Source organism: Pinus tabuliformis, chromosome J, assembly GCF_031772625.1.
Source record: "Pinus tabuliformis cultivar Carrire ecotype Pingquan chromosome J, CPIR1, whole genome shotgun sequence".
NCBI classification, from domain to species: Eukaryota; Viridiplantae; Streptophyta; class Pinopsida; order Pinales; family Pinaceae; genus Pinus; species Pinus tabuliformis.
This window is the reverse complement of record NC_142295.1, coordinates 882,221,776-882,365,954: the sequence shown is the minus strand read 5'-3', so window position 1 is coordinate 882,365,954 and position 144,179 is coordinate 882,221,776. Positions and strand designations below refer to the sequence as shown.

At 38.7% G+C, this 144,179-nt stretch overlaps 1 protein-coding gene across 3 annotated transcripts; it reads left to right on the top strand.

Annotated features, from left to right (window-relative positions):
* Positions 1-41,331: 41,331 nt before the first annotated feature.
* On the top strand, positions 41,332-122,480 carry LOC149229489 (uncharacterized). Of its 3 annotated transcripts, none has more exons than XM_089378668.1 (13): positions 41,332-41,614; positions 41,896-42,101; positions 42,630-42,895; positions 43,308-43,544; positions 43,962-44,050; positions 47,175-47,268; positions 47,351-47,709; positions 47,886-48,802; positions 48,947-49,058; positions 49,324-49,412; positions 90,090-90,228; positions 90,433-90,540; positions 121,991-122,480. In XM_089378668.1, the coding sequence occupies exons 2-13, from the start codon at positions 41,940-41,942 to the stop codon at positions 122,128-122,130; spliced, it is 2,712 nt and encodes a 903-aa protein (XP_089234794.1). In that variant the 5' UTR covers positions 41,332-41,614; positions 41,896-41,939; the 3' UTR covers positions 122,131-122,480. The 3 variants fall into 3 exon arrangements, with proteins under 3 accessions (XP_089234794.1, XP_089234795.1, XP_089234793.1); XM_089378667.1 differs by having other exon boundaries at positions 41,333-41,614; positions 41,735-42,101; XM_089378669.1 differs by having other exon boundaries at positions 41,332-42,101; positions 47,886-48,806; positions 48,951-49,058.
* Positions 122,481-144,179: the final 21,699 nt, after the last annotated feature.

The window sequence follows — 144,179 nt, the reverse complement described above, 5'->3', positions numbered from 1 at the left end:
AGTCTTAGCAAAGTTTATAGCTTCAACTACTAGTATCCCCAATCAAGGACAGAGTTGGTTTAAAGGGATGGATTTGGACATTGAAAACTACAAAGTGTTCCTGAAACCATAGTATAAGGAAACCCTATTTCATATCTTTCCTAGAAGGCAATTATTGGATAAATATACTCCTTTGATGAAGATGATTCTGAAATATTTCACTTGTGAAGGCAGGTTCAGTAGGTTATATCAGTATCACATCAGGTTGTTGATGCATTTCACATCCATCAAACAAATAAACCTACCCAATTACTTGTTCAAAAATCTTACAAAGATGTCTGAGAAAGTGCAGACTAAAGGGAGAGACCATTCAGCTAGCTTATTCCATCATGTCTTGGTCAAAGTCATAGTTCTTCATCAACTCACACAGGTTAATATGTCTTGGGAGGAATTTTTGGAGGCAACAACTCTTTTGCCTATGTATCCTCAGTCCAAAAGCATCAACACTCCTACATCATCTGGGCCACAAAGAGTTGAGCCATCTAGCATACCTTCAGTGACCAAAAGACAACCTAGGGCAAAGGTTTCTCAAACCTACAAGAAGGGAAAAATATTGGTTTTTTCCCCTGAGATAGCTAAAGACATGCCTACACCTAAACCTCTGACTAGGTCATAAGCTAGAAGACTGCCTAAGGAAGCTACAATTGAAGAAGTTTAGGGAGAAGCTATGGAGCAATCACCTAGGCATGGAAATGAGTCACCCCTGCAACATAATGATGAAGAGATGCCTCATGAAGAAGAAATACTTGACCATGGAGATAAGTCAATTGCAGACATTATCAAGGAGCAGTAGACACAGATCAAAGAGTTACAAGATGACCTTTCTAAAGCCAATTTCATGGTGGCTTTCTTGAAACAAGAGAATAGGCAACTGAAGCTAAGCATAATGCAGCAAGGTAAATCACATGAAGAGCCTCCATCATCCAGCAAGGCAGCTAAGGACAAAGGTAAGGCAATCATTGATCTAGAACAGCAGGATGAAGACATACAGGTACAGCCAAGGAGACCTACAGCCAGAGCCATGGCTAAGAAGGGACAGCAAGCAAAAAATCCCTCTCCTCCTCAAAACCTAAAAACCTTTGATGACCCCATAGTTGCAGAAATTGAAGAGAACAAGCAGTATTGGTTTGAGAATGTAAACATGCACTTGGAGAAGCTGTCGAAAAAGGAAAACAGAGACACCACCATGAAGAGGCATATGGCAAGGCATTATTATGCAAGAAACATGATTTCTAGGGTTAAGGTCAAAAATATGAAGAAGAAACTCAAGAAGACACTAAGCAAGATCAAAAAGAGGTACAATCTAGATCTACTAGCTGAGGAATACCTAGTTGCTTGATCCATGACAAAAAAAAGGCAAAAGGAGAGAAGTTTGGGCAAATTTTGACAACTTTTGAGTTTTTTTGGTCATATAGGCAATATTGGTGCACAGAAACGTAGCGTGCTCACGCTAAGCTTTTTCCCAGGACCTCCAAATGACAAATGGGAAACATGTACAGGTGTCTTATGGTTAGTACATCTCAGAAATCTACTTTTGGTATCTTGTCAGCTCATGTATTTTCAGGAAAAGGTCGAAAACCACTAAAATTTCACCTTTCTGCCACTATTTTTGGTCACACGGTGCGCTTCTAGAGTAGTTGTGGAAAATTGAGTTTTAGGTGGTCTCAAAGAAGTGTTTTTTCTGATTTCATGTTTCGGTGATATAGAGGACATCCCCAACTACTAGTACTAGTCTTCAGTTCAGCATAAAGATGCACCAAAGTCGTTCAATTAGCCTTCAAACTTTCGTTGCGCTTCTGTGTCTGTATGCTACACTTCTGTGGAAGAAGCCTGTTTCTGAGTTTTCATGGTCAAGAGTTAGTTTTGGTCGATGTAATTAGTCTTTTAATGATTTTACATGATGTAATTAAATATTCTAGTGATGGTTGGAGAGAGTATCTTGTAATTAAATGCCTTCAATGTCATGTCCAAATCAATTAGTGTAAAGGAGGAAAGTGGTTTCTAACTACTCATGATGTGGCAGTGGTTAGGTAGGATTAGGAAATTAGTTCCTGGGAAGCAGGATTTGGCCCCTGAGAGGGGGAACGTTGTTTTGCATCTATATGTAGTCAGAATGAACTCATAGAGGGGGTTGGATTCTTGAAACTCAGCACTTGGACTAGTGTACTAGACATTTTTGCATAAATATATGCAGTCGCAACTATTCTTATGGGATTCTTGTGATGTGGTTTGTGGCACTGTAATTCTCCAGGTTTTTTATGCATTTGATGATTAAGTATTTCCAACATCCACTACATTATTCTGGTGATTATCTCGTAAGTTTTAAAGTAGATTTCATGATCAATATGCTCTGTTTTGTCTGATATTTTCATATAAGTGTTTTTTCTTCTAAGCAAATGAATTCATACCTATATGCTCATTTTGCTTATTTTTCCCCTTACCATACTACAATGAAAAATTCACTTTGTGCCATTGATTACACGTACCTTGCCTCATTCTATATCTACAACTGACCATTTAGAATACTTGACCTAGTTCTCATACCTAGTGTTTCTATCCAGCAAACCCTAAATCAAACCCTATTGTGATAAATACCTAGCCTAAAATCCATATATTCTCCAGTCACTTCCATTGACTGTGAGGTTATTTTAGAGAGAGCCCTCTCTTATTTGTCAGGGCTAGCTGCCAAGTCCAAAGTTGGTCTAAGGTTACCTCTTTGGTTTCCTTTCTCAGCCTTGGGAAACTGAGGAGTGCTAACACTTGGAGACAGAGTGGACACCCATGGGAAACCGCTGGGTAAGATTGCGTAGTTGTGACACTTATAGGTGAGGGATTTTCAGTTGGATTTACGCATTCCACAGCCCCAACTACTAGTGAGAGGTATTGATGACTGGAATTGCGATGAGCGCAGACCAGTGTGGATTGTTGTGGAATGGAATTGCGCAATGTACAGTGCAGTCTGGCTTGATGCTGGCTGGGACTACGCATTGCACAATCCCAGTGGGCAAGACTCCGGTATTGACTCCTAGAACTGTGCAGAGTGCAGCTGGAACCAATGATTGAATTCCTCTACGCAATCCCTGGAGCCAAGGTAGAGCCTTGAGTTCCAAACATGCACAGTGCTTGCCAGGAAGAGCTAGATTTGAGCCAAGGCAACCCAGATCTGCCCAAGGGAAACTTGAAAACACCATCCAATCTCACAATCTCCCTAATGAATATCTGAGCTACCTCATTGGCTGAATTATTAGACTTCATTGCAATGAAGTGAGCTACCTTACTTAACATGGCAACTACAACTATGATGGAATCATGTTGCTTTGATGTCCTCAACAAACTTGTAATGAAGTCCATGGAAATGAACTCTCATTTCCATTCTTCAATCAAAATAGGCTGCAATAAACCAGTTGGATTCTTACACTCTGCTTTCACTTGGTAACAGTCCAAACATATAGCAACAAACTCAGCCACTTCTTTCTTTAGATTCAACCAATGATAGAACTTTCTTGTTGTTTTCAAATTCTTCTGGTATCCTGGGTGACCTGAAAACAACTTGACATGAAGCTTCCTCAAGATAAGCTTCTTGAGTTCAATGTTATCTAGCACATAAATCATATTTATGAATTTGACCAAGCCATCTGTCGTGAGGTGATACTCCTCATTCCTATCACCTTCACCTTATTGTTGCAACCTTTGCTTCAACTTCTGGTACCTGTCATCATGCTACCTTGCATGCAAGATCCACTCCTGTAAATCTATCCCATATGAACTCACAACTAAAATATGATTCACCTGAACTCTTTAATCAGGTGCTCAAAATTAGGCTCAAAATTCAAAGTGTCAGAATCTTCATAAACTTAGCTTTAGATCAAAGAGCTCATCATTCTGATTCCAATGGTGTGAACGACACTCGAATCCGAGCTCGTATGAAGAAGTTAGAGCAAGTCAAAGTTCAGGTTTGACTTAGACAGATGGCAAGAAAAGATGATGTGGCAAGGCCCTTCAGCGAATGGGGAGGCACCAAGTGGCAGGCTGCCATTGGCCCCCGCATATCGTAAATTGCATGTCGTAGGCAGATCGTGTTAAAAATCGGCCCCAGAACAGCCAGGATTGCGATGCGATAAATCGCAATCGCACTTTGTAAAAGACAGGCGGAAATGTGTTAAGGGGTCGACTCTGGAGTTGCGATGCAATGGATTGGCCTGGAGTTGTGATGCGATGGATCACAGATCACAATCGCACTTCGCAAAGAGCAAAGTCCTGCATTATATTACCCGTCAGTTCTCCACCAATTGCGAAATGTGATAGGTTTTTGGATGCGATGTGACTATATGTTCCTGTTAATTGTTCCGTCGGGTCCACCAGATCACAATCGCACATCGTCCCGTTACGATCACGGACTATAAGACCATTGGTTTCTTCACCGATTGCGATTTGCGATAAAACAGTCAATTGACAAATTATGGCCTGCCATGCGGTGAAATTTTCGCCCAGTTAGCTCGTTTTGGGGGCTAATTTGTAGGATCATGCCAAAAATGGGGCAATTTGTGGAGTGAATATTGGGAGAACTAGGAGAAGTCATAACTTCTTCAGTTTTCCACCAAAATGGATGAAAAAAGAGGCTAGATGACCATTTTTTAGTATTATGGACTGATTGGAGCAGGTTTCAGAAGCATTTGAGCATTGTAAACACTTATTTTTACACTTTTGAGCATAATAGAGAGGCCCAAGCCATTGGAAATTGGAACAAGGAGATGTAGCCTAGGAGGGGTGAACTCCTTTATCATGTGCTTGTTGTAATATGTTTTTTGATGATGTTCTATAGATGTTTATGTTGTTGTTCAGTCTCTTATTTATGTTAAATTGCTCATAAAATTAACATAAAAACTCTTCATTTTACTTGCAAAAATACATGAATCCTTAAGCATAATGAAAGAATTTTGTTTATAATCTGAGGAGGATCTTAGCAAAGTAATCTAATATTCTAAATAAGATGAATTTGGTATCAGAGCCAGGTTTTCCTTGTGAAAGAAGGATTTAAATGTTTGCAAGTTTATGTCATGTTTACAAGGTTAAAACTCAAAAGAGGTGAAGGAAAGCTGGTTGGAAGCCCTGAAGTTGGGTCAAGGGGAAGGAGAGCAAGGTTGCCACAATATCCAACATTAGTTCAACCTCGATTTTCAATTGAAACTCCAGAGATCATGTCTCATGAAGGAGAACCTACAAACATGTCAGAAGATTAGAAGACCTTCAAAAAGGCTTTCTTTGACATAAAAAAAAGATGGTGAAGGTCCTCTATGAAGAGAGGAATACCAAGGTGCAAGGGGAAAGTTCCAAACCTCCCAAAGGAGAAGGCTCTTCAAGAGGAGGTAATGGAAATGGAGGAAAACCTCTACCATATTCATCATCTTATTCTTCACAAGCATCTTCACCATTTTCCACTAACACAACCCTTACTCATACTCATCATCATACTTCAAAAGGAACTGGTAAATCACCTTTTTTCAAACTTGATGTTAAATTCGAGTTGCTTATGTATAATGGTGAAGTGAATGCAGAGAAGCTTGATAATTGGATTCGTTAGTTGGAGGTCTATTGCAAGATTCAAAACCTTTAAGAGGATGACATAAAGATTCAGTTAGCTTCCTTGAGAATGGAGGGTGCAACACTAGTATGGTGGGAATCAAAGACCCAAGAGGAGATTAAAAAACATGGTAAGATCTCAATTTCTTGGATTGATTTCATTGCTGCAATCAAAAGACAATTCTACCCTCTAGCTTATATGCAGAAAGCCATCATGAATTGGTAGAACTTTAGACAGCTTAAAGGTCAAAATGTGCAAGATTACACCCAAGAATTTAGAAAAAGGTCTTTGATGTTAGGTGTAGATTTGCAATCACAAGACACATTGCTGAAGTACATAGGGGGTTTACATAGTTACCTTAGGCATACTATCTTAATGTTTAATCCCAATAATCTAGATGATGTGTGTGTGAAAGCCACTCATCTTGAGGCAAGAGGGAAAAACACTCCAGAAGAAGGTAGTAAAAATCCATTTAATAGTAAAGGAAAGGAAAAGACTTTCAAAGGGAAGGCAAAGAAAAATGCGTTTATCAAAAAAGAAGGAGAGAAAGTTACATGCAAAAATTGTTCTAGAGAGGGTCATGATGAAGCTCATTGTTGGAAGCTTCATCCTGAAATGAGACCAAAGAAAAACAACAACAAGGGAAAACAAAAAACAATTGCAACCACTCAACATGATTTGGGATCCGATTCGAGTGATGAAACTAAAATCATAACCATGGGGTTAAAAGGAAAAGAATCCATTGCCAACACTAGTTCTTCAGACTCACAAAATGAAACTCCAAACGAAAAGAGGAGAATAGAACTTTTTCACATAAGGATGACATCAAAACACGACAATATTGATACGCTTTTCGATAATGGCTCTCAAGACAATCTTATCTCTGAAAACATTGTCAAAATTTTAAACTTAGAAATCGTTCCACATCATAAACCGTATCCACTTGGATGGGTGTGTGACAATGTGCAATTGCAGGTTACTAGAAAGTGTAAACTGAAATTCGCTATTACTGCAAATTTCATAGATGAAGTGGAGCTTGATGTTGTGTCGTTAGATATCTATGGCATAGTTTTGGGTAGCCCGTACCTTTATGACAAAAAAGTTATCTTCCATATATTGAAAACAAATATCATTTATTCAAAGGTGGAGTAGAATATATTGTGAGAGCTCATAGCAAGAAAATAAATCTTTCGCTTGTAAATGCAGGGCAAATGAAAAGACTAGTAAATTCGAGCAAGAATTTTGTGCTTCTCGTGATCAAACATAGGAATGATGTTGATAATGAAGCTTTTAAAGGTTGTGATTCGAATTTATATTTGAATTGGTTAACGTAGTTAACTAATATGATGAGATGTTTCAAGAACCAAAGGGATTACCTCCCAAGAGAGGAATCCAACACGAGATACAGTTGCAGCAAGATTGTCTTCTTCCTAACATTGGCATGTATAGGATGTCAGTGATGGAAAGCGCAAAAATTAAGAAGAAAATTCAAGAGTTGTTGAACAAAGGGATCATCAAACCATCTTCCTCACCGTGTGGTTCACCTATTATCTTGGTGCCAAAGAAGGATGGAACATGGTGCATGTGTGTGGACTTTCGCACTTTAAAAAAAATTACGGTAAAGAACCGTTACCCACTGCCCAAAATAGATGATTTACTTGATCAATTGAAAGATGCAAAGTATTTTACTAAGTTGGACTTAAGAAGTGGCTACCATCAAATTAGAATAGCTAAAGGAGACATTTGGAAGACAACATTCAAAACAAAACAAGGTTTGTTTGAATGGCTAGTTATGTCATTTGGTTTATGTAATGCTCCCGCTACATTCATGCGTGTGATGAATGATGTATTGAGGCCATTTCTTGATGCGTTTGTCATAGTCTACTTAGATGACATCTTAATTTTAAGTAAATCTCAAGATGAACATGTCATGCATGTAAGAAAAGTACTTGATGTCTTGAAAAAAGAACAGTTGTATCTTAAGATGTCAAAGTGCGAGTTTGGGAAAACTTCTTTAGTTTACTTGGGTCATATTGTTGGAGGAGGCGAGTTGAAAATAAATCCCTCCAAGGTTGACATCCTTGTGAATTGGCCAAGGCCCAAGACAGTTACAAAGGTAAGCATTTTTTTGGTGTTATCACTCAGGTTGTTCCCAAAAGTTGTAAGAAAGGGAATACGGCCGAGGTAACCACAGACCAATCTTTTAGATACAGAATCTAGCCAATCTGTATCCAGAGAGGGCTCTCTCTTTATGTTTTAGCTTTGTTTTGAAAGATATTAGGCTAGTTATAAAGTTCAAGGGTTTTGTTTTGGGTTTGGGTTTGGGTTTGGGTGGTGAGATTCAATAGAACAGTGAGGTAAAACTGAGTAGTTCAGTCCATTGGGCATGATGGAGTCAAAGGAAGATGGCTTTCTGGATTTGGTTTCTAACAGAAGATGGCATCACAAAGCAAGGTAGTCAAACGAGGAACAAATGAAAAACTTGAAGCAGATGGAATGGTCTCAAACGGTTGAAGGGCAGTGAAGAATCCTTCAACATATTCAAAGATGGGAAATGGATGATTACTGATAAGGAGCAGTTAAGAATTCCTCAGTAAATAAACAAAATGATAGAACCAGGAAACAGGAGCAATTAAGAATTCACTGTTTATGCTAATTCTGAAGAAAACAGAGAGAATAATAAAGACTGAAAATAGAGTGCAGTTAAGCAAATTCTGGATTAATCTTTTTCTTTACCATTCAGATTATGAAACACAGATGATATAATAAACAAGAAAACGGTAAAACACAAGATATAGGGGACTTATTGATCCGGAGTTTGATTCAAGAATTATGTTACAAGTCCTCTACCTCAATTCTTCATCTAGTAGGCCAAACAACAGTTGGTTTCAATAGCTTTGTATTCCAAAATATTCAGTGTTACAGCAGAGTCTAGAAAATCTACACATACCCAACCCCTTCAAAACCCTGATGAAGGGGGTACTTATACAACAAAATATGTACAACAGGTATCTCATTAAGTTGTGAGATAATATCTGGATTTTAACCTAAAGTAATTTACAAGCAAAGTAGAAACAACTAACTTACGTTGTGCTGGAGGCAGGCCTTTAGGGTTCGACTTGCAGCTGTCCTATAGTAGCTCTGCGCCGACTATTTGCCTTAACTGTGCTTTTAATTTCTGATCTGCTTCTCTTTGTCGGCTCCTGATACTCTTTAATTCTGACTTGATTTGCCTTTAATTCTGCACTGATACACTTTAATGCTGAGCTAATACTCTTTGACTTGTTGTGTACCCTGTTTCTTTGTTCATATCTGTCTGGCTTTAGCCCAAAATATCCCTGTATATGTCTGTTTTTCTCTTCTGCGAACTTGGAAATCCCTCGGTTTGCTTTAAACTGTATTAAAGAGGAAGAAAATTGTGAAATGGCGGGTGGGTAGAAGCTGCGAGCTCATTGTTGGAGCTTTTCTGGTCGGAGGCCGTTGAAACTTGAACTGCGAACTCAGTCGCTTATACGCCCAGAGCACGCGGGTGGCGCTGAATGAAAAAACATAACAAAATAACCTTTTCACCCCTTTAATTGACAAAAATGATTTCTGGCGGGAAAGTTTAACTTGAAGGACAGATGACGTAAGCATGACGTCAGCGGGAGCACGGGACAGATGACGTGGCAGGTGACGTGGTGGGGGATGCGGCGAGTGATGTCAGCAAGGGTCAGTGGGAGGGTGGTAATCTGTTTTGCCCGCACCGCTTTTGGGCTTGGGCGGTTTCGGGTGGAGGGCTAGTGAACACCTCGGGAGCGTGCCACGTGGCAAAGGTACCAAAACCACCGTTTCCCTGGGCGTTAATTTTCAGCGATGGAGGGGGGTGCGATACAGTTGTGGACCGTTGGATGGTGGAGTGGAGATCTGACGGTGGGCGCTCACAGTATATGGCGGAGGTTAAATGTGCGGACCCGATTTTATAAACCAATATTTTTAATGGTTTCGGGGCATATTTGATTAGCCTGCGGGGTTAGGTTATTAATTAACCCAGGCGGTTAATTAACTCCTTTGAGCGCGACAAGGGTTCTTAATAGGTTTCTGATAAACTTATTAATTCCTGATTTGTACAGTGCTATGGTTTAGTTAACTGGGGTGGGGTATATAAAATAGCGAGGCTTTTTATTATATTTATACAATACGGGATAGGGTAGAAATTATAGGGATTTACATAATAAAGTTAATCGTTAATATGGCTTATGGAAAAAATAAAATGCGCTAAGTAATAATGTTTGAAATTAAAACTTAGGCTAGAAGGGAAAAAGGGGTTTTATGGAGAATTTTGTCATTTTCCTAAGTAAGAAATGGGGTTTCCACTTAGGCACTTTATGAAATGAGATGGAGTGGCTTTAGTGATATTAAGCAGATCTCAATACCATTGGGGAAAATTAGTAAATGATTTGGGGGAAAAATGTGAAGGGGAGTTAGTCATGCCTCGCTTGAGCTGCTCCAAAAAATATCTGCCATGGCACTTGTGATAGAAGTGTAAGTTAACACACATTTTAGAGACAAAACCTATCACAAGTCTCATTTTGCAACAACAATCTACCTACCCTGCCTACTTGGCCTAACATTTTTTCCTTCTCTTTCTTGGGTGCACTTAGACTGGCAAACCCTTTTCAATTTTTCTTTTCTTTTGTATGGTAAGCCTACCTAAGTCTGCACTTATTACTTCCAAGGGCTCAGATTAAGCTGTTGAGCTCCTTTGCTTCTCTACATATCTACTTCTCTGCCAAGATTAAACAGTTTGGACAGATTTTTATTCTCTATCTCTAAAACAGGAAATTCAAACATGAACTGGCCAAGATTAAGTTGTTTGGCCATTCATCAATTGTCGCAAAAAGTTTCAACAAGTTGTACATGATGCTTTATTTACAGAAAATGGAATAGTAGTGGAACTTGGACTTGCACACTTTCCTGGTCTATTTTTATTTGGGGTTCATTTCTTTTCATTTTTTCTTTGACCATTTTATCCTTTTTACCCTTTGATTTTTCTTTTAGGGCATACCCTCTTTACATTTTTTAATTTTTGATTTTTTGATAATATGGAAACCTTTACAGCAAGGAAAGGATGAACATATTACAGAGCTCAACCAGTCAATCATGAAATATGACACCTATTACTATAGGAGTATAACATTTGGGAGCAACCCAATATTGGAGGAAAAACATTGCTAATTTTTCTCTTATAGCAACTCCTTTGCTTACATTGACAAGCTTGAAAAAAAAAATTCAGTGGGGAGGCAAACAACAAAATGCCTTTGATGCGTTGAAGGAAAAGATCAATACAACTCCAGTACTCGCACTACTAGACTTGAGACAGTTGTTTGAGATTCAGATTGATGCTAGTGATTATGCTATGGGTGCATCCCTCTTGCAACATGGTAAGCCTATCTGTTTTCATTAAGAAACTTTTAATGGTGCAGTGATTAACTATCCTACATATGACAAGGAATTGTATGCATTAGTGCAAAGTGTGAAAAAATGGAAACACTACTTGATGAGTAAGGAAACAGTCATTCACACTAGTCATCAACCATTGCAATACCTGTAATCACAATCAAAGTTGCAGCAATCAAGGCACTTCTGATGGATGGGTTTTCTTAAACAATTCCACTTAGTAATCAGGTATAAGAAAGGTATCTACAATAAAGTTGTTGATATGCTTTCTAGGCCTATTGTTAGTGCAACTACTTTACTTAAGCATAATTATGTTTTACATGAAAGTTATATTGAGAAATGTGCATAAGATAATGACTTTCAAGATGTTTATGGAAGCTTGAGTCAAGGTAACCAAGTAGAGGAATTGGATTATCATTTGCATGATAACTTGTTCTACCATCTTGGCAAGCTTTGTATTCCACGGGGAGAAAGAGTTAACATCATAAGAGAGGCACATACTTCTCTTATTGCTGGTCATTTCGGTGTAAGTAAGATAGTGGCACATCTACAGAGGTATTGTTATTGGCCTCGTATGCTTGAAAGTGTGTCTCATTTTATTAAAGGATGTTCATTATGTGCAATCAATAAGCCTAGCAATAGGAAGTTAGGATTGTACACACCACTTTTGGTTCCTTCACGACCATGGGAGAGTGTTTCTATGGATTTTGTAGGAGGTCTTCCATTGTCAAAAAGAGGTCATGATTATTTGTATGTAGTTGTGGATAGGTTCAGCAAAATGTGTATTTTGATGCCATGTAAAAAGCAAGTTACAGTTGAACAAACTGCTCAGTTATTCTTTCAGAATGTTTGGGTGCATTTTGGATTGCCCACATCCATTGTTAGTGATCGAGATTCTTGCTTTGTTGGGAATTTTTGGTCAAGCTTGTGGGGATTCATGGACACCAAATTGAAAAAGAGTATAACCTTTCATCCACAAATAGAAGTGCTGAACATAACAGTGATACATCTTCTTCGTGGGTATTGTAGCAAGCATCCTAAGTTGTGGGATGAACATTTGCACTATATTCAGCATGCTTACAACTGAGCCAAGCACTCTTCCACTCAAACTTCGCCATTTGAGGCATGCATGGGATACTTGCCTAAATCTCCTTTGGATTTTATTTTTGGCAAATATGTTGCTATTGAAGGTCATAACGACATAGACAGAGTAAGAAAGTTTATTGAACAAATCCAATTAGTGCACCAAAAGGTTCAAGAACAACTTCAAAAAAGCCAAGGCAAGTACAAAGCAAGGCACGACAAGCATCGTCAAGATCACAAGTTCCACGTTGGTGATGAAGTTTGGCTTCACATTAACAAAGAGAGGCTCCAAGGAGAAGGTAAAAAGCTAAAACCAATTAGATATGGTCCATTCAAAATTTTGGAAAAAAATGGTAACAATGCCTTCACGTTGGATTTGCCTTCATATATGAAAATTTATGTTGTTGTTAATGTTGATAATTTAAGGTTGTATGAGCCTCCTTTGATTGAAGATCAAGGAGGGAATATTAAAATTCCTTCTATTGAAGACTTTTCTCCAGAATTCCTTGATGAACTTCAGCAAGACACTATACTTGACAGAATAACAAGGACATCAAAAAAGGGAAGTATCGATTATCTTCGAGTGGGGCTCAAGGGTACAAATCCTTTAAAATCCAAATGCATATAGGTTGGAAAGGTGAGGGAACTGTACCCTCACCTGCTGGACAATTGAAAGTGATCCTTTTGGGGTTCAAAAGGCTTCCACAAGGAGGAGTGATGAGGTGCTCAAAATTAGGCTCAAAAATTAAAGTGTCAAAATCTTGATAAACTTTGCTTCAGATTGAAGAGCTTGTCATTCTAATTCCAATGGTGTGAACGACACTCGAATCCGATCTCATATGAAGAAGTTAAATCAAGTCAAAGTTTAGGTTTGACTTGGACATATGGCAGGAAAGATGATGTGGCAAGACCCTTCAGCGAATGCGGAGGTGCCAAGCGGCAGGCTTCCATTGGCCCCCGCATATTGCAAATCACATGTCACAGGCGGATCGTATTAAAAATCAGCCCCAGAACAACCAGGGTTGTGATGCAATAAATCATAATCGCACTTCGCAAAAGATAGGCGGAAAGGTGTTAAAGGATTGACCCTGGAGTTGTGGTGCAATGGATCAACGCATAGTTGCGATGCGATGGATCACAGATTGCAATCGCACTTCGAAGAAAGCAGAGTCTCGCATTATATTACCCATCGGTTCTCCGTTGATTTCAAAATGCGATAGGTTTCCATATGCGATGCAACTATAGGTTCTGGTTAATTGTTCTGCGAGGTCCGCCAGATCGCAATCGCACATCGCCCCACTACGATCACAGACCATAAGACCATTGGTTTCCTCAATGATTGTGATTTGTGATAAGACAGTCGACCGACAGATTATGCCATGTCGCCCAGTTAGCGTGTTTTTGGAGCTAATTTGTAGGATCATGCCGTAAATGGGGCAATTTGTGGAGTGAATATTGGGAGAACTAGGAGAAGTCATAACTTCTTCAGTTTTCCACCAAATTGGATGCAAAAAGAGGCTAGATGACCATTTTTTAATACTCTGGATTGATTGGAGCAGGTTTTAGAAGCATTTGAGCATTGTAAACACAATTTTTTTACACTTTTGAGCATAATAGAGAGGCCCAAGCCATTGGAAGCTGGAACAAGGAGACGTAGCCCAAGAGGGGTGAACTCCTTTATCATGTGCTTGTTTTAATGTGTTTTTTGATGATGTTTTATACATGTTTATGCTATTGTTCAGTTTCTTATTTGTGTTAAATTTCTCATAAAATTAACATAAAAAATCTTCATTTTACTTGGAAAAATACGTGAATCCTTAAGCATAATGAAAGCGTTTTGTTTATAATCTGAGGAGGATCTTAGCACAACAATATAATATTCTAAATCAGATCACTCTTCTACTAAGAGAATACACAAACATGTTCTTCTTGCCCTTGATATGCCTAATCTCAAAGTCAAACTCACTAAGGGTAGCCAACCATCTACCTTTCCTGGCATTTAGAATGGGTTGGTCAATAGATACCTCAGTCCATTATGATCACCCATCAAGACAAACCTCCTAACAAGAAGATAATGTCTCCACATCTTTAATGCATGAATAATAGTTTCCAACTCAAGATCATGAGTCACATAGTTCTGCTCATGCTCATTGAACTTCCTTAGCTCATAACATACTACCTGCCCTTCCTGCATTACGACTCCACCAAGTCCTTCCTTGTAAGCATCTATACATACCAAAAATCATTTGTCAGGATTTGCGATCTTCAGAATTGGAGCATTTGTAAGCAAATGCTTCAACTGCTTAAAACTAGTTGCACACTCCTTAGTCCATTCAAACTTCTTCCCTCTTCGCTGCAAAGATGTGATAGGATATCAAATCCTTGAGAAGTTCCTGATGAACCTCCTGTAATAACATGTTAATCCCATGAATGATTTGACCTCATCCACATTCCTAGGATTTGGCCACTCCATGATAGCTTTAATCTTTTTCACATCCACTGTTATACCTTCCTTGGAAATAACATGTCCCAAGTAATGAACTTCAGTTTGAAAGAAACTGCACTTGCTGAGCTTTCCATACAACTGATGCTCTCTCAACAATCTCAACACTGGTGCTAGGTGCTTTGCATGCTCTTCCTTATTCTTAGAATATATCAATATATCATCAAAGAATATTATCACAAACTTGTCCAAATAAGGATGCAACACATTATTCATTAAACACATGAAAGTGGTTGGAGCATTAGTAGGACCAAAAGGAGCCACTAAGAACTCATAATGCCCATACGTGGTATGAAATGAAGTCTTGTAAATGTCTTCTTCTTTGATACACACCTAATGATATCCTGATGTTAGATGAATCTTCAAGAACATTTTTTCTCCCTTCAGCTGATCAAATAAATCATCAATCTATGTCAATGGATACTTGTTCTTGATGGTCACCTTGTTCAACTGACTGTAATAAATGCACAACCTGAGAGTATCGTCCTTCTTATTTACAAACAATACTAGTACACCCTAAGGCAACACACTTAGCCTTATGTATCCAATGTCAAGCATCTCCTTAAGTTGCAACTTCAATTCCACCAAATTTGAAGTGCTTATCCTATATAGTGCCTAGACATTGGTGATGCTCCCGATACCAATTCAATAGATAAACCCACTTTTCTATGAGGCGGTAACTCTGAAATATCTATAGGAAACACATCCTAAAACTGTTGCCAAATAGGATACCTCTTCAGGACTTCATCATTTTCAACATCCTTTCTTTTGTCACTAAAAATATGCCCTATAAACAATACACACCCTTTCCTACAAGTACAATTAACTTGCATGGATGTAACCATTCTCACTAATGTAGGCTTCTTCCTTCCCTACAAGATTCTCTTTTCTCCATAATCATCTAGGCACCCAATATCCTTGTCATGGAAATCCACTTTAGTCCTATGAATGAACAACCAATCTATTCCCAAAAGAATATTATATGAACCCAAAGGAAGCACATTTAGATTTGTTGATGTAGACATACCATTCAACTCAAATGCACAAGATCTCACCCAATGATGAACTTTTTTCTTGGTCCCTGTAGCCAACTGCACCAACCAAGACTCTGCATGCACTTCTTTATTCAAGCCACACTTATCCACCAGGTTAGGACTAACATAACTATAATTAGATCCAGGATCAATCAAAATGGAAAACACTTACTCACAGTGCTTACCTTCCATCTCAATAATGGATGCCTGATGGTACGCCCACCTATTATCATGTTGCATAGATCCAAGGAATACTCTAATCAACATCCCCAACTATCTATGCCTCTTGAGCACTATAAATATGAGATGTGCAATCCTCATGTTGTGGACAATCTCTCCTACGATGTTCTCCACCATAAGTACCACACTGCAAAAGGTTTCCTTCCATCACCCTTATTCTGTTCCTTAGGCTGAAATCCATGTCCTATGTTAACTACATTGAACTTCTTGTACGACTCTACATTCTCATTATCACCTGCATCCTGAGGTCTTCCTCACTTCTTAGCCCGCATTCCTTTAGTCTTCTCATTACCTTTCCAATCTCGCCTAGGCTCAGACTTATGCTTCAACTGCTCATAACAATGCTTTAGCTTCCCAATGACTTACTCCAATGATCGAGGCTCATCATACTCAATCTAATACTTAAATGTTAAAGAAAATCCATTGATGAACCTTTGTACCTTTGTCTTCTCATCCTTAAGGTAGGGTGCATACCTCAACAACTCCATAAACTTAGTCGTGTACTCTTCATTTGTCATGGAACCCATCTTCAACTCATAGAATTCCTTGGCTTTGCCGTCATAATATCTCTTTGATAAAGTACTTCTTCTTAGAAAGTCTTTTAAACTCATGCCAACTCAACTCCTCTGTCTTGATGCTTCTGACATGCTTCACATCTTCCCACCAGATGGCCTATAGCAATTAAGGTATAATGAGTAGTGAACTGGGATTGTTGTTTGGTTAGATTAGCAGGTCCAGTTGGGTCAATGTCGAGATCAACAATTTTGTTTTTGGATCAGGAATTTCATGCTTGTATACCTTGAAAATATACATCAAATTCCATGCAATAAGCCTTATTTTCACTGAGAAAATTCCAGTGCATGAATGATTGGTGATCTACTAAGAAAAATCAACATTTTTTAAAAATTAGAATTTTGTGGTAAATCTGCAGGTTATTGCAGCCATGCCAAGAGTTTCTATTGTAGATCGTATAAGGAACAGGAGGAGGCGAGGGACTAGGGGGGCCTATTTGTGATCCAGTTCATCAGATGAGGATAGGGGAGTGATGTGAATGCTCCCAATGCTCCCAGCAATGTAATTGAAAATGGCACTATGGTGGCAGATCATGCTATCCCACCATCAACCACAGAGCCACCTTCAACCACAGTGCAAGGTGCAAGCTCAACAAACAAAATCAGTGCCATAAGAGGTTGGACAAAGCAAGACATGCTAGTTCCAATTGATGACATATAGTTTAGGGGATATTCAATTTGTGCCTTTGCAAAACAACATGGTATTGTTGCCTCTAACATACATTATTGGACAAATGCATTGACTAATACAAAGTGTAAAGGGCCTATTACAATTTTGACTAAAGAGGAGGAGGACGAGGTGGTTGAGTGGTGTAATGATATGGCCCAATTGGGACATGGGTTAGAGCTTATACAACTCAAATCCACAGTAGCTCAAATCTATCAAGGGAGGCCAAACCCCTTCAAAGATGGGTTTCCTGGTAAATCATGGTGGAGTGGGTTTAAAAAAAGGCATCTAGACCTTGTGCTATGTACAATCGAGGGCCTTGACAGAGACAGGGCTTTAAATCTACACCCTACAATTGTGTCTAAGTTTTATAAAACTCTTTCTATTGCATATGAGCAACACTCATATGCCCCAAACCATATATGGAACTGTGATGAAACATGCTTACAGGCAGGAAGGAATTGTGGTATGTGGGTAATTTCTAAGAGATGGAGCAAAAATGTGCCTAATATTTTGCCTAAGAGAAGGGAGTGGATCACTATTCTTTGTTGTGTCAATGCAATTGGTTCTTCAATCCCAGGATTTGATCTATTTAAAGCTAAAACTCAACTTAAAAACTATATACAGAATTGTGAACCAAATGCATGCATGACTACACATCCCCATGCATGGATGACAAAGGAAATATTCTTGAATTGGCTTTGTCACTTTGCTGCATCTGTACCAGGGGGTGTCTCGTTTGAAAACACACACCTATTGGTTTTAGATGGCCATGGAAGCCACATGGTTGTGCAGACAACTGAGGAGGCCAACAATTTGGGCATTGACCTATTAACATTGTTGGCTGACGCCACTCACATATTGCAACCTCTTGATGTCAGCATGTTTGGGCCTTTAAAGAACTATTTCAGGGTCGAGCGAGCTTCGTGGATGGCAAAAGAATCCAGGGGTGGAAGTAAAAAGGTTTGAGCTAGCTGAGCTTGCAAGTAAAGCATTTAAAAGGGCTCTCACACCTTCTAATATCAAGGTGTTGTGCTCTACAACAACCCCCCATTTCATATCATTATTTACTTAGGAAAACTATCATATGAAATGGGTCCCTTTAGTTTTGATTGGTATCAGCATTGTATTATTCAAAAAAGGTCCGAAAACAAAATGAAAAAAACATTATGAAAACCTTTTTCGAAAAACCCATTTTGATCTTAATAATACAAATAATCAATCTTTTATCATTGCGATAAAGCGATTGCAAGATCACATATCGCAATGACATAAGAGGCACACTTTAACAGTCCATTGGTTTTCCCCGATGCGATATCGCTATCGGCAATCGGCAATATACTATGCACATCCTTAAAGCACCCCAGGTTATTCATCCCGATGAGATAAGATATCGCTATCGGCGATCGGCGATATGCCATCCATGTTTTCGTAGAGTGCCTATACTCCCGATGCGATATCGCTATCGGCGATCGAGGATTTCAAAAGGTGCCAACATAAGAAGTTAAGCTTTCCTCGACGCCCGATTGCGATAAAGCCAAAAGTGCAGATTTCAAAAAAGTCGTTAAAACGGAGGGATATTACGATCAATTCATATTAAAAGCTGGATCTGTCGAACAATGATTTACCTGCGTTCAACCGCCAAAACATCCAAGGCACGCTTAAATAAATCATTCGGGCGATAATGATATGATGGGCATTTAAAGGATTCGCAAGTTTTAAACGGCCATTTAATGTAATAATAAGTCCTAAAATCTTCCCATAGATTGTATCCGCGGCCACTTTAAGAGTTAATCCCTCATCACACACTGATCAATATATCTTTCTCATATTGGATTTTCATTACCGATTCTCTGCGTTACGTTTATTTTCACTCCTGTGCAGAATTCATCCAAAGCAGAAAACTCAAGCAGAATGGGGAAGAAATCTAAGAAAACCACAGTCGCTTCCGCTGCGCCAGCTACAGGGCAAGCCGTCGCCGATCCAACAAATAAGAAGAAAGGCTTGATATCAGATACTACATGTTCTGGCCTCGGCAAAACTACTTGGCAAAGTACCTACAATTTGATTGAAGCCGAAGAACCTGAAGTGACAACAGTACAAGCCTCTGCAGATTCAACTCGGAAATTTGATGGTACTTTGAAGGACTTAGCTGACTCCTTCCTTCATCGAATAACAGCTCGGGAACAAATTCTTCCGTATATGGATGTAGTACGGTGGGCAATTGAGGAAATCCCAATCATGGACAGAACCTTCTGCACCAGAGACGGGAGAATTTTCGGGTCATTCAAGGCTGATGATTTAAGGCAAATGTATCATTTGCCTGAGCCAGAAAAGAAGTACAATAAGGCGTTCTTGGAGAAATTCCGAAAAGAGAATGAAGTTGAATCCGAACCCATCCGGGATTGGAGACAAAATCCGACAAAACACAAATATGAATCTTCTGGTAAGTACTCGGTTGATTCCCTATGTTCTCCTTATTGTTATGCTGGAATAATGATGTGTAGATTGTGGGGGTTACACGATTCTGCTAATTTCACTATAGAAATGGTTCCCTTGATGGAAGCGGCGTGTAACAGTGAAATAATGGATTGGGCTACTATACTCTCAGATAAACTAGCAACAACTGTTCTTGAGTTTAGAAATAAGACCCGTGTTACTGAAAGGTTAATTCCCCCATTCTACTACAGTGCATATATTTTAGATACCTTGTGTTTTAGTTCTGAATTTCCTGTGCTCGGCTGGAGGTGGACGTCACAAAACCCCATGCCGATTCACATATACCATCAGAAATTGTGGAAATCCTCGTATAAGCACCATTTATACCAAGTCTGCAATGGCTTTATGTTACCCATTCATTATTATATTTTTGATAAACCTGCTCCCAAGATTTCCTACCAAGCCGGGATTGACTTAACATCAGTAGGAAGATGGTTCGGGGAGGAGAAGTTCACTTATATAAGAGTTTTCGGTAGCCAAGCCGAGCCTCATGTCCTTCCCTTGTATATACCTGATAAACTGCTGGCAAGAGAAATAGCTTATCAGATCATTGCCGAGGGAGTCACACAGACCCTCAAGAAAAACAAGAAGCAGGGCTGGCCCTCTTTTCCTTTTAGATGCGGTGTCTACACGTTGCATGATTTCAAACATGCAGAGAAAGAAGCTACAAAGATAAAATCATTAACTCTAGCAACTCTCCCGAATAGGCAATTTGATCCCAACAAAGTTGCCTATAATGCACTTGAACAGGCCAAATTGGCAAAATTTGATCATAAAGAGGATATGTTCGATGACCTGTTCTCCTCAGCCGAGTCAATAATGCAGGTTAAGGCATTTGCCAGAATGAAATATCAAGATGAAGGGTTGGTTGAATTTAACAGACTTAGAGAACAGAGGTTGCAAACTCTGCCTCTAGATCTATTAGCGACAACCCCAACAACATCATCAAGCGAGCCTGAACAGGAACAGTCAAAGGAACCTCCGGTTACAACAAAAGAACAAGAGAAGCCACAGGAGGAAACTCAGACTAAAGGGCAGGAGAAAGTGCGGGAGGAGACCCAGACCAAAGAGAAAAAACAGACCAACATTGAAGTAAACGTGGATACTCATATCGATCCTAAATTGCTCCAGGAATGGCAGCAATTTGATTCTATTATCAGCAGTCTGGAATGTTCCAAGAACACTGAAACTTCTAAAGCAGCAGACACACAGGAAACCACTTCACAACAGGTTCAAAGTGGAACCAGCGGCCCACCCATTTCAAAAGAAGTAGAGATAATACCGAAGGACCCCTCCGATCAAATCATTTTGCAGGTAGAAGAGATTCCTCCCTTGGATGTCTTCTACAGCCCAAGACATAAAACTGTAGTAAAACGACAGAGGAAGAGAAGAAGGACTGATCAACCTTCTCTTTTCCCAGAATAGAGGGTCACGGGCAATGTGGTTTGGAAGGAGGAATTTGACCCCTCTGATGACCTGACAAAACTGTCACAATATGCTGGAGCCTATTCAGCAGCAACAATAGACAAGGCATCGGAGGTGAGTCTTTTATTGAAAACAAAAGACCAGGAAATCTTCTTATTACAGGCACAGGTGACTGAAGCAAAGCAGAAAGCGGAGCAGGCAGAACAGCAATTGTTGACACAACAACAAGTGAACAATCAACTAACTCAACAATTGCAGGCAGAGAAACAAAGGATTGACCATAGCGCAATCCAAAAGCAGAAAGAATTGTTCGAGGCCTTGGCACAACTGAAGGCAGCAAATGAGAAAATGCTGAAAACCAAAGATGAGCAGATTGCTCAACTATCAGCAAAGCTTGAGAAGACAAAGGGCGTTCCACAAATAACTGAATTTAGAGTAGAAGCACTACAGATAAATACTGCATTGATAGCTCAAATTAAGCTTCTATGTCAACAAATCGCCCAGGCAGAGCCATTATGTGAGTTAACGGCATCAATAAGTGAGAAAGTAGAAAAGGCTAGGACGGAATTGGATCAAGCTGAAGAAACAATAGCTGCATTTCTTGACTGGCAAGATACTGACCAAGGACAAGCGGCGAATTTACCAAGAATTTTAGAGTCACATAAAGATATACTATTTACAGAATGGCAGTCCCAGTTAATGAAAGCGGAGAGGGCAGTTTCAAGATGCAAATCAACTTCAAGCAATTTGGTTGAATTAGTTAATAACACTCTCTACTTGTCAAACATGATTTCCCAATGCACACCAGGAAAATTGACAGCGATGAAGACATTGGAGCAGTCATGTTATCCAGATCTAGAGGAAAAGGGGAGATTAATTGCTGGAATTAACAGTTTAACATGGGACACCTATTGGTTCTTCTTGGTAAAACCACACACTCAAAGAGCCGCCCTCAAGTGCCTTATAGATGCAATCGGGTATATTATCCCCGATATTCAAGATGCCACCTATGCTACCCAGCTTAGTTCTCGCCTCAACAGACCACCCGATGTGTAGCCGATGCTTGCGATAAGTCAGCTCAGATTCAAAGGCAAACAGCCTACCTGATGAGTCATGTCGCCGACTGCCAGATTGCTGAGGAAATTATGATCAAAATTAAATAATACCAATTAAGTAGGATTTTAGTTTCATAGATAGTTAGCTTAATTAGGTATTTATAGACCCTTTCATGTTTTTAGAAAGGGTCGTAAAGTTTTGTATTTGACTTAAAGACTGAAGTTGCACTACTGTGCTTCAACCATATTCTTTTATAAAACTGGACCAGTTATTCTAATTTTGACAAGGAAGCTTTTATGCAAATGTGCACTATTGTCTTCGTTTGAAAGTATTTCTGCGTTGGAAGAAGAATCTCAAATAGCGATTGATATTGGGAGTGTTTAGCAGCTCATATGGTACTATTATCTATGTCTAGCAGCTCATATGGTACTATTATCTATGTCTGAATCCATTCTTTTCATATGAATTGTTATTTGATTACCTTTGCTATTATCGAATATATGTATGTGTTTTAATAGCATTTATGTATTCCTTCCACGATTGGATGTTTATGGGATGCCTTTCCTTTGATCATATATGTATCGATGATATAAATAGTGTAGCAATATTGCGCTAATCCTTTGCTTAACGATTTAAGCAGAGTAATTCTGAATGAATAAAAGCCCATGTTTATTGAATAGAGTCATCTACATCCCTGTTTATAAACATAGATCATCAAGCGCTACACTTTAAAAATACAATAGTTCCCGGGATTAGTAGTAGTCCTTTTATTTCGCCGATAGATTAAATTATTCGCCTATCATTAGATTAGTTAACCAATCATTCATTCATCCCGTTTATCCATTTACTGGGAAACTGGTCCCATTATCCCCAGTCGGAGCCACCATTCCAAACGGAAAAGGAGCTGTACTAAGGTCCGGACCGGGTGGTTATCCCCAATGTTGATACAACGATTTTCGGGGCATCAACATTTTTGGCGCTAGAAGGAGGGCCTCGACTGTGAATGGCAAGCAAACCCAAATCTACAGGCCATTCTAAGAGTAATTCTCCCTCCGTATCACCTCCTACTTCCCAATTGCATGCTGGTTCTCCAGTGTCCAAACAAGAAGAAGAGGAATCAACTACCACTGCTCAAACCCATCATACTCCAGAACAATTAAGTCTCGAATCCCCTGAAGTCCAGTCTCTTATCCACAAACTTCAGAGCTTCTCGATTTCACCACAGAAATCTGAGGTATCACAAAGCAGTGTGACTTCGCAGCTTAATCTATCACACCCTCTCACCAGACTTCAGAGCGAAAAGCTCGGTATTGAACCCACTGAGTTCCCTTTACCCAAAAGGAAAAAGGCGAAGAAATATACTGAAGGATCTGACAGTGAAGAGCTTTCATCCTCAACCTCCATCTCACTTTCCCCTGTGCGAAGTCAACCATCCACTCCCCCATTACATATTGTTGTTCATTAGGGATTAGAAGCTTTAACATCCTAACCTGCACACTCCGCAATATCATTTCCTTCCCAAACATTTGGAATTTCAACAGTAGTATCATCTACTACTGCTGTTATAATGGCAGATCCATGGACCAGGCCTGGTGCAGTCAACATGCCTGCACCATTGCATGCATTACCTGATGCTCCTGAAAAATGGCTACCCAAGTTTAACCCAGATGATGGGACCCAAGCTGAGGAACATATTAATAACTTCATGTTGGCAGTCAACTTGAAAGGAGTAACGGAACAAGATGTTGTTGTTAGACTTTTCCCTTATACCTTGCAAGGATTAGCAGGATCCTGGTATTTTTCTTTACCCTCTGGTTCTATTACCAGTTGGAACACTTGCCAAGAGCAGTTTCTTACTAAGTATGGAGATGATAGGTCTCTGGCTACACTAATAAACGATCTCTCCAATCTTAGAATAGAGCATAGGGAGCCGATTAAGGAATTTAACGCCCGATTCAATAAACTCTTGAATAAAATCCCGACGGCCTCCAAACCAAGTGAGCAAATTCGAAGCGAATGGTATATAACCGCCCTACCTGCCAATATAGCTATTTTTGTAGACAGGGTTGGGAAACCTACTTTAGCTGAAAACATGAAAGAAGCACTTGCTGTGGAGAAACGCATTAATGCTCTGGAAAAAAAAAGCTGCTCTGGAAGACAGAAAAACCAAAAAAGTTTCTTTCAAAGATGATTCAAAGAAGAAAACCCCAAAAGATCCATATGACATGGAGGGTCTACAAAAGGTCCTCAAGACTTTGTCAAATGAAATGGTTGAAATTAAAAAAAAGGTAGCCGAAACCTCAACCAAAAGACCCTTTAGAAATTATAAGAAAACTGAATCAAAACCACCAAATGTTATATCAAATGCAGATTCAGATCTTGAAGAAGGAGAAGAAGAAACAGTTACACCTACCGATGAAGAAGAGGAGGTTGTTGAATGTCATGGAATGTGGGATTTCATACTGCCTAACTCCGATACAGATAATGAAGAAGAAGCATTTCCTGTCACTACTAGGAGTAAAAGTACCTCCGAACCTGTTCAGGCAACTTCAAAGAAAAGGAGTGCAGGTGCTGCTACAACAAAGGAAAAAGTATCTACAAAGAAGCCACCTGCAGCGGTTCCTCAAAACCAACCTTCAACCTCAAATACTCCTTCAACATCTAAAACTTTGGTAGTATCTGATTCGATGGATTACAATATTGTTGATGATATGAAGAAAACTAAGGCAAACATTACCATGTTTGAACTTAGCAAATTAAAACATCAGCAGAAATTGCTTCTCAAAGAATTAAATGCTGTTCCCACTTCACCTCTTCCCAGTGCTAAAGCTGCTAATGATACAGGTCAACCACCTTCTGGTATGGTTGAAGCTACTGATGCAGTCCTAATAGGAGATAGATCAAACTCTCATACTCCACCTTTCCTTCTAACCTATGAGATCTACAATAGAAACCTGCACAACTGTTTGATTGACTCAGGGGCATCTTCTAACATAATGCCAGCTTCAGTTTGTTCCAAACTGAACATTGAACCCCAGAAGTCTGCTATTCATATTGTACAGTTGGACAAGACTAAAGTACAGGTTTTGGGAGAGATTAATTCTGTAACTATCAGGTTATCTACTGATCCCAGAATAGTAAAAAGGATTGATATCCTAATAGCCGACATACCTGAATTTTATTGTTTAATCTTGAGTAGGGATTGATCTGAGAAACTTCATGGGTATATTTCTACTGATTGGTCACATATGTGGCTTCCCTATAAGGGTAAGCCAAATCAAATAAGGATCGATCGAGAAAAACATATGACCCATACAGTTACTGAGTTTGAGCAAGAAAACCAACCAATAGCATTTAATAACAACATTTTGGGGAATTATTCATCAGAGTCGTTCTTTGGCAACTTCGTTGCCCAGCCATCCCCTTTCTCAGTAAACCATTTTGCATCTCAGATTGAAAATTTTTCACAAACAGATAGGTCAAGATGTTTCAATGGTGTTGAGAAAACTGTAAATAAAATTGTTAATACTTCTTTATTTTGGTCGTTATATTTCGATGGGTCCAAATCTAGTGAGGGCTCAGGAGCAGGACGTATTTTGATTAGCCCACAAGGGAAAAAAACAATGCTGTCCTGTAGGTTAGAATTTGAATGCACAAATAACACAGCAGAGTATGAAGCCTTAGTCCAAGGACTATATAAAGCCATTGGCCTTAAGGTCCAATATTTGAAAGTGTTCGGAGATTCTGAAATTATTATCAAACAGGTAAGGAATACAATTCATTGTCTTTCCACCCATCTCAAGCATTATCAATCGCTGACACAGGAACTTACCGCCCACTTTTTGGCATTCAATATTTCTTCTATTCCCAGGTCTCAAAATTCGACTGCCGACGTGCTAGCCAATGTCGCTTCCAAGCTCCTACCTTCCGAAGACTACAGCCCAGATAGATTTTCAGTAGAATTGCTTTTTAGGCCATCAATTCCTGACAATGTCACTAATTGGAGAGTATTCAACCATGATGAGGACATTTTACAGTTCTTAACTTCCGAAAAGTCCTATGATGATCAAATCATCGAGGAAAACGAGCATGACCTTCAAATGAGAGGTAAACCTGAGGAAAATTCAATCCCTAAGCCTGTGGTAAAGCTTGAGGATCTTTATGATATAAAAGACAGGTTTAAACCTGTGACTAATGCAAAGCTCCAAAGTTCTACCCTAAGGTTTGAATTGATAAATCTTGGCACTGAGCAAACTCCTCAAAACATTAATTTAGGATTAGGACTTTCTTTGGAAGAAAAGGAGGCATTTATTAGACTGTTAAGGAAAAATAAACAGGTTTTTGCTTGGAAGTATGATGATTTAAAGACATATGATACATCCATCATCCAGCATACCATTCCAATGCTTCCCGATCAGAAACCAATTCAACAGAAGTTGAGAAAAATACATCCGAACTTAGAGAGTCAAATAAAATCTGAACTTAACAAACTCTTGAAAGCTAAGATTATTTTTCCCGTTCGGCACTCAAACTGGGTCTCCAATATGGTGCCAGTCAGAAAGAAAAATGGCGACATTAGGATTTGTATTGATTTCAGAAATTTGAACAAGGCAAGCTTAAAAGATAATTTCCCATTACCTACTATGGAGCAGATACTCCAATCAGTAGCAGGCTCTGAGTTAATGTCCTTTCTAGACGGTTTCTCAGGATATAACCAAGTTCTGGTCCATCCTGATGACCAGCTTAAAACCACATTCAGAACAAAATGGGGAACATATGCATATCAGAAAATGCCTTTCGGACTTATTAATGCAGGAGCGACGTTCCAAAGAGCGATGGATATAGCTTTTAAAGGGTTGATTAATAGAACAGTAGTCGTCTATCTAGACGATATTACTGTATTCTCTAAGGAGAGGTCCAATCATTTGCATGATCTAAATCAAATCTTTCAACGCTGCAAAAGATATGGTATTTCTCTTAACCCTAAAAAATCTTTCTTCGCTCTTGATCAAGGAAAGCTCTTAGGCTTTATTGTGTCTAAAGATGGCATTTATATTGATCCTGATCGGATCAAAGAAATCTCTGAAATCCCTTTCCCTCATAATAAAAAATCCATGCAGTCATTTTTAGGCCAAATCAATTTTGTCAAAAGATTTGTTCCAGATTTTTCTCAAATTATTTTGCCACTTCAAACTATGATTAAGAAAAATTCAGTCTTTAAGTGGGGATCAGCAGAAAAGGAAGCGTTTGATTTAATCAAGCAATCGATAATCAATGCCCCAGCCTTAAATACTCCAAATTTTTCTAATCATTTTACATTGTATACTATCGCATCCAACTTTTCTTATGCAGCAGTACTCACGCAACTCAATGATCACAATGTGGAAGCACCCATTTCATTCTATAGTTCAAATCTTCAGGGTGCTGAATTGAATTACTCCGAAGTAGAAAAACAAGCCTTTGCTGTATATAAAGCTGTCAAACATTACAGACCCTTCCTTTTAAAAGCTCACACAAAAGTTATAGTTCCTTTCCCCGCAGTAAGGCAACTATTGATCCAAAGGGAACTAGGTGAAAAAAGGGCAAATTGGGTTACAGCACTTCAAGAATATGACTTAGAAATTAAACCAGCAAAGATTGTTAGAGGTCAAGGTTTTTGCAGGTTATTGGCAGGAGCATCCAACATTCTAGAATCAGGTGATACAGATCAAACCGAAGAAATCAACCAGATAAGTATTACTGGTTCTGAGTCACAATATGTTGACTTAATCTTTTATTTGAAAAATGGATATGCACCTCCTAACCTGTCTTACAAAAACAAAAGGGCCATTAGATTGAAAGCGAAAAATTTCACAATTATTGATGATGTGCTTTTTAGGCGAAATTATGATTCAATCTTATTAAGATGCCTAGAAAAACCTGAAGCACAAAAGGTTTTGCAGGAATTACATGATGGACCAGCAGGAAGACATTTCAGAGCTGATACAACAGCCCATAAAATCATTCATGCTGGCTATTATTGGCCCACTCTGTTTAGAGATGCTCATGAATATGTAAGGAAATGCCAGAATTGTCAAACTTCTAGTGGAAGACAAAGAAAATCAGCTTTTCCTTTGCAGCTGGTCAACATTGAACAACCATTTGAGCAATGGGGATTGGATATCATTGGGGAAATTACTTCGCATTCTTCCAAATAGCATAAGTATATCCTTACTGCTACTGATTATTTTACTAAGTGGGTTGAAGCAATTCCTTTGAAGACAACAAATTTTGAGGTAATCATTGAGTTTATAGATCAATTCATCATTACCAGGTTTGGTGTCCCAAATGCTCTTGTTTTTTATAATGCATCTTACTTTTCAGGCAATGCTATGTTTGATTTCGCTATTAAAAGAGGATTTAAATTAAAATATTCCGCTAATTACTATCCTCAGGGTAATGGTTTAGCAGAGTCTACAAATAAAAATCTGATTAAAATTATTAAGCGAACTATCGAACAGAACCATAAAACATGGCATAAATCCTTAATATTCGCACTATGGGCTGATAGGATAACACAGAAGGCTTCCATAGGATCTTCTTCGTTTAACCTTGTGTATGGAAAAGAAGCAGTGTTACCAACAAATCTTGTTCTTCCTTCTCTAGCCTTAGTTCAGTTTATTGAGGAAAGCCCTTCTTCTTCTATTCAACTAAGACATGACCAAATTCTAAAATTAGAAGAGGAAAGGGAAAAAGCCAAGGTTATTCATGCAAAACATCAACAAATCATCAAGTCATCCTTTGATTCAGTCTCATCTGGTTCAAAACAATTTCAAGTCGGTGATTTAGTTCTGAAATGGGACAAAGCTCATGAAGACAAGGGAAAACACACCAAGTTCCAGAAAATGTGGCTTGGGCCATTTCAGATCTGTGAGAAGATAGGCCATTCGACCTTCATATTACAAGATTTATCAGGTTTGAGAGATTCTCTCCCTGTTAATGGCCTTATCTTAAAGAAATTCTTTAATTGAGGAGGTAACCCCTTCTCCTTTTAGTTTAATAGAGTTTTGTAGTTTGTAGGACCATTAGAAAATAAAGTTGTAAGGTATCTTCCATTGACCTTTGCTGTATTTGAAAGTTGCTCAACAGAAGTAGTGTGGATATTTACTTTTAAATAATAAGAGTCTTACATAAGAGGGATAATTTCTAGGAAACTAGGTATAATTGCATTCCAAAATCACAATTCAATTTTTGTGAACCCTTCTCAAAGTTTAAAAGTATTGTAAATCATTTTATGTTTTCAGATTGGCCACAAAAAGGGTTATCAATATCAGAACAGAAACTAATCCAACTTCAGCATCTTTAACTCTTACCTTGTCATCCATTTACTCTTAAGGAGAAAATTGTCCATCCCATTCACCAAAGTTTATGGTTACTCAGAGTGTAATTCTAAAATCTGATATAAAAGATAAGGGGTCTTATTACAAGCCTGCTTACCATGTTCATAGGGAAATAGTTTAACCGACATTACCAATACTGCATACCAAAACAGGGTAATGGCTTAGAATTATAAGACAAGGGGTCTCATCACGAGCCAGCTTGTTCGGTTCGATTACTACCAGTGAATGGCATTGTCGATAGCTGGCCACCAAACCAGGACAATGGCTTTTTATCTTAGCAATAACATAAAAAGAAAGGAAATGCAAAATGTGAAAACATGTTTTGAATTCATTCTGTTAATCACACTCTTAAATGGATGGGACAATGGACAATAATATGGTTTAAAGGTATCCCTGTCGAAACTATGAACGTTTGCTGGCAGCAGAGGCTCTACCTATGACAAAGGAGTCGATTCTAAAAGCTGATTTGGAAAGGTTTTCTGTTTTATCATTATAAACCAATGAACGCCAATTTAAAACTTAGAATGTATCTAATTTTAAACAAGAGAGGAAATTAACAAAGATAGATTCATTTTATTTAGAATGCATATACACCTAGTTATATTAGAATTTTCCCCTTTAATGAGAACTCTATTTTGAAAAAGTTAAAGTATTTCCATACTTTCCAGAGATAATTGTTTCTTCCAGCGAATCGCCAATTGTTGTGCTCTACAACAACCCCCCATTTCATATCATTATTTACTTAGGAAAACTATCATATGAAATGGGTCCCTTTAGTTTTGATTGGTATCAACATTGTATTATTCAAAAAAGGTCCGAAAACAAAATGAAAAAACATTATGAAAACCTTTTTCGAAAAACCCATTTTGATCTTAATAATACAAATAATCAATCTTTTATCATTGCGATAAAGCGATCGCAAGATCGCATATCGCAATGACATAAGAGGCACACTTTAACGGTCCATTGGTTTTCCCCGATGCGATATCGCTATCGGCAATCGGCAATATACTATGCACATCCTTAAAGCACCCCAGGTTATTCATCCCGATGCGATGCGATATCGCTATCGGCGATCGGCGATATGCTATCCATGTTTTCGTAGAGTGCCCATACTCCCGATGCGATGCGATATCGCTATCGGCGATCGGGGATTTCAAAAGGTGCCAACATAAGAAGTTAAGCTTTCCCCGACGCCCGATTGCGATAAAGCCAAAAGCGCAGATTTCAAAAAAGCCGTTAAAATGGAGGGATATTACGATCAATTCATATTAAAAGCTGGATCTGCCGAACAATGATTTACCTGCGTTCAACCGCCAAAACATCCAAGGCACGCTTAAATAAATCATTCGGCCGATAATGATATGATGGGCATTTAAAGGATTGGCAGGTTTTAAACGGCCATTTAATGTAATAATAAGTCCTAAAATCTTCCCATAGATTGTATCCGCGGCCACTTTAAGAGTTAATCCCTCATCACGCACTGATCAATATATCTTTCTCATATTGGATTTTCATTACCGATTCTCTGCGTTACGTTTATTTTCACTCTTGTGCAGAATTCATCCAAAGCAGAAAACTCAAGCAGAATGGGGAAGAAATCTAAGAAAACCACAGTCGCTTCCGCTGCGCCAGCCACAGGGCAAGCCATCGCCGATCCAACAAATAAGAAGAAAGGCTTGATATCAGATACTACATGTTCTGGCCTCGTCAAAACTACTTGGCAAAGTACCTACAATTTGATTGAAGCCGAAGAACCTGAAGTGACAACAGTACAAGCCTCTGCAGATTCAACTCAGAAATCTGATGGTACTTTGAAGGACTTAGCTGACTCCTTCCTTCATCGGATAGCAGCTCGGGAACAAATTCTTCCGTATACGGATGTAGTACGGTGGGCAATTGAGGAAATCCCAATCATGGACAGAACCTTCTGCACCAGAGACGGGAGAATTTTCGGGTCATTCAAGGCTGATGATTTAAGGCAAATGTATCATTTGCCTGAGCTAGAAAAGAAGTACAATAAGGCGTTCTTGGAGAAATTCCGAAAAGATAATGAAGTTGAATCCAAACCCATCCGGGATTGGAGACAAAATCCGGCAAAACACAAACATGAATCTTCCGGTAAGTACTTGGTTGATTCCCTATGTTCTCCTTATTGTTATGCTGGAATAATGATGTGTAGATTGTGGGGGTTACACGATTCCGCTAATTTCACTATAGAAATGGTTCCCTTGATGGAAGCGGCGTGTAATAGTGAAATAATGGATTGGGCTACTATACTCTCAGATAAACTAGCAACAGCTGCTCTTGAGTTTAGAAATAAGACCCGTGTTACTGAAAGGTTAATTCCCCCATTCTACTACAGTGCATATATTTTAGATACCTTGTGTTTTAATTCTGAATTTCCTGTGCTCGGCTGGAGGTGGACGTCACAAGACCCCATGCCGATTCACATATACCATCAGAAATTGTGGAAATCCTCGTATAAGCACCATTTATACCAAGTCTGCAATGGCTTTATGTTACCCATTCATTATTCTATTTTTGATAAACCTGCTCCCAAGATTTCCTACCAAGCCGGGATTGACTTAACATCAGTAGGAAGATGGTTCGGGGAGGAGAAGTTCACTTATATAAGAGTTTTCGGTAGCCAAGCCGAGCCTCATGTCCTTCCCTTGTATATACCTGATAAACTGCTGGCAAGAGAAATAGCTTATCAGATCATTGTCGAGGGAGTCACACAGACCCTCAAGAAAAACAAGAAGCAGGGCTAGCCCTCTTTTCCTTTTAGATGCGGTGTCTACACATTGCATGATTTCAAACATGCAGAGAAAGAAGCTACAAAGATAAAACATTAACTCTAGCAACTCTCCCGAATAGGCAATTTGATCCCAACAAAGTTGCCTATAATGCACTTGAACAGGCCAAATTGGCAAAATTTGATCATAAAGAGGATATGTTCGATGACCTGTTCTCCTCAGCCGAGTCAATAATGCAGGTTAAGGCATTTGCCAGAATGAAATATCAAGATGAAGGGTTGGTTGAATTTAACAGACTTAGAGAACAGAGGTTGCAAACTCTGCCTATAGATCTGTTAGCGACAACCCCAACAACATCATCAAGCGAGCCTGAACAGGAACAGTCAAAGGAACCTCCGGTTACAACAAAAGAACAAGAGAAGCCACAGGAGGAAACTCAGACTAAAGGGCAGGAGAAAGAGCAGGAGAAAGTGCGGGAGGAGACCCAGACTAAAGAGAAAAAACAGACCAACATTGAAGTAAATGTGGATACTCATATCGATCCTAAATTGCTCCAGGAATGGCAGCAATTTGATTCTATTATCAGCAGTCTGGAATGTTCCAAGAACACTGAAACTTCTAAAGCAGCAGACACACAGGAAACCACTTCACAACAGGTTTAAAGTGGAACTAGCGGCCCACCCATTTCAAAAGAAGTAGAGATAATACCGAAGGACCCCTCCGATCAAATCATTTTGCAGGTAGAAGAGATTCCTCCCTTGGATGTCTTCTACAGCCCAAGACATAAAGCTGTAGTAAAACGACAGAGGAAGAGAAGAAGGACTGATCAACCTTCTCTTTTCCCAGAACAGACGGTCACGGGCAATGTGGTTTGGAAGGAGGAATTTGACCCCTCTGATGACCTGACAAAACTGTCACAATATGCTGGAGCCTATTCAACAGCAACAATAGACAAGGCATCGGAGGTGAGTCTTTTATTGAAAACAAAAGACCAGTAAATCTTCTTATTACAGGCACAGGTGACTGAAGCAAAGCAGAAAGCGGAGCAGGCAGAACAACAATTGTTGACACAACAGCAAGTGAACAATCAACTAACTCAACAATTGCAGGCAGAGAAACAAAGGATTGACCATAGCACAATCCAAAAGCATAAAGAATTGTCCGAGGCCTTGGCACAACTTAAGGCAGCAAATGAGAAAATGCTGAAAACCAAAGATGAGCAGATTGCTCAATTATCAACAAAGCTTGAGAAGACAAAGGGCGTTCCACAAATAACTAAATTTAGAGTAGAAGCACTACAGATAAATACTGCATTGATAGCTCAAATTAAGCTTCTATGTCAACAAATCGCCCAGGTAGAGCCATTATGTGAGTTAACGGCATCAATAAGTGAGAAAGTAGAAAAGGCTAGGACGGAATTGGATCAAGCTGAAGAAACAATAGCTGCATTTCTTGACTGGCAAGATACTGACCAAGGACAAGCGGCGAATTTACCAAGAATTTTAGAGTCACATAAAGATATACTATTTACAGAATGGCAGTCCCAGTTAATGAAAGCAGAGAGGGCAGTTTCAAGATGCAAATCAACTTCAAGCAATTTGGTTGAATTAGTTAATAACACTCTCTACTTGTCAAACATGATTTCCCAATGCACACCAGGAAAATTGACAGCGATGAAGACATTGGAGCAGTCATGTTATCTAGATCTAGAGGAAAAGGGGAGATTAATTGCTGGAATTAACAGTTTAACATGGGACACCTATTGGTTCTTCTTGGTAAAACCACACACTCAAAGAGCCGCCCTCAAGTGCCTTACAGATGCAATCGGGTATATTATCCCCGATATTCAAGATGCCACCTATGCTGCCCAGCTTAGTTCTCGCCTCAACAGACCACCCGAAGTGGAGCCGATGCTTGCGATAAGTCAGCTCAGATTCAAAGGCAAACAGCCTACCTGATGAGTCATGCCGCCGACTACCAGATTGCTGAGGAAATTATGATCAAAATTAAATGATACCAATTAAGTAGGATTTCAGTTTCATAGATAGTTAGCTTAATTAGGTATTTATAGACCCTTTCATGTTTTTAGAAAGGGTCGTAAAGTTTTGTATTTGACTTAAAGACTGAAGTTGCACTACTGTGCTTCAGCCATATTCTTTTATAAAACTGGACCAGTTATTCTAATTTTGACAAGGAAGCTTTTATGCAAATGTGCACTATTGTCTTCGTTTGAAAGTATTTCTGCGTTGGAAGAAGAATCTCAAATAACGATTGATATTGGGAGTGTTTAGCAGCTCATATGGTACTATTATCTATGTCTGAATCCATTCTTTTCATATGAATTGTTATTTGATTACCTTTGCTATTATCGAATATATGTATGTGTTTTAATAGCATTTATGTATTCCTTCCACTATTGGATGTTTATGGGATGCCTTTCCTTTGATCATATATGTATCGATGATATAAATAGTGTAGCAATATTGCGCTAATCCTTTGTTTAACGATTTAAGCAGAGTAATTCTGAATGAATAAAAGTCCATGTTTATTGAATAGAGTCATCTACATGCCTGTTTATAAACATAGATCATCAAGCGCTACACTTTAAAAATACAATAGTTCCCGGGATTAGTAGTAGTCCTTTTATTTCGCCGATAGATTAAATTATTCGCCTATCATTAGATTAGTTAACCAATCATTCATTCATCCCGTTTATCCATTTACTGGGAAACTGGTCCCATTATCCCCAGTTGGAGCCACCATTCCAAACGGAAAAGGAGCTGTACTAAGGTCCGGACCGGGTGGTTATCCCCAATGTTGATACAATGATTTTCGGGGCATCAACACAAGGTTGGATTTAGGAGGATTGGTATATGGCCACTTAATGTTGATGCTCTTATGCATGATACTGGTTGTAGCCAAGCATTTGGCCTGGAAGGCCAAGAAGCAGAGAACTTACAAGACCATCTTGATGCCGAAGAAGATGTAGTTGTTGTTGAAGGTATAATGTCCCTTTCTGAAGGGCACTTCTATGGTGATGATGATGAACATGTGAATTAGAAAAAGTTCAGACATCAATCAATTATCAACAGCATTGAGGCTATCATGCCCACTGAACCAACTGTTAATTGTGCATGTGATATTCCATATGAGGCAGTTGATCATTTGAATGAAAATGCAAACTTGATTTCAAATGATAATGCACCATGATTAAACAATGAGCAATTGAGCATGCCAACCCAAGTAAGCCCACCATCATGGTTGGCAGAGACCATGATGAATATCAACACACATAATGTCTACCACCAATGAGGAAAGCATGGACATGCCTTCACAACCATCAGAGTTGAACACCGAACTTGTTCATTATTTTGTGGACAATGGATCACTGGAAGAGGAGCCTATTCAACATGAAGTACCAGAGGAAGACAACAATGGGGGTCAATCAGTTGTCCCGGAGGTTGAAAGGAAAGTGTTAGGTCCCGAGGAGCATGGGACAACAAAGCATAGAATACTTGGTGCATTCCTAAAGATACTAGTAGAGAGAGTGGATGACTCATCAAGGCACTCAACATCAGATTGTGTTCATTTGGGGAGGAGTTCACAGTTTGTCCCCTCTAAAAATTATATGAATTTATTGTTTGAGTTTGAACGTAAAAAAAAATGAAATTCAGGAATTTAAAAAGAGAAAGAAGGAGTTGGCTGAGGAAAAGAGAGTTGCAAGGATTGCAATAAGAGAATCTCGAGCAAAGGAAAGGTTGGAAAGACAAAAAGCAAGTGAAGATAAGGAACATAAAAAACAATTGGCAAGGCAAGAGAGGGAGGCAATAAAGGTTCAACAAGTGTTGGAAAAAGGAGGAGGGGCGAAAAGCAAGGAAGACTATGGTCCAAGTTGGTTTGAGGAAAATAGGATGATGTCCAACAGTCTGGACCACATTGCATACACCATCATACCAAGACCTGATTAACATCCAAGTCCCCCCCTATTAGCCAGGGTTTATGCCCACCTCTTATACCCCTACCAGTGCAGGTTTAAATCCTAACTGTTTTTATAGGACACCTACACTCAGTGATGGGGTTAATAACATAAGTGGACACTTGGGCTACTCAATCCCTCCATGGCTACAAGGAGAAAATTGGAGTCAAGCATATGGAAACATTCAGGCACATCCTAATCAACCAATCTTGGGTAGTCCACCATACTTGGGTCAGGAAGGCAACTCAACAATTTTGGGCAATGTAGGAAATGGAGGCCATCAAGCATAGGGGTGGCATGACTTAATTTTTGTAACCACATCACAATGTGGATTTTGTAAGGATGCAATATGTTGCATGGTTAATATAATAGTTCATGGTTCGTGGTCCATTTCATGGTTAATATAATATTTCATGGTTCATGGATCAGGTAAGCAATTCTGAAGACACTTTCTATATTAGGTTATCCTATAGATTATTGCTGCATTCAAGGAAGGAATTGGACCTTTTCTCTGTTATGTCCATGGAGCACACCTTTCATATTGGTTTCATAGTAGAAGCTACACTACTAAAGACCAATTTATATGACATATATGTTGTTCTTAAGCATAGAAGACACATGATGACATATCAGTTAAGTTAAAGGACTTATTTCGATGTGAAGATCCAACTACAACAAGTATGACCAGGATAATCATGCACTGGTCTAAACACTTGAGCAATGACAACAGTATACCCTTGGTAAAGAAACTATCTTACACAATGACCATTTCCTTTATGAGAAACATAAAAAATAATCAATCAAAGAATTCTAAGTTAACAAATTAAAAACATCAAACATGAATCGTGGCATTTCATTGTGTTATAATGAACTCTAAAGATTAGATGAGATCCAGATTGAGCTTCTGATAGTGCAAAATAGTAATAATGAATTGTTGCATTTTTGGAAGTAAGAGATAATCACAATATCATATTCTCATCACTATAAGATACTAACAGGCCAAATCCAAAACAGTAAATAAAGAACCAAATCCACTTAGTGTGGCAATGCTCTTAATATAGCCAAGTGTTGAAACAAACCTTAAAACAAATTCACAAATTATGGATTCAATCTGTTCTAACAAAGGCACTATATACCACACTAGGAGATATACCTTACCATATCCAACTTGCTGCTATATAATTATGCCTCTATAAATGCTCAGACTAGTGCAATTAGATAAAGTTAAATCCATAAGAGTGATATCAACTCCATGTTGCACTGGAAAGTAAGATGTAACTGGTATAATTACTGTGTATTTAACTAGTAACCCACATTTAGTAGACTAACCATAAGCAATGCGAGCTAATGAGTGTTCTAAATAGGTAAGCATTATGACATAGATAAGTAATACACTATTTAGCCTAGATAGCCTTTGCTAGGATTTTTAGTTTTTTTGTGCTAGTAATACATATCAAGGTATTAATCAAACATGGTTACACAATATTGCTAACTGTATAACTCACATTAGAAGAGAAAGATTACTCCTATGGTCTAACATTAAAAATCAAATCTTTACCAAGAAAACAATACCCAGATTTTCAGACCCACATGCTCTGACAAACATTGAAACAATATTGTTAATTTCATTTAGTGCAACTTTACATCCATCCTTTTGCCAAAAGGAATACATGTTGTCCCTCTAGCTGGGGACTTTTTAGAGATTTCTGTGACAAGCACAGTTCATAATAACTCCTTAAAAGAACATACACAATAAATAAAATTATGCTTTTACTTGCATGTCAAAAACAAAACCCTGAAAAAGAAAAATCTATTTATGCAAGTCCTTTCAATAAAAACATGCATAGATTTATTAGGCTAGAGTCAATTGTTAACCAATTCCAAATATTTCACTCAAGTAGAACAACAGGAAAATATGGAAGTAAGAGGGTATGAGAATGATGATTATGGTCGGGGCTCCAAGATAGGAGACTCTAAGACCCATAAGGACATTACTGAGGACAAAAGATTCAACACAAACAATGAAGTCTTCAACTCTGAGAGTGACAAGTTGACAACAAGGAGAACTGGATAACAACTAACATATGGCAAGGTTGTGCAATAGCCAAAAAAACCCACACAATAGACTGGAAAAAGCCACATTGCCATATATGTTTTTGCATAGAATTACATCACAAAAACTCCAACTTTTTCCATTTTTTTAATACACAGATCATCCAAAACTCCTCTTCTTGATTCTCAGAAAATGAGAATTGAACCTGAGATAAAGTCCTACCAGTCAACCCAACTGACAGTGACTGAAACAACACTGACTGAAACAAAGAAATAACAATAACACACAATGATACACAATGAGTAATAGGTATCGATCCTATCATGCAATATGGGTGTGAATTTCAAGCCATGGGGAGACCATGCTTAGCTTTGAATTAGTGTGCCCAATTACACAAAACCCAACACAAAACTCACACAACAAACATACTGAATTCGGTGCATAAAACTACATCACAATAACTCCACATTGCCATATTACATCACAGAAACTCCAACAACTCCAACTTTTTCCATTTTTTTAATACATAGATCATCCAAAAATCCTCTTCATGATTTTTAGAAAATGAGAATTGAACCTGAGATAAAGTCCTACCAGTCAACGCAACTGACACTAACTAAAACAAAGAAATAGTAATAGTACACAGTGATACACAATGGGTAATAGGTATCCATCCTAGCATGCAATATGGGTGTGAATTTCAAGCCATGGGGAGACCATGCTTAACTTTGAATTAGTGTGCCCCAATTACACAAAACCCAACACAAAACCCACACAACAAACTTATTGAATTTGGTGGATAAAATTACATCACAGTAACTCCACATTGCCATATTACATCACAAAAACTCCAACACCTCCAACTTTTTCCATTTTTTTAATACGCAGATCACCCAAAACTCCTCTTCCTGATTCTCAGAAAATGAGAATTAAACTTGAGATAAAGTCCTACCAGTCAACCCAACCGACACTAACTGAAACAAAGAAATAGCAATAATACACAGTGATACATAGTGGGTAATAGGTATCCATCCTAGCATGCAATATGGGTGTGAATTTCAAGCCTTGGGGAGACCATGCTTAGCTTTGAATTAGTGTGCCCCAATTACACAAAACCCACACAACAAATTTACTGAAGGTGTTTAAAAACACAGGCAGAGAAGCTGAACAAAGGCACAATAATCCATCCGAATGAATGTGTTTAAAAACACAGGCAGAGAAGCTGGTAGGACAGGTGTCCTACCTTCCAGTCATTTGCTCGGCTTCCTCCATGCCCGCACGCCACAGGAACCCCAAATGCTCCAAAACCCTTAGCTGCAACTCCAAATCGCACACAGTGACCTACAAGACAGGCAATAACACTATCGTGGGGTTAGACTTATGAAAAATTCATAAAACAAATGAAATGCTCCCAACATATCAGAAAATCGCTAATTTACCTGGAAAAAAAACCTTCTAGAGCACGAAACGACCATATCCAACACCGAGCCGAGTTAAGTCTGCTATAGGGTCAAACATAGACGAATACCCTAATTGCTGGTGTGTGATGGGGAAGAACAACCAACCCAATAAACCAGACAAAACGACATATCACAACTAAACAACATCTCAAACAAGCAACAATCACACCCCATAACCCACTATCCATAACACCAAGAACGGTGATGGATGCGACCAACATTGTAGCAGGGCCGCACAAGTACCCAAGAGCTGAAATGTTCAACAACCACCCCTAAGCAAAATAACATTGCGTGTTCGAGAAGCGTCCAAGATGAACACCAAAACAAACCCTGATCCGACCTAAACCACCTAAACTGGTCAACATGGCAAGTAAATAAGTGGCTGCATGCAACAGACAGGTGTCGTATGACAAATCCATTTGCTTACGTGGCATTTTAAGGTGTGAGGTGGGAGACGTTTGACTAATGACATCCCTCCCCTAGATGATACATGCCCAGGACCAACACGATCTGATGGCATGAGGGACCCCTTGCCCCACAAAAGTTTAACAAGGGGGATCCCTCATTTGGATCCGTGACAATACCACATGCACAAATTCAATGGTAGAGATTAATTGAGGGAACCCCCCTCCTAATTTTGAAAACCAAAAGAGGGTCACTCAAACCACTAATGGTTTTGTTGTTGGGCCCGCCTGTCCTTTTACTCCAAGCACTATGGTTTTCATTGTAGAACCCCATATATTCTTCTATCTCTATTTCAAAAGTTATTGTATATATTTCGAAAGGTAAAAAAAACCAAAACACCATTGACATGCCCTTACACCTTTTAGTGCAAATGCTAGTTTTAAAATCTATAACTTTAACAAATTAAAATAAACCTTTATTTATCACCCAAAAGTCAATTAATGATTTCATTATTGCAACACTTAAATAACACTCAATTTAAAATTCCTACAAAATCCAAACCCTTCTTACTAAATAAACAAATTAACCTATTTAATATTAATTATATATATAGATTTTGTGTTTAATTTAATAAATTATGAATAATATACTTTATATTTTTACAAATTTTGAATTTAAATTGAATCCGTATATAGAAAATGGTATGTAATTTTTTTTGGGGTGTGAATATACACGGAAAAGGTCAAACAGGGAAACAATTCCACAAACTTTGGTGGCATATAATTTGTGTTTTCCCTACCTTTGACTTAAAAGAATGACCTGATGTACATGAAGATATAATTTTTTTCCCTAAATTTGATGTGGTGGAAGTTAAAGGGGTGGATTTTTCAATCTCGTTTTGGTGACATGTGAGTCAGCTCTCGCTAAAATCATAGGATCTTAATATACCCGACTTGCAGGTAGTTGGATGTACTCCTGGTATTATATAGAAACAGCTACGAAAATTGATCCTAAGTCTTCCATAAATCAAAACAGACAATTACAGCTTCACCGTATGGTTAAAAAAATAAAAAAAAACAATTTTTTTTCAAACTCCGATGGGTCCGGCTAAGTTGAACGCCGATTTGAAATTTGAACATTTGAAACTGGCCTTAAAAATAGATTCGTTATTTTTCGGAACCCAGCCTCTTACAGTATCAATCGCTGCTAAAATATAACAGTGAAGAAATTGCATCGTCAGATAGTGATATACCGGCACAACTTTGGTGACATATTCGTGTTGCAAAAGTAGCTGCTACAAACACATGGCATGTGTTTTATAGTTTTTGAACAGACGACGAAGGCGTCTAGAGGAACCTCCCCCTTAAAGAGGCGTGGTAAATAAAACTTGAAGACACCGGCATTCTGCTATAAGAAGCCAGGGTTTAGTTCTGTATGGCCAGAGGTTTGTATTAAACCCCAATGTAGCATGTCATTGCAGCTCTCTGTATCCACTGGACCTGCTGTTGAGAAATCTGGATCACATTTCTTCGGTTCTTACTTAAATTCGCGCTCATTTTCACAGGGAATAAATTCATGGCAGTCCTTGCAAATCTCTGACAAATGCATCTGGACTCGATTAAACACCCCATCTCGATATAGCTGCGATAGATACCTGCATCTCCTTCTTTACGTTTTCTTTTTTTGTATTAATCGTATGATAGCGTAACAGAGGGGGAGGTGCAGGTGCAGATTTTGAATGTCGGACACTGGAGATTTGAGCAACCGCGATGCCATCTGCAGCAGCACAGCCGCTGCATTCTTCTCCAGAAGATCCATTCGAGCACGACAGTCTTTGTTCTTTGATGCCCAATTTGTTCAAGGGTATTGTCAAGCAAGACTCAGTTGATCCATTCAAAACTCAAACCCTTCATCTGGCACTGAGACAGGAGGTACTTGTTTTCAATCTCTCCTCATTTAGTCTTTCATTTTGTAAGCGATCAATGCCAGGCCAAGTTAGGGTTCACCGCTGAGGTCAAACCCTCCTTTTTTGCACTCAAAAACCTGACGCCCAACGGTGCCGCAATCTGTTTCTTACATGTTATTGTTGCAAAAAAAAATTGTGGATATAGAAGGCAGATCGGCTAAATCCAGATTTTCGGGGCAGATTTTCTGGGCTGGCCATGGAACCAGACATTTTGTGTGCATGGCTGCAGCCTGAAGCTGCCATAATCAAACGGGAAAAAGGGTGTTAAACTGTTTATTGAATATTTGTAAATCATGACTTGCATGTTCAACGCTAATTCATGGTTTCATGGTTTGTGTGTGTTCCAGAGTAAAGCATGAATTGCATTTTTTTAGCATTTGGATATTGGTGCCCTGACTTGTCGATTTTGAGGCCCGCCTTTTAAATTTTATTGACTTTTATTTATGTTTTTATGTTTTATGATCAAGACACATTTGGAATTTGTGTTTGGCAGGTGCTCAAGAAAACTAGCATTGTCACTGAACAGGCAAATGCAATTTTAAGTAGCACAGGAAGGTCAGATACTGCAGAAAACCATAGTGATATAACTCGATACAATAAGCCCAAAAATCAACAGTCCGAGGACATGGAAGACATTGCACAGCTACCTGCATTAGGTAAAGAAAATCTGCCACCGAATGAAATTTGTTCGAAGCAGCAGAGAAGTATGGAAGGCAGTGGTCATGTGTCTACACAGCCACCTTTCGATATAAGTTCAAAGTGAGTTTTGTAGTATATTTAGTTTCTTGGCAAATTATAATACGATTGCATATCTATATGACCATATTTCCATTTTCGTAATCATCATGGTTTGTTTGGACATCTTATTTATGATTCTGAATTCCCCTCGCTTATGCATCTGGATTCTGGACAGTGCGCATGTTTACAATTATGTCCACTGTGAATACTCTTTTGCTTTGTATATTTCTTTACCAGGCAAATATTGTTTGCAGTTACTTTGCTTCAAGAAAAATATCTCCAACAATTCATATTTCGGGAGAAGTGCTGACAACTGAATTCTTACACACCATTAGTCGCAATTCCCTCAAATACATATGCATAACTATAGCCCTTAATTTCTTTAGTTCAGGAAGAGGCAGCAGTGTTTAACTCTCTGATGTTCCGAGTGCAGTTCATTCAGATCAAGTACGAATTTACAGAGAGATCCCAAAACCTTGGAAGATTCGGATGAATTTTATGCTGCTTCTGAACTTCAGAGTAATAATTCTGAAAACATGGAAAAAATTGCACAGCTACCTGCATTATCGAAAGAAAATGTGCCGCCCAAAGAAAATTGTCCAAATCGGCGGATAAGAAGAGAAGGTAGCGGGCGTATATCTACTCGACGGCCTTTCAACATTATCTCAACGTGAGTATTGACGTAATATATTTAGTTCTCTGGTGAATTCTAAAATGCTTGTATATCTATTTGGTCACATTTCAATTGTGCTTGCGTCGTGCGTGGATTTTTTGTACATGTTATTTTAATTTATGATTCTACACTCCCCTGGATTATTCAACAGGACTTTGCATAAATTTGAAATCGTGTCAAGCATGAATGGCCTTTTGTTTTCTTTACATTGCCAAGCAATATTTGTCTGCAATAAGTGCATTGAGAGGAACATACCTCCAACGGTCCATATTATGGTAGAAGTGCTGACAACTGAATCTTACACTAGACTAACTTATTCTGTCAGTCACAGTTCCCTTGTATGAATAAGGTTACCGTCAATTTCTTGAGTCCAGGAACTGGCAGTTGTGTTTAACTCAGCCTTTTCATTTGCAGTTCATCTGGATCAAATTTGAATTCACAGAGGGATCCCAGTAACATGGAAAATGTGGAAGAATTTTTTGCAGCTTTTGAACGTCAGGAGGGTAAGATTCTATTTTTCTAATGATTTTCTAAAACTAGGATTCATTGATTTTATTGCTTTTTCCTTTTATGATCATAAAAAATTAAGATTCATTAAAGAAAATTTGGCACGGAAATGGTTTTTTTACAGCTTTTTGATGTCCGGGAGAGTTACTCTTCTATCTTGTTTATGCTTTTTTGGTAAAAATTCGTGTGCAATTTTTTCAAAATTAAGTAATAATTGGCCTTTTCAGCAGAAATCAAACAACTTAGATATCAGTCACGTCATTGACTTTTATGTAAAATTTGATATAGTGGTTGCATAATTTGAACCGGTGGTTAGAAATATGTTTTTTGGGGAAGTGAGATGTCAATTCTAATTTCTATTGCCTTCAAGTCATGAAAATATATAGATACAAAGAGCATGGATGCTAAAGGACCTGTTTGCCTGAAGAAAATCAGATCAACTGTAAGAGATCTTCAATGAGCCTCCTTGATTGTATAGTTCACAGAAAAACCAAGAAAACCAAAGGCGCTCGCCCATAGGGAAACCAGGCCAGAACATAGTTTAATATTGGAGTTAACCAGCATAGAGTGGGTCATACAACAGGGTGAGTTTGCAATGTAGGAAATAAAATTTGCCTTCAATTGGGATTTGATGATGCAGATGTAATAAAAAAGGAAATTTAAACTGACGCACCAGAGTCAAAACACATGGAAATGGCTAATATTTGGGAGTAAGTAATTGTTATCTCTAGTGGAGACCGAGGTGCACTTCATTCTTGGATGCCCTGTCTACTATGAGATCAGAGGAAGGTTTCATTGCTTGTTCAGAGATTCTCAGACCCTCGCTGACTTTTTCAAGTATCCCGATCAGAGATGTTTGGCCCTATATATGCAGGAGGCTCTTAGGTTCTGAGCGCATATTCTTCAGCCTCCCATCAGACCAGACCCCACACAGAGGATCACGACATTTTTCAGGGTACTACCTTTAGACAGGGGCACCAAGAGATCGATTGATACCAGTACGTATCCAGACTCCAGATCAGTGAGGATCTGTGGGACCTCACCTTGCCACACGAGATCTCAGTAGCAGTTCTGTCTCAGATCCGTTCTTGGGAGACGGACTAGGTCCTCCAGCATTCAGCTGCATGCGAACCCCCCTAGGAAACGATTTAGTGGACAGTCTGCACTTGCCATTGACTCTTCATCGGGCCAACAGACTTTGTTGAGTTTCTTCAGTGTTATTCATTCAGTCTCAGATGTTAGGAGAGATGGGTCTGATCCTCAGACCTATTAGCTCATGGATCTTCTCTGCTATGGCCAGATGTTGATTTACTTCATGCATTGTATTTTTATAGGAGACCGTTTGGTTCTCCCACTTTGTATATACATCAGTGTACTCAACAGTCACTTTGACCTACTTTGTGGTCATTAGTTGGACATTATATATAATTATCTTATCTTATCTTATCTATAATATATATACAAAGAGACCAACCAGCCTCTCTTTGTGTAGCCAGAATAGCCTGTCTGTGTAACGGGGAAAGGGATTGTGTCGCTCAAAGGAGCCATATGCTCAGAAGTGTGGGGAGGAGATCTATTTTTAACCCAGCTACGAAATTTTAAAATAGTTTTTCAACCACCTTATCAACCTTTGTTTTTGGTTGCAGAAGTTAGCCTACACAGCATCGGTTATAAACCTATAAATAGTTATTTTAATTTATAGTGATTTCCTATTCCGATAAAGCATCTTGAAGACATCAAGCTGTTTACCAAAGCATTTAATATATTTACTCTTTGGACAAACTATCTATAATTATTGACCCTGTTAAATAATGTACGCATGCCCATTCCTCGTCCTTGTTTTAGATGGGATTTCTTTCTGTTAGTCAAAATTCCGGAACACATCAAAATGTGCTTCCTGGGCCTGTGCAATCTAGTTAACGAAATAGCATAAGGGACTGCAAGAGATAGGCATAATGTGGTAGGCTACTTTCGAAATTTAGTATGTATTAAGCTTGCAACTTTGATATTAGTATGTATTAAGCGTGCAATTTTGATATATGGCAGTAGGAGATATAACTTGAAAGCTTTCATGAAGGAAGCAGAATGGTCACAAGCTGAATATGAGCCATCCTTCCGTGAATACTGACGGAGCTAGTATCTCAGTAGCATTGGCAACTTTCATTCTCATTAGTCTTGTATTCACTGGACAGCTTCTTACAGATCACATGCTCTCCCAAATTGATTATCAATCTAAATTTGCATACCTGATGGGCTTGACAGAATGTTTTGTGAACGATACCAAAACTTACCAAGCAGGGTACTCAATCTTTATAATCAAATATAATCCCTATCCTTAATTACTTGTAATTTATTTTCCTTTTCTTACACTATATTGAGGAGGCAAAATTACTGTGTTTGAAACTTTGAACTTTGAGCAACCCAGTATCATATACAAAATATTCTACGTTCTGCAAATGGTTGCAACTACCTGGTCCATTCTAGTGAATGATTAAAGGGTTGTTTGTTATCATACAGACATTTTTAGTTTTTCTGAGTTAAACTTATGTTGGAAGTTACTACCTAGTTTCTTTCACCTCAGTTGACAAGCTTAAGTGAGAATTATCTTCCAGATAGAGGAGTACCAGCTCTAATGGATCCCCACAAAGATTCCTCTTGTCATTTGCTTCTTTTCTCTTGTGAGAAAAAGGATATCAACGTGCATTAATGGATATAGGTTTGTCAGAGTGGGCTTCAGAAAACCATGGAGCAAGACTTGGCCTTTGTAAATTTTGATTATGGCTTTGGGCATTTTAGAGTGAATATAAAATTGTTCTACAGATTTGCCTATTTTAACCCATGGATTTGTTGATTTTTAAAACCATATCAATACATAAACAATGTTGAATGTCCACTACTTATCATATTTGTCAAAGGGTCTTTGCTGGGCCTGTCGTTGTTCAATAACTTTCAGTTTGAGTAAATGTAAAAATATTGTGTTGTTTGTCTAAATTGACTTTATGTTGAATAAGACTTTTGAAGTTTTGTATCTAGTACCTACTATCCTACTATAGTATAGCTTTATTTACCCTATTATTAACTAATTTGAAAAGTGGCTTAGCATGATTTTTTTGATTACAGCTGCAGAAAGAATAATGAGAAAATGGAGGGGAGAAAAATCACCCGTTTGCGGTCAATCTCTTAAGACACGTGTCAGACGACAAGGGACGGGCAGGTGTGTGGATTCTATCTTGGTACTTGAGTGATAGTATTGGTTGGTTGTGTAGCATGTTTAATATGCTTCCCTTGGTTGCCAGGAAAACAATGCCCAGGAAATATGATGTAAAGCTGCTTGGGAACACTGAAAAGATTATGGAATTAGATGAAGAAAAACTGGAGATAGAGGAGGAAGAATGCCCATTGTCTACTTTCACTGGCTCTGAAGGACAGACTTGTGAATTGAAAACTGAAGCTGGAAATAGAGAAATAAATAATGGCACATCGCTTAAAGAGTCAGGAAATAAAGAATCTCTTCCTGAGACTGCTATTAATGAATTGCAGTTCCAAAAGGATGCTCAGTTGGATAGCAACTTGCGGAGTGCTATGCACATTCAAGATCAGCATAGTATGGCACATTGTGCTGATGATCTCCAACTAGATCCATTTCAAGGAAAAGGTTTGATAGTGTATTGTTTCTTCAACAATTGAAATTGACAATGCCCCACATAGTTATCGAAGAGATTTTTTTCACTCCTACTTTTGTACTCTAGGTAATTCTCTGGTTCATTTTTTGTCTACTTAAAAGTTACACCTATGTTATTTAACTCATTTTTCCTTTGTTGAAAAATGCAGGAATCATCTCTACATTTGAAACTGAAGAAACAGTCAACATGCCCCCCAAGAATTTGTTGTCATCTTTTGACAATTCCATGGGAAGCGCTCTCGAGAGGTTATTAAATGAGTATATGAAAACAGATTCAGAGAACATACAGAAGGGGCCATTCACTAGATCTGGACTTGGGAACTATGAGATAGGAAACCCACATCCAAAAGATGCACAATTTGACACATTGAATACCTTGCCACAATCCCAGACTGAGTCAAGTAACACTATCAATTCACAATCCTTAAGTGTGGATGAAGTAAGAACTCTATTGCAGCTTGGGCAGTTGCCAAAAGGATTTGCAGGTTCTGATAGAACACCACCTCAGATGCTAACAAAAACTGGCAGTCCATTAACGTCTCCGACTCCACCTTCAAGAATTTCAGATGCTCTCGGGTCAAGGAGGAAGAGAAGCAATGGGGATAGAAGTACATCTGAAAATAGAGATGAAGTGGTACCCAAGGAAAAAACTAAATGGCAGCTTGGGCACTTGCCAAAGGAATTTGCAGGGTCTGATAGAATGCCACCTGAAGAAATTCATCCGAAGCAAACAAAATATGTCAGTCCATCAATGTCCCCAACTCTACCTTCAAGATCTTCGGCTGCTCTTGGGTCAAGTAAGAAGTGCAGAAGTGGGGTTAAGGGTACATCTGTAGATGCATGTAAACCATGCTCAGGAGATAAAGATGAAGAGGCACCCGAATATGCCACATCAAACCCTTCAAAGCAAGGGGGGAGCAGTGGGGTAAGAAGATTGAGTTTTGGTGGTGCTTCTCAATCACCAGATCTTGCTGTAGTTAACAGCAAGGAAGGTGTCAATGATGTCATGGCCATGGATTTAATGAATTTTAGATCTCCTTCCAAACAATTTGGGGAGGATGACGAGGCAAGTATTTCTGTGTTACTGTTGATTTTGCGGTATATGATTCTCAGTTTATTGTTAGTATGTGTCATGAAACAACATTGTGAATGGACCAGGAAGGAGTGACTAAAAATATCACTTGTTGCAATGTTTATTGCTTATTTCCAGGTAGAAATGGTGAGAGGTGATGTAGACTTCTCAAATGAAATTGTCTTGATCCCTGAAAGGAGCACTCCAGTGAGCAGTAGTGGACCAACTAATTGCAATGCAGTTGGATCAGGTAGGTTTTCTCCATATTTACCTCCAATCCTTATTATAGGCAAATATGCCCTTTCGCTTGAAAACAGCCAATTTTGAATCAGGCTGTCTTAATGAAGGTTGCAGTTTTCAAGTTTGGGAGAGAATGTGAATGAACAATGAATGTGTATAAGGTTGCTCTTTATTTAAGGGGACCACTGTTTTTCATTCATTTTTATCTTACAATAGTTTTTACTAAATCCAGAGTGACAGCTAATATGTTTAAAACTTTAATCATGTTGGTTTAGGACATCCTGTGAACGATGCTCATGGTTCTGCAATAGGGCAGCAAGTTGAAGAATCTCCAGTAGCATTTCACAAAAGAAATGCCAAAAAGGTTGGTGAGAATTTCACAAGAATCAATGTTACTTTTTAGGTTAAGCTCAATTGCCATTCTTCTCATTTATTGAATGCATATTTTATCATGGTTTAAACTCTGTTGCGTGTACATGTGTCAAAGTTAGTAGAAAAGAAGCCACAATATGGTTAGTCATCTCATGCCTAACCATTTTCTCTTTTCTCAGGGTATTCTTTCTAAGTTAATATCATTGTCACGGGGCATTAGTCATTACAGACTTTCTGTTAAAACCCAAATTGAATCCAAGGAACTGTGGAGACATAAGCCTTTTTTCCCTGTGTTGTCATATCCTTAAACCCCAAATATCTCCTATTTAGTATCCATTGGAATTGCAGTCTCGTGCTTCTTTTTCAGCTATATTCATATTGTTACTGGCTAGTCAAAGGGCTGCCTCAATGTGGTTGTTGGCATATTGATGTCGTAAAACTAGGGCCTATTGAATGATCACAAATATTATGAAAAACTAACTATAAGACAATAGTTTTAGAGGGATATTTTAATAGAACAAAAAATCAAATATTAAGCATATTTATTTGCTGCAGTGGCACTAATAATCTTTGTCCAGAAGAATCTTCTTGAAGTAGCTTTCCAGGTTGAGATCCAACATTGTCAGTCTAAAATTCAGTGCATATTTATAGCATAATGCTCCCTCTTTAATGGGTATGTACTATGTTGCACACGATACCTCAGACCGTACTCCACTGTACTTCTTAGGTACCTCAACACATGTAATGTCCCAAGGGAATTTTGCCCTTAGGGTTTTATTTTTGTCTAGGGTTTCAAAATATCATGAAAAGAGTTATATACCATAACAGTAGTGCACATTCATCTATTCATATAACAGTAGGTATCGTTAATAATATAAAGATATTCAACAGCAAACTACTATAGATTGGGACTATCTGTCCACCAAAACAATCCCAACTGTAATGTTAATATTCAACCGTAGTGGTCTCCAGACGTCTTGGTCCTAGGCTGAACTATGAGTTCCTGATATATGTGGCTTGCGTGCTGTTGCATATATCTGGGGAGGTTGCTAGTTCCCTATCAAAATTCTCTTTTAAAAAAAAAATATTCCTGTTACAGTAGTGAAATTAAATCAAGAATGCTGTTCCCACAAAACTTCAATCCACTTACAGAATAGTTGACTTAGAATCTGCTATACTATTTATACCCTACTAAATTGAATGCCTTGTTTCCTGGGGGAGGTTGCTAGTTCCCTATCAAAATTATCTTTTAAAAAAAGATATTCCTGTTACAGTAGTGAAATTAAATCAAGAATGCTGTTCCCACAAAACTTCAATCCACTTACAGAATAGTTGACTTAGAATCTGCTATACTATTTATACCCTACTAAATTGAATGCCTTGTTTCCTTTACAGTCCTGCTTCTCAGGTCTGTATGCTGGCTATCGCTGACCTGCTGAACCAACTTGTGTTGACAGAGTCTTCTTTAGTTGCTATACAGGAACCCTAGCCAGGTGCTGTAGGAAGATCCTCAACCAGCCACAGTGGTTGCCATCAATCAGTCACAATTCTACCATTTAGTCTGCTGCAGGGAGACCTTAGGGAAACCCTCACAGGCTGCCATAGGAAGCCCTTGACAAGGAGGTACTGCCTTCACGTGCTCCAACAAAGGTTCTGTCCAGGTAACCTTTATCCGCAGCCTCAGTTCCAGCTCGGCCACAGTGTTGTTCCTTAATCTGCCTCGTAACAAGCCTGGGAATGGGGGTCCCGAATGTTGATTTTTTTGTAGCATTGGGAGGTATTCTTGTATGGCAAAAGGGGTCTCCAAGTCGGCCCAACCAAATGAAAGGGCGTGTCGCCTGGATTATTTTGCCCCATTCAACAAGTATAAATAGATGATGTGACATCTCATTTTCTCCACCAAGCAAGAGCAATTCATCTTCTCTCTCATTATCATCTTATCTCTCTTGGATAGCCGCACATGTGACATCCCAACTGTAATGTTAATATTCAACAGTAGTGGTCTCCGGACATCCCAATCCTAGGCTGAATTATGAGTTCCTGATATATCTGGCTTGTGGGCTGTTCTGGGGAGGTTGCTAGTTCCCTATCAAAATTATCTTTTAAAAAAAATATTCAACAGTAGTGAAATTAAATCAAGAATGCTGTTCCCACAAAATTTCAATCCACTTACAGAATAGTTGACTAAGAATCTACTATACTATTTATACCCTACTGAATTGAATGCCTTGGTTCCTTTATAGTCCTGCTTCTCAGGTTTGTATGCTGACTATCGCTGACCTGCTGAACCAACATGTGCTGACAGAGTCTTCTTTAGTTGCTATACAGGAGCCCTAGCCAGGTGCTGTAGGAAGATCCTTAACCAGCCGCAGTAGTTGCCATCAATCAGCCACAATTCTACCATTTAGTCTTCCACAGGGAGACCTTAGGAAATCCTAACAGGCTGCCGTAGGAAGACCTTGACAAGGATGTACTGCCTTAACGTGCTCCAACAACGGTTCTGTCCAGGTAACCTTTATCTGCAGCCTCACGTCCAGCTCGGCCACAGTGTTGTTCCTTAATCTGCCTCCTAACAAACCTGGGAATGGGGCTCCCGAATGTTGGTTTTTTTTGTAGCATTGGGAGGTATTCTCGTATGGCAAAAGGGGTCTCCAACTCGGCCCAACCAAATGAAAGGGTGTGTCGCTTGGATTATTTTGCCCCATTCGACAAGTATAAATAGATGATGTGACATCTCATTTTCTCTACCAAGCAAGAACAATTCATCTTCTCTCTCATTATCATCTGCTGAAATTTCTAAGTATTACTCGTTAGAAATTTTATCTGTATTCTTTGGTTTATTTCGCCTACTTGTTTAATTACTAACAAGTTATTAACCATATAAACACTGAAATAAACACAATACAGTCTCAGCCATCTACAGATCAACAACTGAAAGAAATAGACACACAAGTGACACCGTTATTTTTGGACAATCGTCCCCTGAAAAAAAACCCAACTTGGGAAAACTGGTGCAGCAATTCTGAGGGTTATATTATTATGCAGTGTTTCTGAGTACAACTGGGTGCCAAACTGGCTCACCCTACAGAGAAAAATAACCTGACAATAATACCTCTCTTCGGAAGTAGATATTCAAAAAGTATGCCCCACGAAACCCTCTACAGCAAAATCTAAAGCACTGCGTCAGCCCTCCTGGCCTTTGCGTTAGCCTGAAACCCTTTGCGTCAGCCTTCTGAGGCTCTGCGTAGCCTCTCTGGTTCTCTGTGTCACTCCTGCAGCCTCTGCGTGGATGATGCAGACCCTTTTGGCCTCTGCGCAGTCCGTGCTAGCCTTTGCGTGGCTCCCTCTGGCTCTGCGTCTGCCTCTCTGCCTGTGCGTTGGTCTTTTGACACTATCTCTGCCTTTTTGCTCGTATTCACTGCCTCTTGCTACAACTCTGATCACTGATTCAATTTCTCTTAGCAAACCCTGCTCTAGAAAATCGAATCACTGATCACTCTGGTGTGTTTTCCAACTGACCCTCAAGCCTCTTATACTTTTCTCGTTGGTCTTTCAACGACCGAGATTAAATCTCTAATCAACGACTAAGATTAGATTTGGCTTGATGCATGACTTTTGGAACCTTCTAACCCAATTTTATATTAAAACCCATTAATATTTTATTTTTTCCTAAGTTTAGACTTAGGAATTCCATTAAAAATATTAATTATTTTAATATCTCCCAAACCGGATACAATCTGTCAAAACCATTTATGGGTCTTGGAGATTTCATGTGCTTTAGCCTCTCCACCAATTTTCATGTCTAGAGCACATTCGCTGCTACCCCAAATCAACACTCCCTCTTATAGCAAGGACTGTGCTCTAGTAATACTCCACACTGAGCATCACCTTGATTATCCAACATCGGTCCCTGTGTTGATGCTAGGCCTCCCTGCCCAACATCCTTTGCATTGCTGCATCCTGTACTACTGCCCATGGCCCTGCCACTGCCACTGCTGCATCCGTACGGCAGCTCGCTCTGCATTCGTGCTGCTGTTGGTCCATCCTCCCAACACTGCATCTGCACTGCATCCCCCTCTCATCATGCTGCATCGTGCTATTGCATACTGCTACTGCACTGCAACTTAGTTACTGAGAAGTAAGTCACTGTTCCAACCAACTTCTGACATTCCTGTCAGGCTAGAAACACTCCCGATGCTGAAGCTCCCTTTGTCGCTAACAAGTGCTCCCTTTATTGACCTCTGTGTTGCTGCAACAACTCCCTGCATCTCGCACCGTTGCACACCTCTTTGTGCCATCTTGCACCGTTGCAACACTCCTGTGCCTCTCACACTGTTGCAGCCTGCTAGCCTCGTGCTGCCTGGGGACTCCTGCATTGTAGCACTCTCTACCGCTTCATCCGCATTCGTCTCTACCTACATCCACCAGTCCTGCTACTCCTCATCGTGGCTCTCGTAGCAAGGTATAATCTAAGAGGTTGGGTACCTCAAGGATCCTGCACCTCATCGCTTGTAGTCCGTCTGACTACAGCTCGATGTCTCCCTACTTCTTCTTAAGTGGCACATGAGCACTCATGCAACAATCGTCATCCTCTTCGACTTCTTTCTCCGCCCTCGCTGGCGCTGCCTTCGAGTCAGAAGCCTCTCCCTTACTCTTCTTCCTCGGACACTGGTTCGCATAGTGACCCAGTTCCCCACAATGGAAGCACTTGACCTTGGAGAGGTCCTTCTTTCTCTTCTCCTGCTTTCCAGCAGATGCTAGAGCTGCATCCTCTTCTCTTCCTTCTTGATCCTAACCCCTTTACCACTACTTCTTGCCTTGGTCAGCCGTCTGATCTCTTCTTGACGAAGATCCGCCCACAGTTCTTCCCAATCCGGAAGACTCGTCTTGCCCAGTATGCTTTGGACAAATGTCTTCCAGTTCTCGGAGATTGTGTTAAGTGCGGTCCTTACCATCAACTCCTGATTCGGCGTGGCCCCTATGGAAGTTAGTTGGTCACGGATCTCCTTCAACCGACCGAGGAAGACATCTATCTGCTCTCTTCTGCATTTGGTATGACCTTAGCTGATTCTCCGGGAGCATCTTCCTCTGCACGGAAGTATGCTGGTACAATGTCTTCAAAGTGTCCCACATCTTCTTTGCCGTTTCCTTCTCGGCAATATGTGGAACCACATGATCCTTGACCCCATCAAGGATGATATACTTTGCCTTAGCCATTGCCTCCTCGTACCTTTCATTAGCTATCGGGTCAACTGGGATAGCCATCACTCTCAAGGCGAAGCCCTTGAGATGATGTCTGTCTAGAATGGACAAGATCTTGGCCTTCCAGACCACAAAGTTGGACGCTTCGTCTAGCCTGTCCTGATTTCTCATTCACGGCCATCTCGTAGCTCTTCTCTGTCGACTCCTCCGAGTCTCTCTACTTCCTGCCTGGAAGTTCTTGGTTCGACTCCTGTTGAGTCTCTCTACTTCCCACCTGGAAGTTTTCAGTTCGAATCTTGCTGAGTCTCTCTACTTTCCATTTGGAAGTTCTCTTCTGGACTCCCTCTGAGTCCCGATTTCCCTCCTAGAAATCCTTCTGCCAACTGTCTAGTCGCTCCTCTTCGATCCTCTGTGCAACTGCAACAATGATCCAGATTCCTTGGCTAGAAATTCGCCTCGGCAGCAATTCCCTCTACCTTGGTCTTGCCCTGCTAGGTATTGTTCTGACTATAGTACCCCACTAGCTTCGCTCCTGCAAACTGCCCACAACTTCCTTTGCCCCAACAACTGAAGGATTGAGCCTCTTGGCTCTGCGCAATCCTGGCACCGGTGAAACAACTCCCTCATCCAACTGCGTCAGCCCTCCTGGCCTTTGCGTGAGCCTCTCTATGCCCTCCTCAGCCTTTGCGCTGGCCTCTCTCTGGCCCAGACTGATGACGCAGTCCCTCTGCGTCAACCCTTCCTCTTTTGCTTTTGCAAGGACTAATGTCACTCGGGATAGTTGATTTTGCTGCAAATGCTCTGCTCAGCTGATGCCTTCAGCTCTCCTGTGATCTGCAACCACGCTCTGAAACCATGTTGAAATTTCTAAGTATTACCCGTTGGAAATTTTATCTGTATTCTCTGGTTTATTTCGCCTACTTGTTTAATTACTAACAAGTTATTTAACCATATAAACACTGAAATAAACACAATGCAGTCTCAACCATCTACAGATCAACAACAGAAAGAAATAGACAAACACACAAGTGACACCGTTATTTTTGGACAATCGTCCCCGAAAAAAACCCAACTTGGGAAAACCAGTGCAACAATTCTGAGGGTTCATTATTATGCAGTCTTTTTAAGTACAATGGGTGCCAAACTGGCTCTCCCGACAGAGAAAAATAACCCGGAAGTAATACCTCTCTTCGGAAGCAGATATTCAAAAAGTCTGCCCCACGAAACCCTCTCCCTCACACTTTGAAGCACTGCATTAGCCCTCTTGGCCTTTACATCAACCTGAAACCTTTGCGTCAGCCTTTTGAGGCTTTGCGCAGCGTCTCTGGCTCTTTGCGTCACTCCTGCAGCCTTTGCGTGGATGACACATGCCCTTTTGGCCTCTGCGCAGTCCCTGCTAGCCTCTGCGTGGCTCTCTCTGGCTCTGCGTCTGCCTCTTTGCTGGTCTTTCGGCACTATCTCTGCCTCTCTGCCTCGTACTCACTGCCTCTCGCTGCAACTTTGATCACTGATTCGATTTCTCTTAGCAACCCCTGCTCTAGAAGATCGAATGACTGATCACTCTGGTGTGTTCTCCAACTGACCCTCAAGCCTCTTCTTATACTTTTCTCGTTGGTCCTTTAACGATCGAGATTAAATCTCTAATCAATGGCTAAGATTAGATTTGGCTTGATCCATGACTTTTGGAACCTTCTAACCTAGTTTTATATTAATACCTATTAATATTCTATTTTTTCCTTAGACTTAGGAACTCCTTTAAAAATATTAATTATTTTAATATCTCCCAAACTGGGTACAATTTGTCCAAACCATTTCTGGGTCTTGGAGATCTCATGTGCTTTAGCCTCTCCACCAATTTTCATGGCTAGAGCACATCCGATGCTACCCCAAATCAACATCATCTTATCTCTCTTGAATAGCCGCAAGTGTGAGGAGGCCGAGTTTGACTGAAGTTGACTGAACTGTTTTTGACCAAGTCTTGGAGGCTGCATGTGTAAATCTATTTCACTGTTGACCAAGTTGAAGGCTTGACTGCAATACAAATTTGACTGCGGTATAGATTTGACCACATATTGACTAAGGCCGAAGTTTGACTATTTGATCAGTGTTGACTTCTGTATATTGTGGTTGGTTTAACTAGTGTTAACTTGCTGCTGTTTTACCATGTTTGACTGGTACTTAGACTTGTATATTGGCACAAATTTCCAGACAAATTGCTGATTTGTAAACCTTGTTGAAGAATAATTTCTTCTAATGAAATGTTGCTGGGTTTTCTCCAGAGGTTGGGTTTCCCAGGGAAAATTTATTGTCTCTATTGTGCATGGTTGTCTTTTTGTGATCTTTATTCTTTCCGCTGTATTTACTGTTGAGATTTTCTGAAGTGCAATTATTCAATGATAACAGTGGCATAAATACTGGTTGAAAATCATCAAGAAGTAATTACCTGGCAGAAAATTGTATCTACGACATTCTTGCATAGAAAATTCAACATGGTATCAGAGATTTGTTGAAAGATCAATTGATGAAGTCAGCCTAAGAGACAATATTCAATAGCTTGATTGGTTTTTGGATCTTTCATCAAAATGGCGCCAAGTCTTAGAGTTGAAGATAGGTTGGATGGTGCTACCAATTTCAGATCTTGGAAGACCGAGATGCTTCTTACATTGGAAGAAAATGAGCTTTAGGATCATGTGGAGAAAGTCATTACAGAGCCAAAAGGATTTGAAGAGAAAGCCAAATATAAGAGGGATGTAGCCAAGGCTAAGAGAATCTTGATAGATTCCATAAAGGATCACTTGATTCCTCATGTTGCTGGTTTGAAGAGTGGCAAAAAAGTATAAGATGCTTTGGTGGGATTGTACGAGAGTAGTAGCATTAGTAGGCAACTAATCTTGAGGCATCAACATCAGAGTGTTATGATGTCTAGACTCTAGATTAGATTTTGTTGTTTCTTATCTTATGAGAGCCTCTCAGTTGAGAGATGAGCTTAGAGCCATTGGAGATTCTATTGATGATACATAATTTGTTACAGTGACTCTCAATGGATTCCCTTCCTCATGGGATCCATTTGTTCAAGGAATTTGTGCATAAGAGAAGCTACCCAAGTTTGATAAACTATGGACTGATTGTGTCCAAGAGGAGGCCAAACTGTTGTCCAAAAGCAACTTGCAGAATCTACAAGAAGAAACTCAAGCTCTTGCAACCCATGCAAGGAAAGGAAAAGGAAGACGAAGAAACTTAGTAAAGTTTGATAAGAAGAATACAAGTGGAAGACCTGCTCCAACTTAGGATCAAAAGAAGGATATGTCAAAGATCAAGTGCTTCAATTGTCGTGATTTTGGACACTATGCTTCCCTATGTCCTTAGAAGAAAATGAAGAGAAACAAGCGTGCATTAGCAACCATGTTGTTGTTGATGATGAGCTTCCACCACATAAGAAGTTGAAGGAATATTTCCTTGTCTTCGCTCTTACGGGCACTATTACAGATGGCAACGATGTTAGGTTGGTGGACAATGGTGCTTTTAGGCACATGACTAGTTTTCGAGATGCTCTCACTGATTTGATAGAGAGAGACTCAACATTATAGGTGGAACTTGGGGATAAATCCATATATGTAGTGAAAGGAGTTGGATCAATAATGTTTCAGCTAGAGTATGAAGATTCACTTCACATGAGAGATGTTTTGTTTGTACCAGGATTGAAGAAAAACTTGCTCTCTATCCCAACATTAGAGGATAGAGGATACAAAGTTGCATTTGTGGATGGATATGTTCTTATATGGCCTAAGGGCTCGAACATGGACTCAACAGGTTTGATTAGTGTTTGAGAGGGAGGGAAATGCAAACTGATAAGATGGCCAACCCAAGCATTGGTACATGATAGTATTAGTCAATGTGAGTTATGGCATCGAAAATTTGCTCACTTGCATTACAGGGCTTTACAAGCATTGAGGAAGTTGGTTACAGGTCTTCCAAAGCTTCAGGTGGAGCATGATGGTGTTTATAGGGGATGTGCACTCGGCAAGAATGGTAAGAGATCTTTTTCGAGCAATGATAGTAGGTCCAAGGGGATATTGGATCTAGTGCATTCAGATATTGCAGTGACTAGGAAGAGGCCAATGTAGCTTCGTGACACTTTGCAGGATGCAAAGAAGCATGCAACTCTTAGAGTTACTTTCAGGGAGAGTAAACGACCATAAAGGTACTCGGGTTATATGGCATTGATGAGCAACATTATTGATTCCGAGTCTTCTATTTATGAGGAGGCAACATGCCAATAGCTTTGGAAGGATGCCATGATGGAGGAGTATCAGTCTATCATGAAGAATGATGTGTGGGAGATAGTTTCGAGACCAGAAGGGAAGTCAGTGGTGATTTCCAAGTGGATTTATAAGATCAAGCATGCAACAGATGGTAGCATCGAGAAGTACAAAAGGAGGTTCGTGGTAAGATGGTTCTCCTAGAAAGAGGGAGTGGACTATGGCGAGATGTTTGCTCCAATCACCAAGTACACTTCTATTAGAACTATTGTTTCTCTTGCTTTAGTTATGGGTTGGAAGATACATCAGATGGATGTAAAGACTACATTCCTCAATGGTCTGATTGAGGAGGAGGTGTACATAGATCAACCTTAGGGCTTCGAAGGTGCTTGGGAAGGAGTCCCATGTTTACAGATTGAAGAAGGCTTTGTACGGACTCAAGTAGGCACCTAGGGCATGGTATTCTAGGATTGATGGATACTTTATGAGCTTGGGCTTCACCAAGAGTGTTGTGGATCTTGACCTTTACTTCATGATTGTTGATGGTGATCCTTTGATCTTGGGGCTGTTTGTGGATGATCTGTTCCTAACTAGAGCAGAGAGGCTCATTGTCAGGTGCAAGAGGGAGTTGGCTTCAAAGTTTGAGATGAAGGAACTTGGCCTGATGCACTATTTCTTGGGATTAGAGGTGTTGCAGAGACTTGACGAGAACTTCTTGGGACAAGGGAAGTACATTGTTTAGATTTTGAGGAGATTCGACATGATGGATTGGAAGTCCATGACTACACCTATGGAGACCAATCTGAAGAAGCTGAGTGATTTCGCTTCAAATTTTGATTTGGTGGATGCCACGATGTATAGGCAATTGATTGGATCCTTGATGTACCTTATTAACACTAGGCCGGATATTTGCTTTGCAGTGAACACCCTAAGCCAGTATATGGTCGAGTCGAGGCAGGTACATTGGGTTGCACCAAAGTATGTGTTGAGGTACCTGCGTGGTACAGTTGGATATAGTTTGAGATATGTCTCAAGTGGTGAATTTGTTAGTTTTTGTAGCATCGAAGGTGTTCTAGTCTCGAAACTTTGTGGAGAGGCTAAGACACAGTTCTCCATAACCCATAAATATTTTCTGGAAATTCCAACTAGAAATATGATCTTTCACATCCTTAGCCTCCAGTGATCCACTTGAGTCAAGTTGAAGCATAATGGTATCAAAACCCCTTATTGCATAATTGGAATCAATGTGAAGCTTTGCATGGAGATCTGAGTCCTCCTTAAAACTATTGAATAACTCTTGTGCTTCTTTAATGTGGTACGGAAAAGTTCCCAAGGGCTATGGTTGAGAGCCTCAACAGAGTGGAATAAAAAGATCACAAAGAAAACTCATGCAATCAGATCAAGCACTTGAATTCACAAAAGTTTGGACTAGAGACGTATCGAAGGTCCTATGTTTGAAGTAAATCTGGTAGGGTCCAAACCCTCAATCTTCTTCTAACATGTGAGGACTTGAAAATATATCACAGAGACACAATCAGGTCATCGAATTCAAAGTACAAGTATGTATATCTATATATATCATCGTAAGCATCATCACAAATTAACATTCATAAGATAACAATGCAATTTGGAAACAAGACATGAGTTTCTTTATTAACTGCAAGCATCAATCATAGGTGAAGCTACAACCTTATCCTAACCAAAGTTATTGACAAAACGTTCCTTCAGATCCATCGAGCCCGATCCATTTAAGACTTCCTCTCCAATATATGTAAGAAGAGCTAGGTAAGAAGGCTAAGTATCTTTGCAAGGAAGCAAGGGTTTCCTAGAGACTGGGACTGCAGGAAGCACGAGCAAATTGCAGACCTGATTTGGGAAAATTTGGGCATAATATGGATACCTCTCATTAGGATTGAATTAGGCCTAGCCATGGGGTGTATATATACCATCACAAACCAATTAATTCAATTAGGCCACAAGCTCCTGTAAGTGGGATTTCGCTATAATTCGTAAACCTCGCTTGATTTTTTTTTTTTTGTTTAATTGTTATCTATATATATATTTTTTGAAATTTAGTGCCCCCTTGCACTGATGCCATTGACATCGATCCACACACATTTGAATGAACGAGATCCAAGATCCCGTTGGACCTACTACTTCACATTCTTTCTAAGTTCTCACCCTATGTACAAGCCCTGTTGCTTGATACTGAACTCTTGGAGACCAGTGACAATCTCCCTCAGGATTGACAACACCATGTAGTGCAAGTGTTCCATTTTGTTGTGCCACAACTCACATGGGTTGTCACTGTTGAGTAACAAGGCTTGTACTGGCTTCCCTTGCAACCTCTAGAGACTGCCCTTTCTAATCGCAATGACCTTTAAGACTAGCTCCTTCTGGATATATGATTTCCTCACCCTTTTGAAATATCACAACAAATCCTCTGTCCTCCATAGTTGAGACTAAGAGCAAGTTCTTAGTTCCAATACATATTTCACATCATTAGCCTATAGTGATCCTCTTGAGTCAAGTTGGAACATAATGGTCCCAAAACCCCTTATTGCATAATTGGAATCATTGTGAAGCTTTGTGTGTAGATCTGAGTCCTCCATAAAACTATTGAATAACTCTTGTGCTGCTTTCATGTGGCATGATGCACCACTGTCCAAGTACCAAGCACTACTCGTGATGGTGCTGGTAGATAGACAAGAGACCAATGAGAATTCCTTTTTGAACTTCACTACAAACTCATCAAGTTGTACCTCTGTTGATGTTGATGTCTCTTGGGACTTCCCCTTCCCCTTCCCCTTTTTCTCCGAACGTTGTGATGCACAATGCTCATTCTTATGGCAAATGAAGCACTTGATTCTACTTAAGTCTTTGTTGCTCGATTGTATACTCAATTAATATGGCTCAAGGTGATAGGTAAGAGGTCTATAAGATGTGATAAAGCACCGACAAAACCTAGAAGGCCTAGATATTCTATGCCAAGATCCAAGTAATCTATTCCTAGACCAAATTGATGGTTGTTATAAGCTAGGGTTTTTTGATTTGCAAAGATAATGTACATGATATCATATAACAACAAAAGAGAAGGCCTTTTAATGGATATTCAACAAAAGGGAGTACGGCCTTCCAATAGACACCAAAAATTAAGGTTTATTGATGGAATTTTATGACTGAAAGCATGCATAAACGACAAATTAGAGATGTAACTATTGATGCAACAATGCTAGATTTTGCTTTTTGTAACTTATTAATGTAATTCCTAAATGAACCATAAATGTCAAACTTGAATTCACTTTCATGCAATTTTCCACATAAAAACCCGAGCTGCCAACCCTAGACATCTAGGAAAAAGGAAAGAGAAGAAGAAATTTAATTAATTAAAAGGGTGATCAACATAATAAAAGATTAGTGCCTTGACCTAATTTGGAAAATGGAGTCTTTTAGGGCTGTTTCAATGAAAACAACCTTGTTGAAGTAAGGGGAGGATGATTAGGACATCCAATCAATACCCTAGCGATTTCATTGTCAGTGGAGAATTTAAATATAAGGAATTCACACTCATAGTTTCCTTGTAGGCTTCAAGGAGAACAATTTTGCATGCTATAATGGAGCAAGATCTCAACATGGTTTATCATTTAATTATGGCACAAAATAAAAACCCTACTATGCAAATATAATATGAAAAACATAGAAAACAAGTATGAAACTTACGAAATTCTCCAGAGAAACACTTCATTCAATCCCATGAAAACATCTCCATGCAAGAAACCATCTCCAAGAGAAACTTTCACCATAAAAGGTTCACATTTTGCCCAAGTCGAATCTAGGAGACTAATTTGCACTCGTTTGGAGAAAAGAGTAATAAATGTGTGATGATCAAAATGAAATAAGTGGAGCCTTGTTAATTTTTATGGTATGTTCTATATGCTTGCAACAATTACTTCAATTTCTTATTAGCCTGATAACAATTCCACTAAAGATTTCAATCACAATAGATTTCAGTAACAATCACTTAGCATTTACTTTAGATCATCATTGACAGTAATTGTAGATAGAACCTCATCAACGATATGCACAAGAAGACAAGCCAAGACAATGAATACAAAGATTCAATTTAGTATAATGATGACAAAGTCAAAGTCAAGAATTTGACTATCCAAAGAAAGATGACCAACCAATATCCAAAACAAGAAGCCCAATTTGATCTTTCAAAAGTCTGCAATTCTGAGATTAGTCAACAACAATCAATATGCCCTAACCAGTCAAGTCAAACTAGGTCAAATCCCAGTCAAACAACCTCCAAATAAATCGGTCAAACAACCAATCAGTGTGGCCTCCCAAGCTGGTCAAAGGAGGGCCAAAAGAATCCAGAATTCTGCGGTCAAAGGAGAGAAGTCTGTGGTCAACGTTGGTCAACCTACCCAAAAATCCTCGAAATCTATGCTAGAAGATGTTGCCTGCCCAAATAGAGAATATTCCACAAAAATCACAATCAAACAGTGCCAAAACACCTTGGTCAACGCTGGTCATAGTCAACTACTGAAAGTCAATGTAGAGAAAAACAGAGCTGCCAAGAAACCCTTCGCACGTGTCTGCGTCGGGATGTATGAACCAATCAGATGATGAGAGAGGAATGTATGATGTGTTGATGGCAAAATGAGGTGACCTTAAGTTGTATTTATATGGATCAACATGGGGTTCAAAAGACATGTCTCTTGAGGAAGCGAGCCTACATGAAGAGGGGCGCGACTTGAAGAAGGGGCATTTGTAGGTGTCCAAAAAGTCTAATTTTTAAAGTGAAGGATGATCCCATCAAGGGTAGTCTAATGAGTGATGAGCCATCAAAAGAGGGGCTTCTAGGAAGAGGAATTAGCCCCTAGTTGCACCTTTTAACACTCCCTCCTAACTAGGGAGTAATTCCAATTGTCAACATCGAAAATGACATGAGGACTTGCCAAAATGATAGAGGCAAGTCCTCATGTCCAGGTGATAGAAACCCTACCAGGCTTGATCCTTAATTATCAAGTTGTTGAACATCATGCATCCTAGTCATAGGGAATATAGTAGTACTTGACACGTCCGTTGGTAGTACTAATTAACCCTAACCACTTTTTCCAACTCATTGGCCAAATGAGAGGTACTTCCCAAGAGTCCCAGACTGCAAGGGTAGGATGTATGCTGGGGTATCCATAGGGGAAGGTGAATCACTCACCTTGTTCTCATATAATGTACTGCATAGGGGAAGGTGAACCACTCACCTTATGCTCACATGCTGGGGTATGTACTCCACAGGGGAAGGTGAACCACTCACCCTGTGCTCATATAACTCCAAGAAGTACCCCAGTCCCCCAGGAGCTCCCAAAGCTCAATGTTTAACTCAATCGGGACCCTCATGGGAGGGTCTTTCCACGATTCCAAGTCTCTCTCGGTCCTGATGAGTTGGAGCTTTACTGCTCCTTGTTGTACCATATCTCGGATAAAGTGGTACCCAATATCAATATGCTTGGATCGATCGTGGAACATGGGATTCTTTGAAAGGCGAATCTTGCTTTGATTATCACAATAAGTGACCGTGGTATCCAGCACGTTCTTAATTAGCAAACTTAAGAGCTTCCTCAACCAAATGGCTTCACAACAAGCTATCCTAGCTGCAATATATTTAGCCTCAACATTGCTTAGTGCAATAGATTTTTATTTTCGACTCATCCATGAAATTGGAGTGGACCCCAAAGAGAAACAACATCCAAATGTGCTTTTTCTATCCACCACACTGCTAGCCCAGTCAATATTAGTATATCCATGTAATCTCAGATTCCTGGCAATGTACCTAAGTCCATGGTTGATAGTACCATGAAGATATCTCAAAAGTTTCTTTGCAACAACCTAATGTATATGATGAGGCTCAACCAAAAACTAACTCAATGTATTAACATCAAAGCATATGTCCGGTCGTGTGTTCACCAAGAACATTAAAGCTCCCACAAGTTGTCTATATTCAGTAGGATTTGCCAAATCCAGACTAGTAACACTTCCACATAGCTTCTTGAAATTTAGTTCCATCGGTGTAGTCATTGACTTGCATTCCACCATGCCACATCTTTCTAATAGTTTCACAATGTATTTTCCTTGAGAGGAAAATCTCACCTAGCTTTTGTTAGACCTCCAAGCCTAGGAAGTAATGCATTAGTCCTAGGTCCTTCATCTCGAATTTAGAAGTCAACTCCTCTTACATTGATAAATGAGAGGGTCTGCACCAGGCATAAGTGGCATGTCCTTTTCAACCTTAAAGTATAAGTTCAGATCATCATAACTTCTTGTAAATCCAAACTTCATAAGATAGCTATTTATCCTCTCATACCAAGCCCTCGGGACTTGCTTTAATCCATAGAGGGATTTCTTCAACTTGCATACATGTGTCCTATCCTGCTCTTCAAACCCTTGAGGTTATTCCGAGTAGAATTCTTCCTTAAGTCAGCCATGTAAGAATGCAGTCTTGACATCCATTTGATGCAAGCTCCATCCTTGATTTGCAGCAAGAGCAATTATGGATTGTATAGTGGTGTATCGAGCAACTGTTGCAAATATCTCATCATAGTCAACGCCTTCCTTTTGAGAAAGGCCATGAGATACGAACCTTGCCTTATATTTTTTTGCACTTCCATTAGCTCCATGTTTAATCTTGTAGATCCATTTTGAAGTGACCACGTACTTGTCCTTGGGTCAAGCACCACTTCCTAGACATTGTTCTTCACGATTGACTCATATTCCTCAGCCATATCATCTTTCCATCCTTGGTGCTTCACAACTTCTTCGAAAGTGCAAGGTTCAGTTTGAATGATAGTACTCATGGCAGCCAAGTATCCTTGATACCTGGTGGGCTTCTTACTTTCCCGAAATGTTCCTCATCAGGCAACATGATTTTAAGTAGCTTGAAGTGTATCCCGAAGCCATAGTGGTCCTTTCTTTGAGGTAGAGGGACCAAAAGGAGGTGGATCAAGTGGATCCATCGGGCCATCAACATTGGGCATGGGATCATCCATCAGAGGTTCTTCTTGACCCTTAGTAGCATCATCATCCTTCTTGTGATAGAGAGATCTCTTGCTTTTCCCAGGGTAGTGTCTTCATCAAAAGTAACATCTCTACTTACTTCCACATCCCTTTAACCAAGTACATACATTAGACATGCCTTTGAATCTTCACTATATCCAACAAATACACCTTTCTTCCTAGAGGCTTCCAACTTGTTCCTTTTCTCATTTGGTACATGAAAATATACAGGACAACCAAAGATTCTAAAATGAGCAACCTCAAGTTTCTTACCATTGGAGACTTCTTCGTGTGTCTTGAAATCCAAGCTTTGATGAGGGCTCTTATTTTGAATGTACACAACGGTGTTCACAACTTCTCCCCATAAAAACTTTGGTAGACCTTGATCACAAATCATGGTACGGGCAGCTTCCATAATAGTTCGATTCTTTCTCCCGACAATTCCACTTTGTTGTAGATTATATGGAATGGTTGTGTCCCTCTTAATACCTGCCTCTCTGTAAAAGTCATTGAATTCATTAGATTCATACTTGGTTCCATTATCAGTTCTTAATGTCTTGATCTTCTTTCCTGTATGATTCTCCACCAAGTCTTTGAAAGAACAAAACCACCTAAATACTTCATCCTTCTTCTTTAGGAAATAAATCTAAGTTTTGCTGGGGAAGTCATCCATAAATATCACATAGTATAAGTATCCTCCCAATGAAGTCATGGGCAAAGGACCAACCATGTCAGAATGGACCAATTGAAGAATATCAGATGTCTTGCTCTCACTAGAAGGGAATGGTCCCTTTGTATGTTTTCCAGCTGCACAACCTTGACAAACTCCTTCATGATTCATATGAAACTCGAGCATCCTTGCGACCATCTTCCTTACGCCAGGTAAGGCTTTGTAATGTAATTGAGAAAATCTCTAGTGCCATAGCTCGCATTGAATAGAGATGTCATTTGCCAAAGCTCCCAAAGGACTTCCACCAACTTGATAAAGACCATCAACCCTAAACCCAAGAGTAAAAGAATTTTTAAAGTTCTTATTCCATGCATGTACCTTTCCATCAATGAAAGCTACCTTGAAGCCTTTGTCTTTCATCATCGAAATAGACACCAAATTCTTCTTCGAGTCGGGCGAATACAAAACATCTTGAAGATGTATGGTTTGACCATAGTTCAAGTGAAGAGTAACAGTTCCTATCCCTTTCACAGGGTAGGTGGCATTATTTCCAAGAATAATATTTAGATTAGTATTCCTCTCAACTAAATTTGAGAGAACCTCCTTATATCCAGTGAAGTGCCTTGAGGCTCCACTATCAATTAACCAATGGTCCAAGGTGTCCGGAGGAGAGGCAGTAGACAAAGCAGAAATGAGATAATATTCATCTTGTTTTTCAACAACATTATTTTCATCATACCTGGCATTTCTTGTCCTCTTGGGAGGTCGATTATTTCCTTCTCGAGCAGTAGGAACATTCCTTTTTCCTTTATTGTTAGACCCGTTGTTTCTTTGATTGCTATCGTTGTCTCTTGGAGGTTTTTTCTTGTTAGGAAATTCTCTAGCATAGTGTCCAGACTCCAAACTTGTTGTAATTAACGTCTTCCTTTGCCTTTTCCTTTGAATCCCTTCTTAAATCCTTAACCTTGCCTTCTTGAATTAGATGGGCCAACATCATTCCTCTTTTTAGCATGTGCAAAGAAAGTAGTAGGTTCCCTTCCATTAGCTGACTTACTCTCTCCATCATCCTTATTTCCTCTTGAGCGCATCTAGCCAATAGCTCATCAAAACTAGTTATTTGGTCATTGTTGAGAATGGTGGTGACAAATGTTTCCCATGGTTTTGAAAGGCCTCCAAGTGCAATAAGGGTGAGTTCCCTGTTAGCAATAACTTCTCCAATGGATAGCAAATCATTCTTTACTTGATTTGTTCTCATGAAGTATGCTTGTATAGACTCCCCTTTGTCCATTTTGATACCCCTTAACTTTTTCTCGAGGAAGAGGATTTGATTTGCATTGTTGACTTTGAACATCCCTTTTAACTTATCATACATTTCATTTGAAGTTCCTAAATAAGAAATATAAGAGATTAGATGCTTTTGAATGGAGTCAACTAAGATTTTCTTAGCTTTGACCTCACCTTTTCTATACTTCGTTCTAGCAACAACTTGTGCATTTGAATGAGGCTCCACCACTTTCCCTTGCACATAATCCAACACTTCATGTTCCTCCAAGGTCAAATCAAGTGTCATCTTCTAGGCATGATAATATGATTTGTCGTTGAGCTTATCCTCAATCTTGAAATAAGAGGTAGCAGCCATGGAGACTTGTCCACCAATCCTTGTTCAACAACAACAAGTATTACAACAATGGTTGCTTACTTCTTGATTGGGCTTTGTCTTCACCTTAGCTCTGATACCATGTTAATTTTTATGGTATGTTCTATGCTTGCAACAATTACTTCAATCTCTTATTAGCCCAATAGCAATTCCACTTCAGATTCCAATCACAATAGATTTCAATAACAATCACTTAGCATTTACTTTAGATCATAATTGACAGTAGTTGTAGATAGAACATCATCAACAATATGCAAAAGAAGACAAGCCAAGACAATGAACACAAAGATTTAGGCTAATGTCAGGGCAAAACCCCACAAGGGGGAAAACTAACCAATCTTTCTTATTATTTAATATCAAATGTTCAACAAAGTGAGAAGATCCAATTTAGTACAATGATGACAATGTCAAAGTCAAGACTATGACTATCCAAAGAAAGATGACCAAACAATATCCAAAACAAGAAGCCCAATATGATCTGTCAAAGTCTCCAATTCTGAGATCAGTCAACAATAGTGAATATGCCCTAACCAGTCAAGTCAAACTAGGTCAAAGCCTAGTCAAACAACCTCCAAATAAATCGATCAAACAACCAATCAGTGTGGCCTCCCAAGTTGGTTAAAGGAGGGTAAAAAAATTCAAAATTCTGTGTTCAAATGAGAGAGAAACTACTAGCCAACTTGCGATCAAAGTCTGTGGTCTAGCCTGCGGTCAACGTCAGTGAATCTACCCAGAAATCCTTGGAATCTGTGCCAAATGATGCCGCCTTCCCAAACAGAGAATATTCCACAAAAATCATAGTCAAACAATGCCAAAAACATCTTGATCAACGCTGGTCAAAGTCAGCTGCAGAAAGTCAACGTAGAGAAAGATAGAGATGCCAAGAAACCCTTCGCACATTTGTAGAGATGCTACCTCGGGCTATATGAACCAATCAGATTATGAGAGAGGAATGTGTGATGTGTTGATGACAAAATGAGGTGACCTTAGGTTGTATTTATATGGATCAACGTGGGGGTAAAAAGACATGTCTATTAACGAAGTGAGTGTTAAACACACATGGGCAACCACAAATAGGAAAGATAAAACATGACAGTACAACTTTTATTAACAACTGATATACATTTATAGTACATTGTTGTGACCGTTGGGTTTCACATCCCAAGGTCTCTTGGACTCCTTTTGTCCATTCGGCTTCCACACTAACCCATTGAGGATTAGGTGTCCAACATTCCCCCCCTTAATCCGAAGGGTTATGTATGAGTCCAAGAAGAGAGTTGTAATACAAAATGTGCAAAAATGCATGGCAACACTAGGCTGAATGTGCTCTCTGAAATGTTGGTATAAAGGGCGGTGGTTTAAGGATGACCACCAACACTGGAACGCTTAGTGCAGTTCCCGGAACTCTTCCAAAACTGGCAAGAAGCTGAAGTCTTTTGCTAGAGGAAGTGCTCCTATTGTTTTGAAGAGGGAAACCTTCAACCAATAAAGGGAGGTCTCACCCCGCATAAAAGGGAGAACTTCAACCTGAAAAGGGAAGTCTCAACCTGTGATGGTTTAAGGATGACCAACAACTCTGAAATGCTTAATGCAATTCCTGGAACTCTTCCAAAACTGGCAAGAAGCTGGAGTCTTCTGCTAGAGGAAGTGTTCTCAATTTTGTTCCTGGAATTCTTCCAAAACTGGCAAGAAGCTGAAGTCTTCTGCTAGAGGAAGTGTCCCAGATTACCGACTGAAGGCATGTTCACGGGCATCTTTGTCTCTGGCTACAACTCTGAAACTGGTGTGGCAGGTTGTGGCTCAGGTTCGCTTGATGTGACTTTGAAGCTTGTAGATGACCATCATTTCCCCCCTATCAGATACAAGGTGAGATGATGGAGAAAACTCAACTGCAAGACTATTCAATACTCTGGAACAAGTTCTGACATGTGTTTGGAATATCTTCTTGGCTGTTGATGCCCATTGCCAAGAAGCGATCCATCCAAGATGAATCTTTGTTCTTGCAGGATGTTTATTTCTGAAGCATCTGTGTGAAGAATGGGTGGTTTTATGACAATGCTTACATGGATGAAGATCAAAACAGTGATCTTTCAAATGGCCAACTTGGTCACGGTGTTGGCATTTCATGATCTGTTGTTGTTGTTGCTGTGGAAGAGGGGTAGAATCTGGAACAGCTGGCAGTGAGCTGTCATGAATGAATCTAGCACTCTGAAACTGAATGGGCTTTGAGTAGTCTAGAATATGAAAGGACAAGTCCTTGTCATATCCAAGACCAGTTCTGTGCTTGTTGTGGACAAGCTGTTCCCAAGGTCTGATGATGGGCTTGGGAAGTGCAGACTGAACTTCTGCATCTGCATGTGAATTTGCTGCTTCCTTGGGCACTGGATTTGAATCAACTTGCTGCTTATGGGATTTTGTTTCAATGTTCTGAACAGAAACAGGTTCAGAATGATGACTCCATTGCTGCAAATCTTCCTGCTGTAGTTGTGATTCAAGTTGCAGAAACTCTATCTTTTCATGTGCATTTTGTAGACAGGTTTGAATGTCTCTGAGAATTGACTTATCAATCATAATTGTACTATTGACAGTAGAATGTATTAAATTGTTTAGTAATTCCAACACTCCATCGGCCATTTTCCAACAATGAATGCAATCAAATAAAAAAGGTGCTCCACCGCGTTGCAAACTCAACAATTTAATAATACCGTGAACAAAGTTCCACTTAATAAATCATCCAAGGCTAAAGCATATGCCATACCAGGACCCTTATCCAGCGCAATCAACATACACACCAACCATGAGCAGTAATGATTGGTTCTTAATATGACCTCAACGCATATAATAGCTAGAGCCTAACCTAAGTTTAGGCACAGTCTCTAACGAAAAACAGATTAACGCACTCCAAATCAGAAAATATAATCAAACAAAGCATCATCTGCAAATTTCTTCTCTTTCAAAGAAGCAGGAGAATCAATGCAGCTCATAGGTGACAACGCACAGGTCACTGAAGGTTCACTGATTTTGTAGCATACGCTGAGCACAGTCCTTATCGCATATCAGATTTACATTGCATGGTTTCCAACATGTATTATAAAGCATATAACACTATACTATTCTTCAATACCATCACCATACCATTCGTCCTTCAAAAATTGGAGGTACACGGAGACTAGATTTCAACAATATAAATGGTTGAGCGGTGATGCTTCAGAAAGTAGACTTCGCCATAGACAGAGGGATTGAAATTACTCGAGCGCTGATACGATGCCCAGGTAATCTAACATATTCTATTCTCTTCGGCTTTTTTTGATTACAGAAATCTTCCTTTCAGCGTTCTTTTTTAGATCAAGGGCGAAAATACAAAGTAAAACTGGAAATGGCAGTTGTGGAGCAGGCCGAAAACAACTTCGATGCCAACAAATATGAAAAGAACATGTAGAGTTTCCTTGGAGGAGAAGAACTTTATTCTACCTAGGAGGAAGTTAATGAAACGTTTGACTCCATGGGGCTTCAGGAAAACCTCTAAAGAGGATTTTATGCATATGGTTTTGAGAAGCCTTCTGCTATCCAATAGAGAGGAATTGTTCCTTTCTGCCAAGGTCTCTATGTTATTCAGCAAGCGCAATGGGGAATAGGAAAGACCGCAACCTTCTGTTCAAGAATGACTGATTATTTCATTTTCGGTTCCCACACAACTGTCACTAGAACGCTTAAGTGTTTGCAGATTTCCATCACGCCAAAATCACGCTGCAAGTCCCATGCAAGGGAAGCAGGTTTTATTCCCTGCTGTCGACGCCAAACTTTCTCAAATATTACAAGTGACCGTGATATGAGTGTCCCCTTATTGTTGATGGATTGGGTCGTGGGCTAGATTCGACTATACAAATTCGTTGGGACAAACTGCAAACGGTTCAATGGAGCAGAGCGGTGCAATCATTAATGTCAGCAAATTGGCAGAGCTTAAGTGCGCAGGAGCGTTAGGTTTCCTTGGGAAGATAAAATGCCCAAGCCAGAATAGGAATTCTGAGATTTCGTTTTAAATCAAAACGAGTGTTACATATTAAAACGGCATGAGATGCCAGGCCAACGTTTTCAATGAGATGTTAGCCCGGACAACGTTGATATAACGTATGTGGACAGTTGTGGTGTGATGGAGCGGTGGTATGAATGATGAGAGAGGGAGTATTAATGTGTAGGGAAGCAGCATTCGGTGAACCGTGTTCTATGGAGGTGGATACATGTATATGCAGCAAACACATGTATGGTATGGGCAGTGTTTGCAATGGGAGTTGATACTAGCATATTAACTGGAGCTGTGATATCCAACGTAGCCACAGTGAGGAAGGCCGACTGATGTATATACATGGGGGCCGATCTGAGTTGATACTAGCATATTAACCGGAGCTGTGATATCCAGCGTAGCCACAGTGAGGAGGGCCGTCTATCCGCATTCAAATCCGCCAGATTTGACAACACTGACATGTGCAGAGTGCGCTCAATAAAATGGAACGGCTAAAGGAATCTATACTCACCATTAGGCACAGAACTGAACAAGTAAATGTAGAAAACTAAATGTTGACCTTGACTAGACCATAAAACACATGGAAGGCCACATATCATATGGACAGCGTCATATACCAGCGTAGCGTGGAGACAGCGTTATATACCAGTGTAGCATTGTATCGGAGTAGTATGGAGGAGCGTTTATACCATGGGACGGTCCTCGGCTGAGGCAGTACCAATTTGAGCAGTGCCTTTTCCCAACTGCATTACATGAAGCTTCTATGGTGACATCTTATCTTTCTGGCGGAGGTCACTTTAGCAAACAGTCTCGAGAAATAGCAACCATGTCAACCATGAAAATTTCCCAGGATGAAAGCGATTCCTCTAATAGTTATAGTTCTGTGCCGATCTGAGTTGATACTAGTTATAGTTCTGTGCCAATCTGAGTTGATACTAGTTGTAGTTCTGTGCCGATCTGAGTTGATACTAGCATATTAACCGGAGCTGTGATATCCAGCGTAGTCACAGTGAGGAGGGCCGTCTATCCGCATTCAAATCCGCCAGATTTGACAACACTGACATGTGCAGAGTGCGCTCAATAAAATGGAACGGCTAAAGGAATCTATAATCACCATTAGGCACAGAACTGAACAAGTAAATGTAGAAAACTAAATGTTGACCTTGACTAGACCATAAAACACATGGAAGGCCACATATCATACCAGACAACGTCATATACCAGCGTAGCGTGGAGACAACGTTATATACCAACGTAGCATTGTATCGGAGTAGTATGGAGGAGCGTTTATACCATGGGACGGTCCTCGGCTGAGGCAGTACCAATTTGAGCAGTGCCTTTTCCCAACTGCATTACATGAAGCTTCTATGGTGACATCTTATCTTTCTGGCGGAGGTCACTTTAGCAAACAGTCTCGAGAAATAGCAACCACGTCAACCATGAAAATTTCCCAGGATGAAAGCGATTCCTCTAATGGTGTTGATCCAGGCCTTATTTGAGCGCAGAGCTACCACAATGAGCGTTGAGCATTCAGAGAATCAACAAAGGTGTTTTTGTCAGGCCAACACGCAAATGGTCAGATAGATCGCTCTTCAGGGCAGAATCTAAAAGAGAGACGGTTGCTGATAACAATTCCGAGTAGCAGAGGGTATGGTATCAATTCTAATGAGTAGAGGGCAGAAGTGACACACAGAGAAATGACACAAAACCAGAGGCTCAAATTGAAGCAGGGCAGGAGTACGCCCGCTTTGATACCATGTTAAACACACATGGGCAACCACAAATAGGAAAGATAAAACATGACAGTACAACTTTTATTAACAACTGATATACATTTATAGTACATTGTTGTGACCATTGGGTTTCACATCCCAAGGTCTCTTGGACTCCTTTTGTCCGTTCGGCTTCCACACTAACCCATTGAGGATTAGGTGTCCAACAGTGAGCCTACATGAAGAGGGCTGACTTGAGGAGATGAGGTCGACTTGAAGAAAGGGCATTTATAGGTGTCAAAAAGTTCTAATTTGAAAGGTGAAAGAGGATCCCATTGAGGGCAGTTTAATGGAGTGATGAGCCATCAAAGGAGGGGCTTATAGGAAGGGAAATTAGCCCCTAGTTGCACCTTTTAACAAGCCTCTATAAATATGAGGCTTACCGCCCTTATTTTTATAGATTAACAAGTAAAAGCCCTATTACAAGTTTATTTGTGTGTTCAACAAGTGTGAGGTTACAAGCCAACCTCACAATAGCTCAAAAACATAACAAATAATGCCAAAAGAGCCCACACATGTGGGAGAAAAGTCTCGTCCTCTATGACACTATCCTCCAAAGGAGCTCAAAATGCCACAAGTGACAAATAGGCCAATGAGTGCTCCATACTTTGAAAATAGCTCAAAGTCCATGGGCATGCCTCTAAAAGTGCCTCTAAACAATGGCATCATCACCAAAGTGCCCTAGGTCACCCTTTTTAGGGCCATGGGGGTAATATGGCATCAATTTGCTCAAGCGTTGGGGTCCATTAGTGATGTGCAAACTCTCCCCTATCATCTCAAGGATAACCATCATCATGTAGACTTTGTAACAAGCAACACCCATCAAACAATGTCAATGCTAGCTTGGGGGCGTCTTGGGTCCATTTGGGCACATCATCAATGGATCCAATACCAAGCCTCACTGGCTCAATGTTTCAACATATGGGGGTACTTCATAGTGCCAAATCCTATGTGGAACCATCTCATAGCCCAACACTCCACCTTGTGTGAGCAACGTTGAATTAACAAGGTCATATCTCCTCTCTAGAATTTCACTGAAAGGGATGGTAATCATCTCTCAAGAGGTCGTTGTTGCTGTGACAACGCCCCTTTGACAAAACCCTCTCAATGTAAGGCTCCTTTCTTAGTGATCACTCCAAGGGGTCGACTTAGTAGCCTATTTGATTCCTGTAGGCTATAGTTGATAAAAGGGGACACCTAATCCTCTAAGGGTTGGTGTGGAAGCTGAACAGTCAAAGGGAGTACAAGGGACCACTTGGAATATGAAACCAAGGGTCATTCCTATGTATTATAAATATGTATCAGTGTGAATAAGAAAAGTAATCTAATGTTTATGTTTCATATTGCCCCCACCATGTATATGTTTAACATGGTATCAGAGCTGCAGCTGTCTTCCTGCCTTGCATAATTGCTGTGAGCCTAATTTTACATATCTGTTGGTCTGCCATTTTCCAACCCGTTAGAACTGTCCTTCTGTGGTTCTGCCACACTGAATAGTTTTCAGGGTTTCTTTGTATTCTAAAATCTCTTTGTATTCTGAAATCTGCACGTCTTAATTTAGCATTTTTCTATCCACCAACTCTATTGATTCTTTGGGTTAAGCGCTCTCCTCGAATCTGTCAATTTATGACTGTGAGTTGGTGCCTCCATGCAGGATAGAACTAGTGCGTTTGCCAGGAGATGGTTGTGTTGAATGGTATGTTGTTTTCAACTGATTGGTTCATGCTCCCATATATTACGTTGAATGCTGTTGAAAGAATACCTTTCACACTCTTGTTATGTTGTATGCTGGCCCGACCTATACCTTCGTTAACACCTCTCACCTCACGTTGTCCATTGGCTCCATTGAATATTGATGCGTTGGTGGTAACGTATACCCGAGATATAACGTACTGTGGGTCTGGTTATAACGTATATCCGCCAGTTCCATTTGTATTGAAACAAACCGCCTGACTCTTGGTTACCAACCCGCCATACCATATAATGCCTCTGTTATAACGTATACTCTGACATACATATAATGCCTCTATTATATCGTAACTCCTCCTCACAGTTAATACTCCCGCCTCCCTTATATAACACTCTCGCCTCTAGTCAATATACATTTTAAAATTTGCTGCTTGGAGACATTGAACCTCCCTCCATTACGTTGAGCGCATTGATATCAACTCCTCTTTTTCTCATATTACACGCCCAACTGTATATCGACTCATGAACGTAGCCTGACTCCCGTTCTGTTATTTTTGCGTCCATCCACCTTATGGCACCTCCACCTTCCTTACCACTCTCACGCTGTCCTCGGTATCGTGATTCTTCCAGTTCCTGTGCAAGGCCTCTCATTGGCGTCGATGTATTAACTGTGATGAGATGGACAGGGGATGTCGTCAACAAGGATGATGCAACGATCAGTAACAAAGAAAAGAGGAGCATCGTCAGTCAAAATTAATTGCTTCAAAAATGGAATAATGCCAATGACTATTGTAATGACTGAAGCTATTATTGGTGGTTGAAGTAGTTGCTTTATTTTCAAGCGTTCCAAAAGCAAAGATGCTTGAGCAATGACCTTCATTGCCCTCGAGCGCCAATCCAGTGCTTTTAGCTTATTGTCAACAACTCCTTCCTCGGCTGCAAGCAAGGGTACTCATGTAGAGTCAGTGGTGTCTATATCAATTTTATTTTTGCCAGCTTCAGATTCAAGACTTCCCTTCACGTTGCTTGCTGGAGGAGGTGCAAGCATATGGAATACATAGGTGTACGTAATTCATTCCTGCTGCAAAATTCGTCAAGAAAGATGCCTGTTGAGCTTTTATAGCCTCTAGACCCTGTTTGTTTGACAATCCATATATTTTGTGTAAGACTTCTATACACAGATTCATCCTTTGATTCATAATCTAGTTCTGCTGGTAAATTTGTTCTGCACTGAAAAGTTTTTAGATTTCTTGCTGTAGCGTTGGTCAAGGAATATAAAATATTTGGAACGATATATATTAAATTGAAAGTTGAGAATTCAAACTCACGTTGATTCAACTTCATTTGAGTCAAATGCCCTTCCAATTGAAATTTATATTTGCATTGAATCAAGTGTAATCTTCGGCGTTGAATGGAGTATGTTGGTGAAAGTTGAAACAATGCATTGAATCCCTCCGATGACGAGTTGGATTTGCTTGTGCGCTGATTGGAAAATGATCTCTACATAGTATCACAAACTCATACAAAAAATCGTTGGGTCAAGAGACTTGCTATATGAGTCGTGACTTGGGTGCTTGTCTGCCAAAAAAATGTGCTACAGGGTCTACTACCACAAAAGCCAGTACAGGTTGTGCAGCGTGATCACATGAGATAGGATGAGTGAGTAAGAGGGTTATCACAAAATAGAATCGAGTTGTTGTGGGTCTATTGTGTTAGAACTAGAGCATGGCATAGTGGAACAAGCTGAACATGTGTATGGCATCGCGCAAGAGTGTTGAATTGAGAGGTGAACAGGTTGAACCCAAGATTCACCATGGGTTGCAAGTCGACTTGGTTCGAATAGTGTAGCCAGATTTACAGTGCCAAGCTGATGCCTTTTAGGATGATGCCCATTATCTTGTTGCTCATGACTTAGATGGACATGTGCATGCTTAACCGACCTACAAGCAAACTCATTTCAATACAAGAGCATAGGTAAGCGGTTTATGAGCGTTGAGGGCTTGGTGCACTCCAGGATCAATGGATATAAAAAAAGTTGGTATTGTGGCATTCAATGCCATTGATTATAAAAAGCTGGTATTGTGTTCATGTTATGCTTTGAATATTTTATGAAGAATGTTTGTGCAAGAAGAATCAAGACATGATTATTTTGTCTTTTAGCTAGAAGAGTTTAGGTTTCAAAAGTTACTCTCGACCTTCTCTAGGTGCTTTGAGATTTGCACATATTTCAATCATTGTGGCCTCTTTGTCTAGGTCCTATTAAGATACCAAACATTGTCAATGCTGCTGACCTTAAATGGTGGAGATTGTTAATGTGTTGACCTTAAGTGGTCGAGTTTTTAAGTGGTGGATATTTTGAGTGGTTTACAAATTTGTGTCAGGCTTTTATGCTCCTTAGCCGTTTTCGTTGAGGATTTTTATGTTATTCTCTACTTCACCCTTGAGGTCTTTAAATGGTAAAGTATTAGACTTACTAAAAAATTTGATAAAGTCTACTACTGATGACATAGTTAAAATTAGCAAAGCCTCTCTTTCAAAGATTCAGATTTGTCTGCAAAATACACAAGACAAAGTTGAATTTTTGCAGCTTGAATCACAACTACAACAAGAAGAGCTTCAACATCGTAAGCATCATTCTGTTAAGAACATTGAGATAAACTCCCATCAGCAAAAAGTCAATATTGTTGAAGTTCATTTAGATTTAGTACCCAATGAAGCAACAGTTGTACATGCAGATGCAAAAATTCAGTCTGCACTTCCCAAGTCAGTCATCAGACCTTGGGAAGAGCTTGTCCACAACAAGCACAAAATTGGTCTTGGATATGACAAGGACGTGTCCGTTCATATTCCAAATTACTTAAAGCCTATCTAGTTTCAGAGTGCTGGATTCCTTCATGACAGTTCACCTTCAGCTGTTCCAGATTTTGCTCCTCTTCCACAGCAACAACAACAGATTTTGAAATGCCAACACTATGTCTGAGTTGGCCATATGAAAGATCACTGTTTTGATCTTCATCCATGTAAGCACTGTCATAAAACCAATCATTCTTCAAATAGATGCTTAAAAAACAAGCCTCCTGCAAGAACAAAAAATCATCTTGGATAGATCGCTTCTTGGCAATGGGCATCAACCAAGAAGATATTTCAGTCATATGTTAGAACTTGTTCTAGAGTATTGAACAGTCTTGCAGTCGAGTTTTCTCCATCATCTCACCTTGTATCTGACAGGGGGGAAGTGATGGTCATCTACAAGCTTCAAAGCCACATCAAGAGAGCTTGAGCCACAACCTGCCATACCAGATTTAGAGTTGTAGCCAGAAACAAAGATGCCCCTGAGCATGCCTTCAGTTGGTGATGCCTCTTCAAAGAATTGGGGACACTTCCTCTAGCAGAAGACTTCAGCTTCTTCCAGTTTTGGAAGAGTTCCAGGAATTGCATTAAGCATTCCAGAGTTGTTGGTCATCCTTAAACCATCACAGGTTGAGACCTCCCTTTTCAGGTTGAGGTTATCCCTTTTATGCGGGGTGAGACCTCCCTTTCATGGTTGAAGGTTTCCCTCTTCAAAACATCAGGAGCACTTCCTCTAGCAGAAGACCTTAGCTTCATGCCAGATTTGGAAGAGTTCCGGGAATTGCACTAAGCATTCGAGTGTTGGTGGTCATCCTTAAACCACCTCCCTTATACCAACATTTCAGAGAGCACATTCAGCCTAGTGCTGCCATGCATTTTTGCACATTTTGTATTACAACTCTCTTCTTGGACTCATACATACCCCTTCGGATTAAGGGGGGAATGTTGGACACCTAATCCTCTAAGGGTTGGTGTGGAAGCTGAACAACTAAAGGGAGTCCAAGAGACCACTTGGAATATGAATCTAAGGGTCACACCATGTACTATAAATGTATATCATCGTCAATAATAGACGCACTCTCATGCTTATCATTCATACTCTGTCACCGCCATGTATGTGTTTAACATATATCAATTGGGGGAAAAAGCAACATGTGAAGGTGACATCGACTTAATAAAAAAGGTAAAAGGAAATAAAAGAGAGACCCATGGTGTATTTTGATGACCCATGGTATAGGTGCATGGTATTTTGACGATAAAAGAGAGATTGGAGCTCACTCTTTCGACATGCTTGATTATCTTATTGTTCTTTGGAAAGCTGTTGGCTTCAAACACTTGGACAAAACCCTAAGTGCATTCTAGTTTCAGTTGTGAAATATTCAAACCTAGCCAGTGAGTTTGAGAGATCATTATAATTTCTCACAATGGGCGTATATGAGATTCGATTTGGGTTGGTTTCAATGGTGAAACAAATCCACCCTAGCTGATCAAGAGTAAAGATCACCCAGATCTTTCACAAGTACTTATTGTTTAAGATTCGTCTCATTTTTAGAATGTGGAATTATTTGAGGAGGGTGTAGTAGTAGAGTGTGGAGGCTGCATTGTCATTTATAGGGCGCATTATCAACATTTAGAGGGGTTCAAATCTTGTCGCTCATTCCCAACACTATTTCTCTCATCAAAGCGAGGCACTTTTTTGCTGGTTCTTGGCATAAAAAGGAGGATTGATCTACTATAACTAGTCTATCCAACATGATCTCTTTCAACAATTAGGAGAGGGGATATTCCAACATTGTTATCATTCTCTTTCTTCTATCAAAACGTGCCACAGTCAAGGCTGTTCATGTGATTCCCAAAATTGATTCTTGTTCCTACAAAGGCTGCCCCAAAGTGTAATAAAATGGCAGATTAATAAAATAGATCAAGATATATTTGTTGAGGTAATAACTGTGCTGATCTTGCTTGTGGTACATTTGTTGTGCTAGAAATATTTCCTATTTAATTACATGCAAAATGTTTGTCAAAATGTCTACAAGATAAAGACTTCTTATTTAGGGTTTGAAGAAGGTTTACGTGCAAAGTGTTTCATAAAATGTTTGAAATATAAAAATCAATTTTTTTCCAAGTTTGATCAAGATAATTTGACAGTTTTTAAGAGAAGGTTTCTAGCCCTGTTTGCAAAGAGGGAGAGAGTAGTCGACCCAATAGTCATAAGAAAAGCTATAATGTTTGCAACCATAGCTTTGGCTACGAAAAATCCATGGAAGAAAGCTTGATGTCTAGGAAGAGTTGAATACAAGATCGATGGGGGGCTTGAGAGATCCAAGGACAATTGTTGTAGAATCCCACTTAGGAGGTACTGTGAGGGTTACGATGTCTCAGTCGTCCGTATTGAATGAGGCAATGCTAATAAGACTTGGACAGGTGATAAAGCCTTAGGGAGCTTTAGGCAGCTGCGATCTTACATGATTATTTCCCAATCTGACAAGAATGTGCCATCAAGGCAGTCAATGCTGCTTCAAAGTAAAAAAAAGATGGATTTTACTTAAGTGGGTTCTCAAGATTTACACTTGAAGGTCTTTTCTCTACACTGACTTCTTCTCTGAAAATGCACATCGAGCATCTAAGTATCATTTGGATGAGGATGAAGAATGCCAATCCGAATGGCCAATGACCACCCACCTGAAGGATGGAGATGAATAGTGAGGAAAGATAAAAAGTGGTAAGTATGGATTACCTTGGATATGCTACTTAAATTAGTGCCTCCCCAATGGTACCCTTCATAAAACCCTAATGCCTCAGAGGAGGTCCCACTGGACTAGAGCCAAAGGCTAACCTCCTAGGTGGAGTGAGGGAACAAGAATACATTCAATATTAATCAATTATCCAGTTTCACCCTTTATACATATTATCATGCCCATAACATTAAGTGGAAGCACATGATTGCAAAAATGGTTAAAGTACATGTCTATGGATGACCCGCTCTCCTTTGAGAAGGAATGCTGGATGGGAGAGAAGTCTGATCTGAGCAGGAAGTGGTGGATCCTGGCATCATGTTATGTGTTGATCATATAGGCTAGTTGGCTGGGGGAAAAATTCTCCTAGAGGTTTTTGGTGGGTAACAGTTCCCATGACTTGTTGAATCCATTTAGTGCCACATTTACTAATATTGTGTCCTCCACATTTCTCTCCAATGGCTACAAGTTGATCTCGTATATTGGTGATCTTCATGAGGTAGCTAGTAATATTGTTTGATCTTTGACATTTGGATGGATCTTAACTTGTTCTTTAGGATCATCTTCCGTTCACATTATTGATCTAGGATAAATCCACTGGAGCCTTGAACATTCCCTTAGCTGTCTTCTTGTCCACGAAGTGAGGGATAAAGTGATATTTCACGACATCCATAATAATTCACTGAGATTTAATGTCTTTCCTTTTCATGGGCCACCAACTACATTGCATCTCTTTGTGGATGAATCTCTTATCAACAATCTCCCAAATGTCATTCTTTTTCAACAACAAGGTAATTGTTGCCTTCCAGGGTAGGAAGTTTGAAACCCCATCCAACCTGTCTTCAAAGCTGAGATTTGTTGCTTCCATTTGTAGATTTTCAACAAAATAAATTGCCGTTTGCTAATTCCTTCCAACACACAAGAATTTATTGCTGGTTATTTGCTTTGCAAACTAGGAAATCAACCTCCTCTTTAGAGATGGTTTGATACCTTGTTAATTTTCTAACCCCAGTGATTTGGCAAATTATTAGCTAGTAATTTGTTTGCTGATTTTTAATTTAATTTTCAGCTTATTGAATAAAATGTCTACTAGGATTTTAATTGGTAAAAAAAGTATTTCAATGAAAGCAAATTAATTCAATCTCCATAAATATGCACACATAATTTTCTGCCCTTCAAATCCATTGTTCATTCAAATAATTTCACAACATACAGGGCCCCTGTATTGCGAAAATATAAGCTTCACAATTACAAAATTTTTTACTGGGCACGCTCAGTTTTCCTGAAAGAACCTTGAGCTGCCAATCTACCTTTTGCAATCTATTGTACGACCTTTTGTGCGATTATTTGTTGTGCGTCTGTGTGATCTTTGATTTTTGGCCATTGGGTTTCCTCCCCTTTGATGTTATGTGCTTGCACTCCCTTCCCTTGGACTTGATCTCTAGATGAAAGTCCTTATAGACCTTTGATGAGATCTCCTCTAGTATTCATTGTGTCCTGTGCTCACTAATGTGTCTTCTCCCTTAGCCTATTCTTGCTTTTATAAGATTGAATTATTGACTAAATCCACAATCCTAATTTCTAAAGTGATAAATGGTTGAGATTAGATCTCAACGTCACTTGAGATCAATGGTTGAGATTAATCTAATTCACTATTGCAAAACCTTTGTATTTCATTAGATTATACTCACTTTTCTCATAAAAAGAAATTACTTTAATAATTAAAGTAATTGTTAAGGTTAAAGGGTAATTAGACGACTTCCATACATTTGGACACTTGACCTATGTAGAAGTACCTGTTTGAGCTATAGACATCAACATTGTTAAATTTTGAAATACCAACCAAATTTATTTTCTCACAACAATTAATTTTATTCCCAACAATATATTTATTTAACCAAATAAATATTGAATTATTGAAAAATAAAATTACTGGCATTTTTAACTTCTAGAAATGAATATATGTAGCATAATTTAAATCAAAGAGATCAATCACACATTGCAAAAACAATTCACCCACAACAATTCCCCATCATCTATTAATCTGGAAAATCTAGGTTTTCGACCCACAAAGATACAAGGAAAAGTACAATAACTGGAACTTGTAACTCGACCCCCACAGGATGGATTTGGCCCAAGGAATTCGACCACATAAAAATCGACCTCTAGAAGAAATCGACCTGGAGAAATTTGGCCCAATCAATCAACTGGAAAATCAACATGCGCCCTCCTTGTGTGCTATCACTGTGCCTCATGAAAAACTCGCCCCCCAACAATTCGACTTTCTCCAAATCAAATCGACCTTCCTCCAGCAACTTGACATTGCATCTTCCTCAATTTGGTCTCTTGGATTCGCCCTCAATACTCTCATAGTTCTCCTTCTCTGCGACCTAGTCCACTGTGCCACTCACACTAGAGAAAATCACTCTCTCTGTGATGACTCTCTCTGTTGAGTTCTTGCGTGTCTTCACCTCTTCGTTAGGCTTCCTTTATAATCTTCATTAAGGTGAAATCCCTCACCCTAATCTCATTTCTAGAACATTTTGGAGATAAACTCTTGAGAGTATTTCTACGTCAATTAAATAATTAAATTATTTATCCTTAGAAAATGACTTAATAGTCCACAATAACTACTTGACTTTAATTATTGTACTTTTCCCAAGTTAGATGTCGGAAAAAAGGCATAAATCACTTAATCCACCAAACAAGCACCTAGAGAGGCTTAGTGAGAACATCTGCCACATGCTCCTCTATAGAAATGTACTGCAATATCACAACACCTCTCTAGACTCTGTCTTTGATGAAGTGATATTTGATCTCGATGTTCTTGAACTGATCATGAAGCCTGGGATTCTTAGAGATTCTAATGAAACTCTGATTATCATAGTGAATCACCATTGGCCCCATCTGCAGATCAAATAGCTTGCCAGCATCTTGTGAAGCCACACTGCCTCATAGCTCGCCATACTCGCTGCGATGTACTCTGCCTCTGTGGAACTAAGTGCCACTGGCTGTTGCTTCCTGCTGTACCATGAGATCATTGTTGATCCCAAAGCTGAAACAATATCCAAATGTGGATTTTCTATCCTTTACACTCCCTGCCCAATTAGAATTTGTGTACCCCTGCAGTTGCACTCCACCTCTGACATATCTTAGTCCAAAGTCTATTGTACCTCGCAAGTACCTCAACACATGCTTTGTTGCCACCCAATGAACCTGTCTCGGCTCCACCATGAATTGGCTGGTTGTGTTCACAACAAAACATATATCTGGCCTAGTGTTGGGTAGATACATCAAGGAACCTATTAGCTGCATGTACAGTGTGGGATCTGCCAACTTGCCTTTAGAAGCACTTAGCTTCTTCAAGTTAGTGATTATTAGTGTAGACATAGGCCTACAATCCTCCATCTTGAACCTCCTCAAGATCTTAAGTGCATACTTGCCCCGTTTAAGGAAAATCTTTCCTGGTTGCTGCCACACCTCCAATCCCCAAAAAAAGTGCATCAAGCCGATGTCCTTCATCTGGAACTTCGAAGCAAGATCCTCCTTGCTCATCACTATGAGGTTCTCCGATCCTGTCAAGAAGAGATTGTCCACATAAAGTACCAAGATGAGCGACTCGCCCTCAACAAGTAAATAATACAATTTGGGATCCACCTCACTCTTGGTGAAACCCAAACCAAGAAGATATCCATCGACCCTGACGTACCATGCGCATGGAACTTGCTTCAGCCTATAAAGGGCCTTCTTCAACTTGCATACATGAGACTATTTTCCTTGCACCTCATACCATGCGCATGGAGCTTGCTTCAGCCTATAAAGGGCCTTCTTCAACTTGCATACATGAGACTATTTCCCTTGCACCTCAAAGCCTTGAGGCTGCTCAATATACACCTCCTCCTCAATCATTCAGTTGAGGAAAGTAGTCTTCACATCCATTTGATGTATCCTCCATCCCATCGCTGAAGTAATGGACATAATTGCTCTAATGGATGCATATCTGGTGACAGGTGTGAATGTCTTCTCGTAATCCATTCCTTCCTTTCGAGAGAATCTTCTCGCCACAAACCTCGCTTTGCACTTCTTAACATTGCCATAAAATGCATGTTTGATCTTATAGATTAATCGAGAAGTGATCACAAACATTCCTCCAGTTTCAGCACTATGTCCCATGCATCATTGCTCATGATGGAGCTATACACCTCCACCATGGCATCCCTCTAGACCTGCTCATCTATAGGCTCCTCAAAAGTGGAGGGCTCAAACTTGCTGATGCTTTTTGATAATGCCAAATAACTTGAAAATCTTGTCGGTGGTCTGCTTTGCTTGAACGTGTTGCTAGGAGCCTCCACATGCTCCTTAGCATCTCTCAAGGTCTGCTCGACCCATCTTAGCCTCCTCCCAGTAGAGCTCGAAAGAATATCCAACTCCTCCAAATCTGCTGACTGTGTCCTCGCTGCTGGTCCTTGTTCAACCTCAAGGGCTTCTCGCTCCCAATCCTCTACCATTGCTAGCTCTTTCTCATGAGATCTCCTAAGGACCTTTCCCTCATCAAATCTGACATCTCGACTTATGATCACCTTCCTTTGTCCTGGAATGTAGCCTTAGTAGGCCTTTGAGACCTCACTGTAGCCCACAAATATGCCCCTTTTTGACAAGGGCTCTAGCTTAGTCCTCTTCTCCATGGGAATGTGAACATAAACTAGACTACCAAAGATGCACAAATGGCTCACATCTGGTTTTACTCCTGTAAACAACTCCTGAAGAGTCACGTCTGCCAATATCCTGTGAGGACTCCTATTCTGCACATACACAATTGTATTGCAGGTCTTTGCCCACAAAAACAATAGGCAATTCTTGATCATAAATCGTTGCCCTCACTACCTCCATTATGGTTCTGTTCTTCATCTCGACAACCCCATTCTGTTGAGGGTTGTAAGGTATAATGAGCTCCTTCTTAATCCCTGATTCCTTGCAAAAATCCTGGAACTCATTGGAGGTATACTTGTCCCCATTATCAGATCTCAAGACCTTAATCTTCTTCCCAGTCTGATTCTCCAGAGGAGCTTTGAACTCCTGAAACTGATCAAAGACCTCATCTTTGGTCTTCAGGAAGTAGATCCAAGTTTCCTGGAAAAATCATCTATGAACTTTGCAAAATAAAATGACCCTGTGATTAATGTCATAGACATAGGACCACAAATATATGAGTGCACCAAGTCTAGTACTCCCTTAGACTTGGTCTCACTGTGAGGATACACAACCTTGGCTTACTTCCCAAGTGCACACCCTTTATACACTCCATCTTGCTCCACCTTGATCTCTAGAAAACTAGGAACCATCCTTTGCAACATAGGGAGAGCTCTGTAGTGTAGGTGTCCCATCCTTCTATGCCATATCTCGCTCTAGCTTTCACTCTCATGTATGAGAGCCTTCATCGGTTGTCCTCTCAACAGATAGAAATCCCTTTCCATTCCCCTAATTACTTGCTTCTTGCTTGGATGAGTTCCTTTCGACCCAACAACCACTTCACCTCTAGTAAAGTTGAATTCTAGTCCTTTGTCTTCTATGGCTGAAAATGGAAGGATATTTTTCTCCAAACCCAGTACGTCAACACTTCGTTCACCTCCATCATACCACTTGAGTCCATCTGAAACTCAATACTGTAGTGACTTCTACTGCATACTTGGCCTTATCACCAAGCTCCAAATGTACATCCTTAGGCCTCCTGGTCATGTTGGTGAATATGTCTCGAGATCTTGTCATGTGATGGGATGCTCCAGTGTCCACAAACTAGATTCCTCTCGTGATGGTTCCAGAAATGCAAGACACAAAGGCAATTTTTTTCTCAAACATTTTAGCCATCTCTTCCATTTGTGCAGTGGTTGCCGTAGCTGTCTTTCCCTTACCCTTCTTCTTGTTAGGACACTAACTGGCGAAATGCACGAACTTGTGACAAGCAAAGCACTTGACTTTGCTCACATCCTTATCCTTTTTGTTTTGTGAAGATCCTCCTCCACTATGGTTTTGCTTGGCCTTTGCTTTGCCCTTTTTTGTCTGTGCAACAAGAGCAAGCTCATCTTTCTTCTTTGTACCCTTTCACTGTCCTCCGGTCAATGAGTTCTCCCATCTCTTTCTGGATGAAGTCATCCCACAATTGGCTCTAATTACGAATTTGTTGCCTAGCAAGGATCTCATCCACAAAAGTGCTCCATCGCTTAACAAAACCCTTCAGAGCAACTTTTACTAGCTCCAAATCACTCACAGTTTCCCCAAAAACTGCAAGTTCATAATAAGCTTGTTGGATCCTCGCGAGTTAAGATGTCACAATCTCAGATCTGCTTGTTCTGTTGTTGTTTAATTTCTCTTGCAAGACCATTTTCCTATTTTCATTTGAACTCTGATAAAGGTTGGTTAGAGCTACCCACATTTGACATCTGGTGTCCTTCCCTTATAAGTGAGGAATAATGTGATCCCTCACACCATTTAAAATTATACACCTTACTTTCATATCTGTAAAATTATGCTCCATTGCAAGGTTTGGATATGAAGGAACTCGAATATCTTAGTTTACGAGATCCCACAGATCATTTATCTTCAGAATCATGGTAATTATCTCCTTCTAGGGACTAAAATTTGCAGCACCATGCAACTTGTTGTCATATCATAGATTTCCCAAAGATGCCATCTTCACAAATCGACATCGACCACAAAACCCAACTATAAACTTTTAAGAAAATAATTCTTCTGTCGTAAAAAGGAAACTTGTTGCTGCAAACCCTCGTGATCTCAGATCTCTCTCTTAGATTCCTTAGATAGCTCTGATACCATGTTAAATTTCGAAATAAAACCAGATTTATTTTCTCACAACAATTAATTTTATTCCCAACAATTTATTTATTTAGCCAAATAAATACTTAATTACTGAAAAATAAAATCACTTGTATTTTTAACTTCTAGAAATGAATATATGCAACAAAATTTAAACCAGAGAGATCAATCACACATTGCAAAAATATTCACCCACAACAATTCTCCGTCATCTATTAATCTAGAAAACCTCGGTATTTTTAACTTCTAGAAATGAATATATGCAATAAAATTTAAACCAGAGAGATCAATCACACATTGCAAAAATATTCACCCACAACAATTCTCCATCATTTATTAATTTGGAAATCTAGGTATTTTTAACTTCTAGAAATGGGTATATGCAGTAGAATTTAACCCGGAGAGATCAATCACACATTGCAAAAATATTCACCCACAACAGTTCTCCGTCATCTACTAATCTGGAAAACCTTGGTATTTTTAACTTCTAGAAATGAATATATGCAATAGAATTTAAACCAGAGAGATCAATCACGCATTGCAAAAATATTCACCCACAATAATTCTCTGTCTTCTATTAATTTGGAAACTCTGTGTTTTCGACCCACAAAGATACAAGGAAAAATAAAATGACTGGAACTTGTAAGTTGGCCCCCAGAGGATGAATTCGACCCAAGGAATTTGGTCACCTGGAAATCGGCCCTTGCAAGAAATTGGCTTGCAGAGATTTCGCTCAATCAATTAGCTAGCAAATCAAATTGCGCCCTCTCTGTGCGCTATCACTGTGCCTCAGGAAAAACTTGCCCCCCTAGCAATTTGACTTTCTCCAAATCAAATCGACCTTCCTCCAACAACTCGACCTTGCAATCTCCTCACCTTGGCGTCTTGGATTCACCCTCAATTCTCCCGTACTTCTCCTCCTCTGCACTCCGTCCACTGAGCCACTTGCACTAGAGCAAATCACTCCCTTTGTGATGACTCACTCTCTTGAGTTCTTGGGTACCTTCACCTCTTCGCTAGGCTTCCTTTATAGTCTTCATTATGTTCAAATTTGTAACCCTAATCTTTCTTCTAGAACATCTTGGAGATCAATGATTGAGATTTTTTCCAAGTCACTTAAATAATTAAATTATTTATCCTTAGAAAATGACTTATTAGTCCACAATAATTAATTGACTTATTTATTATCCTTTTCCTAAGCTAGACTTAGGAAATAAGATATAAATCACTTACTACACCAAGCAAGCACCTAGCGAGGCAATAAATCATCTCCCACATGCTAAAACACCAAGCCTATGCAAAAGACCTTTTGAAGCTACCACAAACTTCAACAAAACATCTAGTGAAATGCAGATTTGTTTAGATCACTTGATTGGATATCCCAAGCTGGTATATTAATACACTAGGGTGAAGCTCAGCCTATAGGCACTTGATACTTTGTTAATGAGCAATAAGTATGCTTGATAAGCTCATGAGGTGTCCTACTATTAGCTACACTTCTTTGAATTCTCCATAATAGTTGTGCATTGCAAATATTGTTGCCATTGTTGTAAGGCAATATTATATGCCACTGTCAAATTAGTTCTCAAGGTGGCTATGCATGGCTTTTATTTAAAGGATAAACTACTACTTTTAAAATTAGAAAACTCGCTTTCTTTTTAGGTAGTAATAAAAGAAATTGGAATACTAATGGAAGAAAACAATTCTTGAGGGTGGACGGACTTCGTAAACACTAGAGAACACTTCTAAGAAGCCTGGCATATACATTTGTTCGTCGATGCTTGATAAATTCTTTTAATGCCTCAATATGTTATGTTTATATTTTCCTCAACTATTGTCTTGTTGTCGTATATCTTGAGAAATTTTTGTTAATGTTTTACTATTTTATTTAGTGACACTCACTTGTGTTTCTTGTAATAAACTTAAGATTAAAAGGCAATCCAAGAATAATGCAACTACAAGTAATTGTGATGTTCATGAGGGAGATCAAATTGTATCCAAGGGAATTGAAGATAACAGAAAGAACAAGAAAAAATCTGATTATCAACGCCGACAAAGTCTTGCAGGTATGTTCCATTTAATATTGTGCTCTCATTTTGATTTGAAGAGGCTAATAAGTATGGCTTCAGTGGAATAGTTATGTAGTTTTTTTGTGGATCTTTTTGAACTTTTTCCATTCTCTAAGTTTATTGTGAGTTGTTGTTATATGTAGATGCAAAATTCTTGATTGTTGCGATGTAACTTGATGGTTTTTTTCTTTCTTTCTATAGGGGCAGGGACTTTATGGAAAAGCGGTGTAAGGCGGAGTACAAGAATAAGATCAAGACCTTTAGAGTATTGGAGAGGCGAAAGGTTCTTATATGGTCGTATACATAGTAGTGAGTGCTTAACCTTGCTCATTTCAAATATTTGTGCTGTGATTTATTTAGTAGCTATTATTGCTTATAATGTGTTTCACGTCATTTGTTAGTTTTACATTGATGATAGGGAAAGCTTTAAAATGTAAAATGGTTTATGTTAGTTGCACTGCATATATTATATGAGTGAATCCCATTATATATTGTTAAGTACTTTTGTTGTGATCTATGATGTGCTCATTATTCTGCAGTGGTATCAATGTCAACATTAGTGGATCATACATTTTGGCTCAGTTGCACTGAACGTAATATGTAAATGGGGAAGTAGATACAAGAGGGTTTTGGAAAGGCAGGATGCAATACAATGTCAAAATGACATTTACGATATATATTTATTATGCATATTCAATTCCTTCTAAATTATCTTCCTTTTACTATAATTACCAAAATGTTTCACTTTTCTGATTTATTTTATTTATTCGACTTATTAAAAATATTTTCCCCCTTTTTAGGGCCAAAATGTGGGCCTTTTTGGTTGTTTTATAAATTTTGAAATGTTGGTGAAATGCGCTTGAGATGGTTCTGCAGCCCTGAAACTCAGTTTTATGAATTTATTATGTCCCTGAAACACATCATGACCATTTCCCTCGTCTATTTCCTTTGTTTTAGTAACCTAAACGTTGAACAGCAATTCAAACGCATTTCTGGTATGTTAGTTTTCTGGTAAATAATACTAACTATTTATTTTAATAATTCAGTTCATGATACAAATTAGGAATTCAGGGTAGTGATCAAAAGTTGCCTTTGTATACGTTTTGAGTTTCAGGCTGTTCAAGTAACTAGTACAAACACTATTTCTATAAATTTTACATAATCTGGTTTGTCCTTTTCTGAGCATGAGGGTTGCCGGACAAAAGCTTTGCTAGTTCTAGTTGTTTGTACATATGTTCTGCTGAGTCTTGTGAAAATTTATTATCAATTTTTGTCAGGAGATTGCTCTTTATCATATCTAAATAAAATGATATATTTATCTTTATAATGGAAGATTATTGCCTTTTGCGACCTAGTAAATGGTTGGACTACTGAATCAAGGCTCATAAAGCATACCATATATAGTTTTCATGTGTTTTTGAAAAATACTTCTTATATGAATAAAAATATGCAGACACAAAGAGAAACTCACTTACCTCACTGCTTCCAGAGAGGTAATGCAGTCTGATTGAGCCTTGGCAGAGCATTCCTTAATGTCTCCTGGTAGCCACTTATGTCAATTATGCCATTAAACATATAAAGCTATGGTCTTGATACTTGACACATTGCCAGAGACCACCGGCTCCAAACTCCAAACCAATATTTTGCAATTTCTATCAAGGGTGAATCTCTAATTGACAAATCTCTGTCATGAATCTTCCAACATGACTTAGCTAAAGGTATTTCTCAGATTAGAGGTTTAATTGTCTTTCGCCCACAACACAGTTGGTACATGCCATTTTAAAATTTTGGATCTTGCTAATCTGAACTTTGTGTGTTGGCCTTGATTAATCACTGGACACACAAAGATTCTCAAACCCAAGTCACATGACAGGTTGATATGGGGATTTGAGTATCTAATACAAGACATGTAGACCGTTGAAATGATATAGGGAGGATTATAAAATACAATTATAGACATGAAGACATAATTTTTTTGAATAGTAAAAAAACTTAAAAATAGACATCCTTGAATGATCAAACATAAGCGTCAAGAATACACCATAGATAGTGGGGCCATAAATTCAGTAAGGTTATTGCAAAATAATGCTATTATTTGAGAAATGATAAATGCAACAAAATAATGGTAGTGTGTAGATGCACCAAATGTAACTAATCTCGTTTTCTATTTGAATTCTCCTTCTTTGCTAAAGTTTTGATGAAGGATTTTCTAAAATAGGGTGAAACACCCCTTTAATAGTTTGGGCACATTTTTTTATTGTCCCACAACCTTGACTTGTTAGGGTGTCCTTGCCATGAGTCCAACTTGCATTGGACATGTGTCCTCCATAAGGCTTGTGTTTGAATTGTAGGAATGGTGAGTTAGCATGTTGATGAGTTTGATTCATTTGATTTGTGATATGTAAGGAGGGGGACGTATTAGATATCCCATTTCTCAAATAATTGGGAACATCATAAGGTCAAAATTTTACCTAGCTAGTGATCCACTGATGAATTGAGGGGTAACAATATCATTGCTATGGCCTAGTGATCCTTTAACACTCTTGCAGCAATGGATACCACCTAGTGATCCTTGAGGGATGGCTTTACACCTTTCTAGCACAGTGAAGAGGGCATCTAGCCTAGCTTTGAGAGCACATTTATGATTTGACATCGCAGCCCTAACATGATCCCTCCTGAGATGTACATTGTGCTTTGTGGAGCTTCCACATGGATGCATGCTCCTTGCTACACTTCTAGATGTTGAAATGTTGAGCCAAGAAACCAATGTGTTGGCGTGATTGATGATGTGCTCATATGGACTCAGGATGCTCCCAATTGGGCATGCACTTGCTTGATGGACGTTTCCCTATTCCAGAGCCTAGATGACAATGGAGACCACTTGAGATGGTTTGGAAGGAGTAACATACCATGTTTTGATGCCAAAACTTGATCCTAGGGATTTCTTATCACCCATGCATCCGCTAGGAAGGTGACGTGAGCCCTCTTGATGGTGACGTCTTGGTGGAGGAGATGGTTCTTGGAGATGTGACCATGCATTTTGATGATGAACCTTGGAGTGAGGAGCACTTTTGGACACATTTTCACATGCTTGATGGAGATGCCCATTTTTGGGGGATGATGTTATTATGTTGGAGAGCCTTTCCTCCCACACGTGTGAAAGATTATGTTGAAATTCTAATGTTCTATGTTGTAACAATCATTTATTACAAAACTTCTTTATGCAACAATATTAGATAAGCAATTGTAGATAGAACATAAATCAAATGCACAATAGAAGATAGCCAAGAATACAATGAGACAAAGAATTTAGGTCCAATGACCAGGGCAAAACCCACAACGGGAAAACCCAATCAGATTCTTCTTTTATTAGAAATCAATTATTCAACAAAGATACAAAGTACAATGAGAGATCAAGTGAATGAGTAAGTTCACCCAAATCTGAACAAGCTATAGCATGAAGATCACTTGTAGCAACAACAAATGCACACACTGAATCAACCTTCCCTTCAACTGAATCAATAGAGAGACAATGAAGCACTGAATCAACCTTGGCTCACCAAGTTTTGCTCTTACTCTCCAAGTCTCTCTCTCACAATCTTCTTCAACTCTCTCCAACTCTTTCTCAAGTTCAAATTCTTCTTTCACAATGCACAAGTAGTGAGGGGAGAAAGAATGAGGCACATATATATAGGAGGAGCAACGAATCCATGCCATAAAGGAGTAACTCGCATGCCTTGAGGAGTGTAACTCATTCCCATTTAGGCTATGTAACTCATGCTAATAAGGAGGTACACATGCCTTTGTAAGTTATGCTTTAAAGAGAGAGTGTGACATATGCATTAAAGAGTGTGTAAGAAGAATCCTTTATGACATGCTTTTATTGAGTGTAAGAGAAGGTAAGAAATATTTTATGACATGCTTTAACGAGTGAAAGAGAGTGTAAGAGCATTAACGAGAGTGTAAGGGGAATATGCCATGCCGATAATGAGAGTGAAACAACATCATTGAGAGCCATGATTGAGTGTCTTGAAATTCATTTTAATAATAATAATAATATCATAAAGAGGATAATAATAATATTGATGATACAATATTAAGTCGAGATTGAACTATTATGATTGATTAATGATAATAAGTGATTTTTCATCAACAATACTTGATTACCAATTGATGCAAGGTGATTTACTATCTTGAGACTTTCTTATTTTAGACTTTCTATTTTTATAATTTCTACTTTTAGACTTTCTATTTTAGAAATTCATCTCTGAGTTGGCAATTTTCTACAATTAATGAGGAATTTCTTTTTTCAATAAAGATCTCTGCTTTCTCTGCTCATCTTTGCTCTGTATCATTTGGAACAATGATGGCTCACTCTAATGAAGAAGAATCATCATAGGGGGGATTCATCCATCACCCTATATTCACTTTGGGGAACTGCCACTTGCTAACATATGACAAGGATCTCGCACAACCAAGTCTCATCTCTGCTTGGGGGGATAACCCACTTGACAAGGATCTCACACAACCAAGTCTCATCTCTGCTTGGGGGGATAACCCACTTGTCAAGGATCTCACACAACCAAGTCACATCTCTGCTTGGGGGGATAACCCACTTGACAAGGATCTCACACAACCAAGTCTCATCTCTGCTTGGGGGGATCAACCTGTCAAGGATCTCACACAACCAAGTCACATCCTGCTTGGGGGGATAACCCACTTGACAAGGATCTCACACAACCAAGTCTCATCTCAGCTCAGGGGATAACCCACTTGTTAAGGATCTCACACAACCAAGTCATATCTCTTCTTGGGGGGATAACCCACTTGGCAAGGATTTCACACAACCAAGTCTCATCTCTACTTGGGGGATCCACTTGTCAACACATGACAAGGATCTCACACAACCAATGCTCATCATCCATGACCACCCTCTCTAGGAAGGGTCACATTTATTAGTCCAAGCTGCTCTCTGAAAAGCAAGAATTTCCCTTTCAACACAGGCTTAGTAAGAATGTCAGCGATCTGGTCATCAGTTGCTATGTGATGGAGTTTTACTGCACCTCTCTACACCATATCCCAGATATAGTGATATTTGATCTCAATATGCTTAGACTTGTCATCAAACATGAGATTTTATGCAAGTCGAATCCCAGTGTTATTGTCATAGTAAATTAATGTTGTGTCAAGAACATGCTTAAACAACTCTCCAAAGAGCTTCCTCAGCCATACTATGTCACAGCTAGCCATGCTAGCAGTAGTAATGTGCTCAACTTCAGCCGTGCTGAGGGCTACAAACTTTTGCTTCTTGCTCGTCCAAGATATCATGGCAGATCCTAAGCTAAAATAACACTTAGATGTGCTTTTTCTGTTAGTAGAGTTACTGACCCAATCAACATCATAATACCCAAGTAGTCTTACATCTCCGATAATATATTTCAATCCAAGATTGATGGTCCCATGTAGGTATCTTAGCACATGCTTTGCAACAATCCAGTGTTCAAGGGATGGTTTAATCATATATTGGCTTTGAGTATTGATCTCAAAACATATGTTTGGTGTAGTGTTCACTAAGAACATCAATGCCCCAATCAGTTGTCGATACTCAGAAGGATTTTCCAAATCAGGACGTGCAGCTTCACCACACAACTTCTTGGAGTTCATCTCCATTGGAGTATTCATGGATTTACATCTTGTCATACCAAATCTTTTTAGCAACTTGACAACATATTTTCCTTGAGAAAGGAAAATCTCACCAAGTTTTTGCCATACTTAAAGACCTAGAAAGTAGTGCATCAAATGAAGATCTTTCATTTCAAATTCAGAAGCTAACTCTCTCCTACATTAGAGGATAAGAGGTTCACCAAAGGTAAAAAATAAATCATCAACATATAATATCAAAATCAAAGACATACCTTCCACTGTCTTGATGTAAACATTTGGATCAACATTACTTCTAGTAAAACCAAGCTTCATCAAGAAGCTATCAATGCAGACATACCAAGCTCTTAGAGCTTGCTTCAAACCGTAGAGGGCTTTCTTCAGTCCACACACATGAATTTTCCGGTCATGTACTTCCAAGCCTTTTGGTTGTTCCACAAATACTTCTTCCTTGAATAAGCCATGCAGAAAAGCAGTCTTCACATCCATTTGGTGAAGGGAACATCCTTGGCTAGTAGCTAGCGCCACAATTGATAAGATGGTTGTATAATGGGCAACAAGTGCAAAGATTTCATTATAGTCTATTCCCTCTTTCTAAGAGAATCATCTGGCCACAAATCTAGCTTTATATTTTTTAATATTGCCATAAGCACCATGTCTAATTCTATACAGCCATTTAGAAGACACAACAGATTTACCTTGTGGTCTTGGAACCACTTTTCGTACATCATTATGAATGATGGACTCATATTCTTCAGCCATTGCATCTTTCCACACTCGAGCCTTCACAACTTCTTCAAAAATGCATGGTTCAACTTGAATAATGTTGCTCATGGCTACAACATATCCTTGGAACCGACATGGTTTCTTGCTTTCTTTGAAGGTTCCTTTGGGAGCAACATGTTTATCAACATCTTGAATGGTGTCACAAAGCCATAAAGGTCTCCTTTTAACAGGAGGATCACATGGACGAGGATCCAAAGGATCCATGGGCCTTATGGGTTCATCAACATGATCAATTTCAGACTTAGGATTTTCTTGTATCTCAAATGCATCATCTTGACTATCAACATTAGCAGGAGGAAGATGAGTGTCTCTTGCCTTTCCAAGAGTTGCATCTTCATGAAATGTTACATCCCTGCTAAACTCTATATTTTTTTGTCTAGGGACATATATTTTGTAAGCTTTAGAATTTCACAATAACCAACAAACATACCTTTTGTACCTGGAGATTCTAGCTTGGTCCTCTTTTCTTTTGGCACGTGGAAGTAGATAGGGCAACCAAAGATCCTCAAGTGCCCAACCTCGTGTTTTTCACTAGAGAATACTTCTTATGGAGTCTTGTTGTTTAGGGCACGATGAAGAGATCTATTTTGAACATAGAAAACTGTGTTAGCAACTTCTCCCCATAAAAACTTTGGTAGTTTCCGATCATGCAACATAGTTTTGACTGCTTTCCATGATAGTTCTATTCTCTATCCCAGTCACACCATTTTGATTTGGGTTATATGGTAGTGTGGTCTCTTTCCTGATTCCAACTTCTTTGTAGAAGTCTTGAGCTCTTGTCAACTTCATGTCCACTCAAGTCATGGGATGGCTCGACGTCTTCCTCAATATTGATACAAAGGACTTGGTTCTCACATTCATCTAATGTACCTATTGATCCCAGAACAAGAGCAAGAGAAATAGTAGCAAAGTAAATAAACATAATGAAAGTATCCTTGGTGATGAGACATGTCTTTCTTTCTTTTATAGATGTGAGAGTGGCTCCTTCATTATCCTGCACCAATTTCCTCTTCGAGTTTACTGTTCCTGCACTATTCTGCATCTTGATGATCTTCAGGGTTTGTTTTGCTTGATTGCATTCTCATAAAGAAGTTAGTGAAAGAATCATTCAAATACTCATGTAGGAAGAATAACCATTGATCTAAAAAGATAAATCTAAACAAAAGCAATCACACAAAGAAACAACATAAGACTTGAAAATACTTAATTTTTAATGGGGATTGAAGGAAGCTGTTAGCGCCCTCTGATCTGACCTCTATAAGTTACCATTGTCCATCAGTGATATGTCATTGTCAGAAGAAATGCATGCTCTTGAACACCACTTGACAAACACCATCTTGATCCACTCTAATCTCAGGCATTTCAGAAACCATATTTCTCACATGAGGTAATGTTTTATAGTGAAGATGAGTGAGCTTTCAGTGCCATAGTTTACATTGATAATTACTTATCATGAATCAATACATGGATAAATCTTCCATTGATTTTATAAAGATCTTCAAATCTTGATCCCAGAGTGAAGGCATGTAATAATAATTGTATATATTGACTTCATTGCCTGCAATGATATTAGTTATAATCTATCTTTGATCGCTGCAAAAGAGGTTAGTTTAGAAAACTATCATTCCATCTTTTACAAAGTCATGATTCTTTCTACAATCACTATTGTCAGTAAACTCTAATATCAAAATTACCAAAATCCATAAGATTATGACCTTTCTCATATAATGTGAGAGAATCAAAATCCCCTTATCTTCAACATTCAATTTCTATCAGTTATTCTTTCATAACCTTCTATGCATTATACTTTCTTTTAAGATCACTTTCTTGCACATGCATAAACAAAAGAAAAACTACTGTTTACTTCTGCATGCATCAACGCGTACCAAAACCACAACTATTAAACACATGCAACACCTTAATTACAAAATTACTATCATATCTTGGGTTCCTTGGAATCTTATAAGAACGTCAATAGTAAAATTTCAGCAGTAAAAATAGCATTAAATTTCAGTAGTAAAATTTCCGTAGTAAATTTCAGCAATAAAATTTGTTGGACATTGGATAAGCCAACAATTCCCTTGTGTTTGTGACATGGACTAACTGCCTCTCATGAATCTTTATCTCTGGCGATGTGATCATTGACTAACACCTGCGGGTTTTGGTTTAACGACAATCGTGATTCCTAACAAGTGGCAGAGCATAGGTCACGAGTTCGATACACACCCAACTCGTGTTGGGGGGGTGCGGGGAGATTGTTGGACATTGGATAAACCAATGCTTCCTGTGTGTTTCTTGACATGGACTAACCGCTTCTCGTGGATCCTTATCTTTGGCGATGCGATCGTTGACTAACACCTACGGGTTTTGGTTTAACGACGTGATTCCCAACAAAATTTTAGCAGTAAGGAACAACAAATAAGGTTTCAACAGTAAGGAAGGAGTGACAACTCTTATCTTCTTGGACTTGTCTTCACCAAAGCTCTAATACCATGTTGAAACTCTAATGTTCTATGCTGTAACAATCACTTATTACAAAACTTCTTTATGCTGCAATATTAGATGAGCAATTGTAGATAAAACATAAATCAAATGCACAATAGAAGACAACCAATAATACAATGAGACACAAAGGGTAAAACCCAACTAGATTCTTCGTCTATTAGAAATCAATTGTTCAACAAAGATACAAAGTACAATGAGAGATCAAGAGAATGAGTAAGTTCACGCAAATCTCAACAAGCTATAGCATGAAGATCACTGGTAGCAACAACAGACACACACATTAAATCAACCTTCCCTTCAACTGAATCAACACTAAAACACTGAAGCAATGAATCAACTTTTTCTCACCAAGTTCTGCCCTTACTCTGCAAGTCTCTTTCTCACAATTTTCTTCAACTCTCTCCAACTATTTCTCAAGTTCGAATTCTTCTTTCACAATGCACAAGTAGTGAGGGGAGAAAGAATGAGACACATATATATAAGAGGAGCAACAAATCCATGCCATAAAGGAGTAACTCACATGCAAAGAGAGAAAGTAACATATGTCAATTTAGCAAGAGTAACTTTAGCCATTATGGAGAGAGGCAATGTATGCCTTCAATGGATGAATCTTGCATGCCTTGAGGAGTGTAACTCATTCTCATTTAGGCAATGTAACTCATGCCATTAAGGAGGGTATGCATGCCTTTGTAACTTATGCTTTTAAGAGAGTGTAACATATGCATCAAAGAGTGCGTAAGAGGAATCTTTTATGACATTCTTTTATTGAATGTAAGAGAATCTTTTTATGACGTGCTTTCATGAGTGAAAGAGAGTGTAAGAGGAATATACCATGCCAATAAGGAGTGTAAGAGAACATTATTGAGAGTCATGATTGAGTGTCTTGAAATTTCTTTTAATAATAATAATAATAATATCATAAAGAGGATAACAATAATATTGATGATAAAATATTAAGTCGAGATTGAACTATTATGATTGATTAATGATAAGAAGTGATTTTTCATCAACAATACTTGACTACCAATTGATGCAAGCTAATTTACTTTCTTGAGATTTTCTATTTTTAGAATTTCTATTTTAGAAATTCATCCCCGAGCTGCCAATTTTCAACAATTTATGTCATTTTTATTATGATTTGTCATTTGTAAATCTATTTTTAAGTTGGATTGTGACCTATTAGTCTAGTCGAGAACTCACATGAACTCAAATTTATCTTTAGGTAACTGGCTAGTGGAGCCGCAGTATAAGGTAATTAATTAACTAACTGGCCCGACCGACCTAAGAAGTATGAGTTCCTAGTGTGTTTGCCCGCCCGAAGTAGTACAGGTAAAACCAAGCAAGGTGCTGAATGCTTCAAACAAACGTTTTAGGGCTTTTTCATTGTAAATTAATCAAATTGACTTGGTTGCCCTATATAAATAGAAGGGAGTCATTTTCATTTGATCATCATCATACACACTAATCTCTCTTCTCTTGCGTGAGTGTGCATTGGTTGTCTTTTGATGCAGGAGCATCTTACCAATTAAACTCATGATTTACTAGTGGAAGTTGATTTCCACAAATTTTTACTAGAGGAAGTCGGTTTCCTCAAATTTTCATTTAAATTGTAATATTTAGTATTTTCTAGGTATAATTGTTCTAAAAAATCTCTATTATTAGGAGGTTTTAATGCATATCAATTAGTTTGCCATGTAATAGAACAAATTAGGAGATTGTTGGATAATTGAGGAAAAAGATTGAATTTGTTAGTACAAGAGTATTTGTATGTATGGATTTTTCATTGAAATTAGATTAAAGAGAAGAGATCCAAGAAGGCAAAGAGGGAGACTGTGCGCATATGACTTCTTATTTGTCATCCCCTTTTATTTTCAATAAAACATCAGATTTTGTAAATTTTTTGTTGATTTATTGAAAGATGCGTGTGCACATTAATGGCATATTGCTTTGTTGAATTATTGGGCTTAATGTACTTCTTGGAACAATTTATTGTTAAACATTGTTAACTTGTCCTGGTTCTAGTCAAGGTCCCAAATTTGGGGTTCACACGTGGCCCATCTGTCCCGAGGCAATGTTCCTTTATAAAGGGTTCCAACTATAGAGTTATACATATATTGGGAAAATCCCATAAAACAAAAAAACTTCATAATTTTTTAGTTTGATGTTGCATTTCGTAGGTTAACGTGAATTAGTGATGGAAATATCACTGTCAACTACTGTCCGTCCCACTGGCATTCAATCTTCCATCGTCAAGGTTCCACTGGAGAGTTTTGTATCGAGCCTCAATGTTTTGGAACAAAATCTTTTGTCTTTTCTATTTTGGCAACATACCGATATCTTGAGCTTGTTCTATTGGATTTCAAAGCTCTCATATCGTGGTTCCTCGTCAAAATTCTGCACTTGACACTTGCTGTTTTGTCAAAGTGCTGATACTCTGGTGTCATCACTGTCAAGTGACAAAACCTTTCTATAGAAGTTTTGTTGGCAAGTAAGTTTAATTGTATTGGAACAGTGCATATCAAGCTTTTAATAAAGCTATCATTTGATATAGCTTGGGTCTGATATCTTGACATTAGTTGATTGTGGATATGTTGACCTTTTGGTGCCTTATACCATTGATACAAAAAAGATGTTATATTGTGAAACTCTCGGTTCATCGACATTTGATATGTGTTAGTGCTGGGCATAACACGAGGTCTTATGTGCTTTGATAGTTTATCGCTTTGGTGCCAAGGGTTAAAATGAAATTTGTTTTTTGTGTGGTTTATAATGTGAAGCACCTGAACTGGGTTTAAAGCACCGAACAATAGTTTGCTGCAAAATAAGTAAAACCTAAAGTGTCAAAGTTGAAATCGATCAAAGATTGGTGCATTAGTCTGAGTCCATCCTCATCTTCTCTTCTTCTCTTGGACACAATGGATCATTGATGGAGTGAATTGTCTTGGGAGGTATATGTTTGCATGGAGAGGCTGTCTTTGGATTGATGAAGTGACTTCTGATTGAATGTTGTAAGTTTATTGCCATTTTCTTTCATTTTGCATGTTATTTTTTGAAATTAGGTTTTATATTGCGTCGTATTAAAAAGTGCAAAATCTTTCATGAAACCTTGTTTCTACATTTCTTCAAAATTTGTTATTCAAGAATCCATAAAATGAACTTGTTTCATGCATCCTTTGATCTTAATCTCGTATTAAAAGAAGTCAACAGGGTTTCTGAGAGAAGCTATTTAGTCTTCCACCCGCTCCATCCAAGTCCTTTTATCATTGACCTTTGCCCTAATTGGCTCCATTGCCCAATTGAATAGAGGCAATAGTCTAGTTGTGGGATCACCTTTTAAAATTTCTCTTTTCCTTTATTTTTTGGTAACTAGGGTTAGGGTTTGTTTTAAATTTTCATCTAATAGCATTTTTGTTCCTATATGTTATTGCCCTTTTTTTCACATCAATCAGTGAATCGGTAACTTCAAAGGGCTAATCAGGGCAAGACCTAGGATTGAATCACAACCACTACCACTATTCACCTCAATTTCAAGATATTCAAATATTCTCGCCCTTTTGGGCTTATAGGATTTTTTTCTCAACACGAATGTTCAACTTGTACAAATATTTGCCACATGGGCTAACATGTCTTCAGAGAATAGAACCCAGGTAGAGGGGGAATTGAAACCGCTAGCTTCCACCTGAGCTATTGTCCTTTGACCTATATGTTATTACCCCTTAGGTGTAAGTTGAATTTATTAATTCTTGAAAAGAAATATCTAGAATCTATTGCATGTTTACACCCAAATTTAAGGATGACATCTACTGTTTGTGTCTATTTTATGCATTTTTTAACCTTAAAAACCTAAAGTTGACCTATCGCTACTTACCTCTTTAATAGCCATTAAAGCTTTGTTGATTTTATTGTTTAGAGTATTTCTTTATTGTTATATGTTATTGCATGTTGTAAATCTGTATAGGATAAAAACCCTAGCTTTTAACGACTTTTATTTAGTTTATTGGGGTTGGTGGAAAGTGCACTTGAACATTTTTAACTCATATCATGGTCTTCAAGGCTTTGTTGGTACCTTCTCCCATAATCGTTAGACTCTTATCACCCTTGAACCCTCCCTTATTGAAGACATTTCAAGGTGATTTATCTGCAAGTTCCTTAGAGCGCCATTTGGCTTGTAATCCTAGTTTTCTTACCTCTAAGCTTTACTAGAAAAGCCTCCCTTGTAGGGATAACATCCAACCACAAGACAATAGGAGGGGGGTTGCTGAGGTGACAATGGTGGCTAATCTCTTTGTTGCCATTAGACTTAGATTGCCTAGTGGGGCTTTGAACTAGTCTTGCTAAATTTTGTGGTAATGGATACAACTCAAAATACAAGATCGTATATGCCATTGTCAATGTTGGAGATCTTTTGTGAGGGTTTATCCATGGATTTTGTGCTTGGTCTATGAATGAAGGATTTGATGCTTTGTTTGTGTTGGTCAATAGGTTTTCAGAGATGGCATGTTTCGTTCCTTGTAAGAAGACTGATGTTTTGACTTATTACTTGTAATTATTCTTCATGGTAGTAGTACATTTGCATGGATTACCAAAGATCATTACATCGGATCTAGATACGAGGTTCCTTAAGTCTGTTTTGAACATTGTGGAAAAAGCTAGGAATGACGCTGCAATATTGTTCAACGTATTTTACATAAATGATAGTTTTATGAACAAGTGGATTGGAAGATCACCATTTCAGATTAAGTAAGAGCATAAACCACGAGGAGTTGTGGACTTGGTTGATTGCCAATGAAATGCAAATGAGGGACAATGCTAAAGAATTTATTGAATTGATGGAAGAATTGTCTGTTCAAGAACATATTATTCTTAACTTGAGAGTTATGTGATGTGAGCAACACTCTAAGGTATAATATTTTGAAGTTGGAAGTGAAGTTATGCTATATACATCGGATCTAGATACGAGGTTCCTTAAGTCTGTTTTGAACATTATGGAAAAATCTAGGAATGAAGCCAATATCGTTCAACCTATTTTACATAAATGATAGTTTTATGAACAAGTGGATTGGAAGATCACCATTTCAGATTAAGTAAGAGCATAAACCACGAGGAGTTGTGGACTTGGTTGATTGCCAATGAAATACAAATGAGGGACAATGCTAAAGAATTTGTTGAATTGATGGAAGAATTGTCTGTGCAAGAACATATTGTTCTTAACTTGAGAATTATGTGATGCGAGCAACACTCTAAGGTATAATCTTTTGAAGTTGGCAATAAAGTTATGCTATATCTTAGGAAGGAGCACTATCCCAATGGCATATAATAAAGTGAAATTGTGATAGAATGGCTGATATGGGATAACACAAAAGTTTGGAAAAATGCATACTAGGTAGAATTACCCAAGGAGTTTGATATTTCATCTATATTCAATATAGTAAATTTTTATGAGTTCAATGTGGCAGAAGAGGAGGATGTAATAGATGAGGCCCTCAAGGTTGATTTACGCAAGCAAATACCGAAGAAGAAGGCTCAAGAAGTTGAAGTGCTCAATGAGGTTTTCTAGAGATGAGGTGCAACATATATGAAATACTCTGTGAAATGGAAAGGTAGATCCATAGAGTAATGTATGTATATTTCTATAGATGAATATGAGAGTTTTCACAATGGGAAGGCAAATGTAGGCAAGGATAGTGTGCAGGACATGTAAGAGGATGCACATGTTTTTTATTTGTAGAGGAAATTTGATGCAAGAGTGTAATGAGCATGAATAAAGTTTTTTGAACTTTGGGTAGCTAAACATTGAAGAAAACAATGTGGGGATTTGTGTAGGATGAGAATGTGCTTGGAATTAGAAGAGATGTGTATAAGAAACACATATTTCCAGATAAGGCACATAAAAAAGGTCTAGGGTAGACTATTTTGAAAGCACAACACAAAGGGATGCACAAAATCTTTGGTGCGTGAACAAGTGTAGATTATATGACAAGATATACAGGAAAGAGATGCATAAAGAAGTTAAATGTGCAAAACTTGAAGGAGATCAGGTTGATTGTTTGAAGGTTGGATGCTAAGAGCAAAATAGCTATGGAAAGGGCTTGTGGTTCTAGAAGGTTTGAGGAGGATGAGAAGACAAAGAAGCTCAACAAGATGGGAGCTTGAAGGAAGTAGATGATTGGTATGAAACTGGAGGTAGAGATTGGTGTGGCATGAAAGACACTGAGTTGCAAGATTGTGTATTCTATGAGCATCAATTTCCAATATACTTCCTTTTACTAGTCTTTTTGTATTCTTTAGTGGAATCTTTGCCATTTTTTTAATTGTTTTCTACCACTTAGAAATCTAGGGTTGTAGTGCATTTTGGCCCGATTCACACATAGTGTAGTAGAAGAGGCTGGCACACATCCTTTGAACCAAGATGGATGGAAAAATTACTATGTTGCACAGGCACTCGTCCCCTCCAAAAAATCTCTCATACCCAACATTTCCGCGTGCCGAGGACTTTTATAGGGGTTGGGAAATGCCCATTTTTTGGGGACTTGGGGGCCTCCAAGCCATTCCCAATCCGTCCTGAGCAGATTTTGGGGACTTTTCGGGTATCGTTCCGCTGTCCCCAAGGAAAAAACACTATGTTGCATGAGTTTCTGGAACATGGGAACATTAGGAACTTGGGTATAGGTGTCGGGAATGGCTAGAGGTTTCCCCAAAATTTAGAGGAAACGACTAATCGGGAGTGGTAATATCATATAATAAAAAAAATTTAAAAATATATCAAAAATATTTTTTTAATTATATAATTTAGATAATAATCAAAATTAATATTGAATCAAAATATTCAAATATTAAAATCAATTTAAATATATAAATAATAAATATATAATCTCTCTTATATATAAATATATTCTTTGTGTGTCTCTTTCCCTGAGTCGCTCCCTTTTATATATAAAATATTAAAATGTCAAGTTCATTATGACACATGGCGAGTCTTAGAAACAATCTGGCTTAAAAATACAAAGGAACGATTTTACATATGTTTTTCTAGTTATTCTTAAGAGAAAAAGTAAAGCAACTCTGATGTTTAAGCGTTGACTGCCGCATACAATATGCACACACAATCTTCTGCGATATATATACATAAACAACAAAAGAAATACTCATCAGCATGACATCTCAGATATCACCCGTACATCAAGGTGCCACACACTTCCTTAACCCATCAAGGGATTGCTGGAGTTTGTCAATTAAGGATATTGGTGCTAAGGATGTCTTGGCCTTTCTACCTGCGAAGGTTTCAACTTAGGCTCATGCTTTGTGGGCAGTTCAACATATTTCTCTACAGGCTTTGTATTCTCCAACCCCAGGGAACGCTGGAACTCCAAAAAAAACAGTCTTCAAAGCTCCCAAAACTTTCCCAAGCTCCCATTGCAGCTCCCGCTGAAAAGGGAATGTTCCCATACAGTTCCAAAGCTCCCGGGAGCGTGGGAACCATTGGAACGGGTTTCCCAACTCTTGGGAGCGGTTCCCGTGTAACAGAGAAAAAACGGTATGCCTGACTTGATTTTCACTAGGTTTACTTTGCTGTTTGGATGTCTTTTGTTGAAAATAGTACCAAGGAGAGGTGTTACTAGGATTTTGTTCTTTTTAGCGTGCACATAAATTAATTTTGTCTCAATAACATTTATGAGTTATATTAATGTAATGGGTGGAAAAGGTACATAGAAGTGTTGTACCATGTACCATGTAATATTAAAGTCACTTGTACTTTATAAAGTGACTTTATGTGAAAAGTACTAAGTGTACTTTTCTAATATTAAAGTAAGGTGAAAAATTAGAAAAGGTACACAACTTGAAAAAGATACTAGGAGACTTTTAAGTGATGGGGCCAAAGTATGAGGGGGGTCATTTGGGAGAATTGATCTCAACCACACATCTTGAGACTTGAGGATGAAATCTCAGCCATTGGATCCTAGGTTTAGGGATTCAATCTTTTCTAAGGAGACAAAAAAAGGAAAAGGGAAATCATTCTTCACTTCACTCTTGAGAGAGAACTTGAGGAGAAGAGAGGAAAAGAGAAACTTCAAAGAGGAGAAATTGCAGCAGAAAAAGGAGGGCTCGAATTTCTAGGAGGAGAGCTGTACTTGCAGTATGATTTTCAAGGAGCATGATGCACAAAAATTGAAGAGAGAGGCTATACGAATTTCGAGGAGGAACAATGCAGAAATCGAGGCAGGAGGCATGAAAATCAAGGAGCAGACCAGCACAAAATTTGAGGATCAATGCTGGCTTGGCACAAAATTTGAGGCACACATTTCGGGACTGTCAGTTACAGGCAGTGCGTTTTTTGAGGCAGGTTTTAGCAGTTGTTTGGCATGATTTTCGAGGAGGTACAATCAGCCATTTGCACAGAATTCGAGGCAGCTTCTAGCACAGATTTCGAGGCAGATTTTGGGCACTAATTACAAGGAGTTGGGCAGAGATATTTTGCTAAATTTCTGGGCATGTAAATTTGTGGAAATCTAAAATTTCAGTGGTTGCAGATTTCCAGAATGAGTGCAATTAATGCTACAGCAAAAAGGGAGATAAATACTGTGTTTTATGTACTTATTTAAATTTTCTCAAGCAATAAAATCCTCCTTTGAAGACTGGTTTTCCCCAAGAGGCTGTGGGGTTTTTCTAGGGTCAACTTGACCAAAAATAGTCTCTTATGTGTTAAATGCTTGCATTAATTATTGCATGAATTATCAGCGGTTATGAATGTGAAAAATAGTAGAAACACTCTTTATGTTGGCAATAAATGCATTCTGAAATTTATATCAGCATGACAAAACATGTGGGTTGGGCCTAAACAAACACAAGCAAACTTGTAAACTTGGTTAAGAGTGCAGATCACCAAATTTGTACTTCTTGCTATTTTGGATGAGCTTTTAGCATGAAAAAGTTGTTTATGTTAACTTCCAAAGATAACTGCTAAAAATACTCTTGTTTAGTGTTGGCATTTATTTTCTCCTCTCTCTGTCACTTGAGTTTCTAAAGCAATAACCCTTAGTACTGGACTTTACCCTATAATTACTGTTGCTTAAAAACTACATCCCGTTAGAAATAACTAAGAAGTCTGCCAACCTTCACTTCATGTGGCATGAATTAGGGACAAAATTGTTGTTTATGAAAACCTTCTAGTTCTGTTCTGAAGGTGAAGTAGACTGTCATTGAGACTATTCCTATGTGGCACATTTAACAAGTTTCTAAACCCACTACTATTTGTTGATTTTTGAGTAGCTTGGGAGGTACTCCAAGCCCTAGGGTTTGGGGTTTGGAGGGCAAAGCGCCACAAGAGTCACTTGTGGGCTTGGAACCCAAGGTTGGGTTTTTCCCCATCGTGATATGGGACAAAACCATGGGCACATTTCGACATGTGATGGATGAGGATGATAGCGCTCGTAGAGATGAATACGACGCAACAAAAATCATCCAATTCCGAGTTGTAGAAATGGAGATATGAATTTGTAAATGTCGCTGTCATGATTTGTGCAAGTCGACTTGGGAAAGAAGACTTGTTGACAGTTGGTATGAATGTGTTGGAGCCACATGTGTAGGGTATAAATTAAACACATGTGAGTCCTTTTCCTCAACCAGCTGCAACATTCATAGTGAAAAGAACCCCTCTGGAAGCCACAGCACAAGAAGAGGAGGCCGAGGAGCAACAGAGCATTTCGAGCATTTTTGGGCAGATTTGGTGCTGGTTTGAGGGTGGCATATCCTTGTTTGGGTGAGCCGCAGGCCCTATGGTCACATTAGAGCCACCATAGGCCTATTCTAGGCAAGTTAGGAGGCCGTAAGGCGTATTCGAGGGTGTTGGAGCAAAGGAACAGGTAGCGTAGGCCAAGGGCTTAAAGAGGAGGGGAATCCACAACAAATAAAGGGACTGTTGTATGGTTTTGTGAGGGCTGTTAGGGTTTGCAATAATGCCCTAACCCTAATGCTATACAACATTAATGGCACCAGCCCAAAGATACAGGTATACTGACAGTTCTATGTTGAATTGTTGCTAGATGGAAGGCTGTCCTAGTGCTTGGACAATGTAGTATGTGGAAGTCAAAGAGGAGGGGAAACTTTGATGGTTAGATGCCCTAACCAAGTGACAGATTCTACAGTGAGGATCAATTTGGATCAGTTTGACAAGTAGCCTGTGAGAGACATTTGTTGGGGTTGACTTGGGTTTGAAGAAAACCCAACTAGGAGCAGATTTCACAGTGAGTGGATTGGGTGCTATTGATCTGGTGGAGGGCAGTGTGTTGACTACCCAAAGTAGCCCTAGACAAGCAATCTTGAAGTGATGAAGAAAGTTGAAGGTTGGGTGAAGTTTGGTGCCTAAAGTGCAGCACTTTGATGGACAAAAGTGATTGCTAGATTGACGGATTGGAGCTCAGGTATTGGACAACCTAGAGAGCAAATTGGATCAACCCATGTACATGCAGCAAAAGTGACTTGCAGCAGTGTTAGGTGGCAGCCCTCTTGGAGTCTCTATGTGTTGTCCTTTGAAGGACTAGGGTAGTTAGAGAACAGTACGGAAGCGAAGCACCGACAGGACAAGATATGACATAGAAGCTGCAACGAAGATTGTCATTGTATCTTGTATACCTTAGATTGTTGTATTATTCAGATTGGTTTAATATAGCGAAGATTAGGTTGTAATGTTAATTATTGTACAATATTTGTTAAAAAATGCGTATACTTGTGCATATGTGATTTACTGCTTTATATTTTCCATTGTGCAAAGTAGTTCTTGTTGAGATTCTTGGTTTGGTAGCGTCAGAGATTCTAAGATTCTAACCTAGACCCAAGATCGTGGAAATTCAACATGGTATCAAAGCGTGTTTGAGCTACTTTGGAAGTCAGTGAATCAGAGTTGTGCACAACGAAGTACAACTTAAGAGGGAGTTGGTCACATTGTAGGTGACAATGTTGAAATTTTTGAATTTAGGCTTCTGTGATCCATATCTTGATTTTGAGACATCGTTTGGTCACATTGTAGGTGACAATGTCGTAGTTGCAGGCTGGTATCCGGTATGAGGACATGTTGGAGGGGTTGTCCAACTATAGTCCCTGGAAGGAAAGGATCAATTTGGTCTTGCAGGTCAACATGAGTTGGGAGTTTGCCGAGAAAGCCATAAAGAAGCCAACTGACCCAAAGGAGCTGGAAGGGTACAAGGATTTGGATACGAGGCCGAGATTGATCATCCTTGATGGTGTGAAGGATTCCCTAATACCTCGTTTGTCTAGGAAGAACACTACACATGAGATGTGGATGGCTCTTCAGAATTTGTTCCAGAATAAGAAAAAGAACTGGGCATTGGTATTGGACAATAAGTTGAAGTCCACCAAGATGATATCGAGTGAAGGAGTGACTTCGTATCTGACAAGATTGTCTCAGGTCAAAGATGAGCTTGCTGCGGTCGGTGTGACTAGTTCAGATTCAGATATGGTGAGGATTGCTTTGAAAGGGTTTACCGAGGAATGGAAGCCCTTCATCAAAGGGATTGTTGCCAGAGAGAAGTTGCCAGACTGGAATAGGTTGTGGGCCAACTTCATTAAGTAAGAGATGCGAAACGAGGATCTTCATTCAAAGAAGAGGGCCTCAAAGGATGACATGGCACTTGCAGCAAGAATGATGAGTAAGCAGAAGAAGGACTTGAGTAAAGTCAAGTGTTTCAATTGTGGCGAGATGGGTCGTTTTTAGTCGAGATGTCCGATGAAGAAGAAGGGACATGACGAGAAGAAGAACGAAAAGCAGGTCGTCGGTGTTTCCACTTCTGTTGAGATAGATGCTCTCACCAGGAGTTTGGAGGAGGACTTTGCTATGATCTCTCATTTCTTGCAGGGTACTATCGATGAGGATGGATGGTACGTGGACAATGGTGCAACGAAACATATGACAGGGTCATAGGAGGTTTTTGAGACTCTAGCTGAATGGGACTCGAAGTTGCACATGGTGTTGGGCGACAAGAGTTAGAAGGAGATCTGAGGATTGAGAATTGTGCCATTCAGGATGGAGACAGGACGAGTGATGCAGGTCTAAAATGTACTATTTGTACCAGGGCTCAGATATAGCGTGATTTCTGTCTCGATGATCGAGAAGAAGGGGTTTGAGGTCTTGTTCCAGGATGGGAGGGAAAGACTCAGACCTAGAGGCTCTAGCTCCGATGGGATTGTGCTTAGAGTTAGAGAGCATGGTCTATACAGGTTGACGGGCAAGCATACAGATCATGGTTAGAAGAAGCAGGTGCAAGTTCCAGAGAAGCAGTTGCAAGTGCAGGCTTCAGAGGTACAAGTACATTTTCCTGAGAAGAAGGTCCAGGTTCCAGAGACTCAGAGGGAGTCGAGTTCTAGCGGGAGCTTGCAGATTCAGAGGGAGACTTTGCAACCTAAGAAGAGCGTGTGGTCAGTGGGAAGCAAGGGTGCTTCCACATCTAGCAAGAAGGAATCATGGAGGGATTGGAAAGTGATACATGAGAAGAAGAAGAAGAAGAAGAAGAAGAAGAAGAAGAAGCAAGATGCTTCCAATGATAGCGACACTTCCGAGAGGCGTGGTTCATGCTACAAGGATTGCTGCAGTGGTGAGCGCCAAGAGTTGGGCAAGTGTTGCGAGTAGTGATGACGATGATGAGTTACTTCCTAGTCTTGGAAGTACCTCCCTGCTAATGTGAAAATTCTATCATTGCAGCAACTGATTTACTTTTTCTACTTATTTTATCATAAGTTATTCATGAAATTACTTCAACAAACATTAAAATAAATATTGCTGCAGATATCACACCGTAATACAGAAACAAACATATGCACACATTGACACAGTTATTTTGGACTAATGTCCCTGGAAAAACCCAATGTGGGAAAAACGGTGCAGCAAGGGAGGATTTTATTATTCAACAATTTTCTTGTACGGTTGCCGAACTTGTTACCCACAGATAGACAAACTTCCAGTACTTTTCTAAACCCAGCGTAGGCCCTATTGACCTCTGCTATAGCCTGAAACCCTCTGCATCAGCCTACTGAGGCTTTGCGTAGCTTCTCTGGGCTTTTGCCTCACTCCTGTAGCCTCTACGTGGATGACATAGGCCCTTCTGGATTTGCGCAGTCTCTGCTGCCTCTGTGTGGCTTCCTCTATCTCTGCGTCTGCCTCTTCCGTGCTGATCTCCCATCTCTCTGTTCCGTACTTGCTGCCTCCTGACTGCTTTCCAGACCACTGGTTCAATTTCTTAGCAAACCCCGCTCCAGAAATTTAACTGACTAGTCTCCCTCAGTGTGTTCTCCAAGTGCCCCTCAAGCCTCCTCTTATACTTTTTCTGTTGACATTTCAACGGCCGAGATTAAGTCCCTAATTAACAACTAAGATTAGATCTGGCTTGATCCATGTCTTTTGGACCATTCTAACACAGATTCATATTAATGCACGTTAATATTTTATTTTCCCAAAGTTTAGACCTAGGGACTCCATTAAAAATATTAATTATTTTAATATCTCCTGATCTGTTTAGAATATGCCCAAACCCTCTTTGGGTATTGGAGATCTTCCGTTCCCCAACCTCTCCACCAAATTTCGTGGCTAGAGCACATCTGATGCTACCCCAAATCAACACTCCCTCTTAGCGAGGACTGTGCTCTAGCAATACTCCTCACTGAGTATTACTCTGATCATCCGGCATCGGTACCTATGCTGATGCTAGGCCTTCCTGCCCAACATCCTGTACTGTTGCCCATGACTCTACTACTGCTACTGCTGCATCTGTACGACAACTCCCTCTGCATCCGTGCTGCTGCTGGTCCTTTCTCCCAACATTACATCCGCACTGCAACTCCCTCTGCATCTGTGCTACTGTTGGTCCTTTCTCCCAACACTGCATCTGCACTGCAACTCCCTCTGCATTTGTGCTGCTGTTGGTCCTTTCTCCCAACACTGCATCTGCACTGCAACTCCCTCTTCATTCGTGCTACTAACACACTACTTTTGAAAGGGGTTCTTTACCATCCCCATCTTTTCCCTGAAGTAGTCAAATTTTGACTTTCCAAGGGCCTTGGTGAGGATATCTGCCACTTGTTCCCTTGTAGGAGTGTAGCTCAACTGTACAGCTCCTCGTTGGACACAATCTCTGACAAAGTGACACCGGATATCAATATGCTTTGACCTATCATGAAATACTAGATTCTTAGAGAGTTTGATGCAACTCTGATTATCACACATGATCCTGGTCGCCTCCATATTTCTTCTGAATAGGTTTACCAACAATTTTCTAAGCCATATGGCCTCACACGAAGCTGTGCTTGCTGCCATATATTCTGCCTCAGACGAGCTCAGAGCCACGAACTTCTGTTTCCTACTGCACCAGGAGGTTATTCCTGATCCAATGTTGAAACAGTACCCAGAGGTACTTTTCCAATCCACTGAACTTCCTGCCCAATTTGCATCAGTAAATCCACTCAACTTGATATCCTTCCCCTTGTTGTACAAGAGCCCATAATCAACTGTTCCCTGTAAATACCTGAGAACGTGCTTGGCTGCTGCCCAGTGAGCCCTCTTTGGTTCCACCATGAACTAACTGAGGGTGTTGACAACGTAGCAAATATTTGGCCTGATATTGACTCATAGTCAATCCCTTCCTTTTGAGCATACCCCTTAGCCACAATCCTAACCTTGTATTTTTCAACACTACCGTCCGTAGCATATTTGATCTTGTAGATCCATCTTGAACCTACCACAGACCTGTCTTGAGGCCTTGACACCACCTCCCAGACATCGTTTACCATTATGGAGTTATACTCCTCCACCATTGCATCTCGCCAGACTTGATGCTGAACTGCCTCCTTGACGCTGGCAGGTTGACCATCTTGAGCTACTAACGCCTGATACCTGTCTGGCTATTTTCGCTCCCTTTTACTGTTCCTTGGCTCTCCGATGAAGTTCTCTGCATCACATAGAATCTGAAGAAGTTCCCTGCTGGTTATTCCTCTACCAATAGGTGCTTTTGTTTGATCCTCTTCCTCATCCTGAGTATCTTCTTGATCTGAGGAAGGATTATTCACTTTTCTTGGTTGAAGAGGCATGACCGACGGATCCTCTTTCAACCGCTCCTTGGAAGGCATTTGCGAGATCTTCTGAAAGCTTTGTCCTCTATGAACTTTACATTTTGTCGTACTACTACCTTCCTGTTCCCTTGAAAATAGATCCTGTATGCCTTAGCGTGCTTGCTATATCCTGCCAGATACCCCTTTTCTGTAGTCTAATCCAGCTTCTTCCTCTTTTCTTCGGGTATGCGACAATATGCCAAACTCCCAAATATCCTTAAATCACTGACTTCTGGTGTCTTCCGAGTGAAGACTTTCTCTGGGGTAATCTTGCCCAATGCTCGATGAGGAGTCCTGTTCTGAACGTAGACAACTGTGTTGCATGCTTCTGCCCACATCAATTTTGGCATATTCTGATCATATAGCATGGCCCTAGCTGCTTCTACAATAGTCTTGTTTTTCCTTTTTTCCACCCCATTCTGCTCCGGATTGTAGGGAGCTGTGCACTCTCTTCTGATGCCCTCCTTAGTGCAATAATCAATGAAGTCCTTATCGACATATTCTCCACCATTATCTGAGTGCAAGACTTTTATTTTCTTACCTGTCAGATTCTCCACTAGAGCCTTGAACTCCTTGAATCGACAGAAAACCTCATCCTTGGTTTTCAGAAAATAGATCCGAGTTTTCCTCAAGTGGTCATCAATGAAGGCAAGGAAATACTTGGCACCGCTGAGGGCTTTGACAGACATAGGTCCGCAAATATCTGAGTGTATCAATCCTAGTACACTCTTGGCCCTGTGGTTGCTCCTAGGAAATGCTGCCTTGGCATGCTTTCCTAGAGCGCATCCCCTGCATACATCATCTCGTTCCGTACTCAGATTCAGAACTCCTGTTACAGTGCCCGTAGGAATTCTCAGAGCTCCATGGTGCAAGTGACCCATCCTTTTGTGCCATAGTTTGTTCAAGTCTTTGTCCCCATGACTGCCTATTAGTGCCATTGGAGATTCTAGTTGTAATCTGTATAACCGATTACTTTTGATCCCGATTTGCACTTTCTTTTTCCAGCTCGGGTGTTTAACGTATACCTTTTCCTTGATGAAGTAGACGTCATAGCCCTTGCCTTGTAGTTGTGACACGGACAGTAAGTTCATCCCCAATCTTGGCACATCCAACACATTTGTGGCACAGAACTGCTCTCTCGATTCTGTCTGAAAAACTATGGTACCCTTTCCTACTGGAGTACACTTTGCCTTGTTCCCCATGGTGATCTGAAAGTTCATCTTCTCTTCTCGATATTCTGAGAAACACTCCCTGATTCCCGTCATATGCCACGAGGCTCCACTGTCTATATACCATACTTCTGATGATGTAGCACTAGTCATGCACGCCACTTCTTCTTCTAACTTGGAAGCCAACATAGAGAAATCGAAATCTCTCTCTCTTGTGCAATCTTCTGAAAATTTGCATGAGTCCCTTGAGGTGGATGCCTCTGCATTGTGGTCTCGACTCATAATTGATTTTCCCTTTCTGTTTTTGATTACTTGCTTCGATACCATGTGAAAATTCTATCACTGTAGCCACTGATTTTCTTTTGCTACTTATTTCATCATAAGTTATTCATGAAATTACTTCAACAAACATTAAAATAAATACTGCTGTAGATATCACACCGTAATACAGAAACAAACATATGCACACATTGACACAGTTATTTTGGAATAATGTCCCTGGAAAAACCTAATGTGGGAAAACCAGTGCAGCAAGGGAGGATTTTATTATTCAGCAATTTTCTTGTACAATAGGGTGCCAAACTGGCTTACCCACAGACAGACAAACTTCCAGTACTTTTCTAAACCCAGTGTAGGCCCTATTGACCTCTGCTACAACTTGAAACCCTTTACGTCAGCCTACTGAGGCTCTGCGCAGCCTCTTTGGGCTTCTGCGTCACTCCTGCAGCTTTTGCGTGGATGACACAAGCCCTTTTGGCTCTGCGCAGTCTCTGCTGCCTTTGCGTGGCTTACTTTGTCTTTGCGTTTGCCTCTTCTGCGCTGATCTCCCGTCTCTCTGTTCCGTACTTGCTGCCTCCTGATTGCTCTCCAGACCATTGGATCAATTTCTCAGCAAAGCCCGCTCCAGAAATTGAACTGACTGGTCTCCCTCAGTGTGTTCTCCAAGTGCCCCTCAAGCTTCCTCTTATACTTTTTCTGTTGACATTTCAACGGCTGAGATTAAGTCCCTAATTAACGGCTAAGATTAGATCTGGTTTGATCCATGTCTTTTGGACCATTCTAACACAGGTTCATATTAATACACATTAATATTTTACTCTTCTGTGCCCCAACCTCTCCACCAAATTTCGTGGCTAGAGCACATCCAATGCTACCCCAAATCAACGGCTAAGAGGGAGTGTTGATTTTTTAGTAGCTTGGGAGGTACTCCAAGCCCTAGGGTTCGGGGTTTGGAGGGCAAAGCGCCACAAGAGTCACTTGTGGGATTGGAACCCGAGGTTGGGGTTTTGCACCCATTGTGATTTGGGACAAAACCATGGGCACATTTTGACATGTGATGGATGAGGATGATAGCTCTCGTCAAGACGTATCCTACGCAACAAAAATCATCCAATTCTGAGTTGTAGAAATGGAGATATGAATTTTTGAATGTCGCTGTCATGATTTGTGCAAGTCGGCTTGGTTTAAAGAAGATTTGTTGACAATTGGCATGTATTTGTTGGGGCCACATGTGTAGGGTATAAATTAAACATGTGAGTCCTTTTCCTCATCCAAGTGCAACATTCATAGTGAAAAGAACACCTGTGGAAGCTGCAGCTGAAGAAGAGGAGGCCGAAGAGCATAAGGATCAGTTTGGAGATCTCTTATGTGGGCCGAGGAGCAGCAGAGGATTCCGAGCATTTCTGGGCAGCTTTGGTGCTGGTTTTGAGGGTGGTATATCCCTGTTTGGGTGAGCTGCAGGCCCTTTGGTCACATTAGAGCCACCACAAGCCTGTTCTGGGCAATTTAGGAGGGTCGTAAGGCCTATTCCAGGGTGCTGGAACAAAGGAACAGGCAGCGTAGGTCATGGGCTTAAAGAGGAGGGGAATCCGCAGCAAATAAAGGGACTGTTATATGATTTTGTGAGGGCTGATAGGGTCTGCAATAATGCCCTAACCAGAACGCTATACAACAACAATTGCACCAGCCCAAAGGTACAGGTATACTGACAGTTTCTATGTTGAATTGTTGCTAGATGGAAGGCTGTCCTAGTGCTTGGACAGTGTAGCCTGTGGAAGTCAAAGAGGAGGGGCAGATTTGATGGTTAGATGCCCTAACCAGGTGACAGATTCTGCAGTGAGGATCAACTTGGATCAGTTTGACAAGTAGCCTGTGGGAGACATTTGTTGGGGTTGTCTTGGGAGTGAAGAAACCCCAACTAGGAGCAGATTTCACAGTGAGTGGATTGGGTGCCATTGATCTGGTGGATGGCAGTGTGTTAGCTACCCAAAGTAGTTCTAGACAAGCAATCTTGAAGTGACGAAGAGAGCTGAAGGTTGGGTGAAGTTTGGTGCCTAAAGTGCAGTGCTTTGATGGAAAAAAGTGACTGCTAGATTGGTGGATAGGAGCTCAGGTATTGGACAGCCTAGACAGCAGATTGGATCAACCTGTGTACATGCAGCAGAAGTGACTTGCAGCAGTGTAGCAGTACGGAAGCGAAGGACCGGCAGGACGAGATACATCATAGAAGCTGCAGCGAAGATTGTCATTGTATTTTGTATACCATAGACTGTAGTATTATTCAGATTAGTTTAATATAACGAAGATTGGGTTGTACATTATTTGTTAAAAATTGTGTATACTTGTGCATATGTGATTTACTGCTTTATATTTTCCGCTGTGCAAAGTAGTTCTTGTTGGGATTCTTGGTTTGGTAGTGTCAGAGATTCTAAGATTCTAACCTAGACCCAAGATCGCGGAAATTCAACACTATCCTACAGGAAAGTTGCTGAACTGTGTTTAGCACTGTTTGCAAGGAATTATTTGGTTGCTTCTTTGCTGTGTGCTGTCCTAGCAGTCACATATTTTTTTCCCTCGAACAGTGAAGGTTTATGGATGTTTATTTTTGAATACAACCTCTTGTGTGAAGTAAAGGCTTCCAGCAATGACTCATTTCAGTGCATTTCCTCTTAAGACCGATGTTTCCAAAACTGTTCTTTGCACTTAGTTTGTCCAAGAATAATAAACCAGGATTCAAGACTGATTTACATGTCAGACTGATGTAAAGAAACCACACTATATTTAAGGCTCTAACACATTTTGCAACTTTGCTAACTATGCCAAGGAAGGTTAATTTGTTTAACTTGGCTGTATTAGTAGCAGTGATTGTAAGAAAGGCCCTTTTTGCTTTCACAGGATTATGAATTAGTTTACATGCAAGTATGTCAACCAAGAATAGTAAAACTGAATTTGCTTGTGGATTTGACCAAAAATAGCAAGCAGGACAACTAGCTCTAGTAATTCAACCAAGGTTTTTGATTTGAAATTTATGGCAAGACAAATTAGGTCTTTGAAAGGTCAAACTAGGAAAAATTAGTGTTTTAGCTCTAGGACATTTGGACCATCATATAGATGTATACCCTCAACTAACTACGATGTGTCAAACAAGGGGAATAATTCACTTGCTCAACATTGCTCTTAACTCATCATCCTTCAACTAAAAACTTTGACTTGAACTTTAGTTTTGACATTATGTCTTTGGTTTTGTAATTATTAATATGAATTTTGGATTTCTTAGCTAGTTCAATGTTTATGATTTTATTGCAATGATAAATTTATTATTATCTTTATGCACATGGTGAATTTGGTGAATTTAAAATAATAATAATAATATATTATTGCTGTCTCCTGGAAAATTTGGGGGTGTGCTCTAGCCGTACCAGAAACTTGTCCCCCCGTCCCCAAAGGCTGTGCAACATTGCAAAATTATGAACCTCAAAATTCCTTGCAGATGTATTACTTTTCAAAATTATCTTTAAAGCCATACAATGGATATCTTTAAAATACCAAAGCAATTATGATAAAGTAAAATATGTTACTATAAAAGCTATCAATTGAAACCTAATGTGATAGGTATAGTTTGATGCTATATTTGTAAGATAAACCTTGCTTTAATATAAATGTTGAAGAATGTTGAAAAATGCTTTTCTAGTCATGGGAGCTATAAATATGTGAAATGATGACAAGGTGAACTATGCTCTATATATAAATGTTGAAGAATGTTGAAAATTGCTTTTTATGTTTGGCAGCAGGGTGAACAAGGTGCTATATATAAGTGAAAATGCTGCCATTTGATTAACAATTTAAGGATTCCATCTTTTTTCTTTTTACAAAGAAAACCTCTCAAAATCCACCCCCCTTTGAATATTTGGGTGGGCAGCTCAAGTGTCAGCCATACTAGTAGCTGTAACCTTGGGGAACTTGATTGGATTTGAATGTATGGCCTATGGGCTACCCATCGACAACATGTCTTGGATGATTCAAGCTGTTGAGCTAATCCCTGGGGTTTTAATGATTCTCTCTATTCGCAAGTATTTTTTTTGGGAAAATCAATAAAAAAGTATTTGCCAAGCATTATAGATTAATGATTACAGCATGCAGGAACAAAGTTATTAGAATTGGACCAATTTCTAACCTGATTGACCCCAAAAAGTAGATCTAAATGAGGATCGGATAAAAAATTGGAAGCAACGAGTTGACAAAAGAATACACAAAATATTCAAATTTTGATTTAAAAATATATTCATGTACATTCATGTGAATTCAAACAATGGGACACAAATATGCAAAGTTTTCTCATGTATATAGACACATATTTAGGGTGCGCATGACCAAAATAGTATAGAGGGCAATTCATATGTGAGTGAAAATACATAAACAACGAGTCTCTAAATATTCTGGTTTCGAAACATGGATCATTAAACTAACATGAATGCGATGGATCCAGAAAACTATTTGAAAAATGAGTCTCTATATAGCCTATAGAGTCCAAATTAAAGCATGCTATTAACTAATATCTACTGTTCTCTACAATTTGATCATCTAAAAACTCCTCGTCATAGCTTTGTTTGCTTGGAAGGCATCAAGATAACCTTGTCCATTGTAGGCTTCTTTGCAGTTTTATATTTCCTTGTGCATGTGCAAAGCATTGTTTCAACCTGTTGATACACCTCACCACTGATTTCCTTTCGACAGTGGTTGCATTTTTTTTTTCTCCCAACCAATGGGCAATGTTCCCATGCCAGATCCTTCTCTTTAAGAGTCGTACAAAATTTTTCCCCACAAAAATAAATCAACAAATAGAACCATATGATTTCTTGATTTCTTAATTTCTAGGAAAAAAACAGCAATGTTATTGAAAAAAAGTAGGGTTATAGTAATAGATTTAAGCTTTTACAGAGCTTCACAAACTCTTCAAATGAAGACTTCAAATATGAACTGCTGATTGGCAAAACAGTAGCTCCAAAAAACATCAGAATACCAGCTCCAAAATATTAAAAGACAGTTCGATAATTGTCCACAATATTCTCCAATTCAGCCATCAAATCAGCCCAAAATCCTCTCTGATTCAACATTTATATCAGTTGAAGAACTCCAGACGAGCAAAAAGACTGATATGCCAAATAGAAAGGGGAGGTGTTTCAATTTAGGTTTAGGGTTTAGGTTTCTATTTTTAAATAAATTTTTTTCTTAAGTGGCAGCATGGCAGCAACTCCCATGGTGCTGTATGGATCTGGTTTTAATGGTTTGGAATGACTGGTTCTGCTTGGAAATCCCCCAGAATTGGTCTGACCGGCAGGTTCTGATAACTTTGTGGACACATAGGCCAGTGTGTAACACAAATGCTAATTCATGAATGTCATATCTAGTTCCAAGGCTCAAATAATACAAGCTCATGTTCAAGAGCACATTGTTATGGCTGGTACATATTCAGTATATAGAAATTCTTCACAGAATAAGTGCGTAGAAAGTAGTTTAATGGATGCGGTTCTTCAGTTATCAGTTAATAATATCCTGCATCATATGAGGCGTGCTGGAGTCTTCGATCTGGTTCTCTCATAAATAGTCATTTTAAGAGTGTGTCTATGCATTATATGTCATGTAGGTATAATGAATTCTTTGTTTTTGGGGGAAGTGATGATTATGGGAAATTGCCTTTGGGAAGCATTTATGGCGGTCGTTAAGCAAGTATCATATATTGAGAGAGATTGAAAATTTAACCAAAACATTTTATATCATATTTTTAAATATGTTTCACGAATTCACAAGTTATTTATGTTGTAAAAATTGCTCTGTGATTATATTTAAAATTTGAGAGATTCACGGAATTTTCTGCAACTTAAAATGCCTACTCTTCTTTAAATTGTTGTTGCTATGGAGCACATTATGAACTTGCCCTACTTAGCAGATCTTGTGATGCGACTATGTATTTTGCAAGAATCAACTGATTGTGGGAAATACCTCAACTAGATGTAGGAGTTTTGGAAAGTACAGTAGTCCTAGTTTTGGTCTCATGAGCCAGAGGTTTGATTGGACCACTGAAAGTATCTGTTTTTGGTTCCCGTACGAAAAATAACTTATCAGTCATGTAGTAGTATCTGTTACAGTCCTCCGTCACATCTTTATATTGAGTTTACTATCATTGATTCGAAGATGGTCCAAGTTCAATGTATATTATCTTTAAAACTTTCATATTGTGGTTTTTCCAGGTCTGGCAACAGTGATTGGAATAAAATATTCTTCTCCGCTTCCTGCGAGGCCTAAAAATGATCAAGTTCCAAAGCTGAAGGTTCAATCATTTGTAGATGAACAATATTCTCACTTGGTGGAATTTGCAGCATTGCACTGAGATTATTCTATTCATTTATGTCGTATTGGGAAGGCGATATTCTATTGCTTGACAGTTCGTCTATGCTTTATCTGATCTAATGGCCTCGTATGGTCTATCAAGATCACTGGAATGCTTCTCATCTAAATGCCTGTTGTGGACTTACTTCTATTCTAAATCAACACTCTCTTTTGGTACAATGTGTAAAATCTTGAGGAAATAAACACGCAAAATTGCAGGGATGATTTTATTATGTAACATTCATGAATTTGAATGCTAACCAAGGTTCAACTCTGGCCAATCTCTCTATGGCCTCTATGTAAATACTTGTGGAGAATGGATATCTATCTTAATGTGCATTTTGTTGTTGAGTTGTGCTTAGTTAATATTGAGTTAAGGAAGTCCAGAATACTAATAATGTGCTCGGAGACACAAGGTTTAGTAAGCACGTTGTTTTCAGTGGTGCCATTTGTTATTTTATCTGTTTTGAAATTTCTTCTTTCATTGCTGGGCGATGTGAAATTCACCATATAATTGCATTGAGAGCTGCTCTCCAGCCCAGTATGGTAGATATGTTGCTATGTAATGTGCTGTAAACATTTTAACTCGGTCAAAATAAAATAAAAAATAAAAATAAAACTAAATTATTATTTTTATTAATTTTTATAAATTAGTGTCGGTGGTTTTTGAGCTCCAGGTTTTCTAAGAACCCATGATATTCATGTGGAATATAGCCTATGTAAAAAGGGAAATTAAACCAGTCTAGCTCCATCTTAACTCTAGATCTATGAAGCGGCGAAGGGGATCAAATCTCTTGAGATGAAAATCTCTTTTAGCGTGAAAAGAGATTTGATCCCTCTCAACACTTGGTAGATCTGGAATTAAGATATATCTAGACTAGTAATATCCATTTGCGAGTGGAAATTCTAATGTCTTACATACACAAGCTTCAGTGAAGTTTAGGTTATGATAAGAGTTTTCTTTCTTTTGGTACCTGTTTGTCTTTTTAATCTTTGGGAAAGGTCGGCATTGGCTTTATACAGGTAAATGTAAATACTTGTCAAAGAGGCATTGTGACGTCATGGTGAAAATTGGAACAAGTTTTACCTTAATAGTACTAAAAAAATCATATTAAACTTTTTAAAAGTTTAATTTATCGGATAAATGTTTTCACCATTTATGGCACACAATGAACTTTGACTTTTTTCTTCGAAGTAGCTGATAGCTCTAAATTTAATACCTATCCTATCCACCCACGGTGGGGATTTCATAGTTGGTATTATCTATTAGATATTGATGACAAATGTACGTTTAAATTTGATGTTATGGTTAATGTCCTTGCAGCTAGATAATTGATGTTATTTGCATACTGAATGGTTGATCTTCTGATCATTAATCTACAATTTTAGCCTGTTAAAAATGTAGTATTTGTCTAGAGCTAGCATAAAAATGTCTTTATATATTTTTAACTAATTTGGCATTCACAAATTTTACTAAGATATATGCTTTAAAATAAAAAAATATATCTTATATAAAATACATTCCTGGGAAGCTTTCCAGATTTCTGAGGAATTAGCACTTCGATGCTCTTGCTCCTTGCTCCCAACATCACCATTCCTAGGTAATCAGTGAGAAGTTGTACTTAGTGCTCTGTGAAGAGCAACATCACCATTCCCAGGTAATCAGTGAGAAGTTGTACTTAGTGCTCTGTGAATTTGGGGCCTGGGCAAAGACTCAGAGATAGAGACAGATAAATTCTATTTGACATGCAAGCAGTGGCAGTATTGCAAAAACTGGTTGCTCTCTAGAAGGTGTATGATAACGACAAGCAAGAAGGTACAACTTTTTGGAGTAAAATTAACAACTATTTGGAATATCTGGCTAACTTTGTGGCCAAATATTACAACCATGTGATCATGGAGGAAAATCTAAGCCTAACGAGCGCAAAGCACTATCCCTTTGGTGCGTGTCAGCATGATCCCCCATAGGCTCTCCTGGTAGTGGAATTGAAGATATGCTTTTTTTGGTTTATTTAATGCTAATTTCTTACCTGGTTATTGACTCTATGTACTTTTAGAACATAATTCAGGTCTTATTGTTTAGTTTATAGGTTTGTCTCTGACAAAGATGTTTAATAGCTGTAAAGGCATTCTGTGATGTATTCGGTACTCTTTTGCAATGACATTCTTTGTATGTAAATAATAAGTTTCTTTCGTCAAAAAAGCTGGGGCCTAAAATACAGTAAAATTTCATGTTAAGGGAGGAATAGGGTGGTAAAACTCAATTAAGTGTTGTTAGAGTCCTTGTGTTAAAAGGGTCATAATCATTTCATGTTAAGGGAGGAATAGAGTAATAGAGTGGTAAAACTCAATTAAGTGTTGTTAGGAGTCCTGGTGTTAAAAGGTTCATAATCATTGTTAATCACTGACATTAAATATAGATTAGTTAAAAAAATAGATAAATACTTTAATATGATGCATAAAAAAAAATCTATATTGATGCATTCCATGATTTAGTCTTAAAAAATATTGTTCTTTTCTCTCATGGTCATGTATCTCTGACTCTAACCAGAAGAGTATTTGTTCTTTATTTTTATTGTTTTCATAAAATTGCATCACAGTGAGCATTAGTTTTGACCTTAGAGCATTAGCCTTCACATTAAATTAGTAATGATACTCTGTTTATTATATTTTTTATTAATTAATGTTTTTTATAAATTGGGGTGAACAGGGTGAACAAAGAGTACCTTTTTGTACTTTTTATTTTTCTCATAAAAATGCATCACAGTGAGCATTAGTCTGGACCTTCTTAACATTAGATTGGTAATGATAGATTATGTTTATTTCATCTTTTTATTAATTAATGCTTCTTATAAATTGGGTGAATAACCAACTCAGTAAATATTGGTCTTTTGAGGTCATAATCATTATTTATAACCTAAGTTACATGACACAATGATCTTGCAAGCGGGTTATGAAAACATTATATAATATTTTTAAACAATGAGAAAATCTACCATAACATGCTTGTCAAACCAGCAATGAGGACAAACATCATTTGTTGCTATCCACAAATGTAGGTTGACTCATCACTGTTATTCAAGGAAAACCATGCCATCTGTAATTATCTACCGGTGGTTTGTAAGGGAGCATACTTTCACCCTTGCCAGATGCCTTTGGGTCTTGGGCCATTAACTTGTTTCCTTATGTTTGAGGAAGAACTCTTAGCCAAGCAAAATTTTTTTTAGGGCAATACTCCAGGCCATATATGAATTATACACAAAAAATGAAATATAGACAAATATTCAAATTCCTTTAGAATTTAGAAACTAAACATTTACAATTTTACATGATGATGATACAAATTCAATCATACAACCTTTGCTTGAGCTTGCTGTCTTGCCAAAATAATGTCTTTTTCGACATTTGAAGTTGTTATTGAAGCTCCCCTTCTAGCAAATGGAGCACTAGCAGACCATGAAATAAATGGGTGGGAGAAACATCCCTTGGCTTTTTTGAGCTGTCCCTGATGATTAAGCCATGATTTCCATGGGATGAGGAAGATGATAGACTGTTGTACATATGGACAAATCAACTTGCTCAACGCTTGGATTTCATTCTAACACTCCACGATAACCCTCAATTGCACTCCAAAATGCTTCACACCTCGAACTTGTTGCGCCGAGAGGCGCTCTACAGCCTAGTAAATGAGGGAAATGTTGTCATATAACATTACATTAAAAAAAATTAAAATAGATGTGTCGGCTAATATATGTATATGGGAGAGATGTTTTGTATAAGGTTACTTAAAAAAAAAATAACATTATTTTAAAATCAAATGTAAACATTTTAATTGAATGTAAACATTTTAACTGGGTGAAAATAAAATAAAAATAACTCTATAAAAATTAAATAACAATAAAAAAAGACCAATGATTTTAAAAATCCATGGTATCGTCCCATGGTATTTTTGTGGAATAATTAGCCTAGATCCATCTTAGTTTGATATTATATTTTGATACATAATTAGCTATGGCAAATGATGTCGAATCCATTTTGTGGAATAATTAGCCTAGATCTATCTTAGTTTGATATTATATTTTGATACATAATTAGCTATAGCAAATCCATTTTGTGGAATAATTAGCCTAGATCTATCTTAGTTTGATATTATATTTTGATACATAATTAGCTATAGCAAATGACACTCATGTCGGGATGTGTTCAGACGTGGGAAAATATTATGAAAAAATGTAATTATTGTATTTTATCTAATATTTTTGTTTACCTCCATCCACTTTTTACTAGGTTTTATTGGGTAAAATATAATATTATAATATTGCATTTTACCCAATATTTCTCCTCAACTGATCCACCACTTATTGTAATTTTTCTTTATATTTGAAGTTTGAAAGTAAACAAACTCAAGTATCAAATTAGGGGCAGTGAGGGGAAAATATTAAATAAAATGTAAACTTGACTCCTATTTAAACATTTGATCCCAATATGCTAGAGATGCTGTAATCTTTAACATTTTAACTTCGTAAAAATAAAATAAAAACATAAAATTAATAATTATATTTATAATTAATAACTAAATCAGCTTAGAGCTATCTTAACTCTAGATTTACTAAACTCAGAGAAAGATTAAATTTCTTGAAATACAAACTTTTTTTAAAATGAAAAGAAATTTAATCTCTGATTAAGAATTAAGATAGATTTAAATTGATTAAATAAAATAACCTCAAATGAAAAAAAATATTTTTATAAAAGCTGTAAACCGTGGAGAACACAGTGAGAGCACATGCCCAACACTTGAGATACGGGACATTGTCCCTGTTTGGACATATCCTATTACTTGATTTATAACGTTAGGTAAGTGATGATAAATATGACAAGGTAATGGAGCTGCACGGTAGAGATCCAAGACCATGTCAATTGTAGCACAAGAAAATGGCAATGAACATTAAGAAGAGCTCAGTTTTGACTTCCAGCTGCATGCCGGTTTTGACGATGGTCATGCTCTTTCTGTTTACTCAACGTAGCTAGTGGGAACGATGAATCGCTACTATCACTGAGTAAGCAATTTCATTAAAAAAAATCGTTCTATCTATCTACCTTAGTATTAGGTTTAACGATATTCAAGTTGTTGTGACTCGTGATCCTTTTAAAGAGCACTACAGTTAGTATATGCAAAGCAACTAAGTCGATTGTGTTGCAGGGTGCTGAGAGACCACTCCATAACAAATTATGTGAAGAGAATAATTACTATTCAATGTTTCTCGCAAAAAAAAATATATGGTGAAATTATTTTTAAGAACACAAAAAACCCTTGTAAAACAATACACAATCACACATTACATTACAGATTGCTGCACGTTGAATCACAAAAATATAAAGTTACCCCATAAACTTAAGTTCCTTCTTCTTTTCAATGTAACTGACTCTGAGTAACTGACAAGACTATCTTCAGGTCCATCGACTGCGAGCAATCGTAACTGTTGACAGTCATCCTTCCCTAGGAAACCCAAGAATGTGATGGAAGGCACCCATCTGTAGTAGTCTAAATCAACATTCTAAGGGGTATTTTATCCCGCTGGCACTTTACTGATGTACTGTGCAGTCCTATTTGCCTATTTGTGATTAGTGGTGGGAGATTAATTAGTTAGTTTTATGTCATTTTATTTTATTGGTATATTAGTTAACAGTTTGAGTGGATTTAATGGTTTTAAGAGGTTAAAGATTCAAAAGCAGAAGAAGTAGAGTATGTATGTTTTTTGTAAATTTAGAAGTTAAATGTCAAATTAAAAATATCTTATACACCATTATACACCAATATAATGTCTGGCTTGATCGGGACCTTAAATAATAATAATAATAATATTGTTATATTAATAACTGTGTAAAGATTTAATATAATTTTTATTAACATTTCCTCTAATTTCTTGTCTTATAAACAAAAGATCTCATAAGTCTAGCTTAATTGTGACCTTAAATAATAATAATAATATTGTTAATAACGGTGTAAATATGTACTATAATGCTTATCAATCGTTTCCTCTGATTTTGGCGCGACTTGTAATTCACAAACCCATAAGATTTGGAGTTTGGTTGCGCTACGAACATTGTAATCTGAACTTCCAAAAATGTTTGGTTATATGTAGTCTGATCAGATTCTTCCAGAGTTTGCTGCTGCTGATTATCATATTTCTTTCGCATCTTTCTTATCAGAGCAATAGTTAGAACTGTGTTAGGGGCTTTGAAGACATCAAGGTTTACAGTTTTTTGCAGTGGGATTTCCAATTTGTAATAATGTTTTGAGTAAATAGAACTAGTGATATGTAAAATAATAGTATGCAAAATTTGATTGTGCCTCGAATTGAATGGAAACATGGTACTAGTTTAAATTTGTGACAGCTTAATATGGTAAGTTGTGCTAAATGCCTTTGCATATGTTTGTTCAAAAAATGAATTTTGTTTCTCGGTTAAGTTTCTTTATTTTGTTTGTTTATTTATTTATTTAATTCAATTTATTATTTTTTAGTATTTTTTTTTAAATATTTTTTTAGCAAGTGTATTTTTATTTTGTTTATTTTTTTTGACAAATTAAAATAAAAAGAAAAATATTGAAAAAAATACATACATAATTTATTTGAAATGCAAAATATTTTTAAATTAAAAAAAATATTTACATACTAATCTTGATATTTTTTTTTATTAATATGAACCATTTGTACATAGGTTTAATAGAAATAACCATTTATTAAAGCAATATCCACAAGCATGAGTCTTGAGCTAGAAATTGAAAGTCATTTGGTGACAACAAAGGATAATAGCTTCACTATAAACTGTTAATGACTAATTATTGTAGCTTCATGAGGGTATTGGTCATTATCCTTGGGTTAGGACCCAACTAGTGATAGGGGAATCAACATCATTGTGTTGGGGACTTCTTAACCATTAGTAGGAGGATACATGGGCATTGCCCATTTAGAATTGGTTGGGCCCATTGTCATGAGTTTTTAATCAGTGTAGGATTGGGTTGCAAGCTACCTCTTCTAGCACTTGCGTATGTCATGCCTTAGTCCATGTATTGGTTGGGCTTAGCTTTGAGATCAAGATGAACCATCATAGATTTAAATACTTTTTTGAACAATGACTGTTGTCATTAGAGTAGTACACATGGGTCACTAAACTATTAACATATCATAATGGGATCGTGTACAAGAAGGACAAGGAGAATGTGGTTGTTAATGCCTTGCCTAGGAAATAGGAAGGTTGCCATTTTGCCTTATTCTTATAAGTACTAGGTTGGGTTGAAGTGGTACCACAATGGTTGACTAAATGACAAGGTGGTTCAACTCATCCAATAAAGAACTGTTGAAAAGTGTGCAACAAGAAATTCCTGTTGAGATTGCAACAAGATGATGGAGCTTAGTGAAAAGAGTCGCCTTCACTAAGTGGGCCCGCAGGCTATTTTTGGCGCAAGTCTATTTTTAGACTATGTCTATTTTTAGACATATGGATCATGTCTATGGATTGCAGGTTGCTGTTTATGGATGATTGGTCAAGTTGGGAAAAATAGATGGACTTCTATTTTTGATCAAAGTGTGAGTGATCACAGTGTGAGTGATCAAAGTCTATTTTTAGACTGGCTGTCAAAAATAGAAAAGTCAAATATTATTGTCTCATAATAATATTTGGACTATAAACTTGATCTTATTCTCTTGGAGCACTTCAGAATGAGCTACGGATGTGGTACATGCAGATCCCACAAGGAAATACCTGGTTACCTATGGGATGACTAATATTTGCATGCAGGACTTCAGTTAGAACTCAAGTGAGTTGAGTTTAGTGGACTGGAGGTGCAGTTGATGGAGTTGTGTTCAGTTTAGCTTTGTTAAACTGGTTGTATTTAGTCTAACTGATCAATAGACTAGAGATGAGTTGGGTGAATTAGTTATTAATTAATTCACAAGTTATTAACTCATAATACAACTAATGAATACATCAGTTAACTCAGTTGCATGTCAGTGCATGTTCAGTTCAACAGGGACAAGTGGTAGAGAATCAGATTGCTATCAGTTGTGACTATAGTTGTGCATCAGATCTTGCACAATCAAGGGATTGAGTATGCCAATGAGTTTGCTCACGTATTTGGTCCACATTTTAGCCTTTTCTCACGTCCACAGAGAGTGAGTGACTATTTTGCAGGTGAAAAACGAGTTTGGGAAGCTATTCTCATCAGTTCTTGAGCAGGTATTGAGCAGTGGAGGCAGGCAATCAGTGGAATAGATTTGGAGATCAGATCTTAGCTGTATTGTGCGTAACAGGTGGAGATACTTGTGAGAAGTATTATGCTGTGTATTGTTACATGATTCAATCAATATAATATACAGATAGTTGGGGTTTTTAGCGAGATGCTTTCCCCGGGATACATACTGTGTTAATGAGTTTGATTGATGCTTCTATGTGTGCCTGTGAATGTTTCTGCTTCTGTAAATTGATGATCAACGTAGAGGAGATTATGTATTATACATGTTCCGCTTATAATTGTATGATCAGGATAATCTCTGTGAATATGTGTCATATTATCCAAAATTTCTACAAGAACGAGGACCCCTATCTTGTTACATGCTATACTTTGTAGCATGGCACCTTGTGAATATTTTTGGTATATAAATTTGCTTTAAAAGACTGTGTTAGCATAATTGCGATTGTATCTTGTTATTGGTCAATTGCAATCATCTCCTATTGCAGGTCACTTGGGATTTCAAAAAACATATGAAGTAGCTAAGTTCTCCTTTTGGGAAGGCATGAAAAATAACTTCCATACCTGTGTAGTTGAAAGTGATACATGTCATAGAAACAAGCGTGAAACAATGAGATCCTTAGGGCATTGTATTTGCTATCAATCCTTGCCACTATTGGAGTTGACATTTACATTGATTTTATAATTGGCCTTCCCAAGGTCATTGACAAATTTGTCATCATTGTGTTAATAAATCATCTTTCCAAATATACTTACTTATGTGCCTTACAACGCCTATCTATGTTATTCATAGTTGTACAAGACTACATGGATTATACTTTTAAATTATATGTCATTCTTGATTATATTGTGACATATTGTGATGCTGCCTTCTCTAGCAAATATTAGTAGAATTTGTTTAAATTATAAGGTAGACACTTTAAAAGGAGGACAAGTTTCATCTCCAAATAGATGACGAAATGGTGTTCCACAAGTCCTTGGAAACTTATTCATGATGTTTTGCATCAGATTAATAACATTAATGGGTTGAACGACTACCACTTGCCAAATGATGGTACAATGCCAAATTATCATGATTCTACCAAATGGCCAAAAGATTTCCTTAGTGTATTTGTATTTACCACACATTTGCAAGGTGTAGGAAGTGGATTGCACACTAAACAACATAGGGGGTGGTCTCAATACACTTTAACCAATTCCATCCTAGGTCAAAATAGAATGAAGCAACAAACATATTAGCATTGCTCTAAGTTCTCTTTTGAAGAAGGAGAACATGTGTTTCTTCATCTTCAATGCTACAAATAAACATATCTCAAAGGAAAGGACTATGTGCTATGGACCCTATCAAATCCTTCAGTGCATTGGATAAGTTGCATACACATTGGACAAATTGTCTACACATTTCCTATCTAGTGTTTCAAGTGTCATGTGAGGAAGTTATTAGGTATGAATTTCCAAATCTAGATCAGTCTTCTTGAACTTGATGAAGGAGGCTCAATTTAGTTTCAACAAAGGTAGTACTAGCCATAAGAGATTTCTGACTACATAATGCACCAATAGGGAAGTCTTCATAGAATGGAAGGATATACATCATGATGTTATTATTTTGGAAAAAAACAACAATTTTACCACTAGTTCTAGCCCTCTAACCATAAAGACAAAATTGCTTTTGAAGCAAAAGGGCATGTTAGTACCTCTCCCTAAATTCCTAATTAGTTAATTGGTGTATGGGGCATCTTTATTGAACAAGGTATGTTAGGTAGTTGGTGCATGATTATTCAATATAAAAGGGTCATTTTTATTAAATAACACCTACCAATTGGTTGGTATTCATTAATAATTGGACCATAAGTACTTATGATTTTGCCAGTGAGAAAAAAATTATACATGTAGAAGGCTATTTAATGTTTTGTTAAGTATTCTTATTGTAATATTGAAGCTTTACTCATTGTAGGGTTACCCACATGAAAAGGCTCGTGAATGTTGCCTTCTATGTGTCAAATACTCTTATTTTTCATATTTTTCTTTTTGCAGTTTATATTTCTTTTCATATTGTTAAAATTCATTGTTTTGATGATTAAATCCAGTTTGGTATGTGTATAGAGTGTTTGTGAACTTTAGTATTATGTAGATTATAATTAAATATATAGTGTGACTTAGGAAAACATAAATACATTAATAATTATATTTTTAGTTTTTGCAATACCGTTTTTAGATAAATCTAATAAATCCTTATGAAATGCATGCCAAGGGCTAGAAATGCATGATCCATTTGTTGTATAAAGAATTCCTTTTATCAAGTTTATGATCCTTGTGTACTAATAGTTTGAGAACCTAAATTGTCATTTCAAAATTTCAAGTATTTCCAAGGACAATTGCACAATACCATAAAAGAGGGGAATTGCAAATTCCTGCTTAATCATTAAAACATGTGAATAGGGAGTCCTTGTGAACTATTCAAGGAAGGAGATAATGTAGATTTGACACTTCAACATGTAGCATGAGTTATCTTAATTTTAAGATCCTTTTCATTCTTGGACCTTTCATGAATGCATAATTTAGTTATGATGTGTATTTTATGGAACTATTGACCTTGAAATGGGAGATCGTTGCTTTGTAATTGATGGAATTTTAGTCAATTCTATAGTATGGATCATTTCATTGCAAAGTTATGATAGTTGGGAGATCCTAATGCATGTAAGAGAAAATACTAAAACAACTAATAAAATGAGATCCTAATGAGATCTTGATGGTGTGTATAAAAATGTAAATTGTTGCTTGAAAATCCAAATATGGGTATTAAAAGCAATGCCACATTAATGCTTGTATGTAGTATTTCTTAGCCGAAACAAAATACTCAGAGTAAAAATAGACAAATTTATAGTGCAAAAAGCAAATATATAAAACCAGTATTGAGAAGTTACATCAATAAGTAAATCTGTCATGTTTAGCATTAGGGGAATTTTGAGGTCTAAAATGGGCATCCTAAGAAAAATGTACAACCAAAATAAAATTTATAAGAACCAATAGGATTCAAGATGATGATGCCAACATGGGGGATGATTCACCATTTTTGGAGTAAAAAAAGTAAAAGATTAAAAAATAATAAAACTATTTTTTCAACTCGTATTTTAAACTTATCTCCCTAAGGTTTTACTCAAATTTTGAGCAGGAGTACTCGTTGGATGCAAAATTTCGTTCCTCATCCAAGGAGTACCCATGTTGCATACTTTCAATAGACCTTGCCACATGAAAAATGAGAAATAAATGAAAAACGTGATTGTAATCACGTTTTTCATGTATTTCTCATTTTTTGTGTAGAAGGATCCATCGAAAGTATGCAACATGGGTACTTCTTAGAAGAGGAATCAAATTCTGCATCCAACGAGTATTGCCGCTCAAAATTTGAGTAAACCCATAGGGAGATAAGTTGAAAATACGAGTTGAAAAAATAGTTTTTCCTTTTTTCCCTCTAAAATTTGGTGATGTCATCTAATCTTATTTTATTATTTCCACTATTATTTTATAATTTCCTTGGGAGGCTCATTTTAGATCTCAAAATTCCCCTATTGAATGAAGAGTAATGTGAGCAATCTCCAGTTGAGTAGAGCTCCAAATACAATACTATTCACTTGGAAACTCTTTACATAAATTCTGTTACTATATGTAGTTCCTAATTGACCAAAAACGTAACTACTTAGTGGACCTCCATAAGTGATTCCTCAACCACTAACTAGCAAATATTATTTTATGAGGTCTTTTACATTTAAGCATTTTCGCAATTTACTAGATTGTGGGATTGATTTAATGAATATATCCCAAATACATTAGTGAACTATTGAAGATAGGGTGGGAACCTAGCATGTGCTCCTTACAAAGTAGTATTCTCCTCAAGGTTAGAGATGAGGAAATTGGTGGAGGACCTCTATTGATTATCATGTTGCATCTTTATGCTATGCACCCTTTCATTAGATTATATTTTACTAGATAGTATGTGGGTGAAGATGATGCTCACATTTTTCCAAAAGCAATCATAGGGTGGAACTAATTGGAACCCACCTTGTCCAAATTGGGATGGTTTGAACTTTGCAATTGGCATCAACCACTTTCTTCAAGCATGATCAATTAAATTCCATGGATATTCCATAGGAATAGTTTGTCACAACAAATCTAATCAAATATTGAAATGTTTATTGTTACGGTTAATTTCCTCCAGGTCTCAGATTATAAATCACTATTTTTATGTTTAAATGAATGAAAAAATTGAAATGCGAGAAATAGAGAACATAAATGAATATACACCATTCACAGTAGGCACATGTTTTAGCCTAAGAAACCCTTATGGGGGAAACCCCACCTAGAAGGTGAGGTTGCTCTACTCTCTTTCTTTGTTATGGAAATATGCAAGTACAAAGGAAGAGATACTCCCTATGGAGTTATATTATACCTATGGCATATAAAGCTACTACAAAACCTTAACCCTATCCACTCTACTCATTAACTTCACACTCCTAGTGGCTCTACTAAACTATGAAACAAAATACAATAGCATAAAATGGAACCGATACTCCTAGTAGCCTAATATGTAACATAACTCAATAACCAACTAGGGGTAATCAATTGTCAACTAGAGTTACAATTTAGAACATTCTAGAGTCTTGGAATTGCAAATATGGATAGGCCCATTTCATGAGTAACGGGGGTTGACGTGGCATTCTCTCATACCATGGTGGTTAACATGGTAGATCAACTTGCAGGAGGAACAACTTTTGTAGATGGACTCCAATTAACATGATAGATATATCAATATCTTAGAGTCCCATGCTAAAGAAGGAAATTTCTAACCCCAAAAATTTCATATGATGCCTCAAGATGGATCTGGAAGGTTTCAAACCCCAATTCTCCACACTAGGACTCATTGTTAAAATGACTATGGAAGTTGATTCTTCCATTTTTTTCTATCCTAAAGCATTGAGATAGATGAAAAATAATATAATGATCCAATCTAGATCATACCTTCGCATTGAGGGAGAATTTTGGTCCCCAAAATATTTACTAAAAAACATGAACAAAATTTTCCTGTACTTTATCCTTGGAATGCCACTTGTTTTACTTCCATTCAACCTAATTTTCTAAAGGTCATGCTACCATTTTATTGTAGTTTTGGATAACTATTAAGTCTTCCCAAGCATCAATGCTAAATCCTCTATGGAAGGTAGGACTTGGCTCCCCTCCTAAGCCAACATGGAATGTGTTTAGAGTAAGAAACAATCCTCCACCAATAAGGGAGAATCACTTGATGGTAGGTCCCGTTTAAAACTACTCTCTTCGGGGTAGCAATTTCCACCGATATGTGGACCTGTTCTCCACTAAATAGAGTGCTCCTTGAAATAATACTTTCTCATTTAATCTTTTTGCTAGTCTTCATTGCAGTTGTAATATATTATAAAAATGCAATCCTATTCTAATAGTGATAAAGAGTTGATTGCAATTATTAAGTAACTACTGAAAGCAATAAAGAATTCATGACTCTCAACATAAATCAATTTAACATATTCATTCTCTTACATATGAAGTAATATGGATAGATATTATATTGAACATGTCCTTGCAATAAAATCCATAATCTATTCATGTTAATTCTCTACATAAAATAATTGACATAAATGACAAATTGTAAGAACATACATAGAACACAATCAACAATAATGCACAGTTGCTTGAATAGAGCATGAATGAACTCTTCCCTGTATTCATCCTTTAGAATAAATTCTCCAGTATTAGTACAAGAAAACGCTTTTAGCCTTCAAATCTCATATTGACCTTGATAACAATATACAAATTACAATTCTATATTTTGCTAGCTCTCAAGTCTTCAATATTTTGTTTCATATGATTATAATATACGAGTAAAAGCCATGGATTTTACAATCCCTCATTATCCTAAAATCGGTCTCCTCTTATAATCCTTCCTCCTAATTCAATTTTTCATATTTCTTCTTCTGTTACAACCACTTTGGTTTTCCAACTCACATTTTGAGTTTACAAAAATAATTTTGAAAATCACACAATATTCTTAACAATTGTGGTGTTATAAGTTTATTATTTTTCAATTCAGGATCTTCCATTGCATAATAAATTTTAATTTGTTATACATGTGGCTATCTCATTTTAGATCTCGTATACGTTCTTTTATTTGTTGCTTGTCTCTTGAACAAAACAAATTTCATTAACAACATTTTATGTTTTTTATTTGTTATCATTATTAAAATATATTCACGGAAGAAAAATAGTATGAAGAGTTTTGATAAAGATATACATTAATTCATTTATTCCCCTAGTTTTTAGAATTTTGCATTTTCCTAAAATAATTGAAAAACCATTAAAATAGAAATTATACATTAACAAAATGTTTAGTCTTATAATCTTAAATTATTAATAAAATCCTAATATCAACAATAAATATTTATTATTTTATTTTGTCCATAGTCTTTGAATTATAAACTTATTCTAAATACTTACATTATTTACAAAATATGAAATTATTAAAAATTTAAATTATATTATTAATAAATCAAATCAAATGATTTATTTTTACGTAAAATGAATTTGGAAATAAACTTATATAATCACATTATTTAAGTAATAAATTTGAGCTATTATGTTCAACCATTTCCTCCTACTCCTCCTCCCCCCTTTCTGTGTAATCTTGTAGATCTTTTTATTTTCTTAGAAAAGTTATGGGTCTTTTGTTAGGAATATTTTTTGAAGAATTTTTACTATATATCTAGCAAGAATAATTTTCCCAAAATGGTATCCACATTCCCAAATTTCTAATGAGCCATTTCTTGCTCAATTTGGCCATCTAAAACTCAAGATATGACTCACGAAAGTTAACACTCGTCGACAAATTATTTCACCCTTCCAATAATTTTGGACAATTGATCTATGGGCTTATTATTCCACATGCATTTTGTGAAATCATTTTGAGGTATTTATATTGCTTTTTCACCCATAATCGTTTGTATATGACACTACAAAAAGTATGGAACATGGGGCCCAAATTAATGTTTTGTTTGTATGTGCAAATATGAGGGATATGGAAAATACAAGATGCAACATATCTATAAAAATTAGAAAAGTTGCGCTTGTGAAAAATGTGGATACAAATATATTTGGGTCTAGGAAATCCATAACACTTGAATTTGTATATACGAGATTTGGAAAATCCATAAATCATCTAGATCTAGGACATCCATTAGACACCCAAATCTAGATTATTTGTGACATTTAAATGTCATGCAATGTGAAAAGTTCTGGATGTTTAAATGCTCAGAGACCTCTATAAAATTTGTGTTAAGTCCCTATAATACTAGTGTAGTCCCCTTATTTTTATTGTTAATGTATCACCCTATTATTATTGTTGTTCCTATGTAGCCCTCATATTGTTATTGTTGTGCCCTTACATTATTGTTATGTAGACTCTGATTATATTGTGACCCCTTAGACTCCTATATATACCAAGGAGGTATTTTCATTTGTGTCATCTAATATTGTTCATTTATGTAATGTAAATGAGGTTTCCCCCTCGAAGAGGCTATTTCTCAAGTTGTTGATATATATTTTCTTCTATTTTGTGAGCTGATTGCATAACATTTGGTATCAAAGCTTTGGATTCTATGGTTTCATTGCTTCAAAGAGGTTATCTTGGTATTTTTGTTATAATTTTTTTTGTACAAGGCTTCATAAGCTGAAATTTTGATCACGTGGAGTTGAAATTGTGATAAAATTCTTGTAAAATTTCAGATCTTGGTTTGCTATATTGTTGTAGGGAAAAGTAATCGACTCGGATGACCCTATCCCACTCTAAGGGTGACAGTTCCTTAGCAACAACTGTAAAACAAACTACTTAAGGTTTACTTATTTATGAAAGCAAAAGAGAATGGAGAAAGCACTAACCGTTGCCTTGCGCTTAATGTCGAATCCAAACTCTTCTATTTGGCCGCTTGCTCCTAGCTCTTTGTTCTTCTGCTCGCCCAGCTACGATGAGATCCTGCAAAATAACAAAGAAGGAAACTACAAGAGGCATGCAATCATAACTGGTTCATGGATTAGTGTAAACCAAACATGCAATCATCACAATATATAATTGAAACAAGAGCACATAGAAGAACCTCAATAGCTTTTATTAATGAAGAAATAAAGGTTCTGAGAGTATTACAACCATTGAAGGCTCCAACCCAGCAACACCTCCCAGCAGAAAGAATTGCTCTTCTTCACCTCTCTCAAACAATCACCCAATAACTCAATAGTGAAACCAACAGCATATCATTACTTTGCATAAAATTCCAGCCCCCCTGAGCTCATAGGAGAGAGCTCAATATATAGATGAATTGAGAAAGGATGAGTCAGCTTGCAACTGATGTGTAGCTGCCTTGTGTCCTCTCTCTCTTCAGTTAATCTTTAGTTGATCTTCAGTTCTTGAGTCCACTTGGTGAACTTTGCTTCCACTTGGAGAAACAGAGCCTCTGACTCATCACAAGGCGAAATCCCTGATCCAAGTGTCATTTTTGGAAGATTCCAAAGCAATGACTCACTGTGCCACTTGTCCCTTCTCGCTCAGCGCAGGTGGCCTTTGTCCCACTTGCTTTGCAACGCAGGTACACCATGGAGCAACTGAGTTTCAGCGCAGAAACCTAGTGGAGCACCTGCTTTGATTTCAGGATTGCTTGTTTTTGAGTGTTTTCAGGTGGAGAACTGATCTGAGAGCTGTTGGTTTGCTGACCTTGTTCCTCTAGGGGTAAGAACATCATGTTTAGGGAACTTTGGATCCCTTGGATTATTGACAATTCATGCTTGTTGCGGTAAGGCACAAAATTGTCTATAACAGATGCCCCCTAAAGTATGAGGTCGTTTATCGGGTGAAATGCTTTATTGAGAGGATCCGAAGTTCATTCAATCTGCTGAGAAGTGTCCTGTAATAAGATACAATACAATACATTATTTTTCATACATTTTTCATGATCTAGCTGAGGCGGGCATTCCCATGCTCAGCTTTATAAATACATTTTGGTACATAGAACAGACGATCGTCTGATTGTAGACTGATAATTCTCTGCTGAAATTATCATCCTTTGAGAAGGATGATCATCTGCTGTAATGGTGTACATATCAAATGTCTTTATGTCCTGAATATATATCGCAGCCCGGATGGATGAAACTAGATCCGGGGTCTTCAATCTCTTCCGATCTTCACTCGATGTACAAGTCGATCCATGTGAGAATTTCTTGAAGTCGAACATGGAAAGACATCGCTTGATTACCGGTCAATGATGTAAACCGTTAACAAGCGCGAGAGGAGTCACCGATAAGGATGATGACCCTCAAGGTACGACAGTACAATCCACATGGTGGGAATAAAGGACTTGGCGTCGACCACCATGCAAAATCTTCTGGTCGAAGGTCATTGATGTATACCTGTCGCCGGAAGTGAGAAACTTGCCATTGAGGCATGCAAGCTTCAAAGTACTGAGGGGGGTGTTCCTAGATCAACTCCTTGGATAATGAGCTGATGTCGACAAGGAGCGATCCTTTAAAGGAGGGCCTTAATGAATCCCACATCAGTGACACGGAACGGAGCTAGTGATTGTGATGAGGTGAAAACAAACTGTGATGTATGATTCAGGGTGGCGGTCATGAAGTGGATGAAGGATAATGTATGGCAGTGGGTGGAACACGGTTGACTCTTTACAGAACCACATCTCTTGAACATATAACGACACTGATGTGATGGATTGGTAGCATTACCCCAATTGTGGATGGTGTGGCGAAGACCATGGTTATGAGACCGGTGAATGAAACAACCCAACCCGATGTAATACGGAGGACAAAGTGTCATGTTCAAGAGCGACTTGCTACCATTAATGCTGTGAGGTTCTCCCAATTTTTCCCCAGTCATTGCTGACCAGTACCTCTTTATTTTTGTCAAGCTTGAGGAGGATAACATATGCTTGTTCTATAACCTGCCCTTCGGGCAAGCCCATCGCTATGTTTTAACGAGCCTAGCGATAGGGAAACTCGTTCTCGTCTAAAGACAAGTTTGTCGCTATTTAATCATTTTAACGAGTCTAACGACAAAGAAAACTCGGTCCTTTTCATTTTTAGAGAGTCTGAAAAGGTACGAAAAGTTAACTCCAAAATTCCTTTTTCGTCTTCTAATCCCTTAAGTCCGAAAAAGTATAAAACAATACAGAAGGGATGAATTTTCGATTTCTTTAACGAGCCGAACAAAACAAGCGCTCGATCTTTTTGTGTAATAATCCCTCAGGTCCAAAAAGATTAAAATCTAGAGGAGGGATAGCTCTTCTTGTCCTTTAACGAGCTGGAAGGCCAAAACTTGGCAAACTTTTCATATTTTACGAGTCAGTGAAAAGAGCTCAAAGAAGACTCGTCTTTTGAGGAACGAGTGATGAACAGGGATAGCAGCAGATTCCAGGTACAGGTTGGAATTCTCCAATCACGGCAGTGTCACAAGGATGGCTAAGTGAAATCACTCTTCGCAGCTGTTCCTCAAAATGGGTAAACAAACATATGGAGGTGAACGATTGGCCAAATGAACGGATGGAGGTGATGGCATATAAACACGACCAAGGGCTTTTAATATGGCTTTCAAAGGTTACATTTCTCGAGGTTGTTTACCGGTTCATTTTTTCTGGATGAGCTTGAACTGTAGGGAAAGATTGCTCACAACTTGTGTTTATTTTTTAACGAGCATGAACTCTGTACAAAACTGCTCGATTCTTGCGTTTATTTTTTAACGAGCATGAACATTGCTAAAACTGCTCAATTATACCAGTCTTAATACAAGGAATGCTTTAGGTGAGGTAATCTTATTTAAGGAGCGATACCTCACTAATTACTCCAATTTGGCAGGTTTTAACTTTTGCCCTTCATCCTTTCTTTATGCAAGTTGGAAACGGCTAATCCTACGAGTTTAACGGGTTAGACCTACAGGTTTAAAGGGAAGACCTAAAAATTTAAAAAAATAAATAGTCGTCCCGTGCTTGCACTCCAAAAGGTTTGCATGCCCCCAGGTATAAAGTATAATTTCGAGATTCTGTCCTCTTACTTATTATCCGAAAAATGGTTTTGTTTACTGCCGCAAACTAAACTCTTTTTTCGGCGATGTCTATCATTAGGTTGCTAAGGATGGTGACTACTTGTTGCAACAATTTCCTCTCTTTCTTTGAAGACTGCCCCTACTTCTCTTTTAAAACATATTGTTTTAATGGGTGAGGCTTGACATTCAAAGATGGTGCCTTCTTGCTGCCACAAATAGATCCGCCACTTCTTTAGACAAAGGGAGCGATTCTTCCGCTTCAACATAACTTTGACAAAAGAATTTTATCCTAGAACAACCCTCTCTTCCTTTTTGGACGGGGTACGGACTAGTCCATTCTTCTGCGGAAATTAACTTTATACCTAAGGTTTTCTCTGCCCGAGGCAGGCCAGGGTGCATGCCCCCTGGGTCCCAGTTCTTTTCTTTCCGAATTACTCGCATTCATCGGGAAGTAGAACCGGGGGCGGTGGCATTCCTTGAGTGAATAAACCGTTAAGGGATGGTATTTGACTATTTGCAATGCGTGATCCTGGAAATGAAAGTTGGTCTACGAGCTTGACCATTCTTCCTTCGTGCGGAAAACACATGACTCTAAAGAGCGAGGACACTATTGCCTCCATGCAATATATATAGTCTCGTCCAAGGAGTAAGTTATATGCCAAGGGTCCCTGGACGACCATGATGTTCATATGAACTGTCTTCCCTTTCAATGTAACTGGAACATTGGGGAGAATCCCTAACGGGTGACTGGTTCCTTTATCAAAACCTGATAGATTTCTCATCTCAGGTAAAAGCGCCGGGCAACCCAGTGCTTTCCAAGCAACAGAGGAAAGGATACTCACAAATGCCCCTTCATCAATGATAGTTCCAGCCATCACCATTCTGTAGATTTGGACTATGATTCTGAATGGGATACTGGCTGGTAACCGGGGTCTGCCTAGTTGATTCCAATCAAAGGATACAACTAGGTTGCTTGGTGGTGGGACCGAATATACGGCCGGATACGACCCTGACGATGTTCCTTCCTGCGATAAAGGAGTGGGCGCATTGCCCTGATGCTCATCAGAGTCTGTGTTGATGAAAAGAATATGGACGGTGTCATCCTTATCCTCTTCAGTGAGGGTGTCATTTGAAGATGGGTCTTCAATGACGGGGTCATTGGAGGATGAAACCTCCGAAGGAAGAACGGGGTCGACTGCCGTTTCGACCTTTAGACTTTCGTCTGTTCTGGATTCAGTAGGTTCATTTTCAATGACCGACACTTCAGCTGACCACTTGAGCGGGTCAGCTGGATTTTCAACTACCGAGGGATTAGGCGCGAGTTTTTGGTATCCAGGAGGAAGTCGTAACGGTGAAACCGGACGATCTTCCAAAACTCTCTTTGCCTCATCTAAGAATGGACATTTGTGGATGGCGTGATCGCCTTCACACAATATACAGGGTGATCTTGGTCTCCCTCTTCGTTCTTCACTCCCGCTAGTTGACGGACTGCAATCAACATGACTACCAGAGGTTGATGCTACCAGATTGTGCAACCTTGGGGACCAGTCCCTTAGTATCCGGGGAATACAGGGACAATCACGATGGAAGTGGGCCCCTTTGCAAATGACACATGGCGATTTAGGCCCGGTTGGTGCAGTGTGTGGGTTTTTGTCAGCTGTCTTTTGCTTGCCCCCAGTCGCCTTCGCCATAGGCCCCTTCTGCTTCTTTTCTCTCTTCTTCTCCATGGGAGGCTGACTTTTGCCGGCTCTTCCTTGTGAAGATGAAGGATCAGAGGAAGAATTGTAAGAAGTGGAAGGCTGGTGGGTAGCTCTAGACTGTTCTGACTGTTGATTCGACTGCTCAAGATTAGTGGCGATCTGGACTACATTAGTTGAAAAGAGCCATACAGGTAGGCCAATTGTCAATCCTGGAAGTGACAATGTTGCCATATGAGGCGCACCAACATCTCCCCAAGAGGAGAAGGGATTTGGACTTCCACCAAGGTTGTTTGCTTGGTTGGTGGGCTCCATACTTTTCAACTGAAAGATCAACGTGGGAATAACAGGTGATTATGTTCCGCTTAAAATAAATTTTATTAACGACGCTTTTAGACACAAACTTGCTTTTTCATGTTTTAAGAGTCGAGAAAAAGCTAAAGATGACTCTAGTCGCCTTCGATGTTTTAACGAGCCCGAAGTGACAAATGCTCGGATGGATTTTTTCAGTTATAGAGTTTGAAAAAAGCCAAAAGAAACTTCTCTGGAGATCTAGGCAGAGGGTGTGCCAAACTTTTCGCGAAACCACAGAATACGTTTTACGGTACGGGTGGTCGATCTTCGTGAATGCTGTGTTCACTGCATCGCGATCAGTAGGGCGGCCGACACGGCTTCCTATGGATAAAGGATAATTGCCTATAGGGGTCTCCCAATATATACTCGACGGTACGTGGGAGCACAAGTCCGTATTAGTGCCACCGACTCTCAGGAGGAATCACCCACCTTCGTAGAGATCGACAGTCACTATGTTTAACGACGCCGGAACACGTCTCTACCTAGACCTCTATGTGTTTGCGTTATGTTACAAAGCGTTGTTATGTAAATTGGATTTATTTTAATGTTGATCTTGCTTAGCAGTTTGTCTTTAAGGATCACCACGAGATGTATATAACAAATTCCTGAATGCAGTCTAAGATGAGAAG

What these genes read in the sequence shown, in the direction of transcription:
- LOC149229489 (XM_089378668.1), top strand. Translation starts at nt 41,940, where the DNA reads ATGCCATCTGCAGCAGCACAGCCGCTGCATTCTTCTCCAGAAGATCCA. An exon ending in CCTTTCGATATAAGTTCAAA is followed by an intron (nt 42,896 to 43,307) that starts GTGAGTTTTGTA and finishes TTCCGAGTGCAG; the next exon opens with TTCATTCAGATCAAGTACGA. An exon ending in AGACGACAAGGGACGGGCAG is followed by an intron (nt 47,269 to 47,350) that starts GTGTGTGGATTC and finishes CTTGGTTGCCAG; the next exon opens with GAAAACAATGCCCAGGAAAT.